Source organism: Cetorhinus maximus, unplaced genomic scaffold, assembly GCF_964194155.1.
Source record: "Cetorhinus maximus unplaced genomic scaffold, sCetMax3.hap1.1 HAP1_SCAFFOLD_681, whole genome shotgun sequence".
In the NCBI taxonomy this organism is placed as follows: Eukaryota; Metazoa; Chordata; class Chondrichthyes; order Lamniformes; family Cetorhinidae; genus Cetorhinus; species Cetorhinus maximus.
The window spans coordinates 1-118736 of record NW_027596623.1 but is presented as its reverse complement, the minus strand read 5'-3'; the positions used below and the strand labels follow the sequence as shown (position 1 = coordinate 118736).

At 44.0% G+C, this 118736-nt stretch overlaps 5 protein-coding genes and 2 pseudogenes across 5 annotated transcripts; 3 read left to right on the top strand and 4 right to left on the bottom strand.

Annotated features, from left to right (window-relative positions):
- Nucleotides 1-7012: 7012 nt before the first annotated feature.
- Nucleotides 7013-27087, top strand: LOC144674516 (uncharacterized; the record flags this gene model as incomplete). Its single annotated transcript, XM_078535826.1, is given in 5 exon segments — nt 7013-7278; nt 7280-7633; nt 14427-14564; nt 16098-16796; nt 24019-27087. Coding segments are annotated over 5 exon segments (2085 nt in total), but the record flags the coding sequence as incomplete, so codon positions are not given.
- On the bottom strand, nt 19894-22409 carry LOC144674513 (uncharacterized). The gene is made up of 2 exons (XM_078535822.1): nt 22329-22409; nt 19894-21305 (listed from the first exon to the last, which is right to left on the bottom strand). The coding sequence occupies exon 2, from the start codon at nt 20930-20932 to the stop codon at nt 20144-20146; it is 789 nt and encodes a 262-aa protein (XP_078391948.1). The 5' UTR covers nt 20933-21305; nt 22329-22409; the 3' UTR covers nt 19894-20143.
- A 7444-nt stretch (nt 27088-34531) lies between the features above and the next one.
- Nucleotides 34532-84518, bottom strand: LOC144674515 (uncharacterized). The gene is given in 4 exon segments (XM_078535824.1): nt 34532-36594; nt 61680-61877; nt 68112-68294; nt 83361-84518. Coding segments are annotated over 4 exon segments (1689 nt in total). The 5' UTR covers nt 84032-84518; the 3' UTR covers nt 34532-35957.
- Nucleotides 54216-102628, top strand: LOC144674512 (uncharacterized). The gene is given in 5 exon segments (XM_078535821.1): nt 54216-55357; nt 71743-72490; nt 87459-88128; nt 98916-99220; nt 102313-102628. Coding segments are annotated over 5 exon segments (2991 nt in total). The 5' UTR covers nt 54216-54266; the 3' UTR covers nt 102490-102628.
- On the bottom strand, nt 94041-95459 carry LOC144674511 (uncharacterized; annotated as a pseudogene).
- A 10174-nt stretch (nt 102629-112802) lies between the features above and the next one.
- Nucleotides 112803-113623, top strand: LOC144674514 (uncharacterized; annotated as a pseudogene).
- A 3177-nt stretch (nt 113624-116800) lies between these two features.
- Nucleotides 116801-118402, bottom strand: LOC144674509 (uncharacterized). The gene has a single exon (XM_078535820.1). The coding sequence runs from the start codon at nt 118360-118362 to the stop codon at nt 117490-117492; it is 873 nt and encodes a 290-aa protein (XP_078391946.1). The 5' UTR covers nt 118363-118402; the 3' UTR covers nt 116801-117489.
- Nucleotides 118403-118736: the final 334 nt, after the last annotated feature.

The following is a 118736-nucleotide window of genomic DNA, read 5'->3' as shown; positions in this document are numbered from 1 at the left end:
TCTGTACTTCCTCGGGTCCTACCAATTATTGTGTATTCCCTTGCCGTGTTAGTCCTCCCAAAAAGCAAGTTTCTCAGGATTAAATTCCATTTGCCACTGCTCTGCCCATCTTACCAGCCCATCTGGTGGTGGTGGGTGTGGGATAATTCAGGAAAGAGTAAATTCAAAAGCAGCAAGGGAAATGTCAAGCTCCAGAGCAATGTTTGGGTAAAAGTAAGCAGAGTGGGTCAGGAAAAGGTAATGAGAATAACACAGGGAACAGAGCATAACCGTCAGGTGGATAAGGGGAAAGCAGTTTATATTTTCAAAAAGCTTTTGATAAGGTGTCACAGAAGAGGTCATTACACAAAATTAGGTCTCATGTGATGGAGACAATATCTTAGCATGTATTGAGGGTCAGTTAACAGACATAAAACAGAGGTTCGGAATAAATGGGACATTTTCAGGTTGGCAGACTATAACTGGCAGGCACCACGAGGATCAGTAATTGGGAATCAGCTATTTGCAATCTATATTATTTACCTAGACGGTGGGACTGAGTGTAACATATCCAGATTTGCTGACAATGCAAAGTTAGGTGGGAAAGTAAACAGTTTGGAGGACAGAGTCCACAGAGGGATATAGACAGGTTGGGTGAGTGGGTAACAACATGGCAGATGGAATACAATGTGGTGAAGTGTGAAGTTATCCACTTCACTGGGGAGAAAAAATAAAACAAAAGCAAAATAATTTTCAAATGGTGAAAGACTGGGAAATGGTTGTATTCAGAGAGACCTGGCTGCCCTTGTACATGAATTACGGAAGCTTAACATTCAGGTAGAGCAAGTAATTAGGAAGGCAACTGGTATGTTAGCCTATATTACAAAGGGATTGGAATACAAGTGTAAATAAGTCTTATACAATTATATGTTAAGTTCCAATAGTTGTTTAGAAATGAAGACCAAAGCCAAGACTAACTCCTTCAGACATAATTTTATTGCTTGTTATAAAACTCTCCACAGAGCCAACTAGTCTCAACTGTTATCCCTTTTATACAACCGAATGGGTACTTAGTTAAACAACTTAATAATTAGCAATTGGACTTCTTTAACTGTTTCCTTCCCTAACAGATTCCCCTCTTCTTAAAAATAAAATAACCTTTAAGTTTATATAATCACACAAAAAAAAGTAATAACAAACATCAGTATATAGTTCTGATGAAGAGTCACATGGACTCGAAGCGTTAACTGTGTTCCTCTCCGCAGATGCTGTCAGACCTGCTGAGTTTTTCCAGCTATTTTTGTTTTTGTTTCAGATTTCCAGCATCCGCAGTATTTTGCTTTTATTTTTGCTTTTATCAATATATATTGTTTCATTCAATAAATTCACCTTATTCTCCTCCTTAAAAAAAGACCACACATGTACAGATATGTCCACAGAAAAGGAGTATTTTTTTCTTAAAGAGAAAGACATCCCTCTTTGAAGATCTCTAATCACTTCTTGGAGCTTGCTCCTCTTTTGGTGAAGCAGTCAGATAATTGGTAGCTGCTATCAATCCATTCGATCTTGACAACCTTATTCTCGAGCATCTTTTTTAAGCTTGCAATGTCAATTCACAATCTCTTCCCATTAACGCACTTCATAGAGTGAACATTTTCCCAAAGTGACTTATTATCTATGAGACATTCGATAGGTACCATCCCTGAATACCCTTTTCCATCTAAAACGTCTTCCAGTATCTTTGATAGATAGAATGCCATATCTATCACCTCAACAAGGGCAAGAGTCTCCGCTGCTAACGTACTTTTTACAACTCCTTGCATCTTTTTAGATTCCAATGTCAAAGGGAAACATTTGCCTTTTTCACCATAAGAAATATTATAAATCCTCCCACACTTGAAAACCCATCATATAGATGTGCATAAGACACATCACTAAACACAATCCATTTCATTTTTCTAACATCACCCAGAGATGGAATTTCAAACACACTGTTCCATTTTTAATGTTGTCAATGATTTGTTTTCCAGAATAATCCCTTCAACCTTGGGATCGTTCATTTTAGTGCTTAATTCCAAAATGTCAGAACTGACATCAAGCCTTGTTTGTTTGCCTAGCCAACTGAGTTGCCCAATTAGACTTCTGCATTCCTTTTTTTCAATTTCAGAAGCCGCGGTATCTTTCTGGGAGGCCCTACCATGACTAATTGCAACGGGATTGATGTTCTCTAAGTAGGATTGCTGATGTAAAAGGATATGTGATCCTTCCTGCCTGATTTCCAATCCAATGTACTTAAATGCAACAAAAGGCTGACTTCCAATTTTTAAACTCCGTTCTGAGCCCATTAATGGCAACTGTTTCAAATTCACTACTACTACCCCACACAAATCATCTAGATGCATCATAAAGATGCCTGCAAGTTCCCTCCATGGTACCAATAAAACATTGCCGGGCCTTCCAACCGAAGGCAGCCCAGCACTAACAAAACTGACCTCACTGAGAAATACCAAACTCTGGAGGCGTCATTTAAACTGTATACACATTTATTTAGCTTCTAGAGAATCCTTTCTGCGTTTGGCACCTCTTTTGGTGGACGGGGAAAAATTTCCCTTTGAAGTTGGTCTCCCTGCAAAAAAGCAGCTTTAATATCAATGGACTTGCATTCCCAAGCATTTGTAGCTAATAGAGCCAAAAGGATCTCCAACATAACTTTCCCTGCTGTCGGTGAATGTACTCGCGCACCCTGGTCACGCAGTTTTTCTTCAAACCCTCATACCACTGGTCTGGCTTTAGTTTTAGAAGTCCCATCAGGAAGCACCTTTTCCATGCATATCCGCCTATGAGACAGAGCTGGTTGTCCCCTATCTGGTATACCCCAAATTCTTTGCAACTCTGTAGTTCTTGCTGTTTGGCATCCTTTATTAATTTATAGTCTAATTTGTTTGAAACTAATAAGGCTTCTCAATCACATGGGCTTCTGCTCCTTGTTACCAGTCTGTGCTATATTCCTTGACCTTGTTAAGCTATACTCTCTATCCTGCCTTCTATCATGCTCCGGATGTTATGTTTGATCTCCCTCCCATTTATAGATGTTCATTCAACAGTTCGCGATCTCCTCCAAGAGGCATGTTCACTCCCAGGCCCACTGTCTGAACTGATACTGCATTTCCATGCCTTCTACTTTTGTACTTCATGTTTCCAATCCATAGGCCTTTATCTCATACATTTAACCAGTTTTAATATTTCCAGTGGCCTTCCCTGCTCTACCTACGACCATTGCATCCCACCATTGACTGGCTCCTTCTGGCAAGCATGTAACTTTAGTGCCAGCTTTTGACATTCATCCTCTGGGACAAATCGCTTCATCTTCTTTGTCCAAAGTACTGTCTCCATCTTCAGATACCCTGTCAACTTTATCTACCTGGTCCTCACAATCGTGCAACATATGGGTATGAGAAGCACATGGTTCCTCGTCCCTTCCTACACTTTCTGAACCCGCAAATTTGTAGTCTGTGCCAACTAACCTTGATGAGTGCACCCGAATAGTGTAGTTCCCATGTTGTAAATGATTGTTTTACCATCTTTACTGATAATCTTTCCTGGACCTTTCCTCTCATTAAGTCCTTCTCTCTTACAGTATACCATGTCTCCCCGATTGAAAATAGTTTCCGATGGTCATACATTGTGTCTTAGAGCTCGCCGGATTATTTCCGAAACTTCGGCTTTAAAGAACACTCTTCTACCCGTGTGCAGTGCATTTAGATGCTCAGATAAGGTAGAGCTAATCGTAGTTCCCTCCCAAGCTGGGGGCTGACCATTCAGGGCTGAAGGAATTTTTGGGTTTCTACCGAAAAACCAACTGATATGGACTATAGCCCCCAACCATCTGCAGTGAATTCTTGGCATGGACAGCCCATGCTAGAGCTGATGATAATTTACAGCTTGGTCTATCCACCAATATTTTACGAAGCATCTCATTTATTACTGCATGATTCCTTTCACACACTCCGTTACTAAAGGGGCTTTCAGCTGCGGCATTCATAACTATTATATTCATGTTTTTGTACATATCCACAAGCTCGTCACTAGCAAATTTCCCCCATTATTGGTGAGGAATTTTGCTGGTGGTCCCAATCCAGTCCCTATCCACTTCTCCATTATCTGATCCACAATTATTTTCTCTTCTTTACTGTATATGATTGTCGGCTGGCTAAACCTTGTTGCCAAATCTACGAAATATAAAACAAAAATGTTCTTTTCTTTATCCCATACCTTTAAATCTATTGTCAGAACTTCATTGAAATGCCCCGCTAAAGGTGGACTCACTATCAGCCGTGACAGTGTCCTTCTGTATTTCTTATGTATGCCACATCTATTGCTTATCTGCTCTGTAATTTTAGTGTACTCTCCATCCCTTAGCAAAATCTTTAACCTTTGCAAAGAAGGATGGACAAACTGCTGGTGCAATTTTAACACAATTTGCTTTTCATCTTCTAAATTCCTATCCCCTGACGCTAATAACACTCCTTTAATCTGCTTAATAGAAAAGTTAGGTTTCATTAAAGGAATACAGTAGTGTCCAGATTGCGTAAATCATAAATCCACAGGTTTTCCAAATGCAATGGGGGCAGGGAGGAGGCCGAGAGCAGAGGGTAATAGAATCCCATTCCACAGGCCCCACATTTACATGGTTTTTCCCTGTTGTGGGTGTCCTTGTGTCTCACTATGTTCAACAATCAGTTGAAGCCTCATATAAACGGTCTCTCCCCGTTGTAAATGGTGCAATGCTTTGTCAGGCTGTGTAACTAGCTGCAGCTCTTTCCAAAGTCATTGCACTGGAACACTCTCACTTGGGTGCGTTTGTCTCGATGCTTTGCCAGTCATACTGATGTTAGAAATATTTTCAAACAGACAAATATTTCTCCTTCCACATTCAATGGCTGATGATCATCTGGTCCTGATGAATCAATTAAGTCTATCTAGAGTCCATACCAACTCTGCAGAGGAATCCAGTCAGATCCATTCCTCCTTTATATCCTCCTCACCCTGCAAATTTATTTCCTTCAAGTGTTCATGGGATGTTTGATTTGATTTTCCCATCTGCAAGTCCTCCTTCTCCAATATGCTTGACAAGACGTTTACTAAAGCCATTACAGTACGTACACAATAGAAATTAGAAACTGATATTCCAGTTGACATAAAAAATCCTTTTCCCTCTCAAACTAGAATTCTCCTTCCTTGAAGGTGCTGATTCTCGGGTTCAGTTTCAGAGTCACAATTTGCCTCCCCAATATGTCACCCAGGTATCTAAATCTCTACGCCTAAAGTTAACTAACAATTTTGTTCAAGCGATGTCAAAATCAAATCCAGTGACTTCTACATGTACTTTGTGACAAGGTGGGGTCATTGCGCCCCTCACTCCCACTTTTCATGCCAGTCCCATGTGTTTGGAGACCGGGCTGTGGCTCAGTAATGGCAGCCATAACTCCCACAAGTCCCCGCTTCAGGGAAACCGGTCTATCCACCGCGCAGGCGGGACGGCCCGGGAGTGCGCATGGGCAATGAAGAGAGGGGGTACGCATGTGTGGAGAAAAGCGTTTCACGGTGGCCAACATTGGAACACGTCATGGGGTCAAAGTGTCTTCATGCGGGGATTGACCAATGGGAAGAATTGGAGGACCGGAAGGACTCTTGTCTTCCAGGCAATCAGAGCGCGGGCTTTGTGTCAATGAAGATTAAGTTTAACACAGACTAAAATTTCCTCATGTCCAAATCTGTGAGTAAAACACTTTCTTTTCTCCCCCTTTCCATTACTTTTCTCATTCTGGGTTTAAATTGTTGACTTGCAGGAACTGAAGGGAAAGGAAGCGAATCCAGTGAGGGTGCAGACTCTGGAAAGGTTGGCCTACTCTCTCTCACTCTTAAAGACATTGACATCGTTTGCTCACTCATCTTGGCACATTTGTTTGTCTGGCTAATGTTCACATTTAAAGGGGTCGTTTTCCCAGGGAATGGCTGATATTTAAGGGGACAGTAAATTAATATAGGACAGGTTTAAGTGAAGTGATGTTATGTGGTTCATATTAGACATATTATTTATGGTTTTCCAATTAAGTACATTTATTATTATTTCTAGTCTTGTAATATAGTACTGTAGCTATGTTATATATTTTCAGACAGTCGATATGACACAGAAGGAGTCCATTTGGCAACTAGAGTCCATACCAACTCTGCAGAGGAATCCAGTCAGATCCATTCCTCCTTTATATCCTCCTCACCCTGCAAATTTATTTCCTTCAAGTGCCCATCCAATTTTGAAATAATTGATCATCTCTGCTGCCACCATCCCCATAGGCTATAGGCTGCCTAAATAAAGTTCTTCCTCACATCCTGCGTGTATCTCTAATCAAGTAATACATTACTGTATATTACATGCATCTTTAGTCCAAAAAATATATTATATGTATTAGAATCAGTGAGCATGGACCCGTTGATCAGCATGAATTGTCACCTTCAGAAGAATTGGGGCGGTGTATATTAGGTACAGCAGAGTGAGAATGGAGGGAGAGTGTGTGGGATGGAGATTTACAGCTTTTGGGGAATGAGAGAGGAAAGAATGTTTCATAGAAACTAGAATTGTTTGTTTTGAATTTCTAACCAGTACTGACAGTGATGATTTTTGTAAACTCCTTTCACAGGATATCTGGAGGTGAGGATTTGCAGACTGAAATCTCAAAACAAACATCACACCATGATCTGACAGAGTCACTCGATTCATTGGGATGTGGATGTCATTGGCATTTGAATCTAGAAGGAGAAATGTTTATCTGTTCTGTTTGTGGAGAAGATTTCAAACATCAGTGTGACCGGGAAAGCACCAAAACATACACACACACACACCTGAGTGGGAGTGTTACAGTGAACTGACTGTGGAAAGAGCTTTAACCAGTTACACAGCCTGAAAAAACATCACAGCATTCAAACTGGGGAGAAACCGTAAATGTGTTCTGTTTGTAGATGAGTCTTCAACTGATTGTTGAACCTGGAAAGACAGAAGGACACCCACACCATGGAGAAAAGATGGAAGTGTCGGGGCTGTGGGAAGGGATTCCGTTGCCCGTCTGATCTGGAAACTCATCGACGCAGTCACACTGGGGAGAGGCCATTCACCTGCTTTGTGTGTGGGGAAGGATTCAGCAAGTCATCCACTCTGCAGTCACACCAGCGAGTTCACACTGGGGAGAGGCCATTCACCTGCTCCGAGTGTGGGAAGGGATTCACTCAGTCAACCAACCTGCTGACACAAGCGAGTTCACACCAGGGAGAGGCCGTTCACCTGCTCTGAGTGTGGGAAAGGATTCACTCAGTCATCCAACCTGCTAACTCACCAGCGAGTTCACACTGGGGAGAGGTCATTCATTTGCTCCAAGTGTGGGAAGGGATTCACCCAGTCATCCAACCCACTGACACATCAGCGAGTTCATACAGGGGAGAGGCCATTCACCTGCTGTGTGTGTGGGAAGGGATTTAATCGGTTATCCAGCCTGCAGGAACACCAGCGCGTTCACACTGGGGAGAGGCCATTCATCTGCCCTGTATGTGGGAAGGCATTCACTTGGTCCTCCCTTCTATTGAGACACCAGCGACTGCACCAGTGATTACAAGGGTTGATTCTGTTGTTATTGCTGCTGCGAATCACATCCAGGACTGAACCATGTTCATCCTCACAGCTGGACTGGCCGGTCTCATGACCTTGCTTCCAGTGGACTGATGCACTTTGAGACTTGTTGCGAATATCCAGTTTCATCTTTCATTTGGATCACAGAATGAAAGGGTGTTTGGAAGGAAAAAGAAATTCAGTTTGCCTTCCATTTTCTCCCAAAGCATAACTCATTGCCATGGAGATGGGCTGTGGGGGTTAGAATATTTTTTAAACATTTATCTGGATGTTTCTCACGGGGGACAATTACAGACTTGGTCTTGTGTAATTTACAGTTTACTTGGAATTCATGTGAGGGGAAAAAGAAGCTGGAAGATTTGCCTAGTTTGAAGCTAGAGGAAGAAATCTCCAGTGGTCCTCACCGTGAAAGGCAGTTGGCCTTGTGTCAGAGAGCAATCAGCTTGGAAAGAGATATGAAGAGGCTGTGGGAGCCGACTGGGAAAAAGCAGTTGGTCTATCCAAAGTGAGCTGAAGAAGGCAGTGGCATCCTCACAGAGAGGAAGAGCTCTGGATATCTAAATCCCAGACTGGGGAGAAATCAAAGTAAATTCCAGAGGGCTGTGGCATACCTTGGGTTGGCCCCAAAGAAAGTGAATGAAGCCTCAAGATTTCGTAAGGTAAGGGAACCATTGGGGAGGGAGTGGTGCTTTCTTCATTTATTCATTGAGATATATATACAACAAAGTTTGTTTTTGTGTAAAAGCATGAAATTTTGTGGTGTAGTTCTTTCAGTTAATCACTGGCTGTTTAGACTTATCTTTAAACATTAACAGTCCCTACCGGGATTGTAACATTCTAGTTTGTTGCCTGGCGAGAATAGTGACCAGAAACGGTCAGTGAGAATCTCCACAGAGAGCGAGGTAGCAGAAGCCAATCAGTGTCAGAAAGAGATGCCAGCATTTATTGTCCATCCTTAATTGCCCATGAGACGGTTGTGATGATCTTCCTTCTCCAACCGCTGCAGCCCACCTTGTCCAACTTATCTGTTGTGGTATGGTGCAGCTGAGTTTCTTTCTCAGCCATTTCCGAGGAAGGTTAAGAGTCAACCACATTGCTGTGGGTCCCGAGTCACATGTAGGCTAGACCAGGGAAGGACAGCAGATTTCCTGCCCTCCAGGGTATTGGTGAACCAGGTGTAAGAGAATTCCAAAGATTCACAAACCTTCTGAGTGAAAACATTTCTCCTCATCTCAGTCTGAAATGATCGGCCCCTTATCCTGAGTCTGTGCGCCTGTGTTGTAGATTCCTCAGCTAGGAGGCAACAACCTCTCAATGTCTACTGTTCATACCCTGACACTGGCTGCACATTGGCTCCGCCAATTGTCAATTGACCCTCTGGCATCAAAGTGAGGGAGCCACATTCATGATGAATAAGTCAAGGCTGGTTGACCTTGGCGGGCTTCCTGCTGCCCCCAGTTGATGCCGCTAAACCCTCCCCTTGTCACCAGGCTTCCTCCCAGCCGTGGGATCACCATGTGGAGCAGGAACACCGGCTTTGCTCCTTGTGGCACTGAAGCCCAGTTTGGTGCCCACCTGTCCCCCCTCCCACCCAGGCAGATACCAGGGACCTGACATTGACCTCCATGGGGCCTAAAGTCAGAAGCATTTTCAAAGTAAATGCCGATGCTCCTTTAAATTGATGCATTTGTCACTGAAAGAAAAATCCAGTAAAAATCTAATTGTAATTTAGTACAGTGGCTACGTTATATATTTCCAGTTGGAGAGTCGTTACGTCACAAGCAATCCACTCAGTAACTCGGGTCCATGCCGACTCTGTAGAACAATCCAGTCAGTTCCATTCCCTCTCTCTATCCCCGTTCCCCTACAAGTTTATTTCCTTCAAATGCCCATCCAATTTCACTTTGAAATCATTTACTGTCTCTGCTTCCACCACCCTCGTAGGCAGCGAGTTCCAGGTCATGACCACACGCTGAAAATCCCCCCATATCTCTATCTTATTGAGTAGTGTATACGACACACATTTTTAGTTCAGTATATGCATGTGTGTGTACATATATATATATGATATATATCACATTCCTCATACATGGTGAAGAATTCCTTCACCTTTGCCAAGACCATACAGGACTTGCACATCGATCGCAATGCCATGTCCATGTGCTTGTTCAACATTGCGAGCCTATTCACTAATACACCGTTCAGGGAAGCCATAGAGATTTGCACCAAGTCACTATGTCATGGCAATCTAACCCTCCACCATTGTCTGAATCTGCATTCATTGAACTTATGAACTCAATAACTCGCACAGTTGACATCTGATTTAATGACCACCATGCCTGCCCAAATGGATAGTGTTGACATGAAATCCCCCCCCAGGCCCAGCTATCACGAACATCTTTCTCAGTTTCCATGAGAAACACGTCTTTGATGGACTAACCCCTAACCTCCTGATTCTGCAGCTGCATCTAAGGTTTCCTTATATATCTTAATGGGTTCCAGCCGGTGCTCAAATTCCCCTTTGAAATGGAGCAGTCAAAGGAGCTCCCATTCCTCAATGTGGTGGTTGAAATACCTGCTAATGGGTTCTCTACTACCGTCTACTGCATGCCTGCCTTCACTGGTTAATATATGTGTTGCGATTCCTACATTTCCACGCACTATAAGATTGGCCTAATCAGCAATCTCGTAAACAAGGCCCTGAGCCATTTGCTCACCATGCAAGCTTGATGCCAAATAGGCTGCATCAAAGCTATCCTGCGGGTTAATGGCTACCATGACCAGACCAGGGGGTCGCTGTATAATCGCGCAAACTCATGAATGGGCCTAAGGCCTTGGGTCCTGAAAATGCCCAATCTACCTCAGATTATCCTGGAAGCATAAGGTGTCTCAAAAATTTAAGCAACACTGTTACTATGCAGTGGCAACATTAGTAATATTCTTCACTAACAGAATGCTGATGTGAAACCAAAAGGACATTCTGTCTACCACACAAATGAGTAACGTGGTATATGAATTTCAGTGCTGGGGTGTTGCCAGGTATGTAGCCCGTATGTCTCAATGACTGGCGGATCATATCAAGCAGCACATCTTTTTGGCTGTTCGCAACAGGCAAAGTACTGACTGTAGTTAACCAGACAGAGCTTGCAAAACTCAGAACATAGTGACTAACTGATGTGATTCTGCAATTGGACAACACTTACTAAACGATCCTGATTGTGCTAAGAATGAAACTAACAACCAATTTAAGATTATCAGTCAGACTCACAGTGTGGCTCACCAAGATTCAAACACCAGGCCCCATTTTTTTCAAACAGAAAGAACATGTCCATTCATTGCACCTTTTTCAACTGAACAGAAGCTTCAGGGACAGCCATTCCCTTGTTCATTCCCCAAGGCAATGAATTGACCAATCAGAGTCAACTTGTCTGGTTTGAATTTTTAAGAAAAGCTTGGCAGTTACTGTTCCCTGGTGCATTCTCCATGGCGACAGCTCTACCAATCACAGTCCACTTGCCAACCAATCAGCACCCCTTTTTCATACCCGTTGTTCCCTTTGAGATTTGGTATTCTTGTGGATCTGTCCTGATGAGGGCAAGATGAAAAGCTTCGACATCATGTCTCTTTTCTCGGCAATACTAAAGTTCTGTACTACCAAGTGACTACCTGTTGATATCATTAATGTAGTTAATATGTTCCAAAGGAGAGTCAAATTGGACTCGAAACGTTAACTCTGTTCCCCTTTCCACAGATGCTGCCAACCTGCAGAGTTTTTCCAGCACTTTGTTTTTATTTCAGATCTCCAACATCTGCAGTATTTTGCTTTTATATTAATCTGACCCTTAAGCGATTTAGTTATGGCAGTTAATAACATTTATTCAAGTACAGTGCTTACTTTGTTAATTTGTTAATAAAGTGGTGTTAATTCATTGATATTTGTCTGGACTTAATTTCATTACCTTTTTTTTTACTGACTGGGGTCTCCCTCTCTCTGTGCCTCGTGTTTCCCTCAGCACACTAACTGGGCTATCCATCAAATCTTGGGACGTGCATGCTTCATACAAACAGTGAGACAGTGAGCAGGTTATTGCTGAGTAAGTGCTGCCTGATAGCATTGTTGATGAACCTTCCACTATTTTATGGCACAGTTCTAAAGAGTGAGCAGGGACAGAGGCTCCTGCGGGTCCATGTGCATTGATGGTGGAAATGGAAACAAGAAGTGATTTCAAAAGGAAACTGGATGGGCACTTGTGGGAAATAAACTCACAGGGCTACGGTGACAGAATGGGCAATGGGACTGACTAGTTTGCCGTAGAGTCAGCACCATGGATTCGATGGGCCAAAAAGACCTCCTTCTCGGTCCTACTGAATCTGTGATCTAAAGAGCAGAATTTCAGCTGCTCCAGTCTCTCCAACTGACTGGAGTCCTTCATCCCCAGTGCCATTCAGATAAATCCTCTCTCCAGCCTCTCAGAGAGCTGCACATCTTTCCTAAAGAGTGGGGCCCGTATACGGGGTTCCGGTCTACAGAAATAGAATTGAAAAGCAGGGAGGTTATGTTGAGCTTGTCTAGAACCATGGTTAGACTACACTGGGATTAATGTCAACATTAGTGATCTCCATTTATGAAAAGGAAATAGAAGCACTGGATAAGGGGCAACAAAGATTCGCAAGAATAATCCCAGAACTGAGCATTTAACCCTCAGGAAAGGAGGGGGCTGTTTTTCTCCAGAAAAGAGAAGACTGAAGGGTGACCTGATGGAAATCTTTAAGATTATGAAGGGGTTCAATAATTCAACAGGGATTTCATGAGAAACCTCTTTACCCAGTGAGTGGTGAGAATGTGGAACTCACCACCACAGCGAGTGGTTGAGGTGAACAGCATGAATACATTTAAGGGGAAGCTAGATACATATATGAGGGAGAAAGGAATAGAAGGATATGCTGATGGGGGGAGATGAAGAAGGGTGGGTGGAGGCTCATGTGGAGCATAAATACTGACATAGAGCAATTGAACCAACTGGCCTGGCCCTGTGCTATAGACTCAATGGAACAGAAACAAATGTATTTATTTTAGATCTACCTGTAGTGGTAGGAAGAACACTATTTACTATCCAGGATAAAATAAATGTCCTTCATCAGCTTTTGTGGATTATTTCAGTGGAAATGTGCCCTCTCAGGTTCAAAGAGCGTCTGCCCACTGGAAGCAAAGTCATGAGACCGGCTAGTCCAGCAGAAAGAAACCCTCTGACCCTCCCACTTCACCAACTGTCAGAATGAACATGGTTCAGTCCTGGGTGTGATTAACAGCAGCAGAATCCAACTCCTGTCATCACTTGTGAGCTCACTGGTGTCTCAGCAAGGTTGGATGACTGAGTGAATACCTTTCCACACTTGGAGCAGGTGAACAGTCTCTCCCTGGTGTGAACTCGGTGGTATGCCAGTACAGAGGATGAAACACCAAATCTCCTCCCACAGGCAAGGCAGGTGAATGGCCTTTCCCCGGTGTGAACTTGCTGGTGTCTCAGCAGGTGAGATGACTGAGTGAAGCCCATCCCACACACAGGTGAACAACATCTCCCCAGTGTGAACCTGCTGGTGTGTCAGCAGATGGGATGCCTGAATGAATCCCTTCCTACAAAGGGAGCAGGTGAACAGCCTCACCCCAGTGTGAATTCGCTGGTGTGTCAGCAGGGTGGATGAATTACTGAATCTGTTCCCACACTCAGGGCAGGTGAACGGTCTCCCTCCTGTGTGAACTCACTGGCGTGTCAGCAGTTGGGACGAATTACTGAACCCTTTCCCACACACAGAGCAGGTGAATGGCCTCTCCCCAGTGTCAATGTGATTCCAGTGCAGGCAGGGAAGGCAATCCCTTCCAACAGTCTATTCCATGGTTTCTCCATGGTGCGGTTGTCCTTGTGTCTCTCGAGGGTTGATGATCGGTTGAAGCCTCATCCACATACAGAACACGTGTACAGTTTCTCCCTGCTGTGAATGGTGTGATGTGTTTTCAGGCTATGTAACTGGTTAAAGGTCTTTCCACAGTCAGTGCATGGGAACACTCTCACTCGGGTGTGTAGTCACACTGATGTTTAAAACCTTCTGATGCAGACAGACCAGAAAACAGTTTTCCTCCTAGATTCAAAACTGATGAAATTCATAGGCCAATGATATTCAGGTCCTGATGAATCGAGTGATTCTGTCAGATGTTGACGTGACCTTTCATTTCAGATTTCTGTCTGCAATCTGTCCTGCAAAATGAGTTCGCAAAAGTCATCATTGTCAGCATAGGATAGAAATTCAGAACAGACAATTTTAGATTCCATGGAAAACTTTTTCCTCTCTTATTCCCCAAAAGCTCTAAATCTCCACCTCACACACTCTCCATTCTCACTCTGCTGTGCCTGTTATACACCCTCCCAATTCTCCTGAAGGTGGTGATTCATGCCGATAGATCCATGTCGACTGCTTCTTGTATTGGACCTTAAAATTTTCATACAATGAAAAAAAGGTTCCACAAAATCACCAGCATTTCCCCCCTCAGCATATTTGGCACTAATTCCAGTTACAGATTCCCACAACTCTCTGTACTTCCCAGGGAGGGTGAAGAAAGTGATTTACTCACAGATGTCGGTCAGAGGAGGAAGTTTTAGTGTTTGCGAAGCTAAAAAGAAATGTTGTTCTGTTTAAAATCAAACTACATGACTCGGAAGAAAATAAAGCGAAGACACTTCACAAAGTCCCCTCCCCTCCCCTATTCCTGCAGCTGGCAACCCAGCGCGCAGGCGCAGAAAGCACTGCTGACCCGAGCTGCCCGGAGCAGGCGCAGTGCGGCTGCCGCCAGCGGTTACGCTCGATCTCTTTTTGGATCAGGCAGCCGCCGTAGACAGTGTGTGGGGGAAAGGTCAGTTCGCCGAGCGGCTTCTCAGTCTGTGCGGAGCCGTCAGCCGGTTACCTGGAAACCTTGTCTCGAGAAGGGGGAGGGGGGACAAAGGGTGGGGGCAGGGCTCCCGTGTCCGCGCGCCTGGCCTGCAAGATTGGAACCCGAGGACGTCAACGCGGAGCAGAGTGATTCCCATTGGCTGGTACAGGTAGGGTTCGATTGTGGACGTAACAATGCGGAAGTTGAACAATGAGCTTCAGGCTAAAACTTCTGTGCAACATCTGTGAGGAAATCAATGTATTTATTGTATGTCTATTTATTTTCTAATTCTGGTCTTAAATTGTTGACTTGCAGGAACTAAAAGGAAAAGAGTTAGTCCAGGGAGGGTGCAGTCTAGAAAGGTTGGCGCAATCTCTACTCTCAAAGACATTGACATCCTTTGCTCTCTCAGCTTGACACATTTATTTGTCTGGCTAAAAGAATGGTCTCTTTCCTGATGTACAGAATTAAAGGGATGGTTTCCCCAGAAGGCTGACATTTAAGAGGACATAGTAAGGTAGGACATGTCTTGTGTATAGATAGCGTACGTCTAGTGTCATATATTACATTCTAGATATTGTTGGTTCTCTAATAAAGTACATTATTTATTTCCAATTTTATAATGTAGCACTGTATATGTCCAGCTATCGACTCATTATAGCATAGAAGGAGTCCATTTAAGGGACAGTAAATTAATATCAGACAGAGATATGTCTAGTGCTGTTATATGGTACATATTATTTATGATTCTCTAATTAGGTACATTCAGTTAATTTCTAGTCTTGTATTACAGAAATGTAGTTACATTATATATTTCCAATCACAGAGACATTACGGTACAAAAGGGTGTCCATTCAGCAACTCAAGTCCATGCCGACTCTCTGCAAAGCAATCCAATCAGTCCCATTTCCCCTCTATATCCCCGTTCCTCTGCAATTTTATTTCCTTCAAATCAATTTCATACATCCATCCAATTTCATTTTGAAATTATTGATCATCTTTTCTCCCAGTACCCTCTGCGGCAGTGAGTTGCTGTATGTCTGTGTTCGGGACAGGAAGCAGTGAGAATGGACCTGCTGATCAGCATGAATTGGCACCTTCAGAAAAATTGGGAGGATGTTTATTAGGTCCAGCAGAGTGACAATGGAGGCAGGGTGTGTGGGACAGAAATTTACAACTCTTAGGGGAATGAGAGAAGAAAGAATGTTCCATTGGTTCTGAATTTCTATCCTGTACTGACTGATGGCTTTTGTAAACTTCTTTTACAGGATATTTGAAGGGGTGGAATTACGGATGGGAAACTCAAATGAAGTATCACGTTAAGATCTGATACAGCAACTTGATTCATCAAAATCTGAATATCATCAGTCTTTGATTCCATAAGAGAAAGGTTTGTCTGTTCTGTCTGCATCCATAATTTTTAAAAATTAGTATGACTGGAAAAGCACTGAGAGACACACACACACCCAAGTGAGAGTGTTCCAGTAAACTGACTGTGGAAAGAGCCTTAACCAGTTCCACAGCCTGTTTGCACCATTTACACTGGGGAGAGACCATATACATGTTTTGTGTGTGGACGAGGCTTCAGCTGACAGTCAAACTAGAGAGAAACAAGGACACTTGCATCATGGAGAAACCGTGGAAATGTGTGGACTGTGTGAAGGCATTCAGATCTCCATCTTTGCTGGAGATTCATCGACGCACACACACTGGGGAGAGGCCGTTCACCTGCTCTGAGTGTGGGAAGGGATTCAGCGATTCATCCAATCTGCTGGCACACCAGCGGGTTCACACTGGGGAGAGGCCGTTCACCTGCTGTGTGTGTGGGAATGGATTCAGTCAACTATCCAACCTGTTGCGACATCAGCGAGTTCACACTGGGGAGAGGCCATTCACCTGCTCCCAGTGTAGGAAGGGATTCACTCGGTTATCCAGCCTGCAGACGCACCAGCGAGTTCACACTGGGGAGAGGCCATTCACCTGCTCCATCTGTGGGCAGGGATTCAGTGATTCATCCACCCTGCGGCAGCACCAACAACTGCACAGTGGGGAGAGGCCGTTCACCTGCTCTGAGTGTGGGATGGGATTCACTCAGTTATCCAGGCTGCTCAGACACCAGCCAGTTCATACTGGGGAGAGACCGTTCACCTGCTCCGTGTGTGGGAAGGGGTTCACTCGGTTATCCAGCATGCTCAGACACCAGCGAGTTCACAAGTGATCACAGTCATTGGATTCTGTTGTTATTCACATCCAGTGGAAAGGTAGACTGTATGAGAATGAAGATAGCTCTAACTATTGTGGAAAGGATAGTAGAAATTAAAAATAAAGATACTCCCCAGTGTGGTAAAGAGATTGTGTAGAGGATGGAAATGAGTCAAAAAGACTGATATGTTTTCACAGTCATAGAGTTGGACATTTGAAATCAGATTATTGGAGATTAAAAAGTAAACCAGTGGCATTGGTAAAAGTGGCTGGTGTTTCTCCAGAGAAAGTTGCACCAAAAGGGGAAGCTTGTGAGAAATCAATACCTTCTAATGTATTTACCATGGGTGAAAATAGAGATTTGAGGGATTATGAAGGATTTATGTTTGAAGAGGAAGTCACTCCATTTTTGTCCAAGAAAGAACCTGGAAAGATTGTTATCCTTAGAGACACTGGCTCATCTCAGAGCTTATTGTTAACAAAAGATTTAGACTTTTCTTCAAGATGTTCACTGAACAAAAATGTATTGGTTCGGGGTGTTGATGGGGAGTGTGTGCCTATCCCATTGTGTAAAGTCAGTTTAAACTATGCTTTCATAGAAGGTCTGTTATTGTTGGTGTTATTGATTATGTATGTAGATTTTATATTGGGGAATGATATAGGCTCCTCTGACAGCACCTTCCAAACCCACGACCACTACCATTTAGAAGGACAAGGTCAGCAGACACATGGGAACACCACCACCTGGAAGTTCCCCTCCAAGTCACCACCATCCTGACTTGGAAATATATCGCCGTTCCTTCACTGTCGCTGGGTCAAAATCCTGGAACTTCCTTCCTAACAGCACTGTGGGTGTACCTACACCACATGGACTGCAGCAGTTCAAGAAGGCAGCTCACCACCACCTTCTCAAGGGCAACTAGGGATGGGCAATAAATGCTGGCCCAGCCAGCGAAGCCCACATCCCATGAATAAAAAAAAAATAATAGGTGATATTGTTTTTCCACTTTCTGGGACCGTGTTCACAGTTCAGAAGATGTTCCTGTGAGTAAAAAAAAACCCTAGCCTATTCGTGACCCGGTTAAGCTACAAACTGATACAAAATAAAGATATTGATGTGTCCACCCTAGTCACGGACAGTGCAGAGTCAGGAAAAGTGCCTGAAACATCTCAAGATAAAAGCCCACTTCAGAAGGAACTAAGATCTCAAAGATACCCTAAAGGGTTAATGACACCGAACACTGAATTATATGTAGCTGCCTGTGCTGAGACAGAACAAGATATAACAGCAGCAGGAGTTCAGGCAAAGGGACAGTTCACAGAAAAAACACTTCAAACTCCAAAATGATTGGAATGAAATAGTTTGTGAGTGACGTGGGAGACTCAAAATGTTTGAAAAAAGAATTGAAAGTCCAGAATGAAGAAGCTGTCAACATCACTGGAAAAAAATTAAATTAAGCTCGATCTGAATGAGATTAGGTGAACCGAAAGGATAATAAATTGTTCAAAGACCAGACCACACAGGAGTATCAAACACTTTTGCTTGAACATAAAAAGCATTTTGTGATGAGAGATGTATATTTTTGTGATGATGTTTTCTGTGTAGAAAGCTGTGGGTGTGTGTGGAAGGTTAATTAAGCAAGGGGGAGGTTACTAGAGAAAGGTTGTCTGAGGTCTAAGAGATGAAAGGTTAAAGGTGTTAGGTTTGTGCATGTGGTGCAGAGGTTATGGTGGGTTTGAGTTACAAGTAAATAGGTTGGTTCTGAAATTTGCGTTGTGATATCAGTGGGAAATGGGTTTTTCAGCTTTGAATTTCAAAAAGGGAGTTCAGAAGTAACAGGGGACATTTACATCTAACAGAGATTCCATGAGTAAATAGGGGAAGGCATATTAAATTTTATTGACCCAAAAGTAGAGGCAAAACAGAAAACATGAAATATTTTTATATTTGGAGAAGTTGAATTTCAAAGAGGTGTTTCAGGACAATGGAACCTGAGATGAACACCCAGTGTTAAGCCAGAAGTCTTTGTTTTAGGAAACAGTTTATTTCTGAACCTCCTTTTGGAATTCCATATCAGAGTGGAAGTGCCTGAGAATCCGTGAGGTACACCTTTGGTAAAGTGAGAATAATTCCTTGACATGGGTAATGTTTACTGGGTTTTTATGGTCAAAATCTGTCAGGGGTTGCTGCCAAAAAGGTAGTGCAGTTGTCTACTTTTGACAAAGCATGTTTTTGAGGGTTGTTCTGGAAGGCTGTTTTAACTTTTATCTTGTGTGCTTAAGCTTTCCTTTTTAATAAATCCTTTAATTAAAAAAATTCTAAAGCTATGACTGGAGTTCTGTGCTTTTGAGGTCAGTTGCTCTTCCTCCTTGTTTTCGCAAAAAAAGTTTATTATCAGCAAGACAGACTTCACTCAGGAGTCTGGCTTGCTCAGCAATAACATCAGCTGTGGTCATAACATTTTGAGTGACATTCTTAAAATGGCGAAAGAAGATTTTTTACCAGTGACCTACACAGCAGATTAGCTTGGAAGCATTGGAAAAATAACAAGGAACTGAGCAGCCACAATCAAGAGATGATAAATGAAAGTTTAACCTCTGAGAATAGCTGGAACTGAGGAGAATTCTCCAGAGCACTGTGACATACTTGATGTGCCTTATGAGAGAATCATGGGGAAACTAAGATGTAAACCTGAGGGCACAACATATGTAGTTATAAACCATATTAAGTTATTAGTACTTGCTTTGTTTAGTTCTTTTATGTACAATAAAGTTTGTTTTGGTAAAAAAAAACAAGTGAAATCTTGTTGTGTAGCTTTATTGGTTAAAACAAGGTGTTTGGCTTTCTTTTGAGAGTAGTGACAATGCCAAGACCGTACCTTGTTTCCTCCTTGGTTGAGACGTAATCTGTGTCCACTTCATTCTTCCACTGGTCGTATGGCTCAGACTCCGAGAGCATTCGTGGGTAATCAGACCCTAACAATTTCCACTTGCTTTCAGCCATTTCTCACAAAAGATGCTAGGATTGTAGGACTCTGTGTGAAATCTTATTTTCCTTGAGTTTCAAACCTTCACCATTTGACAAACATTCTCTGTTAACATATTATAGTACTGACAGCCTTATGGTAAAAGAAGAAACTGCAGCCAATCTTTACTTGGTATAGATTTATTCACAGAGTGAAACATTACAGGTATAGGCCTCCTGACTCCACTCTATGTCAGTAAGTGTCTCTTATATGGGCTTATGTAACCATCCAATCAATGCCCTTCACCTGTAGATACTTAACCTCAATTGATACAATTAACACCAACGGTCAGAGCATCTAAAAGGCTCTAATTGGTGTGACTGCCATGGTGTCTCAGCAGCTCGGATGAATGAGTGAATTCCTTCCCACAAACTGAGCAGGTGAACAAATCTCTCCATTGTGAACTCGCTGGTGCCTCAGCAGGTTGGATGAATCACTGAATCCTTTCCCACGCACGGAGCAGGTGAACGGCTTCTCTCCACTGTGAACTCGCTGATGTCTCTGCAGGTTGGATGAATCGCCGAATCCCTTCCCACAGTCAGAACAGGTGAACGGCTTCTCCCTGGTGTGAACTCGCTGATGTCTCAGTAAATCATGTGACATTCTAAAGCTCTTTGTGCAGTGACAGCAGCTGAACAGTCTCTCCTCAGTGTGAATTCCTACCTGATGGTCCACCAGCACATAATGTGTAAAGCAGTTCCCACAGTCAGAGCATTGAACAGGTTTCTCATTGGTCTGAGTACCTTGGTGCCCCAGCGGACTGGGCTGACTGAATCCCTTCCCACACATGGAGCTGGTGAATCGCCTCTGCCTGGTGAGAATACGTTGGTGTGTAAGCAGGAGGGATGAGTGAGTGAATCCCTTCCCACACTCAGAGCAGGTGAACAGCCCCTCACCAGTGTGAAATCGCTCATGCTTCCGCAGGGCAGATGACCGTGTGAATCCCTTCCCACACTCAGAGCAGGTGAATGGTCTCTCCCCAGTGTGAACTCGCTGATGTCTCTGCACGGTGGATGAATCAATGAATCCCTTTCCACACACGGAGCAGATGAACGGCCTCTCCCCGCTGTGGCTGCGCTGATGAGTTTCCAGTTCACAGCGGGGCACGGAATCCCTTCCCATAGTCCCCACATTTCCATGGTTTCTCCATGGTGTGGGGGTCCTTGTGTCTCTCCAAGTTCTACAGTCAGTTGAAGCCTCATCCACACACACAACACGTGTCTGGTTTTTCCCTGCTGTGAATGTTTTTCAGCTCTGTAACTGGTTAAAGCTCCTTTCATAGTCAGTGCAGTGGCACACATTCACGAGGGTGTGTGCATCTCAGTGCTTTTCAAGTTAGATTAATGTTTAAAACCTTTTGAAACAGGCAGACATTTCTCCTTCTAAATTCATAGGCTGATGTCATTCACGTCCCAATGCGTTGGGTAACTTTGTCAAATCTTGACGTGATGTTTGGTTTGATATTTCTGTCTGTAAATCCTCCTCTTCTAATATCCTGTAAAAGGAGTTTACAAAAGTGATCACTGTCAGTAAAGGATAGAAATTCAGAATAGACAATTCTAATTTCTATGGAACATTCTTTCCTCCCTCAATCCCCAAAAGCTGTAAACCTCAGTCCCACACTCTCCCACTATCCTCACTCTGCTGTACCGAAAACACACCCTCCCAATTCTCCTGAAGGTTCTGATTCATGCTGATCGACAAATCCATGCTCACTGCTTCCTGTACTGGACACAGAGACCTGAAAATCTTCATGCAGGCTGTCAGCCTAATATAAATATGTTTATGTTACTAGACTAAAAATGAATATAATGTACAGTCCCGTATCACTTGGTTAGATGTGGAGGGGGCAATGTGCGGAAAAGCTCCATTTATGCAGTGAGTGGTCATGACCTGGTGGAAGTGAAGACAATCAATGATTCAAAATGAAATTGGATGTGCACTTGAAAAAATGAACTTGCCGGGGAACCAAGATATAAAAGGGGAATGGGGCTGACTGGATTGCTATACAGGGAGTCGGCATGGACTTGAGTTGTCAAATAGAATCCTTCTGTGCCGCAATGACTATGTGACTGGAAATATATAATGTAGCTACAGTACTATATTAGAAGATTAAAAATAACAAAATGTGTTATAGAACCATAAATATTATACCTAATATGTAACATATAACAACACTAGACATATCTTTGTTGTTATGATTCCCATGGAGACCGATAACCTTAAAATAAACACATTCCCAGACAAACCCAATGGAATAAACCGAAGGACAAGGTTTCACTTTTTAAATTTTTACTGTAACAATCAAACTAAAATCAACACAAATGAAACATGCATTAACAGACAAACAGGATTTGAACAGACAGGATAAATTTGACTTTAAACAGTTTATACAATAAAAAACAGGTTCCACAAAATCACCAGCATTTCCCCCCTCAGCATATTTGGCACTAATTCCAGTTACAGAGTCCCACAACTCTCTGTATTTCCCAGGGGGGAAATAAAGTGTTTTACTCACAGATGTTGGACAGAGGAGGAAGGTTTAGTGTCTGTGTGAAGTTAATAACAAACGCTGTGCTGTTTAAAATCAAACTCAGAAATAAATGAAGGGAAGACATTTTGTAAACTCCCCCCCAGCGCGCAGACGCAGACGCAGAAAGCGCTGCTGACCCGAGCTGTCCGGAGCAGGCGCAGTGCGGCTGCCGCCAGCGGTCACTCTCGATCTATTTTTGGACCCAGCCAACCGCCGTAGACAGTGGGGGGAGGGGGAATTCGCCGTGCGGCTTCTCGTTCTGGCCGGGGCCGTCAGCTGGTTACCCGGAAACCTTGGCTCGAGGAGGTGCAGGGGGAGCGGGAACAATGGGTAGGGGTGGGACTCCCGTGTCCGCGCGCCTGGCCTGCAGACTGCAACCCGAAGACGTCACCGCGGGGCAGAGTGATTCCCATTGGCTGATTCAGGCAAGGTTCCATGGTGGACGTCACAATGCGTCGTTGGACAATGAGCTTCGGACTAAAACGTCCTCCTCTGGGTAACATCTGTGGGGAAATCAATGTTTCCTCATTTCTATTTATTTTCTAATTCTGGGCTTAAATTGTTGAATTGCGGGAATTGAGGGAAGGAGGTGAATCCAGGCAGGGTGGAGACTCTAGAAAGGTTGCCCCAGGACTCAGTAAAAAGGGTGGTTTGTCCAGGTAATGGCTGGTATTTAACGTGACAGTACAGTAATATGAGAAAATGCTGAGCTGGTTAAACCTTAACTCAATGGAGTTCAGAAGAATGAGAGGTGATTTTATTGAAACAAATAGGATCCTGAGGCTGTTTGACAGGGTAGATGCTTGGAGAATGCTTCACCTCGCAGGGGATTCTAGAATTAGGGGTCACAGTATAAAAATAAGTGTTCTCTCATTTAAGGTGGGGAGGAATTTCTTCTCTCAGGGGGCATTACTCTTTGGAATTCTCTTCCACAGGGAGTACTGCAGGCTGGGTCATTGAACACATTCAAAGCTGAGTTGGACACATTTTTGACCGACAAGGGAGTCAGCATTATGGGGACAGGCAGGAATGTGCAGTTAAGGCCACATCAGATCAAGTAGGATCTTATTGAATGGTGGAGCAGGCTTGATGGGATGAATGGCCTTCTCCTTATCCATTTCTTATAATCTCTCCAGGAAAGGAAGCAGTGAGCATGGATCTGTTCAGGAGAATTGCGACGGTGAATATTTGGCACAGCAGAATGAGAATGGAGCGATTGTGTGTGGGATAGAGATTTACAGGTGTGAGGGAACAAGAGATGAAAGAATGTGCCGTAGTAACGAGAATTGCCTGTTCTGAATTTCTCACCTTTACTGACAGTGATGACTTTTCTAAACTCCTTTTACAGGATATTAGAAGGGGAGGATTTGTAGTCAGAAATCTCAAACCAAACATCACGTCAAGATCTGACGGAGTCACTCAATTCATCGGGACCTGAATATCATCAGCCTTTGAATCTAATGGAGAAATGTTTGTCTGTTCTGATTGCTTCATAAGGTCTTAAAGTTCAATGTGACTGGAAAAGCATCAAGATGCACACGCCCACGTGAGAGTGTTCTCGTGCACTGACTGTGGAAACAATATTAACCATTTACACAGCTTGACAAAAACATCAGACCATTCACAGCATGGAGAGACTGTACACGTGTTCTGTTTGTGGATGAGTCCTCAACTGATCGTCGAACCTGGAGAGTCACAAGGACACCCACACCATGGAGAAACGGTGGAAATGTGGGGACTGTGGGAAGGGATTCCAGTCCCCTTCTGCACTCGAAATTCATCGACGCATTCACACCGGGGAGAGGCCATTCACGTGCTTTCTGTGTGGGAAGGGATTCGCTCGGTCATCCAACCTGCTGACACACCAGCGAGTTCACACAGGGGAGAGGACATTCACTTGCTGTGTGTGTGGGAAGGGATTCACTCGGTCATCCAACCTGCTGACACACCAGCGAGTTCACACCGGGGAGAGGCCATTCACCTGCTCTGAGTGTGGGAAGGGATTCGCTCATTTTTCCGCCCTGCAGACACACCAGCGAATCCACACTGGGGAGAGGCCATTCACCTGCTCTGTGTGTGGGAAAGGATTCACTCAGTTATCTAGCCTGCTGAGACACCAGCGAGTTCACACTGAGGAGAGACCATTCACCTGCTCTGCTTGTGGGAAGGAGTTCAGTAATTCATACAACTTGTTGACACACCAGCGAGTTCACACTGGGGAGAGGCCGTTCACGTGTTCTGACTGTGGGAAAGGATTCACTCAGTTAGCCAACCTGTTGAGACACCAGCGAGTTCACAAGTGATTACAGGGGCTGGATTCTGCTGTTATTGCTACTGGTATAAGCTACTAGTTCGACCTCAGCTGGAGTATTGTGTACAGTTCTGGGCACCATACTATAGGAAGGATGTGAATGGATTAGAGACAGTGCAGAAGAGGTTTACGGGAATGGCTCCAGGGATCAGAAATTTCAGTTATGAGGATAGGTTGGAGAGGTTGGAACTGTTCTCCTTGGAGTAGGGAAGGCTAAGAGGAGAGTCGATAGAGGTGTCCAAAATTATGAGGGGGCTGGACAGAGCACATGGGGAGAAACTGTTCCCACTCAAAGAAGGGTCAAGAATGAGGGGGCAAAGATTTAAAGTGAGTTGCAAAAGAAGCAAATGTGATGTGAGAGAAAAACCTTTTCACGCAGCGAGTGGTTTGAGTCTGGAATGGACAGCCTGGGAGTGTGATGGAGGCAGGTTCAATCGAGGCATTCAAGAGGACATTGGATGATTATTTGAATGGAAAAAATGTGCAAGGATACGGGAAAAAGGCAGGTCAATGGCACTAAGTCATAATGTTCATTCGGAGAGCCAGTGCAAACTGGATGGGCCGAGTGGCCTCTTATGCCATAACAATTCTGTGATTCTGTTAACCACATCCAGGACTGAACAATGTTCATTCTGACAGTTGGTGAAGTGGGAGGGTCAGAGGGTTTCTTTCTGCTGGACTGGCTGGTCTCTCAACTTTGCTTCCAGTGGGCTGATGCTCTTTGAGCCTGGGAGTGCATATTTCCACTGAAATGATCCACAAAAGCTGATGAAGAAAATTTATTTTATCCAGGATAATAAATCGTGTTTTTCCTACCACGACAGGTAGATCTAAAATATATACATTTGTCTCTGTTCCATGGAGTCTATAGCACAGGCCAGGCAAGTCAGCACAATTGGTCTATGTCAGTACTTATGCTCCACATGGGCTTCTACCCACCCTCTTCATCTTCTCCATCAGCATATCCTTCTATTCCTGTCTCCCTCATGTATGTATCTAGCTTCCTCTTCAATGTATTCATGTTATTCAGCTCAACCACTCGCTGCGGTAGTGAGTTCCACTTTCTCACCACTTGCTGGGTAAGGAGGTTTCTCATGAAATCCCTATTGGATTATTGAACCCCTTCATAATCTTAAGGACTTCCATCAGGTCACCCTTCAGCCTTCTCTTTTCTAGAGAAAAGTCCCCCAGCCTTTCCTGAGGGTTAAATGCTCTCAGTTCTAGTATTATTCTTGTGAGTTTTTATTGCCCCTTCTCCAGTGCCTCTATTTCCTTCTTCTAAATGGAAATCACAAATATTGACACTACTCCCAGTGCAGTCTAACATGGTCCTAAACAAGTTGACCTCCCTAGTATCTAGTGAACTAGCATCTTATACCAGTAGCATAACCTCCCTGCTTCTCAATTCTGTCCCTCTAGAAAGGAACCCTATATATGGGCCAACATTTAAGGAAAGATGTGAAATTCTTTGAGAGGCTGGAAACAGGATTTACAAGATGACAGACTTCAGTTAGTTGGAGAGACTGGAGCAGCTGAAATTCCTCTCTTTATGTCATAGAATCATTAAGATAAGGAATGGGACCATTCAGCCAATCAATTGCATGACAGCTGTCCAGAGTAAACTGGTCAGTCCTATTGTCCCATTCCATCCCCACATGCCTGTAGGTTTATTTCCCACAAGTGCCCACCCAATTTCCTTTCAAAATCACTCCATCATCTCTGCTTCTATCACTCTCATTGGAAGCAGATTCCAGGTCTTTGCCACTCACTTTAAATGGCTACAAGACTCAGAGAGCAGAGATGGAGCACATTAGGCCCATCGTGCTCATGCTGGCTCTTTGAAAAACTACCCAATTAATTCAGTCGCCCTGCAGTTTACTTTTGCTTTCAAAAATCTGTCCAGTTCCCTTTTAAAAGATCGAGCTGAATCTGCTTCTCGCAAAGTTTTCAGGGAGTGAATTCTAAATCACAACAACTTACTGTTCTAAAACAAATAATTTAGGATATAGTGTGTTTGAAGTTTCACATAGCATTCGAGATGGTATCAAAGACGTGATTATTACACAAAATTAAGGCTCAATCTTTATCAATGGTTTTGAGGAAGAGATTGAAATATATCCAAGTTTGTGGACAATCAGAAAAAAATGCATTTCTGTAGCACCTCTCAGGACCACAGGACTCCCTAAAGCGTTTTACAGCCAATGCAGCAGTTTTGAAGTGTAGTCAATGGTATAATGTAGGAAACTGTAGGCAGGTCTGCGTAATGAAATTCAGTTTTAAAAATCAATCGCTTTCATAATATATTCACTGTTATAAGTAACAAGGTCAAGGAAGCCATCTTAACCTCTACAAGGATTGTTGCCTTTTCACATTCTGCAACTTCACTTTATTGACTATATGTTCATTTTGTATTAAAGCCCATCATAAAACATATGATTATTCAGTAATGACCCTTGATTAAGTTATCATTAGTCACTCAATGCAAAAGACAATTATATTGTAGTGGCTGGATCTTTATTTTTAAACATTAAGACTGGAAAAGGAGACACGTCTAAGCTTTTCATCTTGCACTCATCAGGACACTTGCAAGAATATCAATATAAGGGTGTAACAACAATTTATACTGTATGTGAAGTGGCATTGCCATGGGGAATGCACCACTGATGGTGACTGACAGTTAGCTTCCAAGCATTGTTTGAAATTTAAACCAGGCAGCTTGACCCTGATTGGTCAAGACATTGCCCTGAGGAATGAGTCAGCGATTGGCTGTCACTTATTTTGTTTAGCTGAAACAGACACAATGTATGTACTTGTTCTTTCTGCCTGCAAAGAACAGGGACCTATGTATTAATATATGTAGCTTCCTGTACATACAAAAGTGCCACATTTCAAGCCCAACTGACAATCTTAAATTGGCTGTCAGCATAATTCTTAGCACATTGAAGGTAGGCCTGTGGTAGACCGTGGTAGATAACCCCCTGGCAGATTTCTCAACTCGTACGTCAAGGAAAGGGAGTTCATTTGACTGCTCCATTTCAAAGGTGAATTTGAGTACAGGATGGAGCCTTCATTGGTCAATATACGCATTGGGATTCTTACAGCTGCACACACTATAAGACTGGCCCTATCGACAACCTTGTAAATAGGGCGCATCAAAGGCATCCTGAGGAATAATGGCCACCCTGATCAAATCGTTTTGTGCTGTATATCATGCAAACTCATGAACGGGCCTAAGGCCATATAGGGAAATTGATGTTTATTGATTAGTCTTAGTTTAGATCACATGATCAAATTATATTGATCAATTAACTTTATGGTATATTATCCTTTTAAACTGTAACCAATAGAGGACGTCAGCATTTAATATCATGTGACTCTGCTTAGCTTCACTTGACAGATAAAGGCACTACAGGACTTTAGACACAATGGAGGTAACATACTAATGAGTTAATTACAGAACAACTGCTGAAGAGGCCCCTGTTGTATGCATTTCCATTTCACAGAGCCACATTGTGAGAACTTGCCACTTTCAAGGTTGAACGGGCAAGCTTACATCCCCCCACATCGTAATACCTTATCGAAACCTGGTGTTATCAGCAAAGGAAAGTTAGGAAAGATTTATTGTAGAGAGGAGGGAAAGAATAACAACAGCTGTGTTCTACATTAAGCTAGTTTTAATTCATAGTGTTTTCGAAGAAAGCAATTACATTTGGCTCAATGTATTCTTTGTATTAATCTTTGTTGTTAATTTTTATAACATTGTGTTTTGTAACTGTATAATCCTTTTATACTTTTATCACTCAAGACTATGTAATAACTGAATGTAGAAGGAGACTTTACGACCTTACATTTTAAACACTAATTATTGATATGCACTTATATTTTATATGCACTCTTATAACTTTTAAGTATTACCTATTTTGTAATCTTCTGTAATAGGCCTACATAGTTTTAAGCAACTTTTCTATTCTATCCTTTGTTTTAAAAGTAGAGTAACAATTACCAACAGCACAAAAAAGAAACACCTAGCAAATGGCCTCGAAAGTCACTGATAAAGGTTTTGATTTAATAACGAACCTGCACCAATTCAGCAAAGTTTGAGACAACCATCTCAAGGTATCATTCATGAGGCATGACAGCATATTGAACAAATAGCCAAGGAAGATATCATAAAACCTCATTTTATCTTGGTAAGAAGTTATTAAAATAACAGAAACAAACTTTAATGAGGAGGATGATCCTATAAGTAACTGGAATTTTAAGGAACCAGTCTGGGGATACTGGTAGGTGACATCAATCGATGACAATCACCCTTGGGAACCAATCACAGATTGATCACACACCCCTTGAGCCACTTAGAAAATAGCCTCGCCTTGTTTAGGCCAATCAGAATGCAATATCATTGATCATACTGTGGATTGTGACTTGTAATGAGTTAATAAGCAGCAGCTTTCACCAAGCCGCGCTGAATTTGAAACTGAAAACTGCTTGTTGGCTGAAAGCAGAAAACCAGAAGGCTCCAGAGAGAGAAAGAAGACCAAGTGTCGACCTGCATCCAAAGCTGAACCGGGAAGCAAGAACCGTAGTACGCCTGTAAAGTCACTGCCCTGCTGTGATAAGTATGAACTTAGAACTTATTAAAGTTTCCTGAATCACTTGTTTCCTATTGCCTGAATGGTTAAAGTCTCAAATGAACAAAATTGGAATTTAAGTTCAAATGGTACTGAGAACTTTCTGCTGTCACTTTCGACCCTGAAAAGTGCCCAGTCTACCTCAGGAAGGGCAAGGTATCTGAAAAATGTATGCAACAGATGAAGCTAGCAGTTTCATGCTGCTACTATGTAGCAGCAACATGAATGGTAGTCACCACTAACAGAATGCTGCCATCAAGCCAAAAAGACATTTTACCTATCACACAAATGAGTAATGTGGTATATAAATTTCAGTGCCAGTGTGATGCTGGGTATGTAGGCTGTACATCCCAAAGACTGGCAGATCTTATCAAACTGCATGTCCCAGCCGCTGTTCACAACGGGCAAGGTACAGACTGTAGACAACCAGCCCGTGCTTGCAAAACTCAAAACACAGTGGCCAACATTAGATGTGATTCTACAATTGGACATTTGCTAAGTAACTCTCAATGAACTTAGAATTACACTCACAACCAATTTAAGATTGCCAGTCAGGCTTGCAATGTGGTGCATTGCGTCTACTGGAAGCTACATATATTAATACACAAGGCCCTGTTCTTTGCAGACAGAAAGAACATGTACAAAGATTGTGTCTATTTCAATTGAACAGAATAAGTGACAGCCATTTGCTGACTCATTCCTCAGGGCAATGTCTTGACCAATCTGACCCCATCCAATGACTTACTATTCCCTACTCTGATTCTATCAAACTCCCTAAGTATTCTATTTACCTCGGTGCTACTCTCTGATGTATCCCCCTTATCAGTTAATACTTCACTACTTCCCACTGGCAGTTTTTCTGCTCTCCAATCTGATTTTTCCTTCAGGTTCCTACCCCTCTCCCAATCTAGTTTAAACCCTCCCCAACAGCACTAGCAAACCTCCCAAAAAAGACATTAGTCCCAGTCCTGTTAAGGTATAACCCGTCCTTCTTGTACAGATCCCACCTGCCACAGAACCAATCCTAATGCCTCAGAAATCTAAAGTCCTCCCTCCTACTCCATTTCTCCAGCCAAATGTTGAACAGCTCAATATTTCTATTGTTATGTTTACGAGCACATGGCACTGGGAGTAATCCTGGGATTACTACTCTTGAGGTCCTGCTCTTTAATTCCCTCCCTAACTCCCTAAAATCTGCTTTCAGGACCTCATTTCTTTTCCTACCTATGTCATTGGTCCCAATGTGCATCATGACCTCTGGCTGTTCACCCTCTGCCAAAAGAATGTCCTGCAGCCACTCTGTGACATCCTTGACCGGCACCAGGGAGGCAACATACCATCCTGGAGTCAGGTCTATAGCTGTAGAAACAACTGTCTGCTCCCCTAACTATGGAATCCCCTACCACTATACCTTTTCCACACTTTCTGCTCTCTCTTGTGCAGCTGAGCCACAATCTTGGCTCTTGTTACAGTCCTCTGAGGGACCATCTTGCTCAGCAGTATCCAAAATAGAAAAGCGGTTAGAGAGCAAGATAACCTCAGGGGATTTCTGCACTTCCTGCCTGTTTCTCTCAGGTACGATGGAGATCACCCATTCCCTCTCTGCCTGTGTACTTCTTAGCTGTGGTGTGACCACCTTTCTTAACGTGCTATCCACATAATCCTCAGCCTTGTGGATGCACCACAGACTCCAGCCGCTGCTCAAGTTCCGCAACCTGCAGCTCAAGTTTCTCCAGCTGGTGATACTTCCTACAGATATAGTCATCGATGGCACTTTGTGCCTGCACAAGTTACCACATCTTGCAGGATGCACATTCCACATGGCCAAGCTGCACTCCCATATCTTAAACTTTATATAAACTGTTTACTACAGTATGGTACAATATAATAACCAACCTGTCACTTACCAATTGTCTCTCTTCTCTGTGGTGAGTCCGGAAAGGCCTATACTTACCAACTAATCAACTTATGGGACTCCTGTCATGTCACTTTTGATTTTCTCTGTAAACTCCTGGCTCTCCCTCTCTCTGCCTTTTTGGGCTCTCTCTTTCTCACTGAACTCCTGCTGCTTTACAGGCTTCCACTGTAGCAAAGTAAGAGTCAGCTACTGCAGGCAGAGAAAAGATAGAAAATGAAAGGATCACCTCCTTCCCTCTTCACTGAACTCCCTCAACTCACCAAACACCAACTTAAGCCCTCTAATGCAGCCCAAAGCAGAACGGCAGATCAACCGATTCCACCTCCTGAGAGATACTGTAACCGGAGTAATTTTGTCAGTTTTGTTGGCTGTCAATGTAACTATTGTGACTTGACTGTCTATTGTAACAACTGTGATTGGGCCATAGATGGAACTAACAGACGTTAGTAAGCTAACAGGTCAAGAAGCCATTTTGAACTAATCCAGGAGACATGGATGACCAGAGATGTTCAGGTTATGATGAGAAGGAAAAGAGAGGCTTTTAGCAGGTACAAGGGAAGCAAATCAGCAGAGGCATTAGTGGCGTACAGACAGTGCAGGGTGGAGCTTAAGAAGGCAATTAGGAGAGCAAAGAGGGGATATGAGAAACCTCTGGCTGGTAAAAGTAGGGAAAATCCCAAGATATTCTATAAGTATATCAATGGGATGAGGATAACCAGGGAAAGAGTAGGCCCCGTTAGGGACAAAGGAGGCAATCTATGGGTGGAGCCAGAGGACATCGCTCGAGTGTTGAATGAATACTTCATATCCGTCTTCACCCAAGAGAGTGAGGATGAAGGTTATTGAACTCGGGGAGAGAGACTGCAAGGTTCTTAAGCAAATTGATATGGGGAGTGACAAGGTATTGGAGGTGTTGGCAGGCTTAAAAGTGAACAAATCTTCAGGTCCGGATGATTTGTGTCCCAGACTGCTGAGGTAGGCAAGGGAGGAGATCGCAGGGGCTCTGACCCAAATTTTTAATTCCTCTCTGGCCAAGGGGGAGGTGCCAGAGGACTGGAGAAGAGCTAATGTGGTTCTACTATTTAAGAAGTGTTGTAGAGGTAAGCCAGGGAACTACAGGCCAGTGAGTCTCACGTCAGGGAAACTATTGGAGAAATTTCTGAAGGAGAGTATCTATCTCCACTTGGAGAGGCAAGGTTTGATCAGGGATAGTCAGCATGGCTTTGTCAGAGGGAGGTCATGCCTAACAAATTTGATTGAATTTTTTGAGGAGGTGACCAGGTGTGTCGATGAGGGTAGTGCAGTTGATGTAGTTTATATGGATTTCAGCAAAGCCTTTGACAAGGTCCCACATGGGAGACTTAGAAAGAAGGCAAATGTACATGGGATACAGGGTGATTTGATGAGGTGGATTCAAAATTGGCTTAGTTGTAGGAGGCAGAGGGTGATGACAGGATGCTTTAGTGACTGGAAGCCAGTGTCCAGTGGCGTACCACAGGGATCTGGGGATCTGTGCTCGGTCCCCTGTTATTTGTCATTTATATAAATGACATAGATGATGATGCGGGGGGGTAGGATTAGTTAGTTTGCGGATGACACAAAGATTGGCTGGGTGGTTAACAGTGAGGTTGAGTGTCTTGGGCTACAGGAAGATATAGACGGGATGGTCAAATGGGCCGATAAGTGGCAGATGGAATTTAACCCTGAAAAGTGTGAGGTGATACACTTTGGAAGGAGTAATTTGACAAGGAAGTATTCAATGAATGGCACTGCACTAGGAAGTTCTGAGGAACAAAGGGACCTTGGCGTGTGTGTCCATAGATCTCTGAAGGTGGAGGGGCATGTTAGTGGGGTGGTGAAAAAGGCATAAGGGACATTTGCCTTTATCAATCGAGGCATAGTTTACAAAAGTAGGGAAGTCATGTTGGAGTGGTATAGAACCTTGGTGAGGCCACAACTGGAGTACTGTGTGCAGTTCTGGTCGCCACATTATAGGAAGGATGTGATTGCACTGGAGGGGGTGCAGAGAAGATTCACCAGGATGTTGCCTGGGATGATATTCACGTTATGAAGAGAGGTTGGATAGACTTGGGTTGTTTTCATTGGATTAGAGAAGACTGAGGGGCGACCTGATCAAGGTGTACAAGATTATGAGGGGCACGGACAGGGTGGATAGGGAGCAGCTGTTCCCCTTAGTTGAAGGGTCAATCACAAGGGGGCATAAGTTCAAGGTGAGGGGCAGGAGGTTTAGGGGGGATGTGAGGAAAAACCTTTTTACCCAGAGGGTGGTGACGGTCTGGAATGCGCTGCCTGGGAGGGTGGTGGAGGCGGGTTGCCTCACATCCTTTAAAAAGTACCTGGATGAGCACTTGGCACGTCATAACATTCAAGGCTATGGGCCAAGTGCTGGTAAATGGGATTAGGTAGGTAGGTCAGGTGTTTCTCATGTGTCGGTGCAGACATGATGGGCCGAAGGGCCTCTTCTGCACTGTGATTCTGTGATAGTAATATAAACCAGTTACTGCATGAATGGAAACCGGCCAGGAATGATTGAACAAAGTAGTGAGACTCAACTGTGAGACAGTTGAAGGATAAGCAATTAATCAATAGATGTATTGGTAAAGACTGGACATATAACCTGGGACAGAAAGTCTGTAATGCTTACACATAATTTTAAATGTACTAAATGTACATTATAAGACAGTGCATTGTAAAATGATCTTTCACAGACCAATCTAAAAAGATGAGTTGTGCTAAGTCGAAGTCTTTATGTCCTTGGGGAGTAACATAAAGATGGATAAAGAATAAGGCATTATTCAAGAATTATTAAAAATCAGATACTGAAATATAGGGAGTAGCCCCATTTTATTACTGTGTGGAAAGATGCTCACATATGTGAGAAACAAATTATAAATAAGCAGACAGTTAATTATTGTTTGACAGTTAGGCTAATTTGAGATAAGAAAATATGAGTTACGGGGATCAAATGAAGGTGTGGAGAAGCCATTTTGCTGGCATGTTATCCACGCACTGAGTGTTTGAGACGGGATTCTGAAAGATCGACTGTCGACGGCCGAGCAGAGGGTTAGCATCACTTCACACCTTCAGCTTGATCACCCGAGGAAGGTGTGAGAAGTCTGCTTAGTTGTTAAGATTTTTCCTTTTACTGTTAATTGAAACTTAGTTTTCTAATTTTTTAACTTGTTACCTTTCTACCTTTTAATTGTTAATAAATCTTTTAAATTTACCATCTGAAGTATTCAGTCTTCTCCGATGATTGAGTCTAGTGTGAACCAAATTATTTATTAGATAATACACAATTGGGGACATCAGGTCAAATGAGTTGTACCCCATAAATTAATTGTAATGCCCTTTACACCATGAGCTCTAATTTTGTGCAGTAACCTTTGATGTGGCACTTTGTCAAATGCCTTCTGGAAATCGAAGTACAGCACATCCACAGGTTCCCCTTACCTTGTTGCTTGTTACTTCCCCAAAGAACACTTATAAATCAGTCAGGCATGATTTCTGTTTCACAAAACCATGTTGACGCTGCCTGATTACATTGAGACTTTTTAAGTGCCCATTAGAACCTCCTGAATAATAGATTCTAGGATTTTGCCAATGACAGATGTTAAACTAACTAGCCTGTAGTTTCCTGCTTTCTGTCTCCCTCCTTGAATAGAGGAGTCACATTCACTATTTTCCAATCTGATGAGATCTTTCCAGAATCTAGGGAATTTTGGAAAATTAAAACCAATGCATCTACTATTTCAGCAGCCACTTCTTTTTAGACCTTAGGATGAAGTCCATCAGGACCAAGGGACTTGTCAGTTTTTAGTTCTAATAATATTCTCGGTCCCCTTTCCCTGGTGCCTGTTATAAGTTCCCTGTAATTGTTTTAAGTTCCTCTCTCTCTTTCACCTCCTGATTCACAATCATTTCTGGCAGGTTATTTGTATTCTTTGCAGTGAAGACAGGTGCTAAAATCTGTTGTGTTTGTCCGCCATTTCCTTATTTTCCATTATTAATTCCCCAGACTCACTCTCTAGAGGACCAATGCTCACTTTACTGATTCTTTTCCTTTTTAAATACTTGTCGAAACTCCACCTGTTTTTATATTTCTAGCTAGCTTTCTCTTGTAGTCTAATTTCTCCCTCTTTATTAATCTTTTAGTCATTCTTTGCTGTTCCTTTTATTCTTTATACGGTATTATAAAAACTGCAGCATTCCAATTGTTGTTGACGGTTCCCGTGTGTTCGGCTCTCAGCTGCAGGCAGCGCCTGGTTCAGTTTTACCCAACACATCTATGTCTGTGATGTCGCATTCATCTCACATTTATAAAGCTACTTTCACGCAGTGAGAAACATCCCAAAGGGCTTCACAGGAGTGATGACCCTGAGCCACATAAGGAGATGTGAGGATGTTAAACTGAGGGTCCTGTCTGCTCTCTCAGGCGGATGTGAAAGATCCCATGGCTGCTATTTTTAAGGAGAGCAGGGGCGCACTCCATGGTGAGGGCAATATTTCACCCTCAACCAATCTGACTAAAAACAGGTCATCCCTGGTCATGATCACATTGCTGTTGTGGAGGTTTGCTGCGCACAGAGATGTCCTGAGATTGTGAAAGGCACTTTACAATTCTGTCAACTCCAGCCCGGATAATGTGATTAGCAACAACACTTACCCAATATCATAATTAACAAGGTTCACTCCTGAATCTGATTAACAGCAGCAGAATTTGAACAGTGCGGTCACGTGTGAATTCGCTGGTGTGTCAGCAGGTTAGAAGATCGATTAAATCTCTTCCCACACACGGAGCAGGTGAAGGGCCTCTCCCCAGTGTGAACTCGCTGGTGAGTCAGCAGGTTGGATGAATGAGTAAATCCCTTCCCACACACGGGACAGGTGAAGGGCCTCTCCCCAGTGTGAACTCGCTGGTGTCTCAGCAGGTTGGATGATCGATTAAATCCCTTCCCACACACGGAACAGGTGAATGGCCTCTCACCGGTGTGAACTCGCTGGTGTGTGAGCAAGTGGGATGGTCGTGTGAATCCCTTTCCACATTCAGAGCAGGTGAAGGGCCTCTCCCCAGTGTGAACTAGCTGGTGTGTCAGCAGGTTGGATGACTGGGTGAATCCCTTCCCACATTTGGAGCAGGTGAACGGCCTTTCCCCAGTGTGAACTCGTTCATGTACAGTAAGTTCAGATGATCGTCTGAACCCAGTTGCACAGTGAGAGCACCTGAACGGTCTCTCATCAGTGTGAATGCGTTGATGATATTGCAGATCCCCAGAACCTTTGAAGCACTTTCCACAGTCTGGACATTTAAAAGGTCTCTCGTCAGTGTGAACCCGTTGATGTGTCAGAAGGTGGGGCGATGTCCTGAACCTCTTCCCACACTGTGAGCAGCTGAACGGTGCATACCCGGTGTGAATGCGCTGGTGCTCCCTCAGTCCATGTGGGTTTTTAAAGCTCTTTTCACAGTCAGGGCATTTAAACTCTCTCTTTTCAGCGTGGACTTGCTGGTGTTTCAGCAGGTGGGATGAGAGAGTGAATCCTTTTCCACACACGGAGCAGGTGAACGGCCTCTCCCCAGTGTGAAGTCGCTGGTGTCTCTGAAGGCAGACTAACTGAATGAATCCCTTCCCACACATGGAGCAGCTAAATGGCCTCTCCCCGGTGTGACTGCGTCGATGAGTTTCCAGATCAGACGGGGATCTGAATCCCTTCCCACAGTCCCCACATTTCCACGGTTTATCCCTGGTGTGAACGGTACTTTTTGCTTCCATGTTCAAAGGATGATAATATTCAGGTCCTGATGAATCAAGTGACTCTGGCTGATTTTGATGTGATAGTGGTTTGACTTTCCAAACTGAAAATCCTTCTAATACTCTACAAAATGAATTTAAAACATAAACAAGGAACTGTGAAACAGAACCGACAAAAACACAAGGACAGGCTGTGACATTGAGGTGAATGAATCTGGTAATTTGTGGGACCAGCACGTGGAAAATGTGACCATGGAAGCTACCAGATTGTCATAAAAACCCAACTGGTTCACTAATGTCCTTAAGGGAAGGGAACCTGCCTCCCAGTCTGGACCTACACAAGATTCTGGCCTCTACGGGAGAAGAGAGAGTGAGAGGTGGAGGAGGGGAAAAGGAGACGGATTTCATAGATCTGCAATTCAACCAGAATTTGGAAATTCCAAACCCATGGCCCCCACCACCTGGAAATACAAGAGCAGCTGGTGCATGGAGAAAACCATCGGCTTTAAGACACACAGCATAGAGTTCACACTGGGGAGAGGCCAGACACCTGCTCCACATGTGAGAAGGGGTTTAATCCATCATCCATCCAGCTGACACACCAGCGAGTTCAGCAATGACTCCGGGGGTTGGATTCTGCTGTTCATCACATCCAGGACTGAACCAAGTTCATTCTGATAGTGTGGGTTTGTTTCTGCTGATGTTAATAATCTCTGTAACCGGACTGGTGATTTAATATTCTGGAAATTGCCTTGTTTTACTTTGTAACCCTTACTCTTCAAATGAAGCATCTTTCTTCAGCCTACAACAAACAGTAATTTACTTGTAATTTTTTCCATTTAGTTTCTTTATTCAGTGCTCACCATATGGTCTGCTCTACGTTGGGAAGATCAAACACAGATTGGGTGATCACTTTGTGGAACAACCTCTGTTCAGTCTGTGAGCTTGACCATGAGCTTCTGGTCACTTGTCATTTTAATTCTCTGCTCCACTCCCACTCTGACCTCTCTGTCCTTGGCCCCCCCTGATCTGTTCCAATGAAGCTCAATGGGAGCTTGAGGAAAAGCAGCTCATCTTTCGATTCAACACTTTACAACCTTCCAGAACTCAACATCGAGTTCAGCAGTTTCTGCACCAACAGGGAGTTGTCAGGATCAGGAACTCTTGACCTGAAAAGGTGCTGGAACCTGATTCTACAGGAAATTTTAAAAGGAAGTTGACAGGGACTTGAGAATGAGGAACTTACTGATTACAAACAGAATGCATGTGTGTGGGTCTAAACATGACTGCTCTTTCAAAGAGACAGCAGAAGCACAAAGGGTTGAATGGCCTTTCTGTGCCGTAAGTTTCTATGATTCTAGGGGATGGCTATTTAGTCCCTCGTGCCTGTTCCACCATGAAATGAAAACGTGGCTGATCTGTGATCTAACTCTATACACTTGCCTTTGCTCCACATCCATTAATACCTTTGGTTAACAAAGATTGTTCAATGTCAGATTTAACATTAACATTGATCTTGCATCAACTGCTGTTTGTGGAACAGAGTTCCTCACTTCTACCTACCTTTGTGTGCAGAGGTGTTTGCTAACTTCACTTCTGAAAGGTTCAGCTCTCATGTTTACATTATGCCCACTATTGCGTTGATATCCTCTTTAACCAGCAATGCAATTCCACCACCTTTTCCTTTTTGTCTGACCTTCCTAAACACTGAATACCCCTGGATGTTCAGTTCTCATCCCTGGTTGATGCAAGATCAATGTTAATGTTAAATCTGACATTGAACAATCTTTGTTAACCAAAGGTATTAATGACATTGAACAGTCCCAGATTCCCCAACTGGTGGAAATTGTTTCTCTCTATCTATCCACTCAGTTCCAATTAATATTTTGACAACTTTGATCAAATCACCCCTTAATCTTCTAAATTCCAGTGAATACAACCCAACTTTGTGTCATCTCGCCTCACAATTTAACACTTGGAGTCCAGGTATCGTTCAGGTAAGTCTGTGCTGCACTCCCTCCAAGGAAAATGTATCCTTCCTGCCCAGAACTGAACACCGTTCTCCAGATGTCGTCTGACCAGGGCTTTGTGTATCCAGATGCTTTTCCAGTCACAGTGATACCTGAAATTAATTTATTAGGAGAGATGACTGAAACTCGGATTGTGTTTCCAGGAATTTATCCAAGATAGAGAGAAATTATTTCTGTTAACTGGGGAGTTGTGGACTAGGGGCATAGTCTAAAAATTGTAGCCAGGTCTTTCAGATTGAAATGGGGTAACAATTGTTGACACAAAAACAAAAGTTTGGAATTCTCTCCCACAAATGACAATTCCCTCACCAATATGGCCACCCATTTACACCCCCACCCCCCACCTTCCCCTCCCAAGATGGTGACAGGCAGTTGCCTGCATAAACCAGGCCTCTTACCAGGGTTTCCAGTCCCACAGCCACCATGTTTTTTTTAATTCTATGATGGGTTGTGGGCATTGCCCATTCCTAATAGCCCTGGAACTGAGTGGCTTGCTGGACGGTTTCAGAGTGAACCACTTCACTGTGGGTCTGGAGTCACATGTAGGTTGGCAGATTTCCTTCCCTGAAGGGGCGCTGGTGAACCAGATGAGGTTTTAAAACAACCCATGATAGTTTTATGGTCACAATTTCCGAGACGAGGTTTATATTCCAGATTTATTCGCTGAATTGAATCCATATCCTCAGAACAGGGTCTCTGAGTTTCTAGCCCAGTGACATTACCACTAGGCCATCGTCTCCCCGAGCCCCGAGCTCGCGCGCGGTTTCCAGGCTCTCCCCGGTTCATAATCCCCACCCGCCCTCTGAGCTCGCGCGCGGTTTCCAGGCTCCCCCCGGTTCATAATCTCCACCCGCCCTCTGAGCTCGCGCGCGGTTTCCAGGCTCCCCCCGTTCACAATCTCCAGCCGTCGGCTTCATTTCTCACCCTTTGTGATCTTAACCCGACCGCCTTCTTCCAGCTCCGATTCCAGTTCTGCGCATGCTTCAGTCGCAGCCTAGCCCCGCCCCTCCATCACTCCGATTGGCTCGAGAACCAAACGCAGCCGCGGACACGCCCCCTCCTGCTATTGGCCTGTCGCTGCTGTCAATCAGCCGGGCATTGTGAGCTGACAGGTGGGAGGTCACTGTCGGGAGCGGGTTAATAAACCCCGGGCGGGGGGGGCGGGGTTTACAAATCCCGAATGCGGCGCCAGTTAAACAATGAACATTCTCCACTCTCACTATCCGCCGCTTCCGGCTTCTCTCTGAATCCTCCCAATATACTGAACACCAATGTGTTCACTCTGTTCCAATATTCTGAATGTGAGAATACCTTTACAAAAAGCAATGACCTGCTGAGACACCAGCGTATTCACACTGCACTCTCACTGAGACTCACAGTGATGGAAAACTGTCTCACCCCTGTACACAAACTGCCTTTGGACTGTGGCTGGGAGCTCCTGTCTGTTGGGTGTCAGATAGAAACTCGGCTTAAACTGTCACCCAACTGTCTCCAGGAGCAGCTGAGAAAACAAACTGTAGAATCCAATCGGACAGAATGACCCATCAGACAATCAATGTACAGGTTAAACCTTCCTTCCAGCCTCTGATCAAACACTTCTCCCTTTAAAACCAGGGTTCAATGTTCAGATACACACCGAGACAGAGATTGCTGACACTCAAGAACACTTCCCAGTGTCAAATAATCAGTCTGTTGTGAGTCCTTCACACAAGGGGCTGCTTCCTGGCTCCGTCTCCATGTGTGTCAGCTCACAAGGGCGTGACTCAGCACCGTGTCAGCATCTGACCGCCCCTATATCACGCTTCAGCAGCTGGGGCCCAGGCATCCAGAGTGGGGGAAGTTCTGTATGAGAGTTTCACTGTTTTCTGTCACTGTGAGCCTCAGGGAGCAGCAGTACACTGCAGCGTCGGTCAGCTGCAGCCCCCACATAGTTAATGTGGTTAATTTAGTCCGATTTCGAGCTCTGCAATTTGGCAAATTGGATCCAAAATTGGCTTAGTGGCAGGAGGCAGAGGGTGATGGTCCAAAGTTGTTTTTGTGATTGGAAGGCTGTAATGAGTGGTATACCTCAGGGATACTTGCCTTTTTTAGTCGAGGCATAGAATATAAGAGCAGGGGGGTTATGTTGGAGCTGTATAAAACACTAGTTGGGCCACATCTGGAGTAATCTGTGCAATTCTGGGCGCCACACTATAGGAAGGATGTGATTGCACTGGAGAGGGTGCAGAGGAGATTCACCAGGATGTTGCCTAGGCTAGAGTGTTTCAGCTATAAAGGGAGACTGGATCGGCTAGGGCTGTTTTCCTTAGAGCAGAGAAGGCTGAGTGGGGACCTGATAGAGGTGTACAAAATTATGAGGGGCATAGATAGGGTAGATAAGAAGAAACTTTTCCCCTCAGCGGAGGTGTCAATAACCAGGGGGCGGAGATTTAAGGTAAGGGGCAGGATCTTTAGAGGGGATTTGAGGAAAAATATTTTCACACAGGGGATGGTTGGAATCTGCAACACACTGCCTGAGGGGGTGGTAGAGGCAGGAACCCTGACAACATTTAAGAAGTATTTTGGTGAGTACTTAAAACGCCATTACATACAGGGCTGCGGGCCAAGTGCTGGAAATAGGATTAGAATAGATAGGTGCTTGATGGCCAGCATGGACGCAATGGGCCGAAGGGCCTTTTTCTGTGCTGTATAATTCTATGACTCTCTGACCCCGAGCCTGCTCACAGGAGGGATGGTTCCACTGTTACAGACCGAGTGGGAATGACATTCTATTGTGACATTGTGAAAGTTTAATGACATTCTGACGATGCCGGCACACATGAGGTCTACGATTTTAAGGTGCAAGATGGTGTGGCATTACTTTCCTCATCATCTGTCATAAGAGGATCCCCTCCACTATCCACTTTGTCTTGGTTATATTGACATGAAATAATAGTAATGATCGCCATCATCATCATCATTGAAACCTCTGATGAGTCTCTGGAAAGTCAGCGAGCTCTCTGCAACAGAGAAGATTCCCCACATGTCAAACTTGAAGGTGGATGTTTGAATCTTGAAGCAAAACATGATAAACAACATTAAGTTCACAACCATCATGTTACCGGATATCCGTAATCACAGACAAGTGATATGTCAGTAGCACGTGTATCACTGAGCCCTCAGTGAACCACTGGGTGCATGGGCTGAAACCAAGTTCAAATAATCCCAAAGCATCTCTCTTACCGTGTTCAGTTAATGCTGAGCAGATAGACACATTCTCAGTTATAATACTGAGAGGAACTTTTCAGTCATTTCAAATTGGAGACTGATGAAAATAGAATGAAGGAACATTTGAGAAAAAGAAACTCATCATGACCATTGGAATGTGTTCTGTCTCGTTCACTGAAAGGCCGAATGAGTGGTCAGCAAAAGGTTCCAATGCAGCAGGTTGGTCGAGTGATTATGGTGTTGGACTTAGGTTCAGTCAACGAATGCTCAAGTGGAATTGAGCCTCCCACACCCAACCTCCTCCTGGGAGTTTTTTTGCCAGGGTTGTTCCTGCTTTTGTTGAGCGAGGATGATGGAAGTAAGGGAACGATGCTGCTAAGCAGATCAGCAATTCTCTTAGTGAATTCAGAGTAGCGTCAAGGGGTTGAATGACACCCTCCTGTTTCTATTGAAGGACAATATATTTTCCAAAGACTGTAAAGAGTGGGATTGATGGAGAATGGAGAATGATGCAGAATGAGAAAGACAGATATATAGAAAGAGAGAAAGTTAGGTTGGCAGAGAGAAGTAATGATCAATTTATTTCCTAAAAAAGGCAGGTTGGGCACAGAGAGCTTTTGTAAGAATATTTTGTATCTGTCTTTACCAAGGAAGAAGATGCTATATGGCCACGGTGAAAGAGGAGGTAAGTAAAACACTAGAAGTATTTAAAATTGATAGGAAGAAGAGACTAGATAGACAGTCAATATTTAAAGTTAATAATGCACCAGGACTGGATGAGTTGCATCCATGGATAATGAGGGAAGTGAGAGTGGAAATTTCAGAGGCACTGGCCATAATTTTCCAATTTCACTTAGACTCAGAGGTGGTTCCAGAGGACTGGAGGATTGCAAACGTTATAACTTTGTTGAAAAAAAGTAAAGATAAGCCCAATAACTACAGGCCAGTCAGTTTAACCTCCGTGGTGGGGAAAATTCTAGAAGCAATGATTCGGGATAAAATCAATAATCACATCGATAAATGTGGGTTAATTGAGGAAAACCAGCACGAATTTAATCTTATTTATTGGCCATCCGACCCCAGTGTGAAAGCAAAGAAAAACCTGTTCATAATTGGGGTTCTCTATGGCAGCATTTTTACCCAGCATCCCCCGCGGTGGAGAATGTCCCCTGTCCATTACCACAGAGGAGCAGTGCGCAGGCGCAGTGCTGCCCAGTGTTGGGAGCATGCGCAGTGTCAGATGACCAGGGACAGACGCTTCTCTCCCGGATCCACAATGGGTAGAGGGGGGGATGGCGGGGGCGGAAAGAGCGATGGATCCGGCGGGTGGACGGAGAGGCTCCGGAAACATGTTGTGTAAACTGCAAACCCCAAATGAGAAGCTACCGGTTCTCCGTTTGCACAGAGCGGAGCCGAGAGGAAATGTCCCGGTGACAAACCCAGAGCAGGAGGGGAGAATGTTGTGAATTTCTATCCTGGACTGACAGGGATGGGTTTTGGAAACTCCTTTCACAGGGGGTTAGAAGAGGAGGATTTACACACAGCAAACTCAAACCGAGAGAAATGTGTGTCTCTTCTCAATTTCTATCCTGGGCCAACTGATGAATTTTGTAAACCAAAAAAAAAATTACAGGTGTTGGGAAGGTTTGGGTTGGGGCATTTTTTCTTTAGAAAAAGGGAGAGGGAGGAGCTGATAGAGGGCTTTACAATGATCAATGGGTTGGACGGGGTAGATATGGAGACAATGTTTCCACTTGAAATGTCTTCACTCAGAGAGTGGTGAGAATATGGAACTCACAGGAAACCATTGAGGGAGAAAAATTGTGATAGTTTCAACAGGAGACTAGATGAGTACATGGAAGAAAAGGGATTAGAAAGATAAGCTGAAAGGCTGAGATGATTTGCATGAAATGGGGGGAGAAGCATAAAACTAGCAGAACAGTTGGACAGAATGGCCTGTTTGTCTGTTGCATATTTTGAGTATTTCAATTTAAACTTCATTTACAGGGTATTCGGAGGGTTGGATTTGCAGATGGGAAATTCAAACCAAACATCACATCAAGATCTGACAGAGTCACTTGATTCATCAGGATCCGAATATCATTGGCCTTTGAATGTGCAAGGAGAAATGTTTGGCTGTTCTATCTGTGGGAAAATGTTTCAAACATCAGTGTGACTGGAAAAGCACGAAGACAGACACACACACCCCGAGTGAGAGTTTTCCAGTGAACTGACTGTGGAAAGAGCTTTAACCAGTTACACAGCCTGAAAAAACATCACACTGTTCACAGCGGGAAGGGACTGTACACGTGTTGTGTGTGGGTGTGGGGCTGGGCTTCAACTGGTCGTCCAACCTGGGGAGACACAAGGACACCCGCACTATGGGGAAACCATGGAAATGTGGGGACTGTGGGAAGGGTTTCAATTCCCCATCTGAGGTGGAAACTCATCGACGCAGTCACACTGGGGAGAGACCGTTCACTTGCTCCGTGTGTGGGAAGGGATTCACTCAGTCATCCAGTCTCTACACACACCAGCATGTTCATACTGGCAAGAGGCCATTCACCTGCCTTGAATGTGGAAAGGGATTTAATGCTTTGTCAAACCTCCGGACTCACCATCGTGCTCACTCTGATGAGAGACCGTTTAAATGTTCTGACTGTGAGAAGAGATTTATAAGCAGAAAGGATCTACTGACACACCAACACACTCACACTGGGGAGAGGCCATTCACCTGCAATGTGTGTAGGAAAGGATTCACTCAGTCATCCCATGTCCTGACACACCAACTTGTTCACACTGATAATAGACCTTTTAAATGTTCTGACTGTGAGAAGAGCTTTAAAAGTAAAAAGGATTTACTGAACCATGAACACATTCACACTGGCGAGAGGCCATTCACCTGCTCCGTGTGTGGGAAGAGATTCATTTCTTCATCCCACCTTCTGACACACCAATTTGTTCACACCGAGCAGAGACCTTTTAATTGTCCTGACTGTGAGAAAAAATTTAAAAGCAGAAAGGATCTTCTGAAACACCAACACACTCACACTGGGGAGAGGCCATTCATCTGCTCTATCTGTGGGAAGGGATTCACTCGGTTAGCCCACCTGCTGAGACACCATCGAGTTCACACTGGGGAGAGGCCATTCACCTGCAGTGAATGTGAACAGGAATACATTGATTCATCTGACCTTCTGATACACCAGCGAGTTCATACTGGGGAGAGACCATATACTTGCCTTGAGTGTGGCAAAAGATTCACTCAGTCATCTCATCTCACTACACATCAACTTGTTCACACTGATCAGAGACCTTTTAAACGTTCTGACTGTGAGAAGAGATTTAAAAGTAAACAGAATCTGCTGACACACCAGCGAGTTCATACTGGGGAGAGGCTGTTCACCTGCTCCGTGTGTGGGAAGAGATTCACTCAGTCAAACAACCTGCTGAGACACCAGCAAGTTCATATGCGACAGCAGGGGTTGGATTCTGATGTAATTGCTACATTTATTCACATGCAGGACTGAATCATGTCTGGATGCCTGTTTTCAGTTTTCAGTGGGGTTCCACAATTTGTAGTTTATATCAATGATTTAGACTTAAATGTAGGGGCAATGAGCAAGAAGATTGCAGATGATGTCAACATTGCTGGTGTGGTTGACAATGAGGAAGAAAGCTGTGGACTGCAGGAAAACATCAATGGACTGGTCAGATGAGCAGAGCAGAAAATTGGTAAATGTAAATCAATCTGGAGCAGTGTGTGATAATGAAATTGGGGAGGGCAAACAAGAGAAGGGAATGAAAATAAAAGGGATGACGCTGAGAACTACAGAGGAACAGAGAGACCTCGGAGTGCACATCCACAGATCCCTGAATGTGGCTGGACAGGTAGATCAGGTGGTCAGGAAGGCATTTGGGACACTTTCTTGCCTGAGGCCTAGAATATAAGAGCAGGGAGATTATGTTAGAATTGTGTAAAACACTTGTTAGAGCACAGCTAGAGTACTGAGTATGGCCTTGGTCACTGCATTAATCAACTATAAAGTAATCAATTAGCCTAAAACTAAAGACAAATTGATAATTTATCATAGAATTGCAGTCAGTATTCAATTAATCAAATCTAGGGGATAATGATAAAGCTAACTAACAATGGGTTGAAACAGTGAAGAAGTCTGATTTTTTCAGTAAATTAAACTCTGAGGTGTTTAGATGATAAGAGTTAAGAAAAACATTTTTGTTAATTCCCTCTAAAAAAATAAGGTGACTTTAGCACAATGGAAGAAGCTGATTGGTGGGTAGCTGATGAATCTTTATTTATTTTAATGATTAGCTTATTTTGTTTAAATGAGTTAATAATCAGATAAATAAAGGCATGGCAGGGCATCTAATTCCTGTAGAGTGCGCATCCAGTTCCATGTGGGAAAATCAGGATGCATCTCTGTGCTGGACAATCACAAGTGCAGGAAGTGTCATCAGCTGGAGCAGCGGGAGGCAAAGGGGAATGGTCAAGAGGTGGTTTTGGGACCACAAGGCTGTTTCCAGTGGAGTTCTGGATGGCTCAGCACAGGATTCCATGCTTCTGTGGTATATATCACTGCTTTAGACTTTAACATGGGGACATGATTAAGACATTTTCAACCTTGTCATTAACAGTGAGAAAGAAAGCTGTAGACTGTCGGAAGGTGTCAATAGAATGATCAGGTGGGCAGAAAAGTAGCAAATGGAGATCATCCTCGAGAAGTGTGAGGTAATAAATACATTTGGGGAGGGCAAACATGGCAAAGGGAAAGAATATTACTGGTATGATGGTGAGAAGTGTAGGTGAACAGAGGGACATTGGAGTGCATGTCCACAGATCCCTGAAGGGGACAGGCGAGGTAGATAAGGTGTTTAAAAAGGCAGACAGGATACTTTCTGTTATTAACTGAGACATAGAATACAAGAACAGGGAATATTTCTAGCATTTTCGGTTGATGAAAGATCACAGACCTGAAACTCCTCTCTCTCCATAGATGCTGCCAGAGCTGCTGAGTATTTCCAGCGTTTTCTGTTTTTATTATATGATCAGGGAGGTTATACTAGAGCTGAATAAACAACTAGTTGGACCACAGCTGGACTACTGAGTACAGTTCTGGTCAGTGCATTACAGGAAGGATGTGTTCACACCAGAGAGGGTACGGAGGAGATTTATGAGGATATTGACAGGAATGGCGAATTTTAACGATAAGGTTGGGGTTGTTTTCTTTGGAACAGAGGAGGCTGAGGGGAGATTTAACTGAGGTGTATAAAATTATGAGGGGCACAGATAGAGTGGATAGGAAGGACTTATTTCTGTTAACAGAGATATCAATGACTAGAGGGCTTAGATTTAAACTAATTAGCAGATGGTAACCCCCAGGATGTTGATAGTGGGGGATACAGCGGTGGGCGATGGTTGGATTCTCTATTTTTGGAGATGGTCATTGCCTGACACTTGTGTGGCGTGAATGTTACTTGCCATTTGTCAGCCAAAACCTGGATATTGTCCAGGTCTTGCTGCATTTGGACATGGACTGTTTCAGTATCTGAGGAGTCACGAGTGGTGCTGAACATTGTGAATTGTCCTGATGAGTGCAAGACAAAAAGCTTAGTCATGTCTCTTTTTTCACCAATCTTCTGTAATGTGGCTGGTGTTTACTATTTTAATACATCAAATAAATCAGCTTTGTTTCAAATATACAGCGCGTCGTGTGTTTGGTCTCTCTGAGATATCACGAGCGTGTTCCCTTAAATCCACTCAGGAAATGTCTTTAACAGGAAACCAACAATTAAACACATCACATCAAATAATTGGCAAAAATCAGGAACCATTTTTTATTCAATAAGTTATGACCTGAGACGTTCTGCCTGAAAGGGGATAGGAGCAGATTCAATAACAACTTTCCAAAGTGAGTTAGATCTCCAGTTAAAAGGTAAAGTCTGCAGGGCTCTGGGGAAAGGGCAGGGGAGTGTGGGCTAATTGTCAGCTCTTTCAAAGGTGATCACAACCCTATAAGGCAGCTCTATGTCGACAGGAGAAAGGCTGGTGTTCAACTCTCTGAGATAACAAGGAAGTTATGAGAAATCAGAACAAAACACTGGTTCAACCTCAACTGGAGTATTGTGTCCAATTCTGGATACCACACTTTAGGAAGGATGTGAAGGTATTGAAGAGGATGCAGAACAGATTATTGAGAATGGATCCAGGGATGAGAAACTGCAGTTATGAGGATAGATTGGAAAAGATGGGGCTGATCTGTTTAAAGAAAAGAAGATTCAGAGGAGATTTGATAGAAATGCTCAAAATCATGAGGGATCTGGACAGAGTAGACAGGGAGAAACGATTCCTAGTGGCAGAAGGGCTGAGGACCAGAGGACATGGGTTAAAGATGAATTGAAAAAGAAGCAATGGTGACATGAGGAAAACCCTGTTTATGCAGTGAGTGGTTAGAATCTGGAGTGCACTGACTGAGAGTGTGGTGGAGGAAGGTTCAATCATGCCTTTCAAACAGAATTGGATAATTATCTGAACAGAAAAAATGTGCAGGGCCGGGGAGTGGGACTGGCTGAGTAGCTCTTTCGGAAAGCTGGCATGGGCAAGGACATGATGGGCCGAATGACCTCCTTCTATGCTGTAACCATTCTATGATTCTAATGAAGGCTGTGGGGAAAGGGCAGGGGAGTGGGACTCATTGGCAGCTCCTTCAAAGGTGGTCCCAGCCCTACAATGCAGCTCCATATTGAAAAGAGGCAGTCTGATGTCCAACTCTCCAAGAATAAAGAAAGATCTCAACTCTTAGCAGGAATAGGCAATTCAGCCTCTCGAGCCTGCCCCACCATTCAATACGATCTTAATTGATCTCATTTCGGCCTGAACTCCAATTTCCCGCCCTCCCCCCATAACCTTTCAACTCTTTACTAATTAAAAATCTGTCTATCTCCTCCTTAAATTTATTCAGTGTCCCGGCATCCCCTGCACTCTGAGGTAGTAAATTCCACAGATTCACGACCCTTTGAGAAAAGTAATTCCTCCTCATCTCTGATTTAAATCTACCACCCTTTAGCCTAAAACTATGGCCTCTTGTTCTACAATGCCCCACAAGGGGAAACATCTGCTCATGTCTACTTTGTCTATCCCCTTTAGCATCTTATATACCCCAATTAGATCTCCTCTCATCCTTCTACACTCTAGCGAGTATAGGCCTAAACTGCTCAATCTCTCCTCATAAGACAAGCCCCGCATCTCTGGAATCAATCTAGTGAACCTCCTCTGACCTGCCTCCAATGCAACAACATCCTTCCGCAAGTAAGGGGACCAAAACTGTGCACAATACTCCAGGTGCGGTCTCACCAATGCCTTGTACAGTTGCAACAATACTTCCCTATTTTTATACTCTATTCCTTTAGCAATAAATGCCAAAATTCCATTTGTCTTCCTTATTACCTGCTGTACCTGCATACTAGCTTTCAACGATTCATGCACGAGGACACCCAGATCCCTCTGCACTGAAGCATTCTGAAGTTTCTCTCCACTTAAATAATAAGTCGACTTTTTATTCTTCTGACCAAAGTGGATAACCTCACACTTATCCACATTCAACTCCATCTGCCAAATTTTGGCCCATTCACCTAACCTGTCCATATCCATTTGTAAATTTTTTATTTCTTCATTGCAACTTACTTTCCCACCTATTTTTGGTGTCATCTGCAAAGTTAGCTATTGTACCTTCTATCCCTGAATCCAAATCATTAATATAGATTGTAAATAGTTGGGGCCCAAGGACTGAACCCTGTGGCACCCTACTAGTTACAGCTTGCCATCCAAGGAGCCCTTCAATTCTCTGTGAATGTCTTTCAAATGCTGACAGATTCCTTCCTTCTTTTGAAATTTCATTTCCTTATGCCTGGGATGCAGACAGTGCTGGACACAGAGGGAGCAGCAAACCTGGTTCAGAGTGGACACGCTGGGTATATCCCTCCTTAAGTAAGGAGACCAAAACTGTACACAGTACTCTAGGTGTGGTTTCACCAATGCCCAGTACAGCTGTAGCAAAACTTCCCTACTTTTATACTCCAACCCTCTTGCAATAAATGCCAACATTCCAGTTACCTTCCTAATTTCTTGCTGTACCTGCATGCTAACTTTTTGAGATTTATGTGCCAGGACCCCAAGGTCCCTCTGTACTACAGCATTCTGCAGTCTCTCTCTACTTAAATAATTTCTGATTTTCTATTTTTCTTGTCAAAGTGAAAACCCTCACATTTTCCCAAATAATGCACCATCTGCAAGTGTTTTCCCATTCACTTAATCTAGCTCTTTGTTTCCTCACAATTTGATTTCCTACCCATCTTTGTATTGTCAGCAAATGTGGCTGCAATACACTCGGCCCATTCAACCACGTCATTAGTATAGGTTGTAAATGGTTGAGGTGACAGCACTGATCCCATAATACCATAAGACTTAGGAGTAGAAATTAGGCCATTCGGCCCATCGAGTCTGCTCCGCCATTCAATCATGGCTGTTAAGTTTCTCAACCCCATTCTCCCGCCTTCACCCCATAACCTTTGATCCCCTTACCACCCAAGAACCTATCTATCTCGGTCTTAAATACACTCAATGACCTGGCCTCCACAGCCTTCTGTGGCAATGAATTCCAGATTCACCACTCTCTGGCTAAAGAAGTTTCTCCTCATCTCTGTTCTAAAAGGTCTTCCCTTTACTCTGAGGCTGTGCCCTCGGGTCCTAGTCTCTCCTACTAATGGAAACATCTTCCCCACGTCCACTCTATCCAGGCCTTTCAGTATTCTGTAAGTTTCCGTACAGTTCTGTTGAAGGGTCATGAGGACTCAAAACGTCAACTGTACTCTTCTCTGCCGATGCTGCCAGACCTGCTGAGTTTTTCCAGGTATTTCTGTTTCTGTTTTGAATTTCCAGCATCCGCAGTTTTTTGTTTTTATCTCTATGTATTTAATTTCTTGTTAAATTAATAAACATTTATGTTAGTTTAGATTAAAAAAAACCTTTTGAGACTGTGGTTTTATTTCTGAATTCAGAGCTGCATCTCAAAACATACCAATTGAAAATATAGGTTATGACATTTGTTCAAGTTTCTATCTGGGATTTAAACAACTCAGCCTTTACCAACTGCTGTGTCATAACATCGCTGCAGTACTACATTACACGACTAGAAATAATAATAAATGTACTTTATTACAGAAGCATAAATAATATATCTAATTTGTACAATATTACACCACTAGACATATCTATGTTGTTACAATCCCCTTAAAAGAAACAAATTCCCAGACAATCCTCAACGGAATAAATCGAAGGACAAGGTTAACTTTTAAAACTTATACTGTAACAATCAAACTAAAATCAACAAAAATGAAGCATGCATTAAAAGACAAATATTATTTGAATAGATAGGATAAATTTGACTTTAAACAGTTTATACAATAAAAAACAGGCTCCACAAAATCACCAGCATTTCCCCCCTCAGCATATTTGGCACTAATTCCAGTTACAGAGTCCCACAACTCTCTGTACTTCCCAGGGGAGGGAAAGATAGTGTTTTATTCACAGATGTTGGACAGAGGAGGAAGGTTAAGTGTCTGTGTGAAGTTAATAACAAACGCTGTGCTGTTTAAAACCAAACTCTGGAGAAAATGAGGGGAAGATGCATAGTAAACTCCCCTCCCCCACTCCCTCAGCTGGCAGCCCAGCGCGCAGGCGCAGAAAGCGCTGCTGACCGTGTTGTCCGGAGCAGGCGCAGTGCGGCTGCCATGAGCAGCCGCTCTCAGTAGCTTTTTGTTTTTATCTTTCCACCGATGCTGCCAGACCTGCTGAGTTTTTCCAGGTAATTCTGTTTTTGTTCTCGATCTCCTTTTGGGCCGCCGTAGACAGCAGCCATGGCCGTGGGGGTTCGCTCCGCGGCTTCTCGCTCTGGCCGGAGCCGCCAGCCGGTTGCCTGGAAACCTTGGCTCGAGAAGGTGCAGGAGGAAGGGGAACAATGGGTGGGGGTGGGGCTCTCGTGTCCGCGCGCCTGGCCTGCCCTGCCGCCTGGAACCCCAGCACGTCACCGCGGAGCAGAGTGATTCCTAATTGGCTGATTCAGGCAGGGTTCCATTGTGGACATCACAATGCGGAAGTTGGACAATGAGCTTCAGACTGAAACTTCCTCCTCTGGGCAACATCTGTGAGGAAATCAGTGTTTCTCCCTTTCTAATCTAATTCTGGTCTTAAATTGTTGACTTGCAGGAACTGAAGGAAATGAAGTTAATCCCGGGAGGGTGCAGACTCTGGAAAGGTTGCCCCAGTTCTCTCAATGAAAGGGGTGGTTTGCCCAGTAGTTGGCCGGTATTTAATGAGACAGTACAGTAATATAGACATTGAGTATTGCTGTAAAAAGAGAGAATCTGTCGAAGCTTTTCATTTGCACGCATCAAAATAGATGTGAGAATGTCAAATTTCAAAGGGAACAATAATTCATATTGTAAAACAGTGAGCGGATTGTTTTGCAAGTGTACTCAGGTCAAGTTGTTGCTTTGGGGTATGCACCAGGGAACAATCATGGCTAGCTTTTATTTAAATTCAGAAAATCCGAATCAAATCCAGTTGGTTGAGAGATGCCACTGGGGGAAACGACAAGGAATAGTTGTCCATGTAGCTTTTGTTCAATTGAAAAGGCACAATGCCTAGACAAATTTTCCTGGCTGAGGCCCAGGCCCAATAAAAGATTATCAGTTGGGCTCACAATGTGGCTCACTTACACTTGCTAGAAGCTCCATTTATCCCTATTCCAGGTCCGGTCCACTGCACATAAAGAAATTTTTTAGGAAGTCTTACTATAGCTGCACAGGGCATTGTTGAGGCCACACATTGAGTATTCTGCACAGTTTTGGATTCCTTCCTTAAGGAGGGATATACTGGCTTGGAAGCCATTTGTAGAAGGTTCACTAGGCTGATTCCTGGGATGAAAGATTGTCATCTGAGAAATGCTGAGCAGGTTGAGCCTTAACTCATTGGAGTTTAGAAGAATGAGAGGTGATCTTTTTGAAACAAATGGCATTCTGAGGAAGCTGGACAGAGTAGGTGCTGGGAGAATGTTCCCTCTCATGGGGAAATCTAGAACAAGGGGACACAGTTTAAAAAAGGGGTCTCCTATTTAAGATGGAGATGGGGAGGAATTTATTCTCTCAGAGGAGCGTTAGCCTTTGGAATTCTCTTCCACAGAGAGCAGTGGAGGCCGGGTCATTGAATATATTCAAGGCCGAGTTAGACAGATTTTTGATCAACAAGTGAGTCAATGATTATGGTGGACAGGCAGGAAAGTGCAGTTAAGGCCACATCAGATCAAACATGATCTTATTGAATGGCGGAGCAGGCTTGATGGTATGAATGGCCTACTGCTGTTCCCATTTCTTATAATCTCCGTTTCCAGGACAGGAAGCGGTGAACATGAATCTGTCGATCAGCTTGAATCGGCACCTTTACGAAAATTGGGAGGGTGTATAGTCGGTACAGCAGAATGAGAATGTAGGGAAAGTGTGCGGGATGGAGATTCAGAGATTTTGGGGAATGAAAGAGGAAAGAATGTTCCATCAAAATTACAATTGTTTGTTCTGAATTTCTCCCCTGTACTGACAGCAATGACTTTTGTAAACTCCTTTTACAGGACATTAGAGGGGGAGGATTTGCAAATTGAAATCTCAAACCAAACGTCACGTCAACAGTCACTCGGTTCATCACGATGTGAGTATCATCAGCCTTTGAATCTAGAAGGAGAACTGTTTGTCTGTTTTGTCTGCTTCAAAAGGTTTTTAACATCAGTGTGACTGGAAAAGCACCGAGACACACAGGCCCAAGTGAGAGTGTTCCAGTGCATTGACTGTGGAGAAAGCTTTAACAGGTTACACAGCTTGACAAAAACATGAGACCATTAACAGCAGGGAGAGACTGTACATGTGTTCTGTTTGTAGAAGTGTTTTCAACTGATTGTTGAAACTGGAGAGACACAAGGACACCCACACAATGGAGAAACCATGGAAGTGTAGGGACTGTGGGAAGGGATTCCAGAACCCATCTGCACTGGAAAATCATCGACGCAGTCACACCAGGGAGAGACCATTCACCTGCCCTGTTTGTGGGAAGGGATTCACTCTCTCAGGCAACCTGCAGATACACCAGCGAATTCACACCGGGAAGAGACCATTCACCTGCTCTGAGTGTGGGAAGGGATTCACTCAGTCATCTTCCCTGCAGAGACACCAGCGAGTTCATACTGGGCAGAGGCCGTTCACCTGCTCTGATTGTGGGAAGGCATTTACTCAGTTATCCAGCCTGCTGACACACCAGCGACTTCACACTGGGGAGCGGCCATTCACCTGCTCCGAGTGTGGGAAGGAATTCACTCAGTCATCCGCCCTGTGGATACACCAGCGAGTTCACACTGGGCAGAGGCCGTTCACCTGCTCTGACTGTGGGAAGGCATTTATTCAGTTATCCAGCCTGCTGACACACCAGCGAGTTCACACTGGGGAGAGGCCATTCACCTGCTCTGACTGTGGGAAAGGATTCACTCAGTCATCCAGCCTACTGACACACCAGCGACTTCATACCGGGGAGAGACCTTTCACTTGCTCTGAGTGTGGGAAGGGATTCAATCAGTCAACTAACTTGCTGACCCACTGGCGAGTTCACACAGGGGAGAGGCCGTTCACCTGCTCCAAGTGTAGGAAGGGATTCACTCATTTATCCACCCTGCGGAGACACCAGCGAGTTCACACTGGGGAGAGGCCGTTCACCTGCTCCAAGTGTGGGAAGGGATTCACTCAGTCAACCGCCCTGCAGGCACATCAGCGAGTTCACACCGGGGAGAGACCATTCACCTGCTCTGAGTGTGGGAAGGGATTCAGTGATTCATCCCACCTGCTGATGCACCAGCGAATTCACACTGGGGAGAGGCCGTTCACCTGCTGTAACTGCGCGAAGAGATTCAGACTTTCATCCACCCTGCTGAAGCACCAGCAAGTGCATGCTGAGGAGAGGCCATTCACCTGCTCCGCTTGTGGGAAGGGATTCACTCAGTCATCCAGCTTGATGAGACACCAGCGAGTTCACAGATGATTGCAGGGATTCCGCTGTTATTGCTGTTGTTAATCACATCCAGGACTGAACCATGTTCATTCTGACTGTTGGTGAAGTAGGAGGGTCAGAGGGCTTCTTTCCGCTGGGCTGGCTGGTCTCACGGCTTTGCTTCCAGTGAGCTGATGCTCTTTGAGCCTGGGAGTGCACATTCCCACTGAAATGAGCCACAAAGCTGATTAAGTACATTCATTATATCCTAAATAGTAAATAGTGTTTTTCCTACCACTACAGATAGATCACAAATAAATACATTTGTCTCTGTTCCATTGAGTCTACAGCACGGGGCCAGGCCAGTCGACTCAATTGGTCTATGTCAGTATTTATGCTCCACATGAGCCTCCGCTTCATCTCCCTCCATCAGCATATCTTTCTATTCCTATCTCCCTCGTGTATGTATCTAACCTCTGCTTAAATGTCTTCATGTTTTTCACCTCCACCACTCGCTGTGGGAGCAAGTTCCACATTCTCACCACTCACTGGGTAAAGAGGTTTGTCATGAAATCCCTATTGGATTATTGAATCCCTTCATAATCTTAAAGGCTCCCACCAGGTCACCCTTCAGTCTTCTCTCTTTTTTTCTGAAAAGTGTCAGTGAAGAAAATGCTTTCGGTTCTGGTATTGTTCTTTTTCTAAATGGAGATCACTAATGTTGACAGTACTCCCAGTTAGTCTAACCAAACAAGTTGAACAGAAACTCCTTGCTTTTCAATTCTATCCCTCTATAATGGAACCCTACATATGGACCATACATTAAAGGAAAGATGTGAATTCTTTGAGAGGCTGGAGACAGGATTTATGAGAACGGCACCAGGGGTGAGGGACTTCAGTTAGTTGGAGAGACTGGAGTAGATGAAATTGCTCTCTTTAGATCATAGAATTATGCATTCGGCCCATCAATTGCATGCCAGCTCTCCAGAGTGAATCAGTTAGTTCCATTGCCCCGTTCCATCCTCACGTACCTATAGGTTTATTTGTCCACCCAATTATCCCCGCTTCTCTTACCCTCGAGTGGAAGCAGATTCCAGGTCATGACCACTCACTTTAAATGCCTACGAGGCTCACAGAGCAAAGAGGGAGGCCATTATGCCCATCATGCTCATGGTGGCTCTTTGAAAAACAACCCAATTAATCCAGTCGCCCTGCAGTTTTCTTTTCCTTTCAAGAATCTGTCCAGATCCCTTTTTAAAGATAGAAGTGAATCTGCTTCTCGCACCATTTTCAGGCAGTGCGTTCCAAATCACAACAACTTGCTGTGTTTTAAAACAAATAATTCAGGATATTGTGTGTTTGAAGTTTCACATAGTATTCAAAATGGTGGCAAAGATGTGGTTATTACACAAAATTAAGGTTCAATCTTTATCAATGATCTTGACGAGGGGATTGTGTGTAATATATCCAATTTTCTGGACAATTATGAAACAATACGTTTCTATAGCACCTCTCAGGACCACAGGACCTCTTAAAGTGTTCTGCAGCCAATGAAGTAGTTTTGAAGTTTCATCATTGTAATGTATGAAACTATAGACAGGGCGGGATAGTCAAATTTCATTTTAAAATTCAATCACTTTCATCCTCTATTCACTGTTATAAGTAACAAGGTCAAGGAAGCCATTTTAAACTCTTAACATGTGGCTTCTTGAAACTTTTGTCCATTGTATAACTTTTCTTTATTAAATACCTATTGGTTTTGTATTAATAGCCAGTCATGAACCAGATGATTATTCAGTAATGAACCTTGAATAAGTTACCACTTAGTGAATCAATGTAATAGATAATTATATTATAAAGGGTGCATCTGCATTTTAAAAATGAACACCATATAAACTTATTTTTTCTAGAAACTGCAGAGCTAGCAGAAATTGTTTAAACAAATAAATTATTTTCTAATTTTGATAAGCTATAGGACATCATATTCTGCCAAAATCCAGTTTAAGAATAAGGCTCATGTTTAATCCAATCAAGATTAGTAAAAAATAAAGCTATTGTTTTCCATAATCTGTTGTTTTGAACCACTGTATCTTGTATTAACCAAATGTATTAATTAAATATTACTGTATTAACTATCAGTCAGTAACAGATGTTTAAGTAGTGAGCCTTAATTGAGTTACAATTAATGAATCAATAATGAATCAGTAGTTATAGTAAAAGACTGAGTTTTATTCACTGTAAAGATGTGAAACCTTCATTGCTGTGTATGTAAAGAATGTGCAATGAAGATAAATGTACTGGCAAGAGAGACCTTCAAGCTCTGATTAGCCTCAACATTTGAAACTGTCTGAAAACCTGTCATTGTATAGAATCAGATAAAGGGATAGTATGAAACAGTTCTATTGTCTTCCTGTCGATGATAATGAGAGAAGGTCGTGTAAGTAATTGTGAATACAATTAATCTAGCAACTAAATTGACCAATTGTCATGTTACAACAAGCCCCACTCTGATGTGAGGTAATGGTCACTTTGGGGATAAAAGTAGAGGTTCCAAAGGTCTTCCTTGCTAGCCAAGTACTGGAGATTCCCAAGGCTGAGTTCCAAGGAAATTACTGTCAAAGAAGGAGCCAGAGAGGGTGACGCTTCTACAGACTGATCACCCACATGAAGTTGCAAAAGTTAATGTCTTAAAATCGTTAAGTAAACCTTTATCTTATAATGTCTGGGGGAGGCAATGGTGTAGTGGTATTGTCGCTGGACTAGTAATCCAGAGACCCAGGGTAATGCTTTGGGGACCAGGGTTCAAATCCCACCATGGCAGATGATGGAATTTGAATTCAATAGGAATCTGAGATTAAAAGGCTGGTGATGACTCATGAAACCATTGTCAGGGAAGGAAATCTGCTGCCCTTACCTGATCTGGCCTGCATGTGACTCCAGACTCTTAAATGCCCCTCTGAACAAGGGCAGTTAGGGATGGGCAATAAATGCTGGCCTAGCCAGCGACGCCCACATCCCATGAATGAATAAAAAAAGTTTTTTTTTAAGTTTACTATCCAGAGAAGTCTGCCTTTGCCTTAATTGGTTAAAATCTTGTTTGGACCAAAGTGAATTTATTAAGTGGCAGGCTGAAATCAATTAAGTTACAGATCGCAAGATCAGATAATATAAATCTTAAATTTAAGATATTACATTTATATAGTGTCTTTCACAACCACAATACATCACAAAATGAAGTACTTTTGAAGTGTAGTCACTGTCGTAAAGTTGGAAACATGGCAGCCAGTTTACACACAGCAAGACCCCACAAACATCAAGGTGATAATGAGCAGATGATCTGTTTTTAGTGATGTTGAATGATAAATATTGGCCGGGACACCTGGGATAGCTCCCCTGCTCTTCTTTATTGGCCATGGGAACTTCCATCTCCGCCCAAAGGGGTAGACAGGGCCCTTGAGTTAGCAATTCATCCAAAGAACAGCAGCTCCAACAGTGCAGCACTCCCTCAGTGCTCGCACTTGGAATATTGACTTTGCTTTTTGTCCTCAGGTCCCTGGAGTGAGTCTTCAGCCCTCAGCCTTCTAACTCAGAGATATGAGTGTGATCCACTAAGCCATGGCTGACAGTATAGACAATACAAAGTTAGGAAGGGAAAGTTATCCTTTAAATTCCCCACATTTTGCCTCTAGTGCCTAAATCTAATAATCAAAACTCCAATATAAATAACATGTATTTGACTGACAAATGTTAGTGTTGGCTTACAGCCACAAGTTTTGAGCTCCCATTTGAGCCTCTGGCTCCTTTCTGTCTCTTGCTCATGTCAATGATGGAGCTGAGGGCTGAATTTAGCTGAGAATAACAGGGTCTGCATCGCATTTCAGAAATTGCCATGGGTGTTGACTAATAGGAAGATGCTGGAAGGCTGATTGGGAAGTGGGCCTCCAACCAATTGAGGAAGGAGTGGGGGGGGGCGACCGGGGCTGATAGTCACGTGACCCCTGGGGTTCAGTTCCCCTGTGAGCAAAGCGGGGAGTGATGGGAACAGCGTACAGAGGAGCTGTAGAGAAACCATTTGGGTCCAGAACATTGTGCACATCCTTTTACTCTGGTTGTCTTTGATCCTTAAGTAATTTTCTTCTTTTTAACCATGTTCTGTTTCATGAATAAACTTTTATCAGAAAAAGTATTCGATTTTGCTGGGCTTTACATGATTAGATTTATGCACTTTAGAGAAGAGTGGGAGGCTCTTTAACAGAAAATGAGTCCCTCTAAGGTAAAGGAGCCACAGGGGGAGATGAGATTTTATTTTTGACACAGCGATGTTAGAAAATGGGGTTCATGGAGTTAATTAACCCTTTGTCCCCCTTTCCCAAACTCTTAAATGATTCACAGTGATAACAATTATTGGTGACAGTGGCTAGATATTATTCAACTAAGAGCTGACACTTGCTCATGTCTGAGCAGTAGTATCAAAGTGCAGCAGCATTACCATTACACTCTGGATAGAAGCGCAATCTCCACTTAAATGCTCCCTGGTCTGTCCCAGACGCCATGGTTCCCACATAGAACCATAGAAAAGTTATAGCACAGAAGGAGGTCATTCGGCCCATCTTGTCCATGCCAGCCCGAAGACACCCAGCAAGTCATTTCTTCTCAGGTTCTGGGAGATTTGATAGAGGTGTACAAGATTATGACAAGTTTACATAAAGTGGACAAAGAACAGCTGTTCCCATTAATTGATGGTACAAGGATTGGGGGACACGGATTTAAGCTTTTGGGGAGGAGATGCAGGGGGATGTGAGGAAGAATATTTTACACAGTGAGTGGGAATGACCTGGAACTCACCGCTTATAAGGGCAGTGGAAAAGGAGACAATGAATAATTTCAAAAGGAAATTGGATGGACACTTGAGGGAAATAAACATTCAGGGTAACAGGGATAGAACAGGGCAATGGGACTGACTAGTTTGCTCTGTCGAGTCGACATAGACTCGATGGACTGAATGGCCTCCTTCTCTGCCCTAATGACTCTGTGATCGAAAGACAGAAATTTCAGCTGCTCCCGTCTCTCCGACTAACTGAAGACCCTTATCTCTGGTGCATTCTCACGATTCTCCTCTGCGCCCTCTCGCACAATTTCACATCTTGTCTAAAGTGCGGGGCTCAGATGTCGGGTTCCTTTCTAGAGGGACAGAATTGAAAAGCAGGGAGGTTATGTTCAACTTGTTTCGAACCGTGGTTAGACTACACTGGGAGGACTGTTAACATTTTTGATGTCCATTTAGAAAAGGGAAATAAAGGCACTGGAGAAGTGGCAACAAATATTCACAAGAATAATACCAGAAACGAGAGCATTTCAACCCTCGCGAAAGTCTGGGGCTGCTTTTCTCTAGAAAAGAGAAGTCTGAAGGGTGACCTGATGGGAGTCTTTAAGATTATGAAGGGGTTTAATAATCCAATGGGGATTTCATGAGAAACCTCTTTATCCAGTGAGTGGTGAGAATGTGGAACTCGCTATCACAGTGAGTGGTTGAGGTGAACAGCATGAATACATTTAAGGGGAAGCTAGATACAAACAAGAGGGAGAAAGGAATAGAAGGATATGCTGATGGGGGAGATGAAGAGGGGTGGGTGGAGGCTGATGTGGAGCACAAATACTGACATATACCAATGGAGCCGACTGGCCTGGCCATGTGCTGTAGACTCAATGGGAGAAAAACAAATTTATTTATTTTAGATCGACCTGGTAGGAACAACACTATTTACTATCCAGGATAATTAAATGTACTTCATCAGCTTTTGTGGATCATTTCAGTGGAAATGTGCTCTCCCACATTCAAAGAGCATCAGCCCACTGGAAGCAAAGTCATGAGACTGACCAGTCCATCAGAAAGAAACCCTCTGGCCCTACCAACTTTCAGAATGAACATGGTTCAGTTCTGGATGTGATTAACAGCAGCAATAGCAGCAGGATCCAATCTCTGGAAGCACTGGTGAGCTCGCTGATGTCTCAGCAGGTGTTGTGACTGTGTGAATTCCTTCCCACACTCGGAGCAGATGAATAGCTTCTCCCCACTGTGAACTCGCTGGTGTGTCACCAGTTGGATAACTGAGTGAATCCCTTCCCGCACTGAGAGCAGGGGAACGGCCTCTCCCCAGTGTGAATTCGCTGGTGTGTCTGCAGGCTGGATGACTGAGTAAATCCCTTCCCACACACAAAGCACATGAACGGCCTCTCCCCAGTGTGAACCCGCTGGTGTGAAAATAGGTTGGATGAATCACTGAATCCCTTCCCACACTGAGAACAGGTGAAGGCCCCCTCCCCACTGTGAACCTGCTGGTGTCTCAGCAGGTTGGATGATGAGGGAACCTCTTCCCACACACAGAGCAAGTGAATGGCCTCTCCGCAGTGTGAACTCGCTGGTGTATCAGTAGGTGGGATGACTGAGTGAATCCCTTCCCACACTCAGATCAGGTGAATGGCCTCTCCCCGGTGTGAACTCGCTGGTGTGTCAGCAGTGTGGATGATCGTGTGAATCCCTTCCCACACTCGGAGCAGGCGAACGGCCTCTCCCCAGTGTGATTGTGTCGATGAATTTCCAGCACAGACGGGGAACGGAATCCTTTCCCACAATCCCCACATTTCCACGGTTTCTCCATGGTTCAGGTGTCCCTGTGTTTCTTCAGGTTATTCCACAGTCAGTACACTGGAAAATTCTCACTTGGGTGTGTGTGTCTCAATGCTTTTCCAGTCACACTGATGTTTAAAACGTTTTGAAGCAATCAGAACAGACAAACATTTCTCCTAGATTCAAAGGCTGATGATATTCAGCTCCCATGAATTGAATGACTGTCAGATCTTGACGTGATTTTTGTATGCCGATTTCTGTTTGCAAATCCTCCCCTTCTAATATCCTGTAAAAGGAGTTCACACATGTCATCAGTCTAGAATAAAAATTCAGAACAGACAATTCTAATTTCTAAGGAACATTCTTCCCTCCTACGCTCCAAAATGTGTAAATCTCCATCCCACACACTCTCCCTCCTTTCTAACTCTGCATTACCTAATGTTCACCCTCCCAATTCTCCTGAATGTGGCAAATCATGCTAATTGACAGTTCCACACTCACCGCTTCCTGTTCTGGACAGGGAGGCATGAAAATCTATCACAGGACTAAAAATGTGTGTAATATTCAGTACTCCAATACTGATATAGAGATACTGCACTCTATTGTGGAGCTGGAGGTACAGTACTCTATTGCTGAGTGATACAGTGCTCTACTACTGAGTTAGAGATACAGTACTCTATTACTGAGCTAGAGATACTATACTCTGATGTTGAGTTAGAGATACAGTACCCTAAAGCTGAGTTAGAGAGACAGTACTCTGCTGAGTTACAGACACAGTACTCTGATGCTGAGTTACAGACACAGTACTCTGATGCTGAGTTACAGATACAGTACTCTGATGCTGAGTTACAGATACAGTACTCTGATGCTGAGTTACAGATACAGTACTCTGATGTTGAGTTAGAGATACAGTACCCTAAAGCTGAGTTACAGATACAGTACTCTGATGCTGAGTTACAGATACAGTACTCTGATGCTGAGTTACAGATACAGTACTCTTAGATTTACTTGGAACTTGCTGCCTACGATGCTGGTAAAAGCAGATATTAACAATGATTTGAGGATGAAATGAGTAGGCATTTGAAGGAAATAAACTTGCAAGACTATGAGAATCTACAGGGTGAATGGAACTGCCTGGATTGCTTTATGGAGAGTGAGTGAGGACTAAGCTTGCCAACTGTGATGAAATGTATTCCTGGAGGTTTCACCGCATGATTTACCTCCATGTTCCAGCTGTTAATCAACCAACACAGCCAACCTTGTGGCACACTGCCTTCCTATACCAACTGGAAAGCAAAAAGACTCATTACCCACTTGGATAATGCTCAACTGTCAGCCAAGCAGCCTTCCACGCCCTCCCCAGCTGCCCACCACCCCACCTCCATCCCCACACACATTTTCAATATTTTTATATCTGGCAAAGTGAAATGTTCTAAGAAAATTACAAAAAAATACAATCTTTATTAATTTCCTGATGAATTTTCTCCAGGGTTGCACACAGCAGTGAACTGGAGAATGGTCTTCAATTCCTGGAGACTCCAGGCTAATCTTGGAGAATTGGCATGGACTCAAGTCACTGAATGCCAAAATGACTCTATGGTTGGAAATGTAAAATGCTACCACCTCATATATTACAAGAATAGAAATAATAATAAATGTACATGATTAAAGAACCATAAATAATATCTCTAATATGTATCATATAACAACACTCGACATAACTCTTCCAATATTAATTTACTGTCCCTTAAATGTCAGCCATCTCCTGGGGAAACCATCCCCTTAATTATGAACATTAAGAAAGAGACCATCCTTTTAGCCAGACAAATAAATGTGTCGAGCTGAGGGAGCAAAGGATCTCAATGTCTTTAAGAGTGAGAGATGGGCTAACCTTTCCAGAGTCTGCACCCTCCCTGGATTCACTTCATTTCCCTTCAGTTCCTGCAAATCAACAATTTAAACTCAGAATTAGAAAAGAAATGGAAAGGGGGAGAAAAGAAAGTGTTTTACTCACAGATGTTGGACACAGGAGGAAGTTTTCGTCTCTGTGAAGCTCAAGCGCTGGAGACACAAAGCCTGCGCTCTGATTGACTGGAGCACCAGAGTACTTCCGGTCCTCCAAGTCTTCCCATTGGTCAACATCTCAACATAATAAAAATTGGGGGGGAGATATGGGCTCTCCTCCACACATGCGCAGCTTCTCTCTCCCTTGGTCATGCGCAGTCCTGGGTCGCCTGCCGCGTGGCGGATGGAGCGGTTTCACCAGCGCGGAGGATTGTGGGAGCTATGGCCGCCATTACTCTTCCGGATCCCAATCTCGAAGCTCGTCAGACCTGGATGAAATGTGGGGGTGGGAGGGCGCACTGACAGAAATTATGTGGGTAGTTACTGTATTTTATTGTGACGCCCCCTTAGCCAATCAGTTTGTTAACTTCAAGCGTAAGGATATAGATTTAAATACAAGCGGAAAGTGCTGGAGATACGCAGGCCTCGGCTATTAAAGAAAAATATTCCAAGTGCTTTTTTAACCACCTTATCTACCTGTGCTGTTACCTTCAGGAGTCTGTAGGCATACACTCCAGGGTCCTTCTGTTCCTCTACATTTCTCACTATTCTACCATTTGTTCTGTATTCCCTTGCTTTGTTAGCCTTCCTCAAATTAATTACCTCAAAATTCTCTGGGATTGAACTCGGGGTTTCCCTCTTTAAACCTTTCCACCCCTCTAAATCAATGTCAGTACTGAGAGAATGCTGCACTGTCGGAGGTTCTGTATTTCAAATGAGAGGTTAAACTGGGGTCCCATCTGCCCTCTCATAGGTACATAATATATTTACAGCAGAGAAGGCCATTCGGTCCATCATGTCTGTGGCAGCCAAAAAAGAACAATCCAGTCTAACACCACCTTTCAGCTCCTGGTCTGTATCCCTGTAGGTTACATCACCTCAAGTTCATATCCAAGATTTTTTTTTAAATTATGATGAGGATTTCTGCATCTACCAACCTTTCAGGCAGTGAGTTCCAAACCTCCACACCTTCTGGGTGAAAAAATTACTCAACTCCCCTCTAATCCTTCCAGCAATGACTGTAAATCAATGCTCCCTGGTTACTGGCCTCTCTGCTATGGGAAATATTCACTCTATGTGGGCCCCTCAGAAATACATACAAATCTTCCTTCAGCCTCTTCTGTTCCAAAGGAAAAAAACCCAGCCTCTCCAATCCTTCCTCATTGTTAAAATTCTCCATTCTTGGTAACATCATCATAAATGTCCTCTGTACCCTCTCTGGTGCGATCACACTCTTCCTGTAATTTGGTAACCAGAACTGTACACAGTACTCCAGCTGTGGTCCAACTAGTGTTTTATACAATTCTAGCATAACCTCCCTGCTCTTATATTCTAGACCTCGGTTATTAAAGGAAAGTATCTACTGTGCTTTCTTAACCACCTTATCTACCTGTGCTGCTACCTTCAGGGATGGTCGGAGATAAACTCCAAGGTCCCTCTGTTCCTCTACATTTTTCACTATCCTACCATATATTGTGGTAAATCCATTGCCTTGTTAGCCTTCACCAAATTCATTACCTCACTCTTCTCCGGGCTTGAATTCCATTTGTCACTTCTCTGCCCACCTGACCAGTCCATTGATATCTTCCTGTAGTCTAAAGCTTTCTTCCTCACTATCAAACCCACAGCCAATTTGTGCATCATCTGCAAACTTCTTAATCATAACTCCTATGTTTAAGTCTAAATCATTGATATATATCACAAACAGTAAGTGACGGGTATTGTTACCTGTGGAGCCCCACTGGAAACAGTCTTCCAATCACAAAAACATCTATTGAACATTACCTTTTGTTTCCTGCCACTGAGCCAGTATTGGATCAAACTTGCTACTTCCACTTGGATCCCATGAATGTTTAATTGACTGATCAGTTTGCCATATGGATCCTTATCAAAAGCCTTGCTAAAATCCATATCGGCCACAGCAAATGCAGTACCCTCATCAACCCTTCTTGTTATGTCCTCAAAAAATTTAATTGATTTAGTCAGACACAGCCTTCCCTTGACAAATCCATGCTGACTGTCCTTGAGTAATCCGTGCCTTTTCAAATCAGGATTTATACTGACAGTAACAAGGATTGGGAGAGACCTCAGTCAGTGTACTGAGAGAAACGCAGGGTGAGGGAGAGAGATAGTGAGAGGGAGAGACAGAGAGAGTGAGAGAGAGAACCCAGTTAGTGTACTGAGAGAAACACAGTGTGAGAGGGAGAGAAAGATAGCCCAGTTGGTGCACTGAGAGAAACAGTGTGAGGGAGAGAGAAAGACTTCAGTCAGTGAACTGAGAGAAACACAGTGTGAGGGAGAGGCAGAGAGAAACCCCAATTAGTGTACTGGGAGAAATACAAAGTGAAGGAAAGAGAGAGTGCAAATGTATGTCATCTTCCAGGCAATTTATCATTGTTTATGATAAATTGTTGGAGAGAGAAAAAAAAATTATTTCACCCAACCTCCCAATGTTGACAAATTATTTAAACAATTTGAATGTTCCTGGAAAAAAAAGAGACATGTCAAAGCTTTTCACCTAGCACTCATCAGGATAGATGCAAGAATACCATATTTCAAAGGGAACAATTAATACTGAGAAACAGGGTGCTGGTTGGATGGCAAGTCGAATCTGATTGGTCAAGATGTTGCCCTGGCGAATGCATCAGGGAACAATTGTCCCCCATGTTTTTGTTTAATTGAAAAGGTGCAATGCCTAGACAAATTCCTTTTGCCTGCAGAGGACCAGGCCATGCATATGAATATTAAAAAATCCAGGACAAAAACAGAATTACCTGGAAAAACTCAGCAGGTCTGGCAGCATCGGTGGAGAAGAAAAGAGTTGACGTTTCAGGTTCACATGACCCTTCAACAGAACTGAAGTATAGTTAGGAGAGGGGTGAAATATAAGCTGGTTTAAGGTGGGGGGCGGGGGGAGAGAAATTGAGGGTGGGGTGGTTGTAGGGACAAGCAAGCAGTGATAGGAGCAGATAATCAAAAGATGTCACAGACAAAAGGATCAAAGAGGTGTTGAATTTTTCCAGGTAATTCTGTTTTTCTTTTGGATTTCCAGCATCCGCAGTAGTTTTTTGTTTTTAAAAAATCCAGGATCTGGTTCCAGTCCACATGTTCACCAAATCTAATCATTTCTTCCTTCGGCCATATCTTATTTGTGTAGCACATTTTGTTCAAATCCATCCATTAGTTTTTTAGACATATTGTTACAGACAGACAAACAAACAGGGTTGAAAACAAACTCTGTAACTCCAAAGCTGAAAGAATAAATGTTCTTATTAAGAGTGTCCATCTCATTGAAGAGGCTTCAGGCAAATCCACATCCGGCAACCTGCTCTGAAAACTGTTGACATTTTGACAGCTGTGACAAATTCCACCCCAGCAGCAGAAACAATCCACAGCATTGTAAAACAATCACCATTCGAAATAAAACAAATCACAAAAATCGAAAAGAAAAAGTCAATTCTACCGATCTGCCAATGTGAGCGGATCCTTGAAATAAATTCCAGGATCCCGATCTTCACCAAAAATAAATCAGTTCTTCTGTGGTTCATACCCTGTCAGTGTACCAGGTTCCGGTAAAATCTGCCATTAGTTTGTGAGATAAATTGCTTACAGACAAACAGAATAACAGGGATGAGAACATTACCTCCACCCATCTTCAGTGGCAGAGGTACTGTCAGTACATTGAGCCCCGATGTCTATTCTCAGCCAGCATTATACAGGGGGAAAGGAGTGGATTCTCAGACCAGAAAGATGATCCCACAATGTACTCAGTGGCCTCTGAAGGGAAGCAGCCTCAGTCCACAAGAAGTTCTTGCACCAGCCCCCACCACCCCCTCAGTCAGCTGGCTTGTGCTGGCTCCTGCTGGATGATCCCACATGGAATGAACATGGTTCTGTGCTGGATATAATTAACAGCAGCAATGACAGAAGAATCTAACCCATGCAGTCATTTATGAATTCGTCGGTGTCTCAGAAGGTTAGATATCCGAGTGAATGCCTTCCCACACAGGGAGCAAATGAACGGTCTCTCCCCAGTGTAAACTCGCTGATGTGTCAGCAGGGTGGATGAATCTCTGAATCCCTTCCCACACTCATAATAGGTGAATGGCCTCTCCCCAGTGTGCACTCGCTGGTGTTTCTGCAGGGTGGAAGAATCACTGAATCCCTTCCCACATTCAGCGCAGGTGAATGGCCTCTCCCCAGTGTGAACTTGCTGGTGTGTCAGCAGCACAGATGAATGACTGAATCCCTTCCCACACTCACAGCAGGTGAACGGTCTCTCCCCATTGTGACTGCGTCGATGAATCTCCAGTTTAGATGGGCATCTGAAATCTTTCCCACATTCCCCGCATTTCCACGGTTTCTCCATGGTGCCGGTGTCCTTGTGTCTCTCCAGGTTGGACAATCAGTTGAAGCCTCGCCCTCACACAGAACACATGTACAGTCCCTCCCCACTGTGAATGACGTGATGTTTTTTTCAGGCTGTTTAAACGGGTTGAACTGGTTAAAATCTGTGCATTAGAACACCCTCACTCAGGTATTTGTGTGTCTCGGTGCTTTTCCAGTCACACTGATGTTTAAAACCTTTTGAAGCAGACATAACAGGCAAACATTTTACCCTCTAGGTTCAAAGGCTGATGATATTCAGGTCCTGATAAATCGAGTGACTGTCAGATCTTGAGGAAACATTTGGTTTGAGATTTCTGTCTACAAACCCTCTCCTTCCTAATATCCTGTAAAAGGAGTTTACAAAAATCATCACTGTCAGTACAGGATAGAAATTCAGAACAGACAATTCTAGTTTCTATGGAACGTTCATTCTTCTTTCATCCAAAAGTCATCCCAGACACCTCCTCCCCATTCTTACTTTGCCGCACATAACTTTGAACCTCCCAATTGTCCTGAAGGAGCGATTCATGCTGATCGACAGACCATGGTCAGTGCTGCATGTCCTGGAACCAGAGACCGAAAATGTTTATGGAGGCTGCTGGTATGTACATATAAGTGGACTAAAAATGTGTGACATATAGCACTGTATTTCTTAATGAGGGATACAGTAGGAAGGGGTGTGACGTCCACAATGGAATTCTGCCTGAATCAGCCAATAGGAATCACTCTGCTCCGCGGTGACGTCCTCGGGTTCCAGTCTGCAGGCCAGGCGCGCGGACACGGGAGCCCCACCCCCACCCATTGTTCCCCGACTCCTCGAGCCAAGGTTTCCAGGTAACCGGCTGACGGCTCCAGCCAGAACGAGACGCCGCTCGGCGAACTCCTCCTCCCCCACACTGTCTACGGCGGCTGGCTGGTCCGAAAAGAGATCGAGCGCGACCGATGGCGGCAACTGCACTGCGCCTGCTCCGGACAGCGAAGGTCAGGTCAGCACCTCTTTCTGCGCCTGCGTGCTGGACTGTCAGCTGAGGGAGTGGAGGAGGGGAGTTTATAATCTGTGCTCCTTTATTTTCTTCCACGTCATGTAGTTTGACTTTAAACAGCACCGGATTTGTTCTTAGCTTCACAAACGAGGGTAGGTCAGGTGGGCAGAGCAGTGGCAAATGGAATTCAACCCGGAAAAGTGTGAGTTAATGCACTTGGGGAGGGCTAACAAGGCGAGGATGACACTGTGAATGGCAGGACCATGGAAAGTACTGAAGATCAGAGTGACCTTGGTGCGCATATCCACAGATCCCTGAGGGTAGCAGGGCAGGTAGATAAGGTGGTTAAGAAGGCATATGGGATACTTGCCTTTATTAGCCGAGGCATCGAATACAAGAGCAGGGAGGTTATGCTGGAACCGTATAAAACGCTGGTTAGGCTACAGCGAGAGTACTGTGTGCAGTTCTGGTCACCACATTATAGGAAGGATGTGATTGCACTGGAGAGGGTGCAGAGGGAGATTTACCAGGATGCTGCCTAGGCTGGAGGGTCTGAGCTGTGAGGAGAGATTGGATAGGCTGGGGTTGTTTTCCTTGGAGCAGCGAAGGTTGAGAGGGGGCCTGAAAGAGGTGCATAAGATTATGAGGGGCATAGATAGGGTGGATTTGAAGATACTTTTTCCATCAGCAGAGGGGTCAATAAGGCAAGAGGTAGAAGGCTAAGAACAGAGTTGAGAAATTTTTTCACCCAGAGTCTAGTGAGGGTCTGGAACTCACTGCCTGAAAGGGTGGTTGAGTCAGAAACTCTGGTAACATTTAAGAGGTATTTAGATATTCACTTGCATTGCCATGGCCTCCAGGGCTATGGACCAAGTGCTGGAAAATGCGATTAGTGTAGCCAGATCTTTGTTGACCGGCGCGGACATGATGGGCTGAATGGCCTTCTTCTGTGCTGTAGACGTCTATGAGTCTATAAACACAGTAAAACTTCCTCCTCTGTCCAACATCTGTGGGTAAAACACTTTCTTTCTTCCCCCTGGGAAATACAGAGATATGTGGGACTCTGTAACTGGAATTAGTGCCATAAATGCTGAGGAGTGAAATGCTTTGATTTTGTTGAACCTGTTTGAATTATATGAGCTATTTTAAGTCAAATTTATCCTGTCTATTCAAATACTATTTGCCTTTTAGTTTGAGAATTACGGTAAATTTTTTTAAAAAGTGAAGCCTTGTCCTTCGGTTTATTCTGTTGGGGTTGTCTGGGAAATTGCTTATTTTAAGGGGATTGTAACGAGAGCAATATGTCAGTGTTGTTATATGATACATAGTAGATATATTGTTTATAGTTCTGTAATTTATTATTATTTCTAGTTTTGTAAAATAGTACGATAGCTACATTATTTATTTCCAGCCATAGAGTCCTTATGGCACAGCGGGATTCCAGTCGGCAGCTCGAGTCCATGCTGAATCTCTGTAGGGCAATCCAGTCTGTCCCATTCCCCCTCTATATCCTGTTCCCTTGCAAGTTTATTTCCTTCAAGTGTTCATCCAGTTTCATTTGGAAATCGTTAATCATCACTGTTTCCATCACCCTCATAGGCAGCGAGTCCCAGGTCATGACCACTCGCTGTCTAAATAAAGTTCTTCCTCACATCCCACCATATCTTACCTAAGTAATACAGAACTTTATATCTCACAAATTTTTTGACCAATATACACAAATACATATATAGGCTAGCAGCCTGCATGAAGATTTTCAGGTCTCTTGTGTACAGGACAGGAAGTGGTGAGCGTCAATCTGCTGATCAGCCTGGAATGACACCTTCATGAGAACTAGATGGATGTATATTATTTACAGAGGAGTGAGAATGGAGAGAGATTGTTGGGGTCAGATATTTACAGGTTTTGGGGAATGAGAGAGGAAAGAATGTTCCACAGAAACTAGATTTTTCTTTTCTGAATTTCTACCCTGTACTGAAAGTGATGACTTTTGTAAACTCCATTTACAGAATATTAGAAGGGGAGGATTTGGAGACAGATACCAAACAAAGCGTCAAGGCCTGACAGAGTCACTCGATTGATTGGGACGTGAATACCATCAGCCTTTAAATCTAGATGGAGAAACATTTGTCTAGTCTGTCTCCTTCAAAAGATTTTGAACATCAGTGCAACTAGAAAGGTACCAAGACACACACACACACTTGAGTGAGAGTGTTCCAGTGAACTGACTGTGGAAAGAGCTTTAACCAGTCACACATCCTGAAAAAACATTGCATCATTCACAGTGGGGAGAACCGTACAGATGTTCTTTTTGTGGGCAAGGCTTCAACTGATCATTGAATCTAGAGAGTCACAAGGACACCCTCACCATGGGGAAACCATGGAAATGTGGTGTCTGTGGGAAGGCATTCCAGTTCCCATCTGGGCTGGAAACTCATCGACGCGTTCACACAGGGGAGAGGCCTTTCACCTGCTCTGAGTGTGGGAAGGGGTTCAGTCAGTCATCCCATCCGCAGACACACCAGAGAGTTCATGCTGGGGAGAGACCATTCACCTGCTCTGACTGTGGGAAGGGATTCAGTCAGTCATCCAATCTGGTGACACACCAGAGAGTTCACGCTGGGGAGAGGTCATTCACCTGCTCTGATTGTGGGAAAGGATTCATTGATTCATCCGCCCTGCTGTTACACCAGCGAGTTCACACTGGGGAGAGGCCATTCACCTGCTCCGAGTGTGGGAAGGGATATATTGATTCATCCACCCTGCTCGTACACCAGCGAGTTCACACTGGGGAGAGGCCGTTCACCTGCTCTGAGTGTGGCAAGGGATTCAATCAGTTATCCAGCCTTAAGACACACCTGTGCCTTCACACCAGTGAGAGACCATTCACATGCTCCGTATGTGGGAAGAGATTCACTCATTCATTCAGCCTGCTGACACATCAACGCATTCACAATGGGGAGAGGCCATTCACCTGCTCTGAGTGTGGGAAAAAATTCACTACTTCATCCAACCTGCAGAGACACCGGCGTGTTCACACTGGGGAGAGGCCATTCATTTGCTCTGAGTGTGGGAAGGGATTCAGTGATTCATCTCACCTGCTGAGACACCAGTGAGTTCACAAGTGATTACAGGGGTTGGATTCTGCTGTTATTGCTGCTGTTAATCACATCCAGGACTGAACCATGTTCACTCTGACGGTTGGTGAAGTGGGAGGGTCAGAGGTTTCTTTCTGCTGGACAGGCCTCACAGCTTTGCTTCCAGTGGGCTGATGCTCTTTCAGCCTGTGAGTGCACGTTTCCACCGAAATGATCCACAAAAGCTGGTGAAGTATATTTATTTTATCCTGGGTAGTAAATAGTGTTTTGCCCACCACTACAGGTATATCTAAAATAAATACATTTGTCTCTGTTCCATTGAGTCTACAGCACAGGGACCAGGCCAGTCAGCTCAATCGGTCTATGTCAGTATTTATGTTCCAGATGAGCCTCCACTCCCCCCATCAGCATATCCTTCTATTCCTTTCTCCCTAATGTGTGTATCTAGCTTCCTCTTAAATATATTCATGCTATTCACCTCAACCACTCGCTGTGGTCGCAAGCTTCACATTCTCACCACTTGCTGGGTAGAGAGGTTTCTCATGAAATGCCTATTGGATTATTGAGCCTCTTTATAATCTTAAAGACTTCCATCAGGTCACCCTTCAGTCTTCTCTTTTCTAGAGGAAGGCAGCCCAGCCTTTCCTGAGGGTTAAACGCTCTCAGTTCTGGTCTGATCCTTCTGAATATTTTTGCCACCTTCTCCGGTGTGTCTGTCTCCTTTCTCTAAATGGAGATCACAAATATTGACTGTCCTCCCAGTGTCGTCTAACCATGGTTCCAAACCAGTGGAAGATAACCTTCCTGCTTCTCAATTCTATCCATAGAACCATAGAAAAGTTACGGTGCAGAAAGAGGCCATTCATCCCATCGTGTCTGCACCAGCCAAAAAAGAGAAATAAGAAACTAGCCGCTCATTTTAACCCAAACTTTCTAGCACCTGGTCCGTAGCCTTGCAGGTTACAGCACTTCAGATGCAGGTCCAGGTAGCTTTTAAGTGAGTTGAGTGTTTCAGCCTCAACCACAAACTTAGGCAGTGAATTACAAACTACAATTTTATACATCATTACATCCCTGCTTTTGTATTCAATATTTCGCCCAATAAATGAAAGCATTCCATATGCTTTCTTGACCATATTGTCCACCTGTCTTGCCACCTTCAAGGCACTGTGGACATGCACTCCAGGGTCTCTCACTTCCTCAATCCCTCTCAATAGCTTCCCGATTATTGAACATTCCCTTGTTTTTTTTGCCCTCCCCAAATGCATTACTTCACGCTTTTCAGGATTGAATTCCATTTGCCACTTTTCCACCCATTCAACCAAACCATTGATATAATTCTGGAGTCGACAGCTATCCTCTTCAACTATCAACTACATGGCCAATTTTTGTGTCATCTACAAATTTCCCAATCATGCCTCCCACATTTAAGTCTAAATCATTAATATTTACAGCAAGGGCCCCAATACTGAGCCCTGTGGAACATCACTGGAAACCGTTTTCCATTCGCAAAAACATTCATTGACCATTACCTTTAGTTTCCTGTTGCTGAACCAATTTTGGACCCAACCTGTCACTTTCCTGACAAGTCTGCTATGTGGGACCTTGTCAAATCCCTTACTGAAATCCTTGTAGACAACATCCACTGCACTATCCTCATAAATCTTCCTTGTTACTTCCTCAAAAAATTCTATTAAGTTAGTAACACAGGATCTTCCCCTAACAAAACCAGGCTGACTATCCCTGATCTATCCGTGTCTTTGCAAATGATAGTTTATTCTGCTCCTCAGAATTGTTTTCAATAATTTTCCCATCACTGAAGTCATACTGACTTGCCTATAATTTTCTGGCCTATCCCTCGCATCCTTTTCAACTAATGGTACAACGTTCACAGACCTCCAATCCTCTGGGACTTCACTGGTATCTAGTGAGGATTGGAAAATGGTACTCAGAGCATCTGTTATTTCTTCCCTGGCTTCTTTCAACAGATTGGGATACAGTCCATCTGCCCTAGTGATTTATCCACCTTCAAGGATGTCAGTCCCTCCATTACGTCCTCTCTCACTATGCTTATTGCATCCAATATTTCACTCTTCCCCTTTAACTACAATGTCTGCATCATCCCTCTCCTTAGTGAAGACAGAGACAAAATACTCATTGAGAACCCTGCCCACATCTTCTACATCAACTCACAAGTTACCATGTACATCTCTGATAAGCCCTACCTTTTCCTTAGTTATTCTCTTGCTCTTAATGTACTGGTAAAACATCTTGGGATTTTCTTTGATTTTACCTGTCGACATTTTTTCTTATCCTCTCTCTGCTTTCCTAATTTCCATTTTTACTTCACTCCTGTACTTTTTATACTCCCCTAGGCTTTCTACAGTATTAACTCTTTTGTGACTGTCAGAAGCTTTCTTTTTCTGCTTTATCTTGGCCTGTATGCTTCTGGATAATCAGGGGGCTCTATATTTGGCAGTACCACCCTTTTTCTTTGTGGAGACATGTCTACACTGTGCCCATAGAATCTCACCTTTGAATGGCTCCCACTGATTTGACACAGTTCTTCCTTCTGCTAGCTGTATCCTGTCCACTCTCACCAGCTCACCTCTGAGCTTTGTAAAATTTGTCTTCACCCAATTTAGTACTTTTACTCCTGTTCTATCTTTGTCCTTTTCCATAATGATCCCAAGTCTAACTGTATCCCTCTAAAAATGAACCCTATAAATGGGCCCCACAATTTAGGAAAGATGTGATGTTCTCGGAGAGGGTGCCGAGGAGATTTTCGAGAACGGCACCAAGGATGAGGGACTTCAATTAGCTGGAGAGACTGGAGCAGCTGAAATTGTTCTCTTCAGATCATAGAGTCATTTAGGCATAGAAGGAGGCCATTCAGCCCATTGAGTCCATGCCAGCTCTCTGTTGAGCAAACCAACCAGTCCCATTGCGCTGTTCTACCCAGTAGCCCTGCAGGTTTATTTCCCTCGAGTGTTCATCCAATTTCCTTTTGAAATCATTCATCATCTCCACTTCCAACACCCTCGTAGGCAGTGAGTTCCAGATCATTACCACTTGCTGTGTAAAAATGTTCTTCCTCACATCTCCTGCCCAAAACCTTAAATGTGTGTCCCTTTGTCCCTGTACTTCAGCTAATGGGAACAGCTTTTCTTTCTCCACCTTATCTAAACCTGTCATATTCCTGCACACCTCTATCAAATCTTCCCTCAAACTCCCTTGCTCCAAGAAGAACAACCCAGGCCTGACATCTAAAATAAAGAACAAACAAAATATGTTAATAGCTGAAATCAAATGGGATTTTTTGTTTTCTGTTTCATTAAATAAAAATATTATGAAAATACTGTACTGGACAGTAAAGGAATTGGGATAACTCAAGGGTGCAATTCAATGGAATATATCAATCAGGTGCCCATATACATTGCCATGAATTCAGAGAAGTGTAGAGACAAAATAAGTGAGATATTTGTATCCTTTGCCTGTGAACATTTTTAAAAAGAGAAAACCGCATTTGAAAGCCTGGCCACTCCCTGAAATATCAGGACTATACTGGGGAGATTATAGAAGATCTCAAGACTGTTACCCACTTTGATCTTTTCATGAGGTCACCTGAAAGTCGATAATATGTGTCATGATTTTGGGATAGCAGTGTGAGTGTGCAGCTGTGACTTGTTACGTGTGAGACAACTAACAGCGGGAAATGCATGGTGAACGTGCGCTGAAGAACGGGTCCCAACCATGCACAGCTACCTGACACCCAGAATGACATTAAATGATGAATGTGACCAGGGGAATGAGACAACATTTTGACATCATCAAGGAATTGACACATACTCCATAGTGAAACAGACTTTAAAACAACCAGGACAGAATTAAATACACTGGTCATGGTCAATAAGTGAGTAAAATTAAATTAAAAAGGGATAAGAACTTGGACTGAACAATTAGGGGCTTGGGAGAAATAATACTCAGTAAGAACTGGCCACAAGTTGGATAGGGATAAAGAGAGGGCTGGAGAATCTTGTACATCCATGCTTGACCTGTTGCTCGAAGCATATGTCCTTATGTACTTGTAACTTAGAACTCATGATGCTCCTTCAGGAGGAGAAAAGATCAGGTAGATGTTACCCCAGCGGAGGCCAGAACAGAACTGGAAAATGACAGAGTGAAATTGATTGAGGAGTCGGAGAGAGAGTTCTCTTCCCCTCAAGGTGTGGACTGTAAGAATGCTGGGGTACCCCTAATTTGGCATTTCTTGCTAATTAGCAAACGTTAAATTAAATTCTATGACTAGTTGTGCATTTATTTTTAATTCGATTGTTACATTTCTCCTGTTTCTACTCCTGTTGTGATTACGCTTTGGGTAAAGATGGTTGACAAGTGTCAGGATGGGAAATTGTGCTTTGGGTCTTCATTGACCGAATGTTTTATTGATCCAAAAGGTTTAAAAGGGGCCAAAGTTCAGCAATAAATGTAGCATAGCTGAGAACAGATGACTTGCTATATGCAGGGAGATAAACAGCTCCCAGAGGACAGTGTTAAGGCCACCATGTTTTCACTGGTTGGCCTGGGAATGCTGACTCCCTGTCCTGGGGATGGACCATGGGGAAGCCAATTGTTTGAGAGTTTGACATGGCTTGGACGGGTGTAGATGGTTCAATGACAGGTTTTGTAATCGGTCCATTCAAAGGATGGCTCGGCAATGATTGGGTTAAATCAATCTCCATAGACTTTGCGATGTAACAAAGTATAAGAAGGAATTCTCCAAGAACAGAGATTTTTAGAGACAAGAACAAAAATTGCTGGAAAAACTCAGCAGGTTTGACACCATCTGTGGCAAGGAAGACAGAGTTAACATTTTGAGTCTGTAATACTCTTTATCAGAACTAAAGAGAAATAGAAATGTGGTGAAATATAAGCTGTTTGAGGGGGCTTGGACAGGTGGAGCTGGATAGAGGGCCAGTGATAGGTGGAGGCAAAGGAGAGATTGCCAAAGATGTCATAAACAAAAGGTCAAAGGGGTGTTGACAGTGTTGACATTAGCTAAAGGATGTGCTAATGGTGACATTAAGGGTAGAAAGCAGGATGAGCAAGGTACAGATAGCCCTAGTGGGGATGGGGTGGGGGGAGACCATAAGACTTAGGGGCAGAAATTAGGCCATTCGGCCCATTGAGTCTGCTCCGCCATTCAATCATGGCTGATAAGTTTCTCAACCCCATTCTCCCGCCTTCTCCCCGTAATCTTTGGTCACCTTACCAATCAAGAACCTATCTATCTCGCTCTTAAATACACTCAATGACCTGGCCTCCACAGCCTTCTGTGGCAATGAATTCCATAGATTCACCACTCTCTGGCTAACGAAGTTTCTCCTCATCTCTGTTCTAAAAGGTCTTCCCTTTACTCTGAGGCTGTGCCCTCGGGTCCTAGTCTCTCCTACTAATGGAAACATCTTCCCCACGTCCACTCTATCCAGGCCTTTCAGTATTCTGTAAGTTTCAATCAGATCCCCCCTCATCCTTCTAAACTCCATCGAATATAGACCCAGAGCCCTCAAACGTCCCTCATATGTTAAGCCTTTCATTCCTGGGATAATTCTCGTGAACCTCCTCTGGACCCTCTCCAGGGCCAGCACATCCTTCCTGAGATACAGGGCCCAAAATTGCTCACAATATTCTAAATGTGGTCTGACCAGAGCCTTATAAAGCCTCAGCAGCACATCCCTGCTTTTATATTCTAGTCCTCTCGAAATAAATGCCAACGTTGCATTTGCCTTCCTAACTACCGCGTCAACCTGCAAGTTAACCTTAAGAGAATCCTGGTCTAGGACTCCCAAGTCCCTTTGCACTCCAGATTTCTGAATTCTCTCCCCATTTAGAAAATAGTCTATGCCTCTATTCTTCCTACCAAAGTGCGTGACCTCACACTTCCCCACGTTGTATACCATCTGCCACTTCTTTCCCCATTCTCCTAACCTGTCCAAATCTTTCTGCAGCCTCCCTGCCTCCTCAATACTACCTGTCCCTCCACCTATCTTTGTATCATCTGCAAACTTAGCCAGGATGCCCTCAGTTCCTTCATCTAGATCATTAATGTATAAAATGAAAAGTTGTGGTCCCAACACTGACGCCTGCGGAACTCCACTAGTCACCGGCTGCCATCCTGAGAAGGACCCCCTTATCCCCACTCTCTGCCTCCTGCCAGACAGCCAATCTTCTATCCATGCTAGTACCTTGCCTCTAACACCATGGGCTCTTATCTTACTGAGCAGCCTCCTGTGCGGCACCTTGTCAAAGGCCTTCCGGAAGTCCAAGTAGATAACATCCATTGGCTCTCCTTTGTCTAATCTACTCGTTACCTCCTTAAAGAATTCTAACTGATTTGTCAGGCATGACCTCCCCTTGATGAAACCATGCTGACTTTGCCCTAATTTACCATGCACTTCCAAATATTCTGAAATCACATCCTTAATTATGGACTCTAAAATCTTACCACTAGGAAACAGGCAATTCTAGATTTAGTGATGTGTAATGAGGCAGATTTGAAAGGGAGCTTAAGGTGAAGGAGCCCTTAGGAGGGGATCAAAATAGGCTAAAAGTTGGGGATAAAACAATGTTGTCACCATTGTCACTTTAATGTCACCATTAGCACATCCTTTAGCTAATATCACCACCGTCAACACCCCTTTGATCTTTTGTTTATGACATCTTTGGCAATCTCTCCTTTGCCTCCACCTATCACTGGCCCTCTATCCAGCTCTACCTGTCCCACCCCACCCTTAAACAGCTTATATTTCGCCACATTTCTATTTCTCTTTAGTTCTGATGAGGAGTCATACGGACTCGAAACGTTAACTCTGTCATCCTCTCCACAGATGCTGTCAGACCTGCTGAGTTTTTCCAGCAATTTTTGTTTTTGTTTCAGATATCCAGCATCCACAGTATCTTGCTTTTATCTTAGAGATTTTTAGAAGTTTTACATATTACATTGACTGGTGCCATGGCATCTGGGGCAGACCAGGGAGCATTTACGTGGAGATGGTACTTCTACCCAGAGTGTAATGGTAATGCTGCTGCACTTTGATACTACTGCTCAGACATGAGCAATTGTCAGGTTTCATTTATACTGAATAAAATCTAATCACATCGCCAATCAATGTTATCACTGTGAATCATTTCAGAGTTTGGGAAAGGGGGATAAAGAGTTAATTAACTCCCTGAACCCCATTTTCTAATATCGCTGTGTCGAAAATAAAATCACATTCCCCCTCTCTGGCTCCTTTGCCAATTACCTTGGAGGGACTCACTTGCTGTTAAAGAGCCTGCCAACCCCTCTCACCCACTTTCCCTAAAGTGCATGAAGCTAATCATGAAAGGTCCAGAAAAATCAAATATTTTTACTGATAAAACTTCATTAATGAAACAGAACATTTTTTTTTTAAACGTAAATTACTTGAAGATCAAGACAACCAGAGTAAAAGGATTTGCACAATATTCTGGACCCAAATGGTTTCTCTTTTGCTCCTATGTACGCTATTCCCGTGACTCCCTGCTTTGGACACAGGGCCACTGAACCCTGAGGGGTCCCATCACCATCAGCCCTGGTCACCCCCCCACTCCTTCCCCAATTGGCTGGAGGCCCATTTCCCAGTCAGCCAATCAGCATCTTCCTGTCTATTGGTCGACACCCGTGGCAGTTTCTTAACTGGGACGTAGGCCCCGTTATTCTCGGCTAAATTCAGCCCTCAGTTCCGTCGCCTGGCTGTCATTGACTTGAGTAATAGAGACAGAAAGAAAGGTCAAATGGGAATTGAAAACTTGTGCAAGTTGAAGCTTGAGGGAGTGCTGGACTGTTGGAGCTGCTCTCTTTTGGATGAGAAGCCAACCCAAGGGCCCCGTCTGCCCCTTTGGGTGGACTTGGACGTTCCCCTGGCCACAATTTCAGAGAAGAGCAGGGACTGCCGTGTTTCCTAAATTACAAGTGACTACACTTCAAAAACTACTTCATTGGCTGTAAAGCACTTTGGGATGTATTGCGGTTGTGAACGGCCCTTACAAATGCAAGTTTTTAAATTCAAGTTTTGTGTTACCTCATCTTATGATCTGTAACTTAATCGATTTCAGCCACCCCCAACTTGCCAATTAATGAATTCACTTTGGTTCAGACAAGAATTTCGACAATTAAGGCAAAGGCAGAATTCTCTGGATTGTAAGTTTAAAAAAAGGTTTATTAAAAGGGAAAGGTTTACTTCACAACTTTAAAATAATGACTTTACAACCTCATGTGGTGATCAGTCCATAAAAGTATAACCCTCTCTGGCTCCTTCTTTGACAGCAATTCTTATAGAATTCAGCCTCGGGAGTCTGGCTCCTTCTTTGACAGTAATTTTCTTGGAACTCAGCCTGGGGAATCTTCATACTTGTCTAGCAAGGAAGACCTTCAGAACCTCTACTTTTATGTCCAATGTGACAATTACCTCGTGTCAGAGTGGGGCTTGTTGTAACATGACAATTGGTTAATTTAATTGGATCCCAAATTACTGACACCACCTTCTCTCATTATCTTAGACAGGAATACAATAGAACTGTTTCATACGATCCCTTTATCTGATTCTATGTGATCCCTTATACAGTTCCAAATGTTGAGGCTAATCAGAATTTGAAGGTCTCTCTTGCCAGTACATTTATCTTCATTGCACATTCTTTTCATACACAGCAATTAAAGTTTTACATTTTTACAGCAAATAAAACTCTGTCTTTTACTATAACGACTGATTCAGAATTGATTTATTAATTGTACTTCAATTAAGGCTCACTACTTATTCAATCAGCAGTTACTGACTGGTAGCTAATTAATACAGTAATATTTAATTAATAGATTTGGTTGACACAAGAATGAGTGGTTCAAAAAGACAGTTTGCAGAAGACAATAGTTTCTTATTAATCTTGATTGGATTGAACAACGAGCCTTCTTGAACTGAACTTTGGTAAAATATGATGTCCTATAACTTATCAAAATTAGAAAATAGTTTTTGTTTAAAAAATTTGCATTGGGCATGCAGGTTCTGGAAACATTTATGTTGATACAGTTTTTATGATAAAAAAATAAAGATCCCGCCACATTAGAGTTTAAAATGGCTTCCTTAACCTTGTTACCTATAACAGTGAATACAGTGTGAAAGTGATTGATTTTTAAAACTAAATGTGGCTACCCAGGCCTACCTACAGTTTCATACATTACAACAGTGACTAGACTTCAAAAGTACTTCATTGGCTGTAAAACACTGTCGGAGGTCATGTGGTGGTGCAAGGTGCTAAGAAATGCAATTTTTTCCAATTGTCCACAAATTTGGATCTATTGCACTTCTGCATATCAAAATAATTAATATGGATCGGGTCTTAATTTTGTGCAATAAACTTGTCTTTGACAACATTTCAAACACTCTATGAAAATCCAAACATGCTACATCCTGAATTATTTGTGTTGAAATACAGCGAGTTTTTGTGATGTGGAACGCACTGCCTGAAAATGGTCCAGAGAGCAGATTGGACTCTATCTTTCAAAACAGAATTGGGCAGATTCTTGAAAGGAAAATAAAATTGCAGGGTTCTGGGATTAACTGGGTAGTTTCTCAAATATCTGACATGAACACGATGGGCCAAATGGCCTCCTTCTGTGCTCTGTGAGCCTTGTGTGCATTTAAAGTGAGTGGCAATGACCGAGAACCCACTTCCTATGAGTATGCTAGAAGCAGAGATGATGGCATGATTTCTAAAGGAAATTGGATGGGCACTTCAGGGAAATGGAGCGCGACAGGGATAGGACTGGGCAATGGGACTGACAGGTTTTCTCTACAGACAGCCAGCATGGACTCAAAGGGTCGAATGGCCCCATTGCCTACACTAATGACTCAATGATCTAATGAGAGAGATTTCAGCTGCTCCAGTCTCTCCAACTAACTGAAGTCCCTCATCCCTGGTGGCAATATCGTAAATCCTCGCTCCGGACTCCCGAAGAACTTCACAAATTTCCTTGAATGTGGGGCCCATGTGTAGGGCATTCTAGAGGGATAGAATGAAAAACACGGAGTTTATGTTCAACTAGTTCAGAACCATGGTTAGACTACACTGGGAGGATGGTCAACATTTGTGATCTCCATTTAGAGAAAGGAAATAAGGCACTGGAGGAGGGGAAACAAAGATTCACAAGAATAACACCTGAACTGAGAGTATTTAACCCTCAGGAAAGGCTGGGGCGCTATTCTCTAGAAAAGAGAAGACTGAAGCGTGACCTGATGGAAGTCTTTAAGGTTATAAAGGGGTTCAATAATTCAACCGGGATTTCATGAGAAACATCTTCATCCAACGAGTGGTGAGAATGTGGGACTCAGTACCACAGTGAGTGGTTGAGGTGAATAGTATGAATACTTTTAAGGTGAAGCTAGATACATACATTAGGGAGAAAGGAATAGAAGGATATGCTGATGAGAGGAGATGAAGAGGGTGAGTGGAGGCTCATGTGAAGCATAAATACTGACAAAGACCAACTGATCCGACTGGCCGGGCCCCTGTGCTGTAGACTAATGGAATAGCGACAAATGTATTTATTTTAAATCTACCTGTAGTGGCAGGAAATACACTATTTACTATTCAGGATAAAATAAATATACTTCAACAGCTTTTGTGGATCATTTCAGTGGAAATGTGCACTCCCAGGCTCAAAGAGCATCAGCCCACTGGAAGCAAAGTTGTGAGACCGGCCAGTCCAGTAGAAAGAAACCCTCCGACCCTCCCACTTCACCAACTGTCAGAATGAACATGGTTCAGTCCTGGATTAACAGCAGCAATAACAGCAGAATCCAACCCCTGAATTCACTTGTGAACTCGCTGGTGTCTCGGTAAGTGTGATGAATGAGTGAATCCCTTCCCACACACGGAGCAAGTGAACGGCCTTTCCCCAGTGTGAATTCGCTGGTGTGCCCGCAGGTTGGAGGACTGAATAAATTCCTTCCCACACTCAGGGCAGGCAAATGGTTTCTCCCTGGTGTGAACTCGCTGGTGTGCCCGCAAGTTGGAAGACTGAGTGAATCCCTTCCCACACTCAGAGCAGATGAACGGCCTCTCCCCGGTGTGAACGCGTTGGTGAGTCCAAAGGTTGGATGACGTTGTAAACCTCTTTGCACAGTAAGAGCAGCTGAACGGTCTCTCCTCAGTGTGAATGCGTTGGTGGACCCTCAGATCTGCCGCACTTTTGAAGCTACTCAAACAGTCAGAGCATTTAAAGGGTCTCTCATCGGTGTGAGTGATGTGGTGTGCCATCAGGCTGGATGACTGAGTGAATCGCTTCCCACACTCAGAGCAGGTGAACGGCCTCTCCCCAGTGTGAACTCGCTGGTGCTTCTGCAGGGTGGATGACTGAGTGAATCCTTTCCCACATTCAGAGCAGGTGAATGGCCTCTCCCCAGTGTGACTGCGTAGATGAATCTCCAGCTCTGATGGAGCTTTGCATCCCTTCCCACAGTCTCCACATTTCCATGGTTTCTCCATGGTGCGTCGCCGTGTGTCTCTCCAGATTCAACGATGAGTTGAAGTCTCGTCCCCACACAGATAATGTGACAGACAACAGTCTCTCACTGCTGTGAATGGTGCGATGTTTGTTCAGATTGTATAACTGGTTAAGTCTCTTTCCACAGTTAGTACACTGGAACACATTCAGTCAGGCGTGTGTGTCTCGGTGCTTTTCCAGTCACACTGATGTTTAAAACCTTTTGAAGCAGACAGAACAGACAAACATTTCTCCTTCCAGATTCAAAGGCCAGTGTTTTACACGTCCCAATTAATCAAGTGACTTTGTGAGGTTACGATGTGATGTTTTGGGATTTCTGTCTGCAAATCCTCTCCTAAAATAGTGTAAAAAGAATTTACAAAAGTCACCATTGTCAGTATAGGACAAAAATTCAGAACAGCCAATTCTAGTTGCTTTGGCTTATTCTTTCCTCTCTTGATATACAGGTGGAATGGGGCTCTACAGAGAGTCAGCATGGACTCATGTTGCTGAATGGACAACTTCTGTGCCTTATTGACTGGAAATAAATACAGTACTATATAGGAAAACTAGAAATAATAAATGTACTTTATTAAAGAACCATAAAAATCTAGCATTTACTGTCTTAACACTAGACAAACACAATCTATATTCAAAAATCGAGTCATAGAGTTTTACAGCACGGAAAGAGGCCCTTCAGCCCATCGTGTCTGTGCCAGTCATCAAGCCTCTATCTACTCTAATCCTATTTTCCAGCACTTGGCCCATAGCCTTGTGTGCTATGGCATTTCAAGCGTTCATCTAAATACTTCTTACATGTTGTGATGGTTCCTGCCTCTACCACCCTCTCAGGCAGTGAGTTCCAAAAACCCCCCACCCTCTGGGTGAAAAAATCTTTCCCCAAATCCCTTCCAAACCTCCTGCTCCTTACCTTAAATCTATGTCCCCTGGTTACTGACCCCTCCACTAAGGGGAAAGGTTACTTCCTATCTACACTATCTGTGCCCCTCAAAATTTTGCACACCTCAATCAGGTCCCCCCTCAGCCTTCTCTGCTCTAAGGAAAACAACCCCAGCCTACCTACCCCTTTTTGATCCCTTTTTTTTACTGTCATTTTTATTTCTTAATTTTTATTTATCTTTTTCCAACTTATTTTCATTATTATTATTTTTAAAATTTATTTCAATTTTTATTCATTGTTTTATCCCCAGCTTTTAGCCTTTTCAATCTTTTTTCCCACCACCATCCCCTCCCCCTACCCCATCCCACCCCACCCCACCCCACCCCACCCCCACCCCCACTAGGGCCATATGTCACTTTCAAGAGTGCTTACCCTGGTCCTGCCAATATCACATTCTGCTTTCCACTCTTCATGTCTCCATTAGCACCTCCTTTAGCCAGTACCACCACTATTAACAGCCCTTTGACCTTTTGTTTATGACATCTTTCGCAATCTCTCCTTTGCCTCCACCTGTTACACCTCCTTTAAACAGTATATATTTCACAATATTTCTACTTCCCTTTAGCTCTGAAGAAGTCATATGGACTCAAAACATTAACTCTGTCTTTTTCTCCACAGATGCTGTCAGATCTGCTGAGTTTTTCCAGCACTTTTTGTTTTTGTTCCAGCCTATCTAGTCTCTCTTCATAGCTGAAATGATCCAGCCCAGGCAACACCCTGGAAAATTTCCTCTGCACCCTCTCCAGTGCAATCACATCCTTCCTACAGTGTGGTGACCAGAATTTCACACAGTACTCCAGATGTGGCCTAACACTTTTTACAACTCCATCATAACCTCTCTGCTCTTGTATTCAGTGCCTTGTCGAATAAAGGTAAGTATCCCATATGCCTTCTTAACCACGTTATCTACCTGTCCTGCTACCATCAAAGATTGATGGACATACACACCAAGGTCCCTCTGACCCTCTGTACTTCCAAGGGTCCTACCGCTCTCGTGTATTCCCTTGCCTTGTTAGTCCTCCCAAAATGCATCACCTCACTCTTTAATGTCCTACCTTACTAGCTTGTCATCTTAAATGTCAGCCATCTCCTGGGGAAATCACCCCTTTAATTGTTAACATTAGGAAAGAGAGCAACCTTTCAACCAGACAAATTAATGTGTCAGGTTGAGGGAACAAAGAATGGCAATGATTTTAAGAGAAAGAGACGTGAGCCAACCTTTCCAGAGTCTGCACCCTCCCTGGATTCACTTCTTCTCCCTTCAGTTCCTGCAAGTCCATAATTAAACCCCAGAATTAAAAAACAAATAGAAGTAAAAACATTGATTTCCTCACAGATGTTGCCCAGAGGAGCAAGTTTTGGTTTGAAGCTGATTGTCTCACCTTTCGCATTGTGACGTCCACAATGGAACGTTCACCGAATCAGCCAATAGGAATCACTCTGTTCCACGGTGACGTCCTCGGGTTCCAGTCTGCAGGCCAGGCGCGCGGACACGGGAGCCCCGCCCCCACCCGTTTTGCCCCCTCCCCCTGCACCTCCTCGAGACAAGGTTTCCAGGTAACCGGCTGTCGGCTCCGGCCAGAGGGAGAAGTCGCTCGGCGAACTCCCCATCCCCCCCTCTGTCTACGGCGGTTGGCTGGTTCAAAAAGAGATCGAGCGACTGCTGGCGGCAACTGCACTGCGCCTGCTCCGGACAGCAGCGCTTTCTGCGCCTGCGCTGCCAGCTGAGGGAGTGGGGGAGGGGAGTTTACAATATGTCTTCCCCCTCATTTTCTTCCAAGTCCTGTAGTTTGATTTTAAACAGCACAACATTTGTTTTAGCTTCACACACTCTAAAAATAGAGGCCGAGTTTCCTCAATTTCTCCTCATAGGAAAATCCCACCCCGCAGGCATTAGTCTGGTGAACTCTTGCTGAACTCCCCCTGTGACAAGTATATTCTCCCTTAGGTAAGGAGACCAAAACTGTACTAAACACTCCAGCTAATGGAGGGAGTGTGTGTGGGGGCAGCTACTTACAGCGCTTGGGGAGTAAGAAAGGAAATAATGTTCCAGAGAAATTAAGAACAGGTAATTCTAGTTTCTATCCTGGACTGAGAGTGCTGACTTTTATAAACTCCTTTGAGAGGATATTAGAAGAGGAGGATTTAGAGACGAAAATCGAACCAAACATCAAGTGAAGAATTGGCAGTCACTCAATTATTGTGCGACCTGAACATCAGCGGCCTTTGAATCTTGAAGGAGAAAACTTTGTCTGTTCTGTGCGCTTCAGAAGATTTTAAAATCAGTGTGACTGAGAAAGGACGAAGACACACACCCGAGTGAGAGTGTTCCAGTGCACTGACTGTGGTAAGAGCTTTAACCAGTTAAACAGCCTGTAAGAACATCACTATTTACAGCTGGGAGAGTCCGTACATGTGCTATATGTGGACGCCTCAGCTGATCAACGAACCTGAAGAGAGACTAGGAGGCCCACACTATGGAAAAACCATGGAAGTGTGGGGACTGTGGGAATGGATTCAGATCCCCATCTCAGCTGGAAATTCATCAACGCAGTCACACTGGAGAGAGACCATTCACCTGCTGTGAGTGTGGGAAGGGGTTCACTCATTCATCCCACCTGCTCAGACACCAGCGAATTCACACCAGGGAGAGGCCGTTCACCTGCTGTGAGTGTGGAAAGGCATTCACTACTTCATCTGACCTGCTGACACACCAGCGAATTCATACCGGGGAGAGGCCATTCACCTGTTCTGATTGTGGGAAGGGATTTAGTCGGTTATCTCACTTACAGGCACACCAGCGCGTTCACACTGGGGAGAAGCCGTTCACCTGCTCTGATTGTGGAAAGGGATTCTCTCACTCCTCCAACCTGCGGATACACCAGCGAGTTCACACTGGGGAGAGGCCGTTCAGCTGCTCCGAGTGTGGTAAGGCATTCATTGATTCATCAAGCCTGCGGATACACCTTCGAGTTCACACCAGGGAGAGGCCATTCACTTGCTCTGAGTGTGGGAAAGGATTCAGTCGGTCGTCCTTCCTGAAGGCACACCAGCGGATTCACACCGGGGAGTGGCCACCCACCTGCTCTGAGTGTGGGAAAGCATTCATTGATTCATCCAGCCTGCTGAGACACCAGCATCTTCACACTGGGGAGAGACTGTTCACCTGCTCTGAGTGTGGGAAGAAATTCAGTCGATCAACCTACCTTCAGAAACATCAGCGAGTTCACAAATGATAACAGGGGTTGGATTCTGCTGTTATTGCTGCCGTCAGTCACATCCCGGAGAGAACCATGTTCATTCTGACGATTGATGAAGTGGGAGGGCCTGAGTGTTTCTTTCTGCTGGACTGGCCGGTCTCATGACTTTGCTTCCAGTGGGCTGATGCTCTTTTAGCCTGGGAGTGCATGTTTCCACTGAACTGACTCACAAAAGCTGATGTAGAATGTCTATTTTATCCTGGATAGTAAATAGTGTTTTTTCTACCACTACAGATAGGTCTCAAGTAAATACATTTGTCTCTGTTCCATTGGGTCTACAGCACAGGGCTTGGCCAGCAGTTATTGCCCATCCCTAATTGCCCTTGTTCAGAGGACATTTAAGAGTCAACCACATTGCTGTGGGTCTGTAGTCACACGTAGGCCAGGTAAGGACAGCAGATTTCCTTTCCTAAGGGACATTAGTGAACCAGATGTTGTCATCATCAGACTTTTAATTCCAGATTTTTGTTTGATTTAATTTTCACCATCTGCTGTGTTGGGATTCAAACCCAGGTCCACAGACCCAAACCCTGGGTGTCTGGAATAGTGGTATTGTCCAGTGACAATACCACTATGCTCCACACGAGCCTCCACCCATCCTTATCTAAACCTGCAATAATCTTGTTCACCTCTATCAAAACTCCCCTCAGCCTCCTTTACTTCAAGAAGAACAATCCCAGCTTCTCCAACTTAAACTTGTAAAAATCCTTCATCCCTGGAACCGTTCTGGTAAATCTCCTCTACACCCTCTCAAGGACCCTCGCATCCTCTTAAAGTGTAGTGACCAGGACCGGACTCAGGACTCTCATAGTGGCCTCACCAGAGCTTTATAAACTATTGGCATAACTTCCCCACTTTTGTTCTCAATACCTCTGTTTCTGAAGCCCAAGATCCCATATACTCAAAACAGGAATATCAAACCTTTTTACTTGAACATTAAAAGCATTTGAACAACATTCTTAAAATGGCTAAAGAAGATTTTGACCAATGAAGGAACGAGCTGTTGCCACAAAAAGAAGCCTTTCTGAACTTGTTGTCTCAAAAAGAGAATACAAAATGTTTGAGTCTGGGAAATGAACTGAAAAATGAAAAAGTTCCACCTCCAACTGAACAAGAAGAAGACACTTTAAATGTGGAATTGACTGGGATATTCCTTTTGGATTTAAACAATGGAGAAACTACAGACATGGAAGAAAATAAAGCTCAAAGGGTGAACTCTGAACAAACGGATTTTCAAACTGAAATTGAAAATACACATATGAACAGCAATGAGGGCTCTCCTTTTGCAGAAGGAACTTTGGACTATAATTATTGTAAGAAGAAAACTTTCAGAAAACACTGCAAGCTGTAATATTTCACATCTTCAGTGGAATGTGATTCCTGGACATGGAATTCAGCAATGTGCTGTTATCAAGATAGACTTGTGAATTTGAAGTGGACATTGGAGGGATTATTATGTGTATTGCATGTTATAAGATAGTTAAACATAGGAAAACATAGGATTCAGGAACAGGAGTCAGCCACTTGGCCCCTCGAGCCTGCTCCGCCATTCGATAAGATATGGCTGTTGTTAAGATGTACAGCAGGTTGTAAGTTGTAATATTCTAAATAGGATATTACGAGGGTGAGACATTTTCAATTCTTCCTGAGGAAGGTGTTGTGAATATCTAGTTTCATAATTCATGTTTTAGAAATATAACTTTTAGTTTAGGAATTGGATTTTTTTTAAATGTACGATAATTGGAAAACCTGGGCTGAGAATCTGACAAAAACACCCTAAGGGAATTCACAATCACAAGGTGTGGCCCATGTTGATTTAAGAAGCCAAAGCTCAAAGGGTAAGAACTGTAAAACGGCAGGTGGGCTCTTTTAGCTGGAGACCTGGAGACATTGGGTCTGACAATTATTGTCCTGACAATTTCTGGTGATAGACTATCCATCAATATTCATTACAAGCCTACCGACTCCCACAGCTACCTCAACTAAAGCTCCTCACACCCCGCTTCCTGTAAGGACTCCATCCCATTCTCTCAGTTCCTTTCCCTCCGTCGCATCGGTTCTGATGATGCCACTTTCCAAAACAGTTCCTCTGACATGTCTTCCTTCTTCCTTAACTGAGGTTTTCCACCCATGGTGGTTGACAGGGCCCTCAACCGTGTCCGGCCCATCTCCCGTGCATCCGCCCTCACACCTTCCTCTCCCTCCCAGAACCATGATAGGGTCCCCCTTGTCCTCACTTATCACCCCACCAGCCTCTGCATTCAAAGGATCATCCTCTGCCATTTCCGCCAACTCCAGCATGATGCCACCACAAAACACATCTTCCCTTCACCCCCCCCCCCCCCCCCCCACCCCCCACCACACTGGCAGCTTTCTGCAGGGATTGTACCCTCCGGTTCCACTCCTCCATCATCTCCTACACCTCAGCCCCCTCCCACGGCACCTTCCCACGCAACCTTAGAAGGTGCAACACCTGCCCCTTTGCTTCCCCCCTCCTCACCGTCCAAGGGCCCAAACACTCCTTTCAAGTAAAGCAGTGTTTCACTTGCACTTCCCTAAATTTAGTCTGCTGCATTCGCTGCTCCCAAAGCACTCTCCTCTACATTGGAGAGACCAAATGCAGACTGGGTGACCGCTTTGCAGAACACCTTCAGTCTGTCCGCAAGCATGACCCAGACCTCCCTGTCGCTTGCCATTTCAACACACCACCCTGTTCTCATGCCCACATGTCTGTCCTTGGCATGCTGCAATGTTCCAGTGAAGCTCAATGCAAACTGGAGGAACAGCACCTCATCTTCCGACTAGGCACTTTACAGTCTTCTGGACTTAATATTGAGTTCAACAATTTCAGATCATGAACTCTCTCCTCCATCCCCACCCACTTTCTGATCCCCCCTTTTCCAATAATTTATAATTTTTTTACAAATATATTTTTCTTTTCCCACCTATTTTTAAATTTATTTCGATCTATTGTTTTATCTCCACCTTTTAGCCCATTTCGACCCCTTCCCCCCACCCCACCCCCACTAGGGCCATCTGCTGCTAGCTTGTCCTGCTTTCTACCCTTAATATCTGCATTAGCACATTCCTTAGATAATATCACCACCGTCAATGCCCCTTTGTCTATGACATCTTTGGCAGTCTCTTCTTGGCGTCCACCTATCACTGCCCCCCTATCGAGCTCTACCTGTCCCACCCCCCTCTACCAGCTTATATTTCACCTCATTTCTATATTTCTTAGTTTGACGAAGGGTCATACAGACTCGAAATGTCAACTGTATCCCTCTCCGCAGATGCCGTCAGACCTGCTGAGCTTTTCCAGGTATTTTTGTTTTTGTTCTAGATTTCCAGCATCCGCAGTATTTTGCTTTTATCTTAATTATTATCCTGTCTTTGTTAGAGAGGTGAATTCTTTATGCAGACCTCAGGGAAAAAAGCTTTGGTTTTGAAGCTAAAAGTTAATTAATTTAAATATCAATTGGACATCCCAACTGGTCTCTGTTACCATGGGGATAAGTGATTCAGGGTGGAGCCTTGGTTGGAATTCTGCGTGTTTCTCACAGAAAGCAAGCAGTCTGCAGTTCGCTTGGATGCAGCCAGCTGTGGGACCAGGAGGTGTGAACCAGCTGGAAACTTATAGGGCCATTAGGAACTAGGGGTGTTCCTAATGTTTAAATCCCTCAGCAAAAAGGCGTTGAATCCCACGCTTGGACTGAGGAGTCCACAGTTTTGAGGTCTTAAAGGAAAGTTGGAGGGTTGTTTAGCCAAAAGCTAATGGAAGGACCACCATAAAATCTTGGAACTTGGAGAACAGCTGGAATACTGAGGAGAATTAAAGAGAATTCTGGAGAGCTTTGACATATCTTTGGGATGGTCCCAGGAACAGAAGTGAATGAACCTTCAAAATATCGTTAAATTTAAATGAATTCATGTGTTAGGGGTGGGGGGGAAGTTAAAAAAGTAGAACTGGGTTAATAGTATAAGTCTTTATTAACTATCGTGTTAAGTTCATTGTGCTGGTTTTTAATTTTCTTTTCTCTTATATACATAGTAAAGTTTGTTTTTGTTTAAAAATATGGAATCTTGTGGCGTAATTCTTTCAGTTAATCACTGGGTATTCGAATTTCTCTTTAAAAGTTAATGGTCTCGACTGGGATCCTAACAATAGCCACAAACAATATTTCGAAACAGAAAGAATATGATTTTCCTTATTTTGTACAAAGCATTACATGATGAGACACCCATAGCTAGGATTCCCAATAATTTCTGAGTTCAAGCAGTTCTTTTCATGAAATAATCTGATAATTGATGACTAAAATTGGAACTAATTGTTGTGCTTTCTAAAGCAGGAGGGCTATCGCCCAGCACAGAGGGTAATTTGGGATTTCTCCCATAGACCAATTGATAGGGACTATACCCTCCAACCATCTGAAGTGAATTCTTTACATGAATCATCCATGCCAGTGCAGTGGTCAACTTGCAGTTTGGCTGATCAGCTAAGATTTTATGCATTTCATTGATCACCGCGTGATTCCTTTCACAGAGTCCATTGCTGAAAGGACTTTCAGCTGTGATGTTCATGAACATAATGTTCATGTTTTCACACATGTCTCTAAACTCATTAGCAAATTCCCCTCCATTATCAGTCAGAAACTTAGCTGGTGCCCCAGGTCTAGTCCCTATCCATTTCTCCATGACTTGGTCTATAATCACTCTTTTGTCCTTGCCATGTGTTATGAGAGAAACACTAAATCGAGTTACTATGTCCATAAAGTGTAGAATGAAAATATTTCTGAATTTGTCCCATACCTTTAGCTCCATGGCAACTAACTTGTTCAAGTCACATGCCAAGGGAAGGTTTACAATAGGATGTGACGGTGTCCTCCGATACTTTTTACAGATTTCACACCTTGCATTAATCTCTTCTATGAGCCTCGTATGCTCTTCATCAACCACCCTGCAGGAGTTTTAATCTTTGACAAGAAGGGTGAGCAAACTGTCTTTGTAGCTTTAAGACAATTTGCTTTTCTTCTCGCTGATTCTTATCACTTGATTCCATTAATCTTTCTCAAACACTCTGATTCGAAACAGCAGGTATTGTTAAAGGGATACGATAATGCCCTGATTGAGTAAACTGCAGACTCACTGACTTTCCAAAAACAGTTGTCTTATCTTGATTCATGTCCAGTTGCAATTGTGCCTTTTACCTAAGGTTTACTCAACAGTGAGGGGATCTCACAAAAGACTACACCAGTCCTGATAAAGTGGCTGAATCCAGATATTTTGCATGGAATCACCACTCTTTTTAGTGGCTTCAATGTGTGACATCACCCAAACCTAAACAAGTTGAACCCTCCTTAACCTTATGTCCATCTTCACCACGAGGTGAATCTGGGTAACATCTTCACCAATCTGATCCACATACTGTCGAGGTGCAGCCACTATCTAACACAGCACAGTTGAAAGCGTCTGTGAACAATATACTCAGAAATGGACCAAAACTCTTTGTGACGAGTACAATTCCTTCAGAGTGATAATTGTCATGATCTTCAGCCTCAGAATTCTCTGTGTCATGAGTCACTTTGAAGACCCTGATTTTCCACTTTGGGCAGTTTGGCTCATAATCATATTTTGAGTTAATCCTGAAACACTTGTTAATTGTTCCCATTCACCTATTAGTGCTGTTCCAATCCAGATCTGTTAAAGGTGCTTTCGCCCTCATTCAAAACCTGTCAAAGTCCGATTATGCTCACAGGCTTTCTTGTAAATATTATCAATGAACCCGAATAGAAGATCCAAACCTTCATCGATATCCAACTGACAGGCATCCAGCTCACAAAATTCTTCTGTTCTGATTTTACTTTTGTTAGGAAGTGACAGTGCCAAGGCCAGACCTTGTTCCCTCCTTGGTTGGGACATAACCCGTGTCCACATATCCACTTCATTCTTCCACTGGTTGTATGGCTCAGACTCCAAGAACAGGCTGGGTATCTGACCCTGACAATTGCTTTCAGCCATTTCTCACAAAAATTACTAGGATTGGAAGCTTTTGTCCAAAATTTTATTTCCGTTTAGTTTCCATCCTTCGCCATTAGGCAAGCAATCTGTTACCATGACAGCCTTATGGTGAAGAAAGAAACTGGAGCCAGTCTTTACTTGGTATAGACTTATTCACAGAGTGAAACTTTAGTTATATAACTCCTGACTCCACTCCATGCCAGTAAGTTTCTTTTTATCTGTGCTCAAGTAACCATCCAATCAATTCCCTTCACCTATGTATATGTAACCACAGCTGATACAATTAACACCCACAGTCAGAGCATCGAAAGGGCCTGTAATCAGTGTGACTGCAATAGTGTCTCAGCAGGTTGGATGACTCCATGAATCCTTTCGCACACTCAGAGCAGGTGAACGGGCTCTCTCCTCTGTGTGAATTCGGCGGTGCTTCCGCAGGCTGGATGTATCAGCAAATTCCTTCTCGCACTCAGAACAGGTGAAAGGCCTCTCCCCAGTGTGAACACGCTGGTGTCTCAGCAGGTTGGATGATTCAGTGAATCCTTTCCCACACAGAGAGCAGGAGAACAGCCTCTCCCCGGTGTGAACTCGCCGGTGCTTCCATAGGCTGGATGAATTTGGGAATCCCTTCCCACATTCAGAGCAGGAGAATGGCCTCTCTCCAGTATGAACACGTCGGTGTGCCCGCAGGCTGGTTGACCGAGTGAATCCCTTCCCACACACGGAGCAAGTGAATGGTCTCTCTCCGGTGTGCGCTATCTGGTGCCGCAGAAGGTTGGTTAACCGAGTGAATCCCTTCTCACACACGGGGCAAGTGAATGGCCTCTCCCCAGTGTGAACAACACTGTGGTTCTGCAGGGTGGATGATTCACTGAATCCCTTCCCACAGACGGAGCAGATGTATGGCCTCTCCCCAGTGTGAACGCGTTGGTGCAACCGCAGGTGTGATGACTGAGTGAATCCCTTGCCACACACGGAGCAGGTGAACGGCCTCTCCCCGGTGTGAACTCGCTTGTGTGTAACCAGATGTGATGAGTGATTGAATCCCTTGCCACACTGAGAGCAGGTGAATGGCCTCTCCCCCGTGTGAATGCGTCGATGAATTTCGAGTGCAGATGGGGAACGGAATCTCTTCCCACAGTCCCCACATTTCCACAGTTTCTCTATGGTGCAGGTGTCCTTGTGTCTCTGCATGTTCGCCAATCAGCTGAAGCCTCATCTGTACACAGAATATGTGTACGGCCTCTCTCTGCTGTGAATGGTGCAATATTTTTTCAGGCTGTGTAACTGGTTAGAGCTCCCTCCACGGTCAATCCACTGAAACACTCGCAGTCAGGGGTGCGTGTCTCTGTGTTTTTCCATTCACATTGATGTTTAAAAATGTCAGAAAGAGACAGAGCGTTGATGAGTTTCTAGCTTTGATGGGGAAATCAATCCCTTCCCACAGTCCCCACATTTCCATGGTTTCTCAGAGGACCTGATGTCCTTGTGTCTCTCCAGGCTGGACAATCAGTTGAAGCCTTGTTCACAAGCAGAACACATGAATGATTTTTCCCTGCTGTGAATGGTGTGATTTTTATTCAGTCTGTGTAACGGATTAAAACTCTTTCCACAGCCAGTGCACTGGAAAACTCTCATTCGGGTGTGTGAATGTCTTGGTGCTTTATCAGTCACAGTGATGTTTGAAATCTTTTTCCACAGACAGAATAGACAAACGTTTACCCTTCCTCATTCAAAGGCCAGTGATATTCAGGTTCTGCTGAATCAAGTGACAGTGAGATCCTCCCCTTCTAACCTCCTGTAAAATGCGTTTACAGAAGTTATCACTGTAAATACAAGATATTTTCTTTTATTCATTCATGGGATGTGGGCTTTGCTGGCTGGGCCAGCATTTATTGCCCATCCCTAGTTGTTCTTGAGAAGGTGGTGGTGAGCTGCCTTCTTCAGCTGCTGCAGTCCATGTGGTATTAAATATATAAATTCAGAACAGAGAATTCTAGTTTCTATGGAACATTTTTCCCTCTCATTCCTCCAAATCTATAAATCTCTGTCCCACACATTCCTCTCCCTCTCTGCTCATTGTTCCAGACTCAGTGTCCAGTCTCCAACTTATTCTTTTCTCCTCTCCAGATTCTCTCTCCTCCTGTCCTTAAACTGGTGACTCAGGCTGTGGATCAATCCCACTCCTTCACTCTAATTCTACCAAATACCTTGCCTCAAAACAACAAATTACCTTCATTGACTTTAGCAGTGATGTTAAATGAACGGAAATAACCACCTTTTCCCAATTGGGCCTCCGGTTCAGTTTGGTGCCGCAGAGCAGCCGGAAGCGGCGGATGGTGATTCCGGACCAATAGGAAGAGAGGGGGCGGGGCTGGAGGACCGAGTTAGGGCTGCTGGTCCTCCAACCAATCGGAGTGAATGAGGGGCGGGGCCCTAATCGTACGCCCCGGCGCATGCGTGTTATGGGGCAGAGATTGGAGCATGCGCAGTGCGGGTGCTGGACGATGTCCTGTTGAATCCGTGGGGGGGAGATGATTTGAGGCAGGAGAGGAATAGAGGTGGCGGGTGGACTTGGAGGCTTCAGAAACACCTCATGTAGGCTCCCATATCCCATGTTTCCAACAAGCGGAACAGCAGTTGAGGGGTTTCTGATGACAGGCCCGAGCGTAACGGCCGCACCGCCATCTTGAGAAGGGAGGGTGTGCAGCCGGGCGCATGCGCGGCGACAGGGATGATGGGATTTGGACCCAGGAAATTCAAACCAAAGATCCCATCAGGATCTGAGCAAGTCAGAAACAGAAATACCTGGCAAAACTCAGCAGGTCTGGCAGCATCGGCGGAGAAGAGCACAGTTGACGTTTCGAGTCCTCATGACCCTTCAACAGAACTAAGTAAAAATAGGAAAGGGGTGAAATATAAGCTGGTTTAAGGGTGGGGGGGGAGAAGGGGGGGTTGTTGGGACAAGCAAGCAGTGATAGGAGGAGATAACTAAAAGATGTCACAGACAAAAGAACAAAGAGGTGTTGAAGGTGGTGATATTATCTAAAAGAATGTGCTAATTAAGTGGAGAGCAGGACAAGCAAGGTACAGATAGCTCTAGTGGGGTGGGGTGAAATAAGACTAAAAGGGCATAAAAGGTATAGATAAACAATGGGTGGAAATACATTTAAAAGTAATGGAAATAGGTGGGAAAAGAAAAATCTATATAAATTATTGGAAAAAACAAAAAGGAGGGGGAAGAAACGGAAAGGGGGTGGGGATGGACGAGGGAGTTCAAGATCTAAAATTGTTGAACTCAATATTCAGTCCGGAAGGCTGTAAAGTGCCTAGTCGGAAGATGAGGTGCTGTTCCTACAGTTTGCGTTGAGCTTCACTGGAACAATGCAGCAAGCCAAGGACGTAAGTCCCTCAAGTCACCAGGACCTGGGTACCATCTGCATCTGATTGTGGAAGGACAAACAGGGCTGCCTGCTCTGTTTGTGGTAAGTGTGACCCTGGTGTGACTGCACCGATGAATTTCCAGCTCTGATGGGTAACTGAAAACCTTTCCACAGTCCCCACATTTCCAGTTTCTCTCCAGTGTGACTGCGCTGGTTTTGTCTTCGGGCAGAAGAGCTGAAGCCTCGGCCACACACACAAAACACGTATACGTTTATCCAGGCTGGAAACGGGTCCCTTTGCTTCCATGTTCAAAGGCCGATGATATTCAGGTCCTCATGATTCTGTCAGATCTTGATGTGATGTTCGGTTTGTGTTTCCCGTCTGTAAATCCACCTCTTCCAACACGTTGAAAAATGAATTTAAAACAGGACAAGGGAGTGTGAGGGAATCAGAAAAACAGAAAGGCAGGTTGTGATACTGAGCTGAATGAATCTGGTAATTTGGGGGCTAGAATAAAGTGGGCAGAGCTTCAGGGTCCCAGTGACCAGGAGAGAAAATCATTGATTCGTTGATTTTATTCCAACTTTCCACACAGGCACCAGAGAACTGAACCTAGCCAGAGTAGAGGGAGGGAGGGAGATAACTGGGAAATGGCAGAGATGGTGAGATGGTTTTGAATATCAGCCCAGGGAGGAGGGAGAGTGTGTAGGATGGGGATTTACAGTTTTGGAGGAACAAGAGAGGGAAAAATGTTCGATAGTGACTTGAATTGTCTGTTCTGAATTTTCACCCTGTACTTATTGTTGACTTTGCTAAACTCCTTTTACAGGGCATTAGAAGGGGAGGATGCGCAAATGGAAAATTCAAACCAAACATCACATCAGGATCTGACATAGTCACTGGATTCATCAGGACCTGAATATCATTGGCCTTTGCATATGGAAAGGGAAATGTTTGTCTGTTCTGCCTGAGGGAAAAGATTTCAAGCATCAATGTGATTGGAAAAGCACCAAGACACAAATATCTGAGTGGGAGTGTTGCAGTGAACTAACTGTGGAAAGAGCTTTAACCAGTTACACAGCCTGAAAAAATATCACATTATTCACAGCGGGGAAAAATTGTGTACGTGTTTTGTGTGTGGACAAGGCTTCAGCTTGTCATGCAACCTGGAGAAACTCAAGGACATCCACGCCATGGAGAAACCATGGAAATGTGGGGACTGTGGGAAGGGATTCAATTACCCATCCAAGCTGGAAACTCATCGACGCACTCACACTGAGGAGAAGCCATTCACCTGCTCCGTGTGTGGGAAGGGATTCACTCAGTCATCTATCCTGCTAACACATCAGCGAGTTCACACTGGGGAGAGACCATTCATTTGTTCTGTATGTGGAAAGGGGTTTAGTTGTGCATCCCATCTTGTGACAGACGAGTGAGTTCACACTGGGGAGAGGCCGTTCACCTGCTCTGTCTGTGGGAAGCGATTCACTGTTTCATCCCGTCTTCTGACGCACGAGCGAGTTCACACCGGAGAGAAGCCATTCACCTGCTCCGAGTGTGGGAAAGGATTCATTTCCTCATCCCTCCTTCTGGCACATCAGCGAGTTCACACTGCGGAGAGGCTGTTCACCTGCTTGGTGTGTGGGAAGGGATTCACTGTTTCATCCAGGCTGCTAACACACCAGGGGATTCACAATAGAGAGACACCATTCACCTGTTCCATCTGTGGAAAGGGTTTCACTCATTCATCACATCTGCTGAGACACCAGCGTGTGCACATCTAGAGGAGGCTCTTACTGCTGCTGTTAATCTGCTCCATGTGTTGGAAGGGATCTACTTGTTCAGCCACCTCTTGACACATCAACATCTTCACTCTGATAAAAGACGTTGCAAATGCTCTGACTGAGAAGAGCTTTACAATTACAAATAACCTGCTGAAACTTCAAGAGGACATCAACAGGCTGCTGGATTGGGGAGACACAAAGCCTGACAAAATTCAACACAGAAAAATGTGAGGTGATACACTTCGATAGGAAGATTGAGGAGAGACTGATCATGTTAAACATTAATGAACAGTGAGAGCTGTGTAAGAATATGGGGCTGTTGAGGGTATTTTGAGAAATTAGGATTGCAAGCGTTAAATGGTCAGAAACATTTCTCTGAATAGTTTCTCTCTGCAATGAGATGCACTGCCTTGGACTTTCTACTGCCTCAAGGTTTTGAATGTGTGAGAAGTGGATTTGGTGTTGTATAAACTCCCTTATTATCCCAAGGAAAGAACAAGCGGAAGTTCTTCTTTGATTGTGGAAATACAGCGAGCTCTTGTAAACCTGGGGAATATTATCAATTAGAAATCCTTGTTGCTAATTTCCAGCATTGAGCTTTGACACAGTTAGAACACTCGTCACCATGAAGGTCCTGGGTTACCTCAGCACCATGGAAACAGACACCCAGTTTGCGTTTGTGCTCAAGCCCAGGGTGAAAAGCCGATAGGGGGAGGCTCAGGAACACTTCCCAGAGACAGAACCTACTAGGCTAATGATTGGCTAGAATGGGACTATAGGAGATCGATGATTGGATGGATTTTTCTGTGATTCCAGGTTTGGGGATTTATCCCAGTGGGTTTGAGTCATTCTCAGTTTGGAAAGGTCAGGAAGGTCACTGCTCCAAATTGGCTTAAACACGAATGTGAATCAGAGAAATGAGGCCCCTCCTACATCCCAATGGACAATAGTGCAGAATCAAATTCTTCTTTGTACTTTGTAAACTGCTGCTCAAACACAGTGTATTCAGTTTCACCTGAATAACTGTTACCAACATGTAGCCATCTTACAACCATTGAGCAGATTGTCATCGGAACAGGATGGTGCAGGCGCTATACAAATGCAAGCTGTTGTTGATATTGACTGCGGGCGGATTCAGTTGCCCATCTGAGCTGGAAACTTGGTCCAGTCCTGCCAGGGAGAGGGTGTTCACCAACTGCATGAGGAAAAGGATAAACTTGCTCACTCCATTTACTGACACGGCAGGACAGACACACTGAGAAACGGTTCAGAAACTTCACAGAGGTGAAGGGATTTCATCCAGTTTTCCCACCTGTTAACATCCCAGTTTAAAAAGATCAAATGGTTCAGTGCATTGTTACTGGAGAGAAGCTGTTTAAATGTTGTGTGTGTGAGCAGAGATTCACTCGTTCATCCGACCTGCTGAGACAACAGTGAGTTCACATCTGACTGTCGGGGTTAGATTTTGCTGTTATTTCTGCTGTTTGGGGGACCCTCGATTCTTCACTAACCCCCATTCCTCCTGGTGGATAATGGAGGGTCTGTGCACTTGGGCTTCTGTATAATTTTGCTCCTCATTATATTGATTGGCCCTCCAGCCCGAACCTCCACCCATCACAGAACAAAATGACTATTCACAAACTGGGACCTCCAGTGACGGGACATTTGCCCAGCGTTCCCCACGGTGGGGAATGTCCCCTATCTACACCACAGGAGACCAGTGCACAGGCACAGTTTCAAACAGGGTTTGGAGCATGTGCAGTGTGAGTAATGGCCATGGATGGCACTTGTTTTTCGTATCTGCAGTCGGTTAGCAGTCGAGGGGAGACAGAGGGAGTGATGGAGCCGGCGGGAGGGTGAGGATGCTTCACAAACACTTTCTGTAGGCCACAAACCCCAAATCCATGTTTGCACTGGTCCGGCATTCCCCAGTGACAGGCCCGGGTTAGGGGAACAGTGTGGAGCAGGGCGCACGCACGATCATCCTGGGCCAGGAAACAGGAGAGAATTTGTGAATTTCACAGAATCACAGAATGGTTACAGCACAGAAGGAGGCCAGTCAGCCCATCATGTCTGTGCTAGCTCTCCGAACAAGCAATTCACCTCGTGCCATTCCCCTGCCTTCTCCCTGTAACCCTGTTCATCCTTCCCCTTCAAATAATAATTCAGGGTTTGTATCCTGGGCTGACAGTGGTTGATTTTGGAAACTCAAAATCAGGGATTAGAAGGAGAGGATTTACACACAGCAAACTCAAAGCAAGAGAAATGTTTGTTCTGTCCTTGGTGATTGTTTTTGTAAAAACCTTAAACAGGGGGATTTACAGACAGGAAACTCAAACCAAGCATCATATCAAGATCTGACAGAGTCACTCGATTCATAAGGACCTGAATATCACGGCCTTTGAATCTGGAAGGAGAAATGTTTGTCTGTTCTGGCTGCAGGAAAAGATTTCAAACATCAGTGTAACTGGAAAATCACCGAGACACACACACACGCACACACTCGAGTGAGAGTGTTCCAGTGCACTGACTGTGGCAAGAGCTTTAACCAGTCACAGAACCTGAGGAAACATCACACCATTCACAGTGGGGAGAGACTGTACACGTGTTCTGTGTCTGGTCGAAGCGTGAACTGATCATCCAACCTGGAGAGGCACAAGGACATCAACACCATGGAGAAACCGTGGAAATGTGGGGACTGTGAGAAGAGATTCAGTTCCCCATCCCACCTGGAAGCTCATCAATGCACTCACACTGGGGAGAGGCCGTTCACCTGCCCCATGTGTGAGAAGGGATTCATTCGGTTGTCCTGCCTTCAGACACACAAACTTGTTCATTCTGATAAACCGTTTACATGTTCTGACTGTGAGAAGAGCTTGAAAAGAAAACCAGATTTGCTGACTCACCAACGTATTCACACTGGGGAGAAACCGTTCACCTGCTCTGTGTGTGGAAATGGATTCACTCAGTCATCCAGCCTCCTGACACACCAACAAGTTCACACTGGGGAGAGGCCATTCAACTGCTCCATATGTGGGAAGAGATTCATTAATTAATCCCACCTACAGAGACACTAGCGAGTTCACAAGTAAATGCAGGGTTTCGATCCTGATATTATTGCTTCTGTTAGTCACATCCAGAACTGAACCATGTTCATTTTGAAACTTGGTGTTTGTTTCTGCTGATGTTAATGACCCCAATAACTGGCTGGAGATTAATATTCTGGATAAACGTTAAATAAACCAGCTTGGTGTCAAACACAGTGTGTGGAATATTTGTTTTTTCCAGGACAAGAGAAGATTAATTGAAATCTTGTTCTTGACAGTTCCATTTTTTGGCCTTTTCTCCTCTGTTAAAATAGGATTTGTATTTCTGCAGAGCCTTTCATGACACCAGGATGTCCCAAAGCATTTTACAGGCAATGAAATTCCTTTGAAGTGCAGTCGATGTTGGAATGTAGGAAATACAGCAGCTCATTTGTACACAGCAAGATCCCACAGACAAGAAGTTGATAATACCCAGATAGTCTGCTTTAGTGATGTTGATTGAGGGACAAATATTGACCAAGAATATGGGGAGAAATCTCCTGCTCTTTGAAATAGCCCCAATGGATCTCTTACACCTGCCCGTTCAGTCTCATCTGAAAGACAGGACCTCATACATTGCAGGGCTCTCTCAGTACTGCAGTGGAATGTCAGCCTAGATTTTATGTTCAAATTCTAGAGGTGGATTTGAACCCACAACCTCCTGACTCAGACATGAGAATGCAACCTCTGAGCCATGGCTAACACCTCATCATTACTTTGGATTTTTCCAGTTCTCAGAATCTTGGCCAATCTCATGGACAGGTTCCAGCTCCCCTTACCTTCTAGAGTGCCTCTCCTCGCCCGGATACCCTGGGGAGGTATCAGTAACACACCCGTGTACCTGCCCTCAGAGTGTTTAATGGGAAAGTGTGGACAGAGAGCCGGAGGGACAGTGAGTGTCCTGGACATTATTGTACAGTCTGCTCCATATCCCATTCCTGGCTCTGAGTCTTTTGGTGATGATTTGAATTTGATGTCCTCTAGTTACTGACTCACCGACTGGTGGAAACAGTTTTTTCTCATTTACCTGATGAAATGTTGAACCTCTCCCTCAGATCTCCAATCAGCCTTTGTTCTAATGAAAAGAGCCCCAGTTTCTCTAATCTCTGCTGATAACTAAAGCCTCTCTTCCCTGGGATCATCTCAGTGAATCTCTTCTGCACCCTCTCCATGGCCTTGACATCCTTCCTGGTGTAAGATCCCCAAAACTTGACTCAATATTCTAACCGCAGCCTAAACAATGATTTGCACAGGTTTACATGACCTCTGTCCTTTTGAACTCTACACCCCGAATTATAAAACCCTGGATTTTACCAACTTGTCCTCCCACCATTAAAGGTTTGTGTCTCTGAATACCTTGTACGTTTTAGAGATATTAACACAACATGACTAAAATACATTGACATCCAATGTCTGATCTAACGTGTATTATGGGATAGAGAAGTTTAGTCAGAGTTAGAAACTCAAACAGACTCTTCACTGCAGACAGGTCACCATGGCAACACTGATAAGACATTCCATTCCACAGAATCGACTCACTGGAAACTCTAATCAGATCAGGGGAAAGGACAGAGTTTGTCTGTTATTAACCACAATAGAAATGTAAACAAAGTGAGGAATGGAATAGATTAGATTATCATCTGTGATGTTTATATCTGTAATGTAAAACTAAAATAAATAACAGAATTAAGAGTAGGCAGGGGAGTTTAGGGAGAATGAGAAAATTACTGAAGAAAAGTAACTGCTGGGAACGAGGGAAGGTGTCCCTGTAAGTCACGGATTAGAGAAATTCCAGCTGTCTTTTCCTCACTTCCTGCTAAAACCCAACAGAGGAGACAAAGAGTCAGGGGCCAGAGCTGGATCACTACAGAGTATAAAAATGAAGGGCTCTGATGTAAGGGGGCAATCAGGACTGAAGATACCGGAGATCAAGCTCAGGGTGCCCGAGGTTCCATCCAGCTGACTGACCATGTAAGTGACTGTGGATTGGATAAAGAGAAAAAGGGAGGCTTATGGCAGATTCGCTGGGCTCAAAACAGCGGAAGCCCGAGAGGAATATAGAATGTGTAGGGGGGAACTTAAAAAGGAGATTAGGAGAGCAAAAAGGCGGCATGAAGAAACATTGGCAGGTAAAATAAAGGAAAATCCAAAGTTATTTTACAAGTACCTTAAGAGTAAGAGGATAACTAGGGAAAGAGTCAGGCCCATTAAGGACCACAGTGGTAACTTGTGTGTGGAGCCGGAAGATGCAGGTAGAGTTCTAAATGAATGCTTTGTGTCGGTGTTCACAAGTGAGAGGGACGACGTGGGTATGGAAATCAGGCAGAAGGACTGTGATATAATTAAAGAAATTAGCATTGAAAGGGAGGAGGTTCTAAATGGTCTGGCAGGCTTAAAATGAGATATATCTCCAGGCCAGGATGAAATGTATCCCAGGCTGTTGAGTGAGGCAAGGGAGGAGATAGTGGAGGTGCTGGCAATAACTTTCAATACCTCTCTGGCCACAGGAGAGGTGCCAGAAGACAGCCAGTGTGGTACCATTATTCAAGAAGGGAGGAAGGAATAAATCAGGGAACTACAGGCCAGTCAGTCTAACCTCAGTGGTGAGGAAACTATTGGAAGCAATTCTGAGGGACAGAATTAATCTACACTTGGAGAGGCAGAGATTAATCAAGGACAGCCAGCATGGTTTTTTTAAGGGGAGGTCATGTCTGACCGATGTGATTGAATTTTTCAAAGAGGTGACCAGGTGTGTAGATGAGGGCAGTGCATTTAACGTAGTCCACCTGGACCTCAGCAAGGCTTTTGATAAGGTCCCGCATGGGAGACTGATAACGAAGATAAGAGCCCATGGGATCCCAGGCAATTTGGCAAATTGGATCCAGAATTGGCTGAGTGGCAGGAACCAGAGGGTGATGGTCGAGGGGTGTTTTTGTGACTGGATGCCCATGTCCAGTGGGGTTCCACAGGGATTTGTGTTGGGTCCCTTGCTGTTTGTGGTATATATAAACTATTTAGACTTGAATGTAGGAGGGTTGATCAGTAAGTTCGCGGATGGCATGAAAATTGGTGGGGTGGTAAATCGTGAGGAGGATAGCCTTAGATGACAGGAGGATATAGACAGGCTGTTCAGATGGGCTGATCAGTGGCAAATAGAATTTAATCCGGATAAGTGTGAGGTGATGCACTTGAGCAGGACAAACAAGGCACGGGAATAAACGATGAATGGTAGGACCCTGGGAAGTACTGAAGATCAGAGTGACCTTAGTGTGCATGTCCACCGGTCCCTTAAGGTAGCATGACAAGTGGATAAGAAGGCATATGGGATACTTGCCCTTATTAGCCGAAGCATAGAATATAAGAGCAGGGAGGTTATGCTGGAACTGTATAAAATGCTGGTTAGGCCACAGCTAGAGTATTGTGTGCAGTTCTGGAATCCACATTATCGGAAGGATGTGATTGCACTAAAGTGAGTGCAGAAGAGATTTACCAGGATGTTGTCTGGGCTGGAGAGTTTTAGTTGTGAGGAGAGATTGGATAGTCTGGGGTTATTTTCCCTGCAGCAGAGGAGATTGAGGGGGGACATTATTGAGGTGTATAAAATTATGAGGGGCACAGATAGGGTAGACAGGAAGGAACTTTTCCCTGTGGTGGAGGGATCAATAGACAGGGGGCATAGATTTAAGGTAAGGGGCAGGAGGTTTAGAGGGGATGTGAGGAAGAATTTTTTCACCCAGAGGGTGGTGGGAATCTGGAACTCACTGTCTGAAAGGGTGGTAGAGGAAGAAACCCTCATAACATTTAAAAGTATTTAGACGTGCACTTGCGATGCCATGACATACAAGGCTATGGGCCTAGTGCTGGAAAATGGGATTAGAATAGTTCAATACTTGCTTGACTGGCGCAGATGTGATGGGCCGAAGGGTCTTCTTCTGTGCTGTAGACCTCTATGACTCTATGACACTTGGGACTTGGATGTTTACTCAAATTGACGGAACAATATAAGATAAAGCAGAGGACGTGAATCTTCTCATTTCTTTATTTCTGTATTTCTTAAGAAGGTATTAAAGTTGCTGACATGAAACCTCATCAGTGTGTTTATTAATAAGAAAATGTAAACTAGAATCTTCCCTGTCTTTACTGTTCTATTTCTCCAGTCCTTCTAAACCATAGGCATTTAGTGAATATTTTAGCTTTTTAATTCAGGAAATTTATCACCTCATATTTTCTGTGTTAAATTTAATCTGACATGTTACCTGCACCAGTTACTAACTTATGTATTCACAGTGAGTCACTTATATTCCTCTTCACTGTTCTGCCCATTTCCTATTGTAAAATCATCTGGAGATTTTGATTTTAAACCCATAAAGCGAAACCCAATCATTCCTTTATATTGAGAAGAGCAATGGTCAAAACACCAACCCTGGGAGAGAACTGGATAGTCTGAAGGATATCCATTTGTCACTCCTTTTTTAAATTTATTTCCTGGGATGGGTATTGCAGGCAGTGCCAACATTTGTTTCCCATCCCTAATTGCCATTTGAGGGTAGTTAAGAGTCAACCACATTGCTGTGGTCTGGAGTCTCGTGTAGGCCAGGCCAGGTAAGGATGGCAGATTTCCTTCCCTAAAGGTCATGAGTGAACTTTTATATGGTTTCCTCTCCTCACTTCCTGCTTCAATTGCTCTCTACAGCTCCATTCACCAATACCCAGAGCATTATTTGGTGACATGCCAATAAGGTTACGACACAAAATAAGAACTCATGGTGTCGGGGGTAACATATTAGCATGGATAGCAGATTGGTTAGCTAACTGGAAGCAGAGAGTAGCAATAAGTGGGTCTTTTTCAGGCTGGCAAGCTGTGATGAGTGGAGTGCCTCAGGCATCAGTTCTGGAGCCTCACATATTTATATAATTCAACTATTTATATGTAAGTATATTTATATATCAGGATAAAAATATACTATTTGTATAGAACCTCTTCTATTTAGAGAGAGTGGACAAGCAAACGGAGTATAATGTAGGAAAAGTGAACTTGCCACTTTGGCAGGAAGAATAGAAAAGCAGAATATTATTTAAATGGAGAGAGACCGCATAGCTCTGAGGCAGAGAGAGAGAGAGAGATCTGGCTGCCCTGGTAAATGAATCAGAAAAGGTTAGTCTGCAGGTAGAGCAAGCAATTAGGAAGGCAAATGGAATGTTGTTGTCTATTACAAGGGGAATGGAATATAAAAGTAGGGATGTTTCATTACAGTTCTACAGGCCATTGGTGAGACCACATATGGAGTACTGTGTACAGTATTGGTCTCCTTATTTAAGAAAGGATATAAATGCATTAGAAGCGGTTCAGAGAAGGTAAACTTCGTTGATTCCTGGGATGAAGGGGGTTATCTTATGAAGAAAGGTTGGACAGACTGGGCCTGTATCCATTCGCATTTAGAAAATGGAGAGGTGATCTTCCTGAAACATATAAGATCCTGATAGGACTTGACAGGATAGATGCTGAAAGGATCTTTCCCCTCGTGGGAGAAACTAGAGCGAGGGGGCACATTTTAAAATAAATAATCTCCCAATTAAGATGGAGATGAGAAGAATTTCTTTCTCTCAGCCAGTTGTGAATCTTTGGAACTCTCTTCCCCAGAGAACAGTGGAGGCAGAGTCAATGAATATTTTAAAGGCAGAAGTAGATTTTTTCTTATTCATTCATGAGATGTGAGTGCTACTGGCTGGACCAGCATTTGTTGCCCATCCCTAATTGCCCTTGAGAAGGTGGTGGTGAGTTGCCTTCTTGAACCACTGCAGTCCATGTGGCATAGGTATACCCACAGTGCTGTTAGGGAGGGAGTTCCAGGATTTTGACCCAGCGACAGTGAAATAAAGGCGATATATTTCTAAGTCAGGATGGTGAGTGGTTTGGAGGGGAACTTCCAGGTGGTGGTGTTCCCATCTATCTGCTGCCCTTGTCCTTCTAGATCACTTATAGGGTATGGAAGGTGCTGCCTAAGGAGCCCTTGGTAAGTTTCTGCAGTGAATCTCGTAGATGGTACACACTGCTGCCACTGTACTTAGGTGATGGAGGGAGTCAATGTATGTGGATGGGGTGCCAATCAAGCGGGCTGCTTTGTCCTGGATGGTTTCGAGCTTCTTGAGTGTTGTTGGAGGTGCACTCATCCAGGCAAGTGGGGAGTATTTCATTACACTCCAGACTTGTGTCTTGTCGGTGGTGGGCAGACTTTGGGAAGTCAGGAGTTGAGTTACTTGCCACATGATTCCAAGCCTCTGACCTGCTCTTGTGACCACAGTATTTATATCTTCAATGATGTGGTCAATGGTAATCCCCAGGATGTTGACAGTGGGGGATTCACTGATGGTAATGCCCTTGAATGTAGAGGTTAGATTCTTTCTTGTTGGAGATGGTCATTGCCTGGCAGATGTATGGTGTAAGTGTTACTTGCCTCTTGTCAGCCCATGCCTGGATATTGTGCAGGTCTTGCTGCATTTGGACATGGATATTTCAGTATTTGAGGAGTCACAAATGGTTCTGAACAGTGTACAATCATCAGCGAACATCCACACTTCTGACCTTATGATGGAAGGTCTGTCATTGATGAAGCAGCTGAAGATGATTGGGCCTAGGACACTACCCTGAGGAACTTGGCTAATCTTGACTAACAAGGGAGCCAAAGGTTATCGGGGGTAGCTGGAACGTGAAGTTGAGGCCAAAATCAGATCAGCCATGATCTTATTAAATGGCAGAATGGGTTCGAGGACCAGAGCCCTCTGTACTACTGAGTTCTGCTCTCCACTTGTATTGAAGACTGTTTTTCTATTCTTCCTGCCAGAGTGGACAAGTTCACATTTTCCCACGTTATCCTCCATCTGTCAAATTTTTGCCCATGCACTTAACCTGTCCATATCACTTTGCAGACTCTCGACTTCCTCTTGACAACTTCTTTTCCTATCTCTATTCATGTCATCAGCAAATTTAGCTACCATACATTCGGACCCTTCATCCAAATCATTGATGTAGATTGTAAATTGTTGAGGACCCAGCAATGATCCCTGTGGCACTCCGCTAGTTACAGCTTGCCAATCCAAAAAAGACATATTTATCCCTGCTTTCTGCTTACTGTTAGCCAACCAATCATTTATCTATGCTAATATGTTACCTCCTACACCATGTGCCTTTATATTGTGCAACAATCTTTTATGTGGCACCTTATCAAATGCCTTCTGCAAATCCAAGTACACCATATCTGTTGGTTTCCCTGTATCCACCTTGAATGTTACTTCATCAAAAACTCTAACAGATTAGTTAAACACAATTTCCCTTTCACAAAGCCATGTTGGTTCTACCTGATCAAATCTTGATTATCTAAGTATCCTGCTTTAACCTCCTCAATAATGGATTCTATCATTTTCCCTATGATAGATGTTATGCTAACTGGCCTTTCGTTTCCTGCTTTCTGCCTCCTTCCTTTCTTGAATAACAATGTTGCTTTTGCTATTTTCCAATCCGTGGGAACCTTTCCAGAATCTAAGGAAATTTGGAAGACTATAACCAATGTATCTGCAATCTGTGCTGCCACTTCTTTTAAGATCTACCTATCTTGGTGTCATTGGCAAATATAGAAACCATAAATTCAGTCCCTTTATCCAAATCATTGATGCAGATTATAAAAGTTGAGGCCCCAGCACTGAACCCTGTGGCACTCCAGTAGTCACATCTTGCCATCCTGAAAGAGAGCCATTTATCCCTACTCTCTGTTTCCTGTTAGCTAACCAGCCTTCGCCAATGCTAATATTTTATCTTCTACACCATGTTCTCTAATCTTGTGTAGGAAGCTTTGATGTGGCACCTTATTGAATGGCTTTTGGAAATCCAAGTACACCACATCTACAGGCTCCCCTTTTTTCCACGTTGCTTGTTACTCCCTCAAAAAACTCTAATAAATTAGTTAAGTATGATTTCCCGTCAGAAAGCCATATTGACTCTGCCTGATCACGTTATGATTTTCTAAGTATCGTGCTATAAACTCCTTAATGATGGATTCTAGCAATTTCCCTATGACGCATGTTAGGCTAATGGCCCTGAAAATTCCTGCTTCTGTCTCCATATTTTCTTGAATAACGATATTACATTAGCTAGTTTCCAAACCATTAGGACCTTTCCAGAATTTGAGGAATTTTGGAGGATTATAAATGATGGATCGACTCTCTGCAGCCACTTCTTTTAAGTTTAGTATTCTATACTAATTGTTTTAATAATTTTATATCTTGGCCCTATGGCCCCAGTCGTAATTGGATCACTAAACGGAATTTTCATTTCAACAATATCACCTTTAAATGGCGGGGTTCTTACCCAGCATTCGCGTCGAAAGAGAATATGCCCTATACTCACTGCAGGAGGCCATTGCGCAGGCTCATTACCGGGTTGTGGCTAGAGCATGCGTATTGTGGGTGCTGAAGGCGCCGGGAGGGAGTCATCTCGCCTCTGCAACAGGTGAGTAACAGTCGATTGTAGGAGGATAATGGAGGCGGCGGAATGGATGGAAAGGCTTGATAAACACCCAGTGGAGGCCTCAAGTACCAGAAAAGGAACCTACTTGTCCCGCGTTGGCCACACTTCGGGGCGGCATTTCCGGTTGGTGGCCCCGGGTTCACGGTCGCCATCTTCATAGGGAGCAATGTGCAGCCGCCATATTTATAAGGGGCAATACTGGGCCAGGCAGCCAGAGGGGGTTCACCGCTCAGCCCCGCCCACTTAGTTCTGCAAACCCCGCCCTTAACAGCCACTCTGATTGGTGCGAGAACTAGATGACTTCATCAGTCCTCCAGTCCCGCCTCTTAGAAACAACTTCGCCTGCTGCTTCTCCACCTCTCTCCAGGCATTTGAGACAGTGTCACACAACAGACATGTGAGAAAAGATATAACTCATGGAATAAAACGGACAGCAACAACATGGATACAGAATTGGCGGAATGACAGGAAATAAAGAGTAATGGTTAATGGATGTTTTCCGGGCTGGAGGAAGATTTGTAGTGGAGTTTCCGAGGGGTCGGTATTGGAACCCTTGCTTTTCCTGACAGATAAATGATTTAAACCTTGGTGTATAGTCAGCAATATTATGAATTTGCATACGATACAAAACTTGGAAGCATTGTAAACTGTGAGGAGGATAGCGTAGAACTTCAAAACGACATAGACAAGTTGATGGAAAGGGCGGAACAATGGCAGATGAAATTTAATGCAGCGAAGTCTGAGGTGATGCATTTCATTTGGAAAATCTTGGAGAGACAATATAAAATAAAGGGTACAACACCAAAGGGGGTGCAGGAGCATAAGGGACCTGGGTGTCTATGTGCATAAATCATTAGAGGTGGCAGGACGGTTTAAGAGATTAGTTAATAGCACAGATGGTATCCTGGACTTTATTAATAGGGGCTCAGAATACTTGAGCAAGGAGGTTACGCTGAGCTTGTGTACTACACTAGTTAGACATCAGCTGGAGTATTCTGGGCACTGCATTTCAGGAAGGATGTGAAGGCACTGGAGGGAGTGCAGAGGAGGTTTACAAGAATGGATCCAGGGATGAGAGATTTCGGTTATGAAGATAGATTGGAGAAGTTGGGATGGTTCTCCTTGGAGAAAAGAAGGCTGAGAGGAGATTTGATAGACGTATTGAAAAGCATGAATAGACAGAGAGCAACTGTTCCCGTTGGCAGAAGGATCGAGAACCAGAGGACACAGATTTAAGCTGATTGGTAAAAGAAGCAAAAATTATATGAGAAAAAACTTTTTCACACAGCAAGTGGTTAGGGTCTGGAATGCACTGCCTGAGATTGTGTTGGAGTATCCATAAAAGTATCCAAGAAGGAATTAGATGATTATTTGAAAATAAACTATCTGCAGGGTTACGGGAGAAGGTAGGAGAAAGGCACTAGATGAAATGCTCATTCGGAGAGCCAGTGCAGACATGATGGGCCAAATGGAATCCTTCTGCACTGTAACAATTCTGTGCTTCTCTCTCTCTCTCTTTCTATCAGCCTCCTCTTATGGAGACCAGAGTCTTGTGTGGGCCCAGATCAGGCATGGCAGGTTCCCTCCTGAAGGGCATTACTGATCCAGTTCGGTTTTTATTACAATCCAGCAGCTTTTATGGCCAATTTTTGCTGTGCCACAAATTGCCAGATTCATTCAGCTCAATTTCACAACCTGTTTATCTGGGTTCTCCCTCACACTTTTTTTCTATTTTAAATCCATTTCACAGGGCATTAGAAGGGAAGGATTTTCAGTCAGGAAACTCAAATCAAACATCAAATCAGGATCTGACAGAGTCACCCAATTTATCGTAACCTGAATATTATCAGATTTTGAAATGGAAGGAAAAAACACCGTTCACAGTGGGGAGAGACAGTGGAAATGTGGGGACTGTGGAAAGGGATTCATAACCCCGTCTTTGCTGGAAATTCATCGACGCATTCACACTGGGCAGAGGCCGTTCACCTGCTCCCAGTGTGGGAAGGGATTTACTCAGTCATCCAACCTGCTGACACACCAGCGGGTTCACACTGGGGAGAGACCATTCACCTGCTCAGAGTGTGGGAAGGGATTTACTCGGTCATCTGACTTGCTGACGCACCAGCGGGTTCACACTGGGGAGAGGCCGTTTACCTGCTCTGAGTGTGGGAAGGGATTCTCAGTTAAATCCCACCTGCTGACACACCGACGTACTCACACTGGGGAGAGGCCATTCACCTGCTTTGAGTGTGGGAAGGGATTTACTCAGTCATCCAGCCTGCTGACGCACCGGTGAATTCACACTGGGGAGAGACCGTTTACCTGCATGGGTTGTGGGAAGGGATTCACTCGCTCATCCGTCCTGCTGATACACCAGCGACTTCACACTGCAGAGAGGCCGTTCACCTGCTCTGACTGTGGGAAGGGATTCACTCAGTCATCCAGCCTGCTGTCACACCATCAAGTGCACACTGGAGGGAGACCTTTCATCTGCTCCAAGTGTGGGAAGGGATTCACTCAGTCACCTGACCTGCTGAAACACCAACGAGTTCATGAGTAACAACAGTGATTGAATTTTGATGTTAACCACATACAAGACTATGTGACAATAAACTTTGTTCATTGGGGTCTGTTTCTGCTGATGTTAATAAACTCCAGCCCAGTTATGGCGTCTCCCCCTCCCCCCAACAGGCCATCTGTCGCTTGTTTCTATGTTGTTCTTTCACAGAATGCTGACCCTTGTTCTGCTCTTCACACATTCTGCCTTCTTACCTTTGTGCCACTATCAGCACATTCTTTAGTCTTCACCACTGCAATTAACACTCCCTTTGTCTTTTGTCCATGACATATTTGTCTATCTCTCCTTAGCCTCCACCTGTTGCTGACCTATCCTGCTTTACTTGCTCCAGCCCCCTTAAACAGTATAAATTCCATCACATTTCAACTTCTCTTTAGCTCTAAAGAATCATGTGAACTTGAAATGTTAAGTCTGTTTCTCTCTCCACAGACGCTGTCAGACCTGCTGACCATTTCCAGCATTTCCAGTTTTTATTATGGCAATTAACTTGCTGATATAAGTCAAATAAATCATGTTGCGTTAAGTACACAGTGTATTGAGTCTCTTTTTAATATCTCTAACACAAGTTAGATCCTTTTGATGGGTTTTAACTCTCCCCTGTCTCCTTCATCCTCCCCTCCAACAACAAATGTGAGGAGTTCATGGAGCTTCTTTGTCACTAAGATTGAGACAATCCGATCAGCTGCCTCTGCTGCTTCCCTCCCTTCCACTAGCCCACCTGGCCCAGCTGTCCCTGAAGTTTTCCATTGTCCTAGCCCTGACTTGCAACTTTCTGTTGTTTCTTTCTGATCTATCATACCTGATTTCTCCATGGTGCAAGTTTCTTGGTGTCTCTCCAGGTTGGATGATCGATTGAAGCCTTGTCCACACACAACTTATGTGTGGTTTCTCCACACTTTGATTGTTGTGGTTTTATCAGGCTGTGAAACTGGTTAAAGCTCTTTCCACACACAGTTCACTGAAAGACTCTCACTTTGATACGTGTGTCTCAGTACTTTTCCAATTTCAATGATAATTTAAATGCACAGGCAAAACAAACAATTATTTCTCCTTCAAAAACAAAAATAGCTGGAAAACTCAGCAGGTCTGACACCATCTACGGAGAGGAATACAGTTAACGTTTCAAGTCCGTATGACTCTTCATCAGAAAAGTCAAACAGACTCAAAACGTTAACTGTATTCCTCTCCACAGATTCTGTCAGACCTGCTGAGTTTTTCCATCTATTTTTGTTTTTGTTTCAGATTTCCAGCAACTGCAGTATTTTGCTTTTATCTAATTATTTTTCGTTTCCTAATTGGAAGCTGACTATATGAATGAAGTGATTGCATAAGATCTTGTTGAGATTCCTGCCTGCAAATCCTCCCCTTCTAACCCCATGTAAATGGAGTTTACAGAAGTTATCACTGTAAATACAGTATAGAAATTCAGAACAGACAATTCTAGTTTCTATGGAACATTCCACCCCCCCCTTTCATTCCCACAATTCTATAAATCTCTGTCCCACACACTCCTCTCCCTCTCTGCTCATTGTTCCAGATTCAGTGTCCAGTCTCCAACTTATTCTTTTCTCCTCTCCAGATTCTCTCTCCTCTTGTCCTCAAACTGGTGACTCAGGCTGTGGATCAATCCCACTCCTTCACTCTAATTCTACCAAATAATGCAGCTCAGAACAACAAATCATCTTTAATGTTTTACACCGGGCACTGGAATTTTAGACAAATCAGTTTTCAAAATGATGCGGAATTTCAGCCAATCAGGGAGGTCCAGGCTCAGGCCCGCCCCCTCGTTCTCTCCGATTGGTTAGAGGATCAGCCGCTCCTTATTTGGTCCTCCAATCCTGCCTCCTCTCCTATTGGTCCGGAGCTGCCTTCAATCAGCCGGGCATTGTGAGCTGTCAGGTGAGAGGTCACTGTCGGGAGCGGGTTAATAAACCCCGGGGGGGGGGGGGGGGGGCGGGGTTTACAAATCCCGAGTGCGGCCCCAGAGCCGAATATTAAACAATGAACATTCTCCACTCTCACTATCCGCCGCTTCCGGCTTCTCTCCGGGAACAACCTCAAAGAGGCCAGGACCCTTCGAGCATGCGCGTAACTGCCCGCCAACCCGCGGCAGATAGAGCGGTTTCTGAGACGCACGGGATTGTGGGTGACCCGGCCACCATTGGAGGCCCAGTCTTAGTTTTTCTTTCTCTGCATCTGGGGAAGTGAGGAGGAGATTCTGATCACATAAGGATTGCAAAATAAGAAAGGCCAAAATCCATCTCCCAATCCGCATCATCCAGCAATGGATCTGTTAGCCAATCTTGGCAATGCGTCTGTTTCAATAAATTTGAAACAGAGCAATCCACAGCTGGTCAATAATGCTTTGCATTTTAATGGGAAGTATCAGATTTTGTTTTACCACTAAGAGCTTGCTCGGTGGACTGTAAATTTTTACTCTTCTCTTTGGATTTTATCCAAAAGGGCTGGTGTAATTAGAAAGACTTGGTTTGCAAGATGCGGTCATTATGAGCGTGATAACAGAACATTTTGTCAAAGTTCATTAACACCTGATCACTTACTAAGTGAGCGAGTGTGTAAAAATATAACTCAAACAATCACAGTTTCTACAGGTTATCCTCTGATGACAATTAGATAGATAAGAAAGGAATCAGGAGTGTGCAGTCCCTTCCAGCTGAATAACAGTGCTGAGACATTGCAGGAGGATGGTTTGATCAATGATGTTAGAGACTGCAGGCAGGCCAGGAAGGACAATGATGGGTAGTTTACCTTTGTCACACTCAAATAAGATGTAATTTGTGACTTTAATTAGGGTTGTTTGGATACTATGGCAGAGACAGAAATCTTATTGGAGGGATTCAAAGATTGAGTTGTAGGAAAGAGGGGCATGGATTTGGGAGGTAAGAAAGACCTTGAAGAGGAAAGGGTGGTGCGAAGGGGCAGTAGTTTACAACGGCTGAGGTGAAGGATTGTTTTTATTGAGGAGGGGGTGATGATGGCAGATATGAAGGAAAGAGGGGCAGTATTTAAAGAGAGAACCATTAAGAAAGTCAGTATACATGGGGAAGTTGGGTGGTCAGGAATTTTGAGGGAATAGGGTTGATGGAGCAGAAATAGGTCTCATGGACAAGATGATCCCTGGGGGGGCATGAGAGGAAATGGGAGGGAAACTAGAGAAATATGAAGGTTCAGGACTCGGAAAAGGGAGAACTTTAGAGGCAGTATGGCCCAGTGGGATAGTGGGAGGGAGAGAAGCAGCAGAGGCAATTGATCAGACTGTCTCAATCTTAGTGACAAAGAAGCTCAATGAGCTCCTCATACTTGTTGTTGGTGCTGAGGATGGAGGAGACAGGGGAGAGGGACAAACCTTCAAAAGGAACTAACGTGAGTTAGAGATATTAAAAATAATTGATACTCTATGTAATGTAGTGCTGATTTATTTGACATTTATCCTCAATATTAACACCCATAACAGGGCTGGTGTTGATGAACATCAGCACCAACAGATCTCAATGAACATGGTTCAGTCCTGGATGTGATTAACAGCAAAATTCAATTTCTGTAGTTACTTGTGAAGTCACTAGTGACTAGCAGGTGGGATAAGTGAGAAAATCCTTTCCCACAGCAGGTGAACGGCCTTTCCCCACTATGAACTCACTAGTTTATGGTGTACAGTGAGTTGAGATGAAATCCTAAACCCAGTTCTAAAGTGAGAGCACCTGAACAGTTCCTGGCGATGTGAACATTTTGATTGGATATCACTTGCGGGAACCTTTGTAGGATTTCCCATGATATGGGCATTTAAATGTCCCTCCACACTGTGAACTTGCTGTTGTTTCAGCGAATAGGATGGCTGAGTGAATCCCTTCTGTCACTCAGTGAGAACTCGATGGGATGTTAGAAAGGTGGCTGTCTGAGTGAATCCCTTTCCACACAAGGACAAGGTGAATGGTCTCTTCCCATTGTGAACTTGCTGGTGTCTCAGCAGGTTGGATGACTGAGTGAATCCCTTCCCACACTTTGAGCAGATGAAAGGCCTCTCCCCAGTATGAATGCGCTGGTGTGCAATGAGGTCAGATGATCGCCTGAACCCAGTCCCACAGTGAGAACACCTGAATGGTCTCTCATCAGTGTGAGCACGTCGATGGGACATCAGGTCCTCAGAACTTTTATAGCACTTGTCACAGTCCGAGCATTTAAAAGGTCTCTCATCAGTGTGAACTTGCTGGTGTCTCAGTAGATGGGATGATCTTGTGAATCCCTTCCCACACATGCAGCAGGTGAATGTCCTCTCCCCGGTGTGAATTCGTTGGTGTGTCAGCAGGTCAGATGACAGAGTGAATCCCTTCCCACATTCAGAACAGGTGAATGGCCTCTCCGCAGTGTGAACTCGCTGGTGTGTCAGCAGGTCAGCTGACCGAGTGAATCGCTTCTCACATTCAGAGCAGCTGAACAACCTCTCCCCAGTGTGAACTCGATGGTGTGTCAGCAAGTTGGTTAAATTAATGAATCCCTTCCCACACTTGGAGCAGGTGAACGGCCTCTCCCCAGTGTGAACTCGCTGGTGTGTCAGCAGCGTGGACGACTGAGTGAATCCCTTCCCACATTCAGAGCAGGTGAACGGCCGCTCCCCAGTGTGAGCGCGTCGATGAGTTTCCAGCTTAGACTGGTAACTGAATCCCTTCCCACAGTCCTCACATTTCCATGGTTTCTCTCTATTGTGGATGGTACTTTTTCCTTCCATGTTTAAAATCCGATGATATTCGGGTTACAATAAATTGGACGACTCCGTCAGATCCTGATGTGATGTTTGGTTTGAGATTCCCAACTGCAAATCCTCCACTTCTAATATCCTGTGAAATTGATTTAAAACAGATAAAAAGGGAGTGAGAGTGAAACCAGTAAAACACAAAGGCAGATTGTGAAATTGAGCTGAATGAATCCGGTAATTTGTGCGGCTGACACCAGGGAAAAGTGGCCATGAAAACTACTGGAATGTCGTAAAAAACCAACTGATTCACTAATGTCCTTCAGGGAAGTGAACCTGCCACCCGGTCTGGGTCTCACAAGACTCTAGTGTCCACAGGAGGACAGAGCGTGAGAGGGGCAAGAGAGGCA

What these genes read in the sequence shown, in the direction of transcription:
- LOC144674513 (XM_078535822.1), bottom strand. Translation starts at nt 20,932, where the DNA reads ATGGGAAGGGATTCCGTGCCCCGCTGTGAACTGGAAACTCATCAGCGC.
- LOC144674509 (XM_078535820.1), bottom strand. Translation starts at nt 118,362, where the DNA reads ATGGAAGGAAAAAGTACCATCCACAATAGAGAGAAACCATGGAAATGT.